This window comes from Triturus cristatus, chromosome 8 (assembly GCF_964204655.1).
Source record: "Triturus cristatus chromosome 8, aTriCri1.1, whole genome shotgun sequence".
Taxonomy (NCBI): Eukaryota; Metazoa; Chordata; class Amphibia; order Caudata; family Salamandridae; genus Triturus; species Triturus cristatus.
This window is the reverse complement of record NC_140591.1, coordinates 1,417,883,978-1,418,028,156: the sequence shown is the minus strand read 5'-3', so window position 1 is coordinate 1,418,028,156 and position 144,179 is coordinate 1,417,883,978.

Genomic DNA, 144,179 nt, shown 5'->3' with positions numbered 1-144,179 from the left:
TGCTGGGTATTTCTGTGTGTTGGACCACCACAAGTTGTGAGTAAGCTTCACGAGTGGACACCTGCAGTGTTTTTGCCTGTCCGTTCTTACCTTGAGCTGTGATTCAAAGGTGACGATTACCTTGCGCTGTGGTCTGCTTGCTTTTGTCTGCCGCCTAAGTTTTCTGTCACAGTCCTCTGCATAACCCAGCGACCGTTCCCCTTCATCAGTGCCAACTAAGTTATACCATAAACCGCAGCATCTTCAAGCCATACTTTGACTCTGCTTTCCTGCACTCCTGCTTCGTCACTGCGGTTGGGGAGATTGGGTGAATCCTTTTAGTGAAGTATCGGGCAGAAGATTGTGGGCCACATCCCCGTGAGGTGCGCTGCCGTCTTACACTCACCCACAAGAGACAGCAGGAGGTAGCGATAAACCCTGCGCCACATAGGTAACCCTTCCCTGTGGTGACTGTAGGCAGCAGCGGTGATCCTCTCCACGGTCGTCACCATTACCTCATGAGCTGTCACCGTCCTAGCTGTCTCCGTGTGCGTTCCTCGAACCTGTGCAGCTGAAGCTTTCCAAGTGAAAATTCCTCTTAGCAGAAGACGCTGAGGCAGGAGCCGTGTGGAGAATTTTTTTCCTCGGTCAGTCTCTGTGTGTGTTCCTCGTTCTCATTAAGCCTGCGCAGCAGCAGCTCTGCCCAGATAAATCCTGTCAGCAGAAGCCGTGCTGAGGCAGGCGCTGTGTGGAGACACTTTCCCCTTCATAAGTGCAAGTCAGTTTCCTCTCAGAACGCAGCACGTCAGTTTCCCGGCGCACCAGCAGCTATGGAACCGGCCATGTCATCCGGCATTTCTTCCACTTCAGGTCTGCCTATACCTGCGATCGTCTAATCCAGGGGACAGCTGCTCCGGTCAAGTTTATTTATTATTTATGCGAAGCCTCCTCCTACCAAGTAAGATCTTTTTCTCCTTTACCCCTCGGTACACAGCAGTTCTACAGTGACACACTCGCCATTTTTGGCCATTATCCAGTCCATCCTTGTGTGTCCTCTGCGGTGATATACACACCAACCTTGCTCTGCATACCAAAGCTTCATTATCCACGGCTGAGACACACTGAAGAGTACCACTCCTCCCAGCTACGTTTCCCCTAGGGCGAGATCCGTCACAGTTTGTGGAGAACTTCAAGTACGGTACAACTCTACCCTACCCTCTTACTGCCTATATGTACACTTTCCACCTCGGTCAAAGCACTGTGTGTGCACCACTACACGGTGACACGCACACCTTCATCATTGGACCATTGGACATCTTAACTTATAATGCATAACCTCCACCCCTCCCCGTCTCTCTGAACTCCCCTTTTCATATTTGCATACTCTCATTACTCGAGTTTATGTAGATTTACTTCTCAGAGGTGGTGCACATTGCTGGATCGCACTGCTTCTCAAGCTAAGTTTTCTTGCATGCTTCTTTTGTTTAGAGTGTCCAAAAGTGAAAATACTACCATGTATGTGTTGAGTCTCTGAGGTCATATTATGCTTACTGGGTACTGCTTAAATAGCAAAGCTTCCTGCATGCTTCATTTATTTAGAGTGTATACAAAGTATTAGGCTTACTGAGTACTGCCTTACAAGCAAAGTCTTCCTGCATGCTTCATTTTTTAGAGTGTAATTAGATTTATGACACCTTACCTGTACCAGAACTAGAAGAGGATGAGGATGATACGGATGAGTTTAAAGTCACACTGTTAAACCTAGAGGCACATTTTGGTGACAGAGTAAACGTAGTTTTGGAGCGACTTAAGTTCTTTACCCGCTTCCAAGGTAAACAGAAATCTATCTTCATTTACATAGCAGCACATAGAGGCCTGACACAACTATGTGACTTGGTGAACTCACCGATTCACTCATCAGGGACCAACTTGTCAGGTGCACAAACAATAGTCGTATTCAAGAAAAGCTCCTGGTAAAAAACCCCACCTTAAAAGAAGCGGTTAGTATAGCAGTCTCTGTGGAACACACTGCTAAGTGTATCAAAGAGATGAAGACTCCCAATGAGCTGGTTGCCAATGTTCGCAATAGCAGTGATGCACAGGCCAATTCCATTGATAATGAGGTATTCAAGGTTAGACCCGGAGAAGTCAAAGATAACCATTCTGCCAGTGAAAAGGGAAGGTTGAAATGCTATAGATGTGGCAGCAGCAATCACCTTGCTAATGATGAGCGTTGTACTGCCCGAAATGTCACGTGTATAAAATGTAACAAGAAGGGGCACCTGGGTAGAGTGTGCAACAACAGTGAAAGTAGTACACAGTGAAGGGGACTTGGCCCCTAAGTATGTTTTCCAAGTAAAAGCTAGGGACTGTCATGTTTCCCCAAGTTCTCAAGGACAATTCAGTGACCACAGGCCTATTGAACATCCTAAATGTACCATCTTTGTGAATAGTAAGCCCATAGATGTGTTGGCCGATTCGTGTGCCCCGGTTACCTTATTCAATATTGATGTCATAAATTACATTTTTGATTCCTCCAGTCTCAAAATGCTGGAACCTGACATTTCAGCTGTAGGGTATGCTGATGAGAACATTCCTTTAGTAGGGATGATGAGTGTGTGTATTAAACTCAAAGGAAGATCCACATGGGGCAAAGTGTACATGGTAAGCAAAGGGTCAAATCTGTTGGGTTGGCATCATCAAAGAGAGCTGGGGATTGTACTCGACCCGAACAATAAAGATCACGTTCTGGTAGCTGAGGAGGTGGAGGAAACCAGCAGGGATGTAAACATTTGTTCCGAGTTGTTCACTGGAATAGGCCAAAGTGTAAATAGCATTGCCTGCGACGTACCTCCCACGGAAGTGTACATCATTTCTAAACAAAATGCCAAAACCCCTGTAGAACGGGGGGTGCCAGAGATGGTTCATGCTGTATCAGGAACTGATGTTGTTAAAAATTGGCCTGCAGTGAATATTTGTAATCTGTCTGTTAATCCCACAACAGTTCCTAAAACTCCATGGACTAAATTGGCATTGGAGATAATCTGTCCCACGGGACAATCAGGAGTCCCGAAGAGATTTTTGATTGTTCTCATGGACTACACATCTCACTGGATCAAATACAAGTGTGTCTCACGTGTCTCGACAAAAGCCCTTATCGACTTTGTAAGACCTGGGGTCACCAAGCCCTAAGGGGGTAACGTGACTCGAGCGGTTGGGCACCCACAGGCTTATGTGTAAAGCAACAATACAACACACACATCCTCTGAAGCAGGGAACGCACACAATAAGGGACGCCACACTGTAGGGTTTATGCAAACAACTCAAGCTTATCTAAGCAGATAGGCGTAGATACAGTTCATGCTATGTAAATGCAATTCATTAGATGTAAATGCAGTTCATTCTATGTAAATGCAATTCATTAGATGTAAATGCCGTTCACTAGATGTAAATGCAGTTCACTAGATGTAAATGCGGTTCATTATATGTAAATGCAGTTCACTAGAGGTAAATGCAGTTCACTAGATGTAACTGGCCTTCCCCACATAGGTTAGCATCTGTTGCACCAATCATACATAACGGTGCTGTAGGCAGTACCTGGTGACCTCAGCGCTATATTCACCCGCAATTCCCCCTGGGGCCCTAGGCCACACTCGTAGACCTTGACATCCGTTGTACGGACGGGGAATCGTAGCGCCACACCTGGGGTCTAGTAGGGGCTCAGGACCGACTTTGCGGGCTTCCCGCCCTCCTGGTACCCCTAGCGCCTCAGTGGGCAATTACCGCGCTACTCGCACCAGTCAGGCCTTGTACACTCTTGAACCGTGCTCACGAACCCAGCGCTACTCGTGATAATTGCGCCGTGAATCCTTGTGAGCAGAGCCTGCGAACATAGCGTTACTCGTACTAATTGAGCATCGAACACTTCAGAGCAAAGCCTACCAACACAGCGTTACTCGTAATAATTGAGCATTGAACACTTCAGAGCAAAGCCTACCAACACAGCGTTACTCGTAAGAATTAAGCATTGAAAACTTCAGAGCAAAGCCTACCAACACAGCGTTACTCGTAATAATTAAGCATTGAACACTTCAGAGCAAAGCTTACCAACACAGCGTTACTCGTAATAATTAAGCGTTGAACACTTCAGAGAAAAGCCTACCAACACAGCGTTACTCGTAATGATTAAGCATGGAACACTTCAGAGCAAAGCCTGCGAACATAGCGCTACTCGTACGAATCAAGCTTCAAGTACTTCTGTGCAGTTCGTGGGGCACAACGCTGATCAACAGTCTCGGAGGAGAGGGGCAATCCCTCGGCGGGGTGTCAAAGTCTTGGGTGAACGGGGGGAACTCCCACGGAGGGGGATCCAGGTGTCGGGGTGCGGTGCCGCTCCTGGTCTGTAGGGGGCGCACCGGGTCCGTCCCAAGCCTCCCGGCTTACCTTGATCTCGACGTCTGGAGGCGTCCGACCCAGCTCCGGACTCCACAGTAGATCCTTCCGCGACGGGGCCGGCCACGGCCTTACACACCTCTGCATGCAACTGCCACGGCAGCGACGGGGCCCCGGGCTTCTCCGCGGGCCACGCTGTGGTGATGATGCACACTTCAGGCTTCCGGGCCGCGGCGGTGAGCGCGCTCTGGTCCCCGCACACAAAGGGGGGGTCAAATTAAGCGGGAGAGCTCCGCGCTCAACGGGAATTGATGCAGGGGATCCCATGCCAGGTCAGGGAGCGCAGGGGTCTCAGCGCTAGTACCTGGTTGATCCCCAGCCGTTCCGCAATCAGCTTTATCGAAAAGTTTCAGTGTTCAGGTTCGACCTGAAGTCTCAGCATTCAGGTTCAGCATGCAGTCGTGACATGAGGTCTCAGCATTCAGTTTCAGCATTCAAGGGTGACCTGAAGTCCTGATGGCGCAGATGTCTCTGGCGCCCTTGGGGGGTTCTGTTCCTGGGGGGTAGGGATTGAGTTGGCGACTAGGTCCTTCCTAGTCAGGCTGGGCAGAGGTTCCCTGGGTCCTCCTACTGCTGGGCAAGATCAGTGGGCTTTACAGGGTCCCTCACTCACTTAAGAGGCAGCACCTAAATCCTGTCACTCTCAGAGGCATAAGTCCCTGGCTAGGCCCTACCGCCTAAAACTCCTGCGTGGATTCTCCAGCTCTGCTTTACCCCACTGGCCAACTGACTAGAAAAAGTTCCCTCCCTCACTTAAGTATCCCTAGGTCAGGTGACCTCAAGGCGGCAAAAGTAAAACCACACCTCCCTTCTAGAAGGTTCCAGCACATTCCAGGAGCTTCCCCATTCTACCTATGGGACAAAAAAGGCGGGCTGGTGTTGCAACATTGTTGTGGGGTCCCAGCCAGCTCCTGGCAGCTAGGGTGCTACTAGTAAAGACCACTCCGCAGTAGCAGGGGCCTGTGGCAGCCATCTTGGGAGAAGGGAGCACCTGCACCTTAACACTGGTTGGCAATGAAAAGGCGCCCGGAGACCTAAGTCCAACATAAAAATGAGGGTGGAAAAAATGAGGCACGATCAAAAATAGAGGGGGAGACCACCCTAGGGCTGACCGGTCCAACACGCGTCCCCCCCAGCCGAAAGAGGGGAGAGCTACCCAACCTCTAGGGACTTTTCATCGCTAAGGCGGAAAAACCTGGAGAGACTGTCAGCATTGGCGTGGTCAACTCCGGGCCGATGTTCCACCCGAAAGTCCATCCCCTGAAGGGAAATGGACCACCTCAACAACTTGGGGTTTTCGCCTCTCATCTGCATGAGCCAGCGAAGGGGCCGGTGGTCGGTCTGAATGAAGAAGTGAGTTCCAAAGAGATATGGCCTCAACTTCTTCAGAGCCCAGACCACCGCGAAGGCTTCTCTCTCAATGGTGCTCCATCGCCGTTCCCCGAGGGAGGAGTCTTCTGGATATGAAGGCCACTGGTTGATCTTGGCCCTCGGTGTTGAGTTGCGAGAGCACCGCACCTATGCCGTGCTCTGAGGCGTCTGTCTGTACAATGCATTCCTTGCTGAAATCTGGGGTTGCGAGTACTGGAGCGGTACACATCGCATGTTTCAGCGTGTCAAATGCCTCCTGGCATGCAGCTGTCCATATAACCTTGCGAGGTTGCTTCTTCGAGGTTAATTCTGTCAAGGGGGTTACGATGGTACCATATCCCTTGACGAACCGGCGGTAATACCCAGTGAGGCCGAGGAAAGCTCGGACCTCTGTTTGGGTCTTGGGGGGCTCCCAAGCCAAGATGGTTTCTATTTTGGCCTGGAGGGGTTGCACCTTACCTCCGCCCACCAGGTGTCCCAGGTACACGGCAGATCCCTGTCCAATCTGGCACTTGCTGGCTTTAATTGTTAGGCCAGCGCGTTGCAGCGCCTGCAATACCTCCTGGAGGTGCTGCAGATGGTCCTCCCAGGTGCTGCTGAAGACAGCTATGTCATCCAGGTATGCCGCTGAGAAGGACTCCAGACCAGATAGTACCTGATTCACTAACCGCTGGAATGCGGCCGGAGCATTTTTGAGCCCAAAGTGCATCACTCGGAACCGAAAGTGGCCCTCGGGGGTGGAGAATGCTGTCTTCTCCCTTGCTCCATCGGCCATGGCAATCTGCCAATATCCGGATGTTAGATCAATGGTGCTGAGGTACCAGGCTGCTCCCAGCCGGTCCACCAGCTCGTCTGCTCGTGGGATGGGGTGAGCATCTGTCTTCGTGACAGAGTTCAACCCCCTGTAGTCCACACAAAACCGAAGTTCCGGTGTGGTACCCGGCGGGGCTGCTTTCGGCACCAACACCACCGGACTAGCCCACGGGCTGCTGGAAGGTTCTATCACCCCCAGCTCTAACATCTTGGCTACCTCACGCTGGATGCTATCCTTCACTCGGTCAGAGAGCCGGTAAGACTTGTTCTTCACCGGGGGGCTGTCCCCTGTGTCCACATCATGGGTACACAGATGAGTGATTCCAGGCGTGAGGGAGAACAACGAGGCGAACTGTCCCAGGACATGGCGGCAGTCCCTCTGTTGCTCTGAAGTCAAGGATGGGGAAAGGACTACACCTTCTTCAGAGCCATCCTTCTCCTGTACCGCTAGAAGGTCAGGAAGAGCTTCACTCTCTTCCTCTTCGCACCCATCCGTCACCATAAGGAGAGCAAGCTCTGATCGCTCATGGTGCGGCTTCAGGCGGTTGACGTGGAATACCCTCAGGGGCTGTCGGGGGTCTTTAGGTCCACGACGTATGTGGTCTGGCCTCGTCGCTCCACAATGTCATACGGGCCAGTCCACCGGTCCTGGAGGGCACAAAGCTCCCCAGGCTCCATGACCCACACCTTCTGTCCAACGTCCAACTCGACCGTCCGAGCGTTGCGGTCGTACCACTCCTTCATAACGGTCTGGCTAGCCTCTAGGTTCTCTGAGGCCGCCTTCCACAGCTTGGCCATCTGGCTGCGGAACGCCAGCATGTAGCTGACAATGTCACGGGGAAGCTTCTGCGAAGTCTTCTCTCACCCCTCCTTCACTAAACTGAGGGGACCCCTAACGGGATGGCCATAGAGCAACTCAAACGGGCTGAACCCGACTCCCTTCTGCGGTACCTCCCGGTAGGAGAACAACAAGCAGGGGAGGAGGACGTCCCATTTACGCCTCAAGCCCTCTGGCAGGCTCCGGATCATTCCCTTCAAGGTTTTGTTGAAGCGCTCTACGAGCCCGTTAGTCTGGGGGTGGTAAGGAGTGGAGAACCGGTAGGTCACTCCACACTCCTTCCACATGGCCTGTATATAGGCTGACATGAAATTCGTGCCCCTGTCCGACACCACGGCCTTGGGGAATCCCACTCGGGTAAAAATCCCCAACAGTGCCTGCGCCACCACCGGTGCAGTGATGGTCCTCAGAGGAATAGCCTCTGGGTACCGAGTGGCGTGGTCCACCAAGACCAGAATGAACCGGTGTCCCGCTGCGGTCGGAGGGTCCAACGGCCCAACAATGTCTATGCCGACCCTCTCAAAAGGGGTCCCGACCACCGGGAGCGGTTCCAACGGGACCTTCAATTTAGTCCCAGTCTTGCCACTTGCCTGACAAGACTTACAGGTCTTACAAAAGGTGTCTGAGGTGATCCTCATCCTGGGCCAATAAAAATGTGGGACCAACCATGCAAAGGTTTTGTCCTGACCCAGATGTCCGGCTAAGGGTATCTCGTGTGCAAACTCCAGCAGGAAGGCCCGGTAGCATTGGGGGACCACTATGGCCCTCGAAGATCCATGCACCGGCACCTTAGGCTCACTGTACAGGAGGCCATCCTCCCAATACACATGATACCCGCCCGTCTCCTGACTGGCCACTTGGGCTTCGACCTGTCGCCGCATGCCTTCAAGCGTGGGGCACGCCCTTTGTGCCTGACAAAATTCCTCCCGGGTAGGCCCTCCTTTCACATGCCAGTCTGCAAGGGTCGGCAAGTCCCCCACGGGAACGACATCCACCTCCGCGGACTCCGGGGGCACCTCTGCGGCCTCCCCATCCACCTCACAGGGCGTGTCCTCTACCACCTTCTTCTTTCCACACTTGGCGTTGGGTTGGGCCATAATTCCAGGCTCCAACCCGGGGTGAGTTCCATGCCGGGCAGCCATGACTACGCATGTCCACCCTGGTAATCCCAGCATCTCGGTATGAGCTCGAAACTCGACATCTCTCCATTTGGTGTGCTCCAGGTCGTTCCCTAGCAAGCACCCCACAGGCAAGGCAGGGCTCACCGCAACTCTCAGTAGGCCTTTGACTCCTCCCCACTCAAATGGAACACGAGCCACTGGATAGTGACTCACACTGCCGTCAGCCAATACGGCCGGATGGAACTCCTCGGGGACTACTTGGTCTGGGGACACCAGCCGCCTCACTACAGTGGTCATGCTGGCTCCTGTGTCCCTCAGAGCCTCCACCTCCTCCCCGTTAACTTTCACCCTCTGCTGATATTTAGCAGTGTTCGGGGGCAGGGACACTACGGGGACCACCTCTCTATCCCCGAGTGAAACCAGGGTCAGGCCTGTCCACTCCCCTTCCCTATCTAAGGGCAGCTCCACCCCAAGCGCTACACTACTTACCCCGGGGCTTTTCCCGCCCGGCGGGGCTGGGGGTCGCTTGCGACACTTGGGATCTCCTTTGTAGTGTCCAATCTCCCCACATTCGTAGCACCTCACAATGCTTGGCTGCTGACTCCTGTCAGGGTAAGTGGGTTTCGTGGAATTGGACGGGGGTGGGGTTCCTACTCCTTTCCCAAACTTATTTTGGGGACCTTTTGAGAACTCCACCTTTTTATCTCCCCCCTCTTTCTTCTGGGGGAAACCCTGTCCGCCTTTCGAGCCATCTCCCCCGGGGCCCTTGTGAGACACCCGGGTGCTCACCCAAATATCTGCCTCCTCCGCAAGCTCACGGGGATCCGTTAACTTGCGGTCCACCAGATGTTGGCGCAGCTCTGGAAAGCACTTATCCAAGAGGTGCTCCCTTAAAAAAAGATTGTACAACCCTTGGTAGTCAAGAACCTCGCTGCCACGCACCCAACCATCTACTGCCTTACGGGCATAGTCAAAAAAATCCACCCACGTCTGTGTGGACAGCTTATGGCTGGCACGGAACTTCTGCCTGTACCTCTCGGGGTTGAGACCAAATTTCTTGAGTAAGGCCTCTTTCATGGGGGCATACCTGCCCTGATCCGCCTTGGCTAAGTATAATGTCCCTGACATTGGGAGGTATATAGCGATACAAGCCCCCTCCCCAATTGCTCTCGGGAACCCCATGGGCGGTCAAGGCCACCTCGTATGCTTCCAACCACTTGGCAATATCATCCCCCATTGTGTAGCTGGCAATGACTTCTTTGGGTAAATAAAATTTTGACTCATGGGACTCTCTTGGTACGCTGCCACCATTGTCCTTATTGGACGCATTTATCTGGAAGGCGCGCAGCTCCAACTCCTTCAGCTGAAGCTCGTGCGCCAGCTTCTTTTCCTCCATTGCCCATCTCTTGTTTTCTCTCTCTTGTTCCAATTTGGCCAATTCCCTTTCTCTCTCTTGTTCCAACTTGGCCAGCTCCCACTTTAACTGCCTCTCCTCCCTCCTGTCCTCATACTCCTTTGGAGACGCGCTCCTACTAGACCCTGTCCTACTATTGGCCCCAGAACGTCTCCCTGGGGGTACATTTTCAGACACATCTACATTTATTATGTCTAGTACTTCCTGGGCGCTCTCCTCCTGAGGTGCATCTGGCGCCTCCTGTCCCTCATCCTCTCTCCCATCTGGGTGGGCCTCTACCCATGCCCTTAAGGCGGTACGGAGTTCCGGTCCTTTGGCCCTCCGCACCCCAGGCACCCCCCTCCCCTGCCTGAATTCCCTCAGTTGCCTTACAGTGTACCCCTCGAGGTCGGCTAACCGGAACTCCATCGTGACAGGTGGGGACCTAGATACTAAGGAAGAAAACTCTAGGCTATGGGTGACAGTTGCAAGCTAACCAGGATTTTACACCCTCAGTCTGGACAGTGGAATGCAATCAGTGCAGTAATAACAGTTGCAGAGCTTCAATACAATAGGCGTTTAATTGTGGCGCCCTCCGCTTCACGGAAGGGTGCTGTATGGTCACAGGTCCTAATCCCACCGCTCGCCAACAATGTAAGACCTGGGGTCACCAAGCCCTAAGGAGGTAACGTGACTCGAGCGGTTGGGCACCCAAAGGCTTATGTGTAAAGTGACCATACAACACACACATCCTCTGAAGCAGGGAACGCACACAATAAGGGACGCCACACTGTAGGGTTTATGCAAACCATTCAAGTTTATCTAAGCAGATAGGTGTAGATACAGTTCATGCTATGTAAATGAAATTCATTAGATGTAAATGCAGTTCATTCTATGTAAATACAATTCATTAGATGTAAATGCAGTTCACTAGATGTAAATGCAGTTCACTAGATGTAAATGCGGTTCATTATATGTAAATGCAGTTCACTAGAGGTAAATGTAGTTCACTAGATGTAACTGGCCTTCCCCACATAGGTTAGCATCTGTTGCACCAATCATACATAACGGTGCTGTAGGCAGTACCTGGTGACCTCAGCGCTATATTCACCCGCAATTCCCCCTGGGGCCCTAGGCCACACTCGTAGACCTTGACATCCGTTGTACGGACGGGGAATCGTAGCGCCACACCTGGGGTCTAGTAGGGGCTCAGGACCGACTTCGCAGGCTTCCCGCCCTCCTGGTACCCCTAGCGCCTCAGTGGGCGGTTACCGCGCTACTCGCACCAGTCAGGCCTTGTACACTCTTGAATCGTGCTCACGAACCCAGCGCTACTCGTGATAATTGCGCCGTGAATCCTTGTGAGCAGAGCCTGCGAACATAGCGTTACTCGTACTAATTGAGCATCGAACACTTCAGAGCAAAGCCTACCAACACAGCGTTACTCGTAATAATTGAGCATTGAACACTTCAGAGCAAAGCCTACCAACACAGCGTTACTCGTAAGAATTAAGCATTGAACACTTCAGAGCAAAGCCTACCAACACAGCGTTACTCGTAATAATTAAGCATTGAACACTTCAGAGCAAAGCTTACCAACACAGCGTTACTCGTAATAATTAAGCGTTGAACACTTCAGAGCAAAGCCTACCAACACAGCGTTACTCGTAATGATTAAGCATGGAACACTTCAGAGCAAAGCCTGCGAACATAGCGCTACTCGTACGAATCAAGCTTCAAGTACTTCTGTGCAGTTCGTGGGGCACCACGCTGCTCAACAGTCTAGGAGGAGAGGGGCAATCCCTCAGCGGGGTGTCAAAGCCTTGGGTGAACGGGGGGAACTCCCACGGAGGGGGGGTCCGGGTGTCGGGGTGCGGTGCCGCTCCCGGTCTGTAGGGGGCGCACCGGGTCCGTCCCAAGCCTCCCGGCTTACCTTGATCTCGACGTCTGGAGGCGTCCGACCCAGCTCCGGACTCCGCAGTAGATCCTACCACGACGGGGCCGGCCACGGCCTTACACACCTCCGCATGCAACTGCCACGGCAGCGACGGGGCCCCGGGCTTCTCCGCGGGCCACGCTGTGGTGATGATGCACACTTCAGGCTTCCGGGCCGCGGCGGTGAGCGCGCTCTGGTCCCCGCACACAAAGGGGGGGGGTCAAATTAAGCGGGAGAGCTCCACGCTCAACAAGGATTGATGCAGGGGATCCCAGGGCAGGTCAGGGAGCGCAGGGGTCTCAGCGCTAGTACCTGGTTGATCCCCAGCCTTTCCGCAATCAGCTTTATCGTAAAGTTTCAGTGTTCAGGTTCGACCTGAAGTCTCAGCATTCAGGTTCAGCATGCAGTCGTGACATGAGGTCTCAGCATTCAGTTTCAGCATTCAGGGGTGACCTGAAGTCCTGATGTCGCAGATGTCTCTGGCGCCCTTGGGGTGTTCTGTTCCTGGGGGGTAGGGATTGAGTTGGCGACTAGGTCCTTCCTAGTCAGGCTGGGCAGAGGTTCCCTGGGTCCTCCTACCGCTGGGCAAGATCAGTGGGCTTTACAGGGTCCCTCACTCACTTAAGAGGCAGCACCTAAATCCTGTCACTCTCAGAGGCATAAGTTCCTGGCTAGGCCCTACCGCCTAAAACTCCTGCTTGGATTCTCCAGCTCTGCTTTACCCCACTGGCCAACTGACTAGAAAAAGTTCCCTCCCTCACTTAAGTATTCCTAGGTCAAGTGACCTCAAGGCGGCAAAAGTAAAACCACACCTCCCTTCTAGAAGGTTCCAGCACATTCCAGGAGCTTCCCCATTCTACCTATGGGACAAAAATGGCGGGCTGGTGTCGCAACATTGTTGTGGGGTCCCAGCCAGCTCCTGGCAGCTAGGGTGCTACTAGTAAAGACCACTCCGCAGTAGCAGGGGCCTGTGGCAGCCATCTTGGGAGAAGGGAGCACCTGCACCTTAACACTGGTTGGCAATGAAAAGGCGCCCGGAGACCTAAGTCCAACATAAAAACAAGCATTTGCAATGCAATAGGTCTCGCATTATAAAAGTGTGAGCAGTTGGCATTGCTAATAATAATGCAACATTAGCTATTGGCATTGTAAATGATAATGACATTTATTTATGTGTTTGTTTTATAAAATAGATAAAAATGCATTGTCATGAACAATGCTAATAGCTTAAACTTTTGCAAATGCAAGACCTATTGCACTTGTTTCAGTACTGAAGGTTTTTTAAAAGTTTTAGTCACTACTCAAATTGAAATCCAGTTTATCAGCGTTGCCAGTGCTCCTTTATGTTTAATGCCATAAATAAAACACAGTGTTCTAAGCAGATTGCTAAATAGCATCTCCAGCCCCGATCACAATGTCTCACTTCATGCTGGACAGTGGGCACCCTGTTTACATGCAGTGCCAAGTCGGGGTGAACTAATGCACAGGCTGAAGTCTGTCAGCCTCCGAGGCTCAAAGCATTCCTTGCAACAGTCCGCTGTGTCAAGGTATTGCCATGTGTACAGCACACACTCTGCAACAGCAAGTGGTTTCAAAGTTGAGGGTGACTTCCTAAACTTTCCCGAGGTGTTCATCATGTTTGGTGACAGCCTATTTATGCTGACAGCCCAAAAAACTGTTTGTGGTTGTGTGTTGTGTGTGTGTGTGGTTTTGTGCATGTGTGGTTGTGTGTGTGGTTGTGGTTGTGTGTGGTTGTTTGTGTGGTTGTTTGTGTGGTTATGTGGTTGTGTGTGTATGGTTGTGTGTGTGTGTGTGGTTGTGTGTGGTTGTGTGTGTGTGGTTGTGTGTGGTTGTGAGTGTGTGTGTGGTTGTATGCATGTGTGGTTGTGTGTGGCTGTGGTTGTGTGTGTGTGTGGTTGTGTGTGTGGTTGTGTGTGTGGTTGTGTGTGTTTGGTTGTGTGTGTGTGGTTGTGTGTGAGTGTGGTTGTGTGTGGTTTGGTGTGGTTGGGTGTGATTGGGGGTGTGGTTGTGGTTGTGTTGTTGTGGTTGTGTGTGTGTGATTGGTTGTGTATGGTTGTGTGTGTGTGGTTGTGTGGTTAGTTATGTGTGTGGTTGTGTGTGTGGTTGTGTGTGGTTGTGTGGTTGGTTGTGTGTGTGGTTGTGTGGTTGGTTGTGGTTGGTTGTGTGTGTGGTTGTGTGTGTGGTTGTGTGTGTGGTTGTGTGTGTGGTTGTGTATGTGTGGTTGTGTGAGTGTGTGTGTGTGTTTGTGTGTGTGGTTGTGTGTGTGGTTGTATGTGTGGTTGTATGTATGGTTGTGTGCATGGTTGTGTGTGTGGTTGTGTGCTTGGTTGTGTGTGTGTTGTTGTGTGTTAGTTTGTGTGTTGTGTGGTTGTTTGTGTGATTGTGTGTGTTGTTGTGTGGTTGTTTGTGTGTGGTTGTGTGTGTGTGGTTGTGTGTGTGGTTGTGTGTGTGTTTGAGGTTGCGTTTAAGATTGTGTGTGTGGTTGTGTGTGTGTGTGTGTGGTTGTGTGTGTGTTTGGTTGTGTGTGTGATTGTGGTTGTGTGTGTGTGTGGTTGGGTGTGTGTGTGTGGTTGGGTGTGTGTGTGTGGTTGTGTGTGGTTGTGTGTGTGGTTGTGTGTGTGGTTGTATGTGTGGTTGTGTGTGTGTGGTTGGTTGTGGTTGGTTGTGGTTGGTTGTGTGTCTTGACCTTATTCTGGAGGACCATACTATGGTTAAGTGTTTCGTGGCAGCTAAAGATCTGGTAACTTACACAAACATTATGGGATGTAATACTTAACAAATTGCACTATTTTTACCAGACCTCTGCAGAATGGAAAGTAAATAGGACTGTGAACTTGGTGTGGTGAGATGATAGCACCAGCCAAAAGGGCATAATTAGAAATGATGCCTATTTGACTTGTCACTTATGCAGATTTTTGGGACTGGTGATATTTCAAGAGTATTTAAAGTGCCACATGATCTTTTTCCATAGTTAATAGCAAAAATGATCAATAGGTGAGGTGTCACAGTAGATTTTAACCGCAGATGCATCCCAAATGGTGACATGCATGTTTAGCCTAGATGTACCTAAAAGACAAGCCAAGTGGATGTGTGTATGAGCTAGTTGCCACAATATGCTATGCTTTCTATACGGATTTAAAGTGTGCCAGTGTATGAATGACTTGCAGAAGTGTATTAAGTATGCAGAAGTAGGATTCAGTGCGGGGTGCAGTGTGCTATGGACAGTGCTTCAGATGTGTCAGTCTGATGGTTCAAGAGAACAAACAGTGGGGCTCTTGGTGTGTTGGTTTCACAACGGTAGTTTCTTAGAAATCTGATTTGGGTGCTACACAAATGTGTATCTGTTTATTTTGTTAATAAATAACAGAAATTAGTGCTACTGCGGAGCACTAATTTGTAGAGCTTCCTTGCGGCCATTTCAGACATCTTAACACATGGATACATTTTCAAAAGTAACGGGGAGAGCACGCATATAATGTGCTTATCCACAAGCAGTGAAGGCTACAGAATTCGCACAGGCCTCCTTTATTGCCATAATCACTCTTCCTTATCAGCCCTATCAGTGCCCACATGCAACAGTCAGACGTTTAGGCTCATGTTTCAGGGAAATTCTTGCAGCTGAAAACAGAGTACACATCTAGCATTTGATTGAAATGGCTCCCGTGAAACATCCATGGAGAGGGCTACAACAATAAAACCTGGTAGAGAGCTTTATCTAATGACCAGACTGGACTTGCATTTATTTTATTTTCAGCTATGAGGCATGTCTGTGGCCTGTTATCTTGGTGCCAAGTCTGATTCCGGGGCGAAGTGCACGCAATTTCTGTGGAAAAACGGCGCCCCCTTTAAATCGGCTTCTCTGTGCTGTGGACTGAGGGAAGAGTTGGATGTGCTGAGCTGGGAGTGAGCAGAGAGTGTTTCCAAGGGTCAGTGATCGGGACTGGCCAGAAACAGAACCGTTCTTGTAATTTGAAGTGCGCCCGAGTTTTTATTTATAAAGCTTTATATAGCGCTGGCGAGACCCGTGGGTATCAGAGCGCTTTGCAAACAAATAAAAGAGGGTGCGAAATGAAAGCACAAGGACAGACGAAAACTCAAGCATTCTTACACTTTAAATGTACTTGTGCTGCCTTTCACCATCACATTTCCCTAACTACGAAAGAGAAGAAAACAAAACAAGTGTATAACAAGCAATGGCCGAATGTGAAAGTAATTAGGCCTAATAAATAATTTGACTCAGGTACGGACACTGCATTAAAACATTGGAAGAAACGTCCATTATAGCACCTTAACTAGCTCAGAACAAAACATTCTTAAGTCACACGCCCTGCATTCTTTCCCTTAGGAAAAGCCCTCTCCCCGGTCTCCCCCTGAAAGAAGGAAAACACGCAGGAAGATCGGCAAGAATGTGAAAAGAAAAGCATCAGATAGATCATCTTCCTCAACTCACAAACCAACAAATAAATAAGCTGCGAGGGGTTAGGGACGGAAAGCGATGCTATTCTGAAATGTCCAGGCTGCAGGAAAGCAAGGCTTCACTTGCAAAATAAAACAAGAAGACAAAGAAATAGAACAAGCTTTCGCCACTTTCCTCGGCCACGAAAGTGAAAGTGATCGCGATTGCGATCGCGTGCTGCCGAGGAAAGACACATGGCGCTGCGCGCGTGCACGTTCACGTGCACTGAGGCTTTAGGCCACGGCAGCACTTTGAAAATACCAACTATAAAATGTCTCTCCGAGCCAGCGCAAGCGCTGGGGCTCAGCGAGACCTAATGAGGGTGGAAAAAATGAGGCACGATCAAAAATAGAGGGGGAGACCACCCTTGGGCTGACAGGTCCAACAGACTTCTTAAGAGACTCATTGGCATGCGAAGGTGTGCCAGCTTGCATAGTCACCAACAATGATATCAAATTCTCATCTACGGAAATGAAGACATGCCTTTGTGAGCTGGGCATCAAGCATGAGGAATATACTGAATATTGCCAAGGAGACAATGACCCCATTCGGATGTCAATGCTCTGGATCAAAAATCTCACTCATCTAGCTTGTACCAGCAATATGGATGTAGATAAGATGTTAAGAGAAAGCATTTGGGCATATCACACCTCTTCTGACTTGAGAACGGGAGTTACCCATTTTGCTTCCATCAGGGGAAGAGATCCGATTACCAATTCTATACCCCCCTGATTTGTCCTTCACGCTATTTGTTTTCATCATAATGTAACCCGGCCGTCTTTTCTTCTTCCTTTGACTGCTGGGTGCCCTCCGCCTTCCAGGCCTAGGGGTTTCCATGTTACTGATACGTTTAAGCTTTAAGCTTTGTTTCTTCACAGGTTCCTCGTACCCTCTCACCTCTTCCTTTTTATTTCAGCCTGTTTCCTTTGCTTTTTCTTTCCCCCGTAGGGAGATGTGTTATAATCTCCCTCTTTTCCCCCCTTGCACTTTCCTCTTTGTTGTTTTCCTCTTCTCTTTCCCTGTTGGTACCTCCCTCTCTTCCCCCCGCCCCCTCCACCCTCTTGGAAAGTTCCTCCAGAGTTCACCATGAATTGTTGGACAGGCTCTCAGTTACGGAGAGTGGATGACAGAATAAAGATGCTTGAACGTACCTTGCCTCAGAGTTCATCCTTATTATAACACTTCCTTTGTCATTTTTAGCGATGTCCTTCCTTACCCTAAAAATACCATCTCTTTCCATGGTTATGAGAAGTGTGCACAACTCTTTACTGGTTCAATCAGGGTGGCGCAGTTTACAACTGTGGGCCACAGAAGCTAGCAATCCATTCATAAGGGTTTGCGTATCCAATACCTTATAGGCCTCTGTGGTGCGCGGTACCCCTGCACTGTTCTCCCATGCTTCATTGTACCTCAAGATGTAATCAGCCACTGACTCACCTGGCTTCTGCAATGTGGCAGTGACTTGAGAAAAATCACCATGTTTAACTGCTAGGCCATTAATTGAGTCCCTGATAGACTCTAACCAGTTAATCAATCTATTTTCTGTGACATCCATATTATTAGTCAGTATGGTCCAATCTCTTTCCTGTGGAATTTGGAACACACTTTTTACTAAAGACCATCTACTCCCATATCCTATTTTTAATAACATTTCTACATCTCGAGGGAGGGGGGTTTAGGCAATACATATTTTATGAAGCCACTCTTAATATTTTACACTGGCAGTTAGTGGGTCAGGCGCATCCTTAGTCATTTGGGTTGCCTCCAAGGGGGTCCATGGCTTGAGCATGGCTGTCCCCCAACACTATTTTTGGTGCAGTTATTTTAGTTTTCAATAGCATGTCATCAGTATATGAGTTCTCACCCTTTCCCTTTAGGGTCCGTGTAAGTGACCGTGTATGTATCATCCTTTCCCTCCTCTCTAACTTATCCTGTAGTTTATTAATGGAGCATTGTATTTAATCCCTATCAGTCTTCTCTTCTTCTTGGAACTCATCTGCCTCCTTCCTCAGGTGTGTCAACTGCTCGTGTTCCACCTCATTTGTTTTCTCTTTTGCACTCAACCCTAAATCTTCCCTCAGACCAAAAGTGGAAGTTTGGGCTGGGGATTCAAAAGCATTTAGCATGTCTCCTCCTAAGGATAAGTGCCCATTCAGGACTGGTGTTCTAAAACTGCCTTCTCTCGGGCTAGTTGGCATGTCAGATACCCTAGTTGAATCACCTTCCAGGGATATGTGGAAATAAGGTACACGTGATAAGTTTGGCTGTGAAGCCAGTGCTTGCTCAGGTGTGTTATGTCTTTCACACTGTATGTAGGGGCCTGAAAGTGATGGGTAAATTGAAGGTGCTGGAGGAGGGGATTAGAATTGAGGTGCAGGAGAAACAGGCCCTGCAGACTGGATGTTTTGTCCCAATGTTTGGTGGCTGTTCTCATTGGTGGCTCTATCTGAGACCCAGGAATTAAATTCACTATTTGCATCTACTCTCTGTCTTTTCCTTTCTTCCTCAGTAAGCAACAAAATCTCCTCCTCAGTCAATGCGCTACTAGTTATTTGCTCATTGTCTGTTCCTTCCCCCAGTTTGACAAAAAGGCCTTGAGGCTTGGAGGCGATAAACAGTTTCTTTAACCTATTTATGTCAATATTTACTTGGCGGTGCATCCAAATACATAGCAGAGCAGCAGCCCGTCTAGTAGTTTTGGCATTTGGTATTTCTTTAACCCAGTCTGCTTCAATTGTTGAACCCACACTTTTGCCATAGTGAAAACAAATTCTGTTCTGTTTGCACATAGTTACTTAATTCCAATAAACACTGGCTATAAAATGTGGGCCAATCTTTTGCTAATTCTAGCTCTTTTCTAGTAGGCTTCTTGCACTCACTATTCACCATTGCTATTGCAGAGCAGTCCCTGTATTCAGTGGAGGCATTCCCCTGACCTTTCCTTTTCGAAAGGAGAGCTTTATTTTTTGCAATTGAAAGCCACTGCTGTAAACAATCTTTTACATAGTGTGAATCCCATGATGGGTCAACCTTTAAGTGTATACTTTCTGTCAAGCGTTCAATATCATCTATCTCAAGAGAACCAAATCTAGGCCACAGCCCTTCATTCCCTTTCCACGTCCATACTAGCGCGCAAAAAGGAGTTACATATTCTAAACAATTTGTATCTTATACAACCTGAGCTGCAGGGCTATCTGCTGGTAATTTAGAATCCTTCTCTAATGACAGTTGTTCAGACAATTGTTTTGTCTTTTTCACCATGTGAGGCCTTACCACCTCCATGGTTCCTTTAGAATTGCCAGTGCCCATTGTGCCCTTCACTCACAATTTTGAACCCTGAAAGATAAACAGATTTGTCTCCTGGTAGGAAAAATGTGTTAAGATTTGGATAGAGAGTCTTGAGAGAAAACAAATCAACAGTAGTGGACCACTCAGACACCTCATAAAACAATTTGACTTCTCTGATGCAATTTGTTTTGATATCACTTAAAGAAGTTTTTCAAAGAAACATACTTTTAAAGATGAACACATAAACATAATTAAATACAGTCATTGATCAATGACAGAACAGTGCAAATTTGAAAACCATTTCCTTGTGTCCTGCCGCCAGCCAATAGTCAATGCTTCCCACGCTACACTCCGGAAGGGTTGTTTTTATTTCTTTGTACCTCTACTTTTGGGTCATAAATTATTGTCTTGCCTAGGCTCTCCTGTTGTGTATGGGGTCCCGTAGACCCCTGCCACATATCAACTCAAAGGTATTGATACAGATTTCAATGATGATAAAAAATTTGTTGGGTAATAAATCTTCCAACCCTCCTCAGAGTGATGCAAAGCAAACAGACCCCAGCTGCCACAAAACACAGGAAATGTTCTTGCACCTTCGTCTGTTTATTGGCATGCCAAGGCAGAAGGCAGACGCCACATAGATATTCAGGGGAGCATATATAGGGCAGAAAGTGCTGTCATCAGTAAAATCCTTAGATGTGGACAAGGTCAAATACGGTTGTACATATACAAATAGAATTGTCATGCAAGCTCAAGACATAGAGCAAAATAAGGACACATGGGAACAGAAAGCAAGCTTAAGCAAAACCTGCAAGATTCAGAGGTTTTTCACAGCTGTTCACCGAGGACGTGTCAAAGAGGGCAATAAAGGTCCTGGGGTCAGGCTTGAATAGATTTGTAAAGTAGGGGTGTTTTTAGGAGCACAGAGCAAGCAGTTTGGTCAGAGTCAGACATAGTTAGCTCAGTGGGTCTGAGATAGTGTGGGGGAGAATTTGGGATTGATTCACTTATTTGGCTGATGCAAACATGTAGCTATATATTTTCCCTCATACTAATGGTCAACCTCATTGCCAGGAGAGCAGGAAGCTGCGGACCAAAGACAGCAAGGCCTCGCTGTTAGCTACTTCTTTCCCTGCCCCCGCTTGCCCCCCTTTCTCCTTTCCTCCTGCCCCCCTCGTTTTTGCCCAGTATTTCCTGCACTATGACCTAGACAGATTACGGATCCTGTAGGATACCAAGAAACCATGTATGGGTTTGTTAAAAGTTCAATTTTGGGGCTAATTTAATTTTTTCCCTTTTATGACCGATTTCAGATGTAAGGGCATGGTTAGAGAAAATTCCCCATTAAGGCTCCAATTCAGAGTAAGTTGCACCATCAAATACACACACATACATTAATTCTGAGATGCATGTCAAAGGGAGTAAGACCATGTAGAGGTTTGGCACCTGAAAAGGCATGATAAGACCGTTGATGACACAGAAGCGACGCCATCTGAAGGTTGGATTTGGTGCTAGGACAAAAAATGGGCGGGAAGGCTGGATTACACCAACCTGATAAAACTCTGTAATGTAATGGAGAGTACAACAGGATGCTATGATTATACCTGTCAATGTGCAAATAAGAAAAATGCCAATAAAAATATGTTACAAAAAAAAAGGACATACTGTCTACCCACACATCTTGTTCTGGCACTGCCAAGGTTCCAAGAAGTCTGGAGTGACAAAAGACCATTGCCAGGTTCCTTTGTGTGTGGTGTAGGCACCCCTTTCAAGTGTGAGATGTGAAGGGAACAGTTCTGCCCCAGCCATACTGGCAGGCTGGCCCATCCTGTAAACAGCTAATCCCCCTTTGTTGTCTCACTGACTGGGAAGAATACTCAAAGTGCAACATATGACCTATATGTAATAAAAAGGAAGCTTTAGGTTTGGTAAATGGTTTATTTTGCTAGATCAAATTGGCAGTTTAAATCTGCAATACAGGTTTCAGTGGCAGGCCTGAGCTATGTTTTAAATTGCTACTTTAATGGGTGGCTCAATGAGTGTTGCAGGTCCACGAGTTGCATTTAATTTGCAGGCCCTGGACACATGTAGTACCACTTTACCAAGGACTTACAAGTAAATTAAATGTGCCAATCAGGTGTAAGACAATTTTAACATGTTTTAGGAAGAGATCACAAGCACTTTAGCACTGGTTAGCAGTGGCAAAGTGCGCAGAGTCGTAATGCTAACAAAACTAAATTTCATAAAACAGGAGGGATGAAGGCAAAACGTTTGAGGGAAGACCACACCAAGGAGGTCAGGTCTAACATCAGTCATCACCCATTAAGAAGTCTTCAGATATACAGCTCTTGCCGGTGTCAACACAGCACAGGAAAGTTACACACACCTGCAGGATACCATTAGCATCGCTGCAGAATATACTGGTACAGCTTATACCAGAGTTGCCTCGCAATAGTCCAAGTCAACTACCAGGTCCTACTGAAGGCCATACGTCCCAGCAAGCTTGAATATGTTTTGGGCATTTCTTCACACATCATCAGCCAATTGGCCCCGCTGTTGAGAGCATGTCATTCGGTCGAAGGCATTGTGTTCCTGTCATGGTTACGCGCGATGGCGTTGCCGCCGCACTCACGCAGAGCGTCACTACCGCAGCCCGAGGGGAAATCGGGTTAGCGGTCTATGCTCCTGGAACCGGAAGCGGACGTCACCATGCCTCACTTCCGGGCGGACGCGCTTAACAGACGGGGATTCTGTCTGCCCCAGCGCTTTGGATTCACCCCGATGTCACCGCAGAAGATACGCTGATCCTGAAACCAACGTCCTTCAGGTATCGTACCTTGCGAGGTTTCTCCATTCTCTGGTGCCATTTGTGACTGTTGCTGCCTGCCAAGCGCCAGTGGTGCCCCCGTAGAAGCCTCGTTCCTTGTTCCTTTCCACTTGCACACAGGTGTGTGTTAGGTGGGCTACTCTGCAGGCCAACTTTATTAATTGCGAAGGAGCGCTGGTTTTGTTATTTTGGTTCTCACGCGCAAGGGCGCTGACTGGCCTGGACTTCCCTAATGTACAGGCGTCTTACGAGCCTGTTTATCTCAGTAGAAGCCTCGTTCCTTGTTCCTTGCCACTTGCACACAGGTGTGTGTTAGGTGGGCTACTCTGCAGGCCAACTTTATTATTTGCGCAGGAGCGCTGGTTTTGTTTCTTATTTTTGTTCTCACACGCCGGAGCATTTCCCCGTGCGCATATGAGCATATTGGTTACTGGCGCAGGAGTGCTGGTTTGTCGTTTGCCACGGATGTCTCAACAGGTCTCATGAATAAGGTAATCCCATAGTCAAGTGGGTCTGACAATCCTTAGAGCGGTAAGGAGGTTTGGGATGCATTGTAGTAACAGTTGTTCCCTTATCATCCTATACAGACCTAGCTTCAAGGAAGACTCCAGAGACGTAGTGAGGCCCCCAGACTTGTTACCTGTACTTCTCCTTGTCTGGCTTCTACCCCTGGTACCCCCTCTATCCTAGTCAGTATCCACGCGTTACTAGGGTAAGGTGGGAGACGGTGGTGGTGGTTCATGTCGCCTCTGCAGGATCGCCTCACAAGTATAAGGTAAGACTTGTGGGACTCTGACAGAATCCAAAGCCCACGTAGTCTATCTTGCCCGGGCGACATGGGTGACCCCGAGATCACACTACAGAACATCACAGCCATCCTTGCCACCATGCAGGCGGAAAACCACAGTATACGTCAGGATATCACGGCATTACAGTCACAAGTTGCAGATAGCGGAACAGGGCCCTGGGGACAGTTCCCTACGGCTAGGGTGCGACGGGAAGGGTTGTTGAGACCCGCCATGTTCCAACCCGGAGGTTCTGCCACCGCTCCGACTCAGGACACCACCATCCAGGTGGTAGCCCCTCATACAGTACAGCTGGCTCCTCCCGAACGCTTTTATGGCAACAGCACGAAGTATAGCGTCTTCATTCATCAGTGTCATCTGCACTTCATGGCTCGTGCTTCAGCTTTCCCGGACGACGCCTCTAAAATCGCCTTTATCCTCTCCTACATGGGAGGTGATGCTTCTCAGTGGTCCATACCCTTGGTGGAGAACGATGACCCCATGTTATACAACCTTCCAGCTTTCAAAGACACCATGCGACGGATGTTCGCCCGCCACACCTTTGTGCTGGCCGCAGATAATGAACTGCTCGGATTAAAGCAAGGGAACACGGACTTGCTGCATTACATCACAACCTTCAGTAGATTGGTGATTGAAGCTCGCTGGCCCGAGTCTAATAAAGTGTCGGTGTTTTACAGGGGCTTGCGGGACGAGATGAAGGACCTGCTTTCCCAAATACCGGATCCTCCAGAAGACATAGGCCTTTTATGGATTTGGTGGTGAAGCTAAACTTCAGGCTACAGGAACGGAAGACCGACAGAAACAGAGGCGGTGATTCTCGATTCCTGACGCATAAAGAAAAAACCGCAGATGACTCCGTGTCAACCCCTGACACACCAGAGCCGATGCAGATAGGAAGTGTTCGTGGACCCCTCACCAGAGACGAACGGGAGAGAAGGAGAAGACAGAACCAGTGTTTGTATTGTGGCAAAAGCGGACACTTTGTTAGAGAATGCCCTGTGAAGCCATCTAAACCAAGGGAAAAGAAACCTTTTGTTCTCCCTGTTTCCAAAGGTGACTGGTCGGGAAACGGGGAAACCCAGTAGGCTGTGGGGTCCGGCTACTGGGTTCTTCGTCCATCAAGATACCGACCCCTGGCATTTGTGAAGGTTACCATCATCTAGGCATAGAAGTAACCTTACAGACACGGACGGGCCTGGTATGGCAGGTAACGACCCTTATCGATTCGGGAGCCACTGGAAACTTTATTGACAACCAGTTTATAGGGGGTATGGGTATGGCCACCGTACAGAAGAAAACACCGGAAACAGTAAAGGCAGTGGACGGTACGGATCTTACCTCTGGTCTCATCCGTTTTCAAACTGAGCTCCTAGAGATGACATTCAGGAACAACCACACGGAATCCATTACCTTTGAGGTCATCGACGCACCACAGTTCCGCTTGATACTGGGACTTCCATGGTTAGTGGAACATAATCCGTGGATTGATTGGGTGTCCAGGGTTGTGCGATTAGATTCGGATCATTGTACTTCTCTCTGTTACCCACAGTCGGGTTCCACCAGTACGACGGAAGTACGGGCCCACGAGCTACCCCTCACCAGAACCGTCATGACCCTACAAGGAAACGTACCAAATGTGTACCTAGACCTGGCGACAGTATTCGACAAGAAGGGGGCAAACACCCTACCTCCGCATCCAAGCTTCAACTGCTGAATAGACTTGATTCCTGGTTCCAAGTTGCCCTGTAGTCGTATATACTCCCTCACCGAAAAGGAAAACGAACACCTCCGTGTCTATCTTGACGAATACCTACGCAATGGGCTCATACGCCACTCCAGATCGCCTGTGTCATCTCCTCTCTTTTTCGTGGCCAAGAAGGAAGGGGACTTGAGAACGTGCATCGACTTCAGGGCTATGAATGCCATCACGATAAAAAATAGGTACCTGTTACCTCTGATATCTAACCTGCTGGACCAGATGAAAGACGCCAACATCTACACCAAGCTGGATCTCCGTGGGGCCTATCATCTTGTCAGGGTCCGAAAGGGTGACGAGTGGAAGACCGCGTTTCGGAGCAGGTATGGTCTCTACGAATACCAGGTTATGCCTTTCAAACTCTGCAACGCTCCGGCGGCTTTCCAGTATTTCATCGACGAAGTGCTGAGGGATTTCATCGGTCTGTTTTGCATCGTTTACATCGATGACATCTTGATCTTCTCCAGGACAATGGCAGATCACATACAACATGTACGCATCGTCATACAACGATTACAACACAACGGATTATATGTCAAGTTGGAGAAAAGCGTCTTTCACGCCGTTGCGGTTGAGTTTCTGGGACACATCATCACTCCTGAGGGGATTACCATGGTCACCAAGAAGGTCGAGGCTATACTGCAATGGCCTTCCCCTGCTTCCGTGAAACAAGTACAACGATTCCTGGGGTTTGCTAACTACTACCGCCGTTTCATCACTGGGTTCTCTAGGATCGTCACCCCCATATCATGCTTACTGCACAAAGGCGTCCGCTTTGGATGGGACCATAAGGCCGAACATGCCTTCCAAACCCTGAAGACAAGGTTCACTACAGCCCCTGTCTTAATACATCCCGACCCAGAGCGGCCTTTCATAGTGGAAGCCGATGCCTCCCAAGACGCCCTGGGAGGGGTGCTGTCCCAAAGAGATACCAACACGATCCTGTTGCACCCCATGGCGTACTACTCCAGGAGACTACAGCCAGCAGAGCGTAATTACACGATCTCTGACCGTGAACTATTGGCCATAAAGGCCACCTTCGAGGAATGGCGCCAGTACCTCAAAGATGCTAAACATCCAGTAACCATATACACAGACTATAGGAACCTCCAGTTCCTTCGTTCTGCACGGGCCCTGACCTCTCGGCAGCTGCGTTGGACCTTATTCTTCAACGAGTATGATTTTCTCATCACGTATCGACCCAGCAAGGACAATGCCAAGGCCGATGCTCTGTCACGTCTCGAGGATACTGAAGACATCACACCCATCGTTGAACCGGCTTCAATCATTCCGAAATGTTGTTTCCAGGGGCTCGTCCTGTCTTCTGGCTTTTTAACCCAACTACACGATGACTTGCAACAGAAGGACACCCTATCTTGGATAGGTGAACATAAAGGGCTCACCGCTCTGGAATAATTCATATTCCGAGGAGATCGTTATTTCTTACCTCTACCAACCCACCAACAACAGGCCCGATACATGTGCCATGATCATCCCCTATCCAACCACCCAGGCCGTCATAAGACTATGGACCTACTGCTGAGGCATTTCTGGTGGCCTACCATGGACGCTGACGTGCACACCTATATAGCACGCTGCGCCATCTGCGCACAGGGAAAAAGCACATCTCAACCCTCAGTGGGATTGTTGCATCCTATCCCTGTACCTCCGTACCCTTGGCATACCATCTCTATGGACTTTGTGGTTGAGCTGCCCAGAACTAAGGTGGGATGCACCACCATTCTCACCATAGTGGACCACCTCTCCAAGATGGCTCATTTCGTTCCCCTGACGAAACTACCCGCAGCAGCTGACTTGGCAGTGATCGTCATGCACAACGTGGTGCGATTACATGGTATCCTGTCCGTTGTGATCACGGACAGAGGCTCCCAGTTCGTGTCCAAGTTTTGGAATGAAGTATGCCGCATTCTGCACATGGACATGCGCTTGTCCACAGCATATCACCCCCAGACCGATGGACAGGCGGAGAGGACCAATCAGACCTTAGAGCAATATCTCCGATGTTTATTGCTGTCTGTGGAAAAAGACTGGTCGGAGGTACTATGGCTGCTGGAATACGCCTACAATAACAGCAAACATTCCGCTATACGCATGTCCCCATTCTTTTGCCTCCAAGGGCGTCATCCCCGTACCGTTCCCTGGGAGGAGCCACTGAACAGTCCCTTACCCACAGTGCAGGCTTAACATGGCTTTCTTTGTGATCTCTGGCAACAAGCCCGATTTGAGTTGGCCAAAGCTAAGGAATCCTACAAACTGTCCGCAGATAGGCACAGACAGGCAGAGCCACGGTACAAGGCAGGTGACAGGGTGTGGGTTTCCATACGGCATCTCAACGCTCATGGTTCCAAGAAACTGCTGCCCCGATACGTGGGTCCCTACGTCATTGCAAAGGTGGTCAACTGTGGTTCCATGAAACTATCTCTTCCCCCTCACATGAAAGTCCATCCTGTGTTTCACGTTTTCCTCCTACGGGCCACGCACCCTAACTGTGTGGCCTCCTCTCCTCCTTCTCCCGTTCTTCGGGGCGACCACATTGAGTACGAGGTCCGGGCTATTCTTGACTCTCGGAGGACCCGGGGGCGGCTCTACTATCTGGTGGACTGGAAAGGGTATGGTCTGGAGGAGAGGTCTTGGGAGCCCTTGTCGCATGTCCGCCACGCTTCCCGGTTGGTTCGGGCCTTCCATATAGGTCATCCCGGTAGTCCTCGCCCTGCTACCCCGGTGTGATCGGCCGGCTGTGGGGTGGGGGTCTTGTTTGGTGGTGGGTGCTGGCATGGTTACGCGCAGTGGCATTGCCGCCGCACTCACGCAGAGCGTCACTACCGCAGCCCAAGGGGAAATCGGGTTAGCGGTCTATGCTCCTGGAACCGGAAGCGGACATCACCATGCCTCACTTCCGGGCGGACGCGCTTAACAGACGGGGATTCCGGCTGCCCCAGCGCTTTGGATTCACGTCGATGCCACAACAGAAGACACGCTGATCCTGAAACCAACCTCCTTCAGGTATCGTACCTTGCGAGGTTTCTCCATTCTCTGGTGCCATTTGTGACTGTTGCTGCCTGCCAAGCGCCAGTGGCATCCCCGTAGAAGCCTCGTTCCTTGCCACTTGCACACAGGTGTGTGTTAGGTGGGCTACTCTGTAGGCCAACTTTATTAATTGCGCAGGAGCGCTGGTTTTGTTATTGTGGTTCTCACGTGCAAGGGCGCTGACTGGCCTGGACTGTCCTAATGTACAGGCGTCTTACGAGCCTGTTTATCTCAGTAGAAGCCTCGTTCCTTGTTCCTTGCCACTTGCACACAGGTGTGTGTTAGGTGGGCTACTCTGCAGGCCAACTTTATTATTTGCGCAGAAGCGCTGGTTTTGTTTCTTATTTTGGTTCTCACACGCCAGAGCATTTCCCCGTGCGCATATGAGCATATTGGTTACTGCCGCAGGAGTGCTGGTTTGTCGTTTGCCCGGATGTCTCAACAGGTCTCACGAATAAGGTAATCCCGTAGTCAAGTGGGTCTGACAATCCTTAGAGCGGTAGGGAGGTTTGGGATGCATTGTAGTAACAGTTGTTCCCTTATCATCCTATACAGACCTAGCTTCAAGGAAGACTCCAGAGACGTAGTGAGGCCCCCAGACTTGTTACCTGTACTTCTCCTTGTCTGGCTTCTACCCCTGGTACCCCCTCTATCCTAGTCAGTATCCACGCGTTACTAGGGTAAGTTGGGAGACGGTGGTGGTGGTTCATGTCGCCTCTGCAGGATCGCCTCACAAGTATAAGGTAAGACTTGTGGGACTCTGACAGTTCCTTGTAGAATATATCATTTGTCATCACAAACTCAACAACTGGGGCAGTCAGGGCCGGACTGGCTGTAGCGGGCACCGGGCGTTTCCCCGGTCGGCCACCATGGTGGGGGTTGGTTTTAGGCTCCTGGGGGCCATTTTTGTTACCGGGTCCGGCAATATCGACCCCCTGTAGCAAAATCAGCCGAAACCGGCCCTAGCAAACAGCTCGGCCTCACTCCCCTCAACCCCAGGGGGCCAGTCGGGCAGTTTGCCAGGGCCAGTTTTGGTTCCCAGTCCGGCCCTGGTGGCAGTCATCACCATCAACAATAGGAACCCATGAATTGACCCATGAGTAAACCTTACTGAAATAGGCAGCAAGGAAAGAAAGATAGTGCAGTAATGGTGACCACATAACTAGCCACACTGACAAGCCATTCACATAGCCACATCAAAACTGGAAAACAAGCACCCCATTGCAGTGCAGGGTACCAGGACGGAGTAGAGCTGGGTTTAAGGTGTGGGAAGAGCATAGCTTCAAAAGCGAGCAGTAAAGGGTGCAGCAAAAGAGCTGCACGAGGTGGCAGTTTAGAGTAATGTGGGGTTCCAAAAGTAGGAGCTGCCCAGTGGGCCAGAGGATTAGGGCCTGGTTCAAGGGGCGCACTGCATGGTGTAAGTGGGGATGCAGCTCAGGGTATCAAGTTGGGGACCTGGCAGGTTGCAGTGGGAGCACTGCAGGACAGTAGAGGCCCATCGATAAGGGCGCAGGGGACACCTTTTGGACATTAAGCGTGTCTGTCAGGCTGAGTAATGGTCAGCCTGACAAACACTCTTTATTTTCATGTCAGGCAGCCATGAGCTAGACATGCGCTAAATGCGCAGGCTCCTGGCTGCCTGAGCTGAACTTTGCTGGGCTGAGGATGTCACAGCTAGTGTGGGCATGACCTCTTCAGCTTGGCAAAGGTCCTTGATGGCCTCCACCTCATGACGAAGGGGAGCGTCAGTGACAGCCTCGTACACTGAAGCTTCAGTTTTAAACCCTAAAGTGCCCTGGGCCACATGTCTGTCACTGACACCGCATCTGACACTGCATCACTGAGTGGGTGGAGTCAGCAGTTTGTCTGACCCCATCCTCCTCTGTGACGAGGTAGGGACTGCTGCCTCCCTTCATTTGCTGACCCAGGATCAGCCAATGAGGGGAGGCAGCAGTCCCAACACTCCTGGTACCTCTCCCCGAGAGTTGCAGCAGGTAAGTGTTGTGTTTTAATTGGCTGGTGTGTGCGTATATGTATAAATGTATGTGTATTTGTGAATGAGTGTTGTGAATGGGTGTGTGTGTGTGCGCATGTCTGAATTTGAATGCATCGTTGTGAGTGTGCATGTGTGTGCTTGTGGGCCCCTACTCCCCCTCTAAGATGTTCTTACCGGCTGCCACTGATTCAGGATACCAGAGGAGCACTCAAGATGCCGGGGGAGGAGTCCATTGTGCCAGTGGGAGCAGCACAGTATGCAATGTTGAACCAGTGAAGGGAAACGGTGGGGTGCAGCTCTAGATGGACCGTAAAAGTTAAATGATGGATGCCTCTGTCAATTCTCAACATTAAAAGACATTTATGGTAATACATTCTTGATGAAATCATGTAAAATGGCTGAGACGAAAAATAAGAGGTTTCCTACTGCATCGTAAAAGCATGCAGGAGTATTGTGAACATGGAAATGTGAAAACGTAAAATAATGATAGAAACAATGATGATTTACCTATGCATGTAAACACGTGATTTGAGAATGTAAACTAATTACCATATAAAATATGGTAATGATAACTTCAAAATGTGTTTAAAATGAATCAATGTCTGTATATCAAAGCACATGAAATGATTAAAAGGACTTAATTCAGAAATAATCGTTAGTATGAAACCTTACAGCTTATGGTGAGGTAAACACGTGTACTTCAGAGTGACACGTAAACATTTTGTTTTGAAAATTATAAACATGCAAATAATCTTTAGTAGTGCCTAATATTGACATGTAACTTCTAAAAGAAGAAGAATAATTGAACTAATTAAGAAAATGTAAATACTTATATGAATGTGTGTTTTATATTAATCATAACATGACAATGTTTCAGCGAATTTTCATGTAGGCCTCGGATGCTTTTCCTTGCTTGTTCAAAAGGCCAAATCTAGCTAAAGTAGTCACTTTAGACGCTGTGAGAACTTTTCATGGTTTCTTTCCTGTGCTCTAGGACAAAGAACTTTCTTTTGATTCAGCAACGCTTTTGACAGAAATGTATCGATAAAATTACAAACCCAGAGAGCGAGCGTCTGGGAGCGGACAGACAGTGAACAAAGTGTATTTTCTTACTTCCGAGGAAAGGATTTAAATATAAAATAAATGAATTTGATGATTTTGCAAAAGGATTACTTAATGCTTCTGGATTTTTAGTGAGGTATTGACCACACCATTAGCAGCCCACTGTGGATGACCAATGGATATCATATGAAATGACAAAAAGGATACTTTGTGGGCGTAAACTGAAAACATTTGAACGTATAATTGCCCTTTGGAGGAGGAGTCTGGGCTGGCTCTTATCTTTCTATTTCCCTGCCTGGCATGCTGTCGGACTGACTCTGATTTCCCTTTAATGCCAAACCATTGAACTGAACTTTCCTGAACTGACTATAACCTGCACTTTTACGGCTGGTAAGATGTGCAGGAGATAACCTTTCGGCTGAAGGGTTTACTGACATTTTTCTGTGGCACGCTGTGCTTCAACTCTGCATATTTGGTTTGTATGATATACATTCTGAATCTTGATTTTTCCTTTTTTTTTTTTATTATTTTATTTTTGAATATTTTGCACAGGGAAATCAAGAGAAACATTATTACATTGAGAAAAAAAGAAGAAAAAAGAAAAAAAAAAAAAATTAACAAAGAAGGCACAAAAAAGAAACCAAGTAATCACTGCAAATTCCATTTTACAAAAACAGAATTAAGTCCCAAAATACAAAGTGTAGAACACAGAGTTATAACTTCATCATTACACCTCATCGGTTTCCCAGATCGGGCCCCAAACCCGAAGGCCTCTTCTTTTAGCCCTTTTCCCTTTACATTTATAAAGTGCCTTCTCTAAATTAAAAACATGATGAAGTCTTGCGTACCATTCATGAAATGTGGTTGATTCGGCATCCTTCCAATGAGTTGCAATAATTAAGCGGAAGATGGCAGAAACCATAAAGCAAAAATAGGCTTGGGAAGAATCCAAACATAGGCTACCATCAATCCCTGTCAGAATCAGAGTGGGAGTTAATCGTACTAAGCCCCCAATGATTTGATTGAGAAATTCCTCTATCTTTGATTTCAGATTATCCAGTTGATTACACCCACTGAACATATGGATCATGTCGGCCGGACCTTCTTTACATCTGGGGCACCAGTCAGTTTCCCTTTTCCCCCAACTAAAAAGTTTGGCGGGGGTATAATAAAGCCTAAACAAAGTTTTAAAGTGTTGAGCTTTAAGATTAGCTGCGAGAAATATTTTCTTTGATAAATACAGTGACCGACAAATGTCGACATCAGGGTCCCCAAGCAAACCTGCCCAAACGGATTCAGAGCTGGCAATATCATCCTTGTTGGCATTCAACAAAATTAGGTATAAGTCTTTTACCCGTGGCTGCCTATGTCCAAGCCAGTCAAGTATCGGAATATTATCAAATCCAGTTATTTGAACCATTGCAACTTTGATAATCTCCCTGAATTGTAAATATTTAAAGAATGTCTTGGTATCCAACCCAAATTGAATTTGAAGCTCTTCAAAGAATTTTAGTTCAGCCTGCCCAATTAGATCTCCAATTACATTAATGCCAGCCTGTTCCCAAGTTTTCCCAAGATTATCATAAAATAAAGATGGGAACTGTGACGATCCCCAGATAGCATGGTATCTATGCAACTTAGGAATCCTCAGCAGTTTACTAATTTTATACCAGACATTCCAAGCGGTTCTAACAATTTTAAATCGTGTTCTTTTATAATAGCAACCATCCAATTGCCTTAATAAAACACCCGGTGCATAATCCCCTAAGGCCAACTCATAAATAGAAGGAGGAGAATCACTGCAATCATTCGTCAATGTAGTTCCTACAAGATATTTTGGGCGGAACAAGATGATCATTTGCTGCAGCGTCACAGCCCAAAAATAATATAACATATGTGGGATAGCAAGCCCGCCACGATTTTGGGGGAGAGTCATACATTTTATTGATCTCCTGATCTTTTTATATCCCCATATAAACTGAGAGAATATCCCTTCAATTTTTGTAAAAAACTTTTTAGGGGGTTCAATTGGAATGCATCTTAAAAGATAATACATTTTAGGAAACATCGTCATTTTAATAGTGTTAGCCCGTCCAATGATAGAGATGTGTAATTTGTCTAAGCGCTTTAAATCTGTGCTGATCTTAGTTAATAGCTGTGTCAAATTGATATCCCAAATATTTGCAACCTCTGCGCTTATATTTATCCCTAGATAAATAGTCTCCAGAGACCTCCGAGCATCCTTAAACAAAATATTGCTAGAGCAGACAATCTTTGTTTTAGCTGTATTCAGCCTGTAACCAGACTGCCGACCAAATTCTAATGCCTGAGCCTCAATGCGGACCAAAGCAGCCTGAGGGTCAGAAGTAACTATGGCGATGTCATCCGCATATGCTAAAACTTTAGTGCTAAGTCCCCTAACCACTATAGGTTGAATAGCCTGATCATTAAGCAAAGCTCTAATCAGCGGATCAATATATAGAGCAAACAGAATCGGGGAACATGGGCAGCCCTGTCTAGTGCCCCGTGAGATCTTAATCCTCCCAGATTCCATCCCCATCATTTGTATTTTGGCATATGGTTGCATATACATAGCCTTTATAGCCGTCAGGATAGAGGGGCCAAATCCATTACTAGTTAAGGTCTGCCATAAAAAGGCCCACTCCACCTGATCAAAGGCTTTCTGAGCATCTAACAAAATCAGAGCCATTTGACCCCCGATCTGTTCAGTAATATTAAATAAAGAGATCACCCGACGTACATGATCAGTTGTTCCTCGAGCAGGAATAAATCCATGCTGCCATGGGCTAACCAGGGAAGCTATTATTTTTGACATTCTATTGGCTATAATTTTAGAATATATTTTCTCGTCGGTATTTATCAAGGAGATTGGTCTGTACGAGGCCGGATCCGAAGGCGGTTTCCCTTTTTTCAGAAAGACAATTAAATTAGTATCCTTCCAAGACTGAGGTGTGGTGCCATGATATTGTACTGCTAAAAACAAATCTAGTAACATATGTGCTAGTTCCGACTGTAAAGCTTTATAAATTTCTACCGGAATTGCATCTGGACCTGCAGCCTTGCCCGATGCCATGGACTGTAATGCCTCATTAACTTCAGCCTGAGTGAATTCTTTTTCTAATTCCTGTATAATTATAGGGAGGGGGGTAATTAAGCGCTGCCCTGCTACCATTGATGGATCAGTCTGAGATTTATAGACCTCCCCATAGAATTCAGCAAAAACCTGAAGAATATCCTGAGGGTCCGTTGCCATATTCCCATTCCGCCGTTTAATCTCCGGGATATTATTAGCAGACGACCTCTGTTTCAGGCAAGATGGCGGCTGAGTGAGGCGTGAGCTGCTGCAGCCGATTGTGCTCTCCCGAAAAAAGCTGCATTAGTGCAAAATATGTTAATATCCCCAACCGGAGGATGTGATATCTGAGCGCGAAGATAACAACAGACAAACAACTCAATGTTTGAAGACGCAAGTGGTGGCATCAAGTACTTACGCGGCTGTGCTTCGGCGTTGGTCCGATACTCGGAGCAGCTGCTTCATCGAGTGGAGCATATCGAGAGGCTCTGTGCTCTTCATTCGCCAGCCGCTGCTTTCACTCCTGTTCCTGCTATGGGGCTGAAATCCGTTACGAAAGGTGGAGCTGCGGCAGAACGTCGGGGGCTTCCCTTCGAGGCTGACATCCCTCCGCGCGGCCGGAGGCAGAAGCTTAACGCTCTCTCGGAGACCTCGGTGGACCGGAAGGGGAAGGGTGGGAGCACTCAGCCCCAGCCACAGCGGCCCTCAGTATCCGTTGTTGATTTGCTCAGAGGGCAAGCTACACAGGCTGTTACGACTTCCACCAACAGCAAGGGCAAAGGACTGGCTGGCGAGGAAGGCGTCTCTGAGAAGATGCACAAGGAGCCGGGTAAGGAGCCGGGTAAGGAGCTGAGTGGGGGATAGAGGGGCAGAAGGAGCCCACGTTAAATCCGCAGCTGTATACGGATATGGACTGCTCAGCCAAGGCATTATCTAACCCTCCTGCTGAGGCTCATTCCAGGCAAGAGGCAACGTCATCTATAGACCCTCAGCCATACGCTGTGACTGATAAGCAGAATTCAGGCCCGGATCAGTCACAGGAAGTCACCCAGGGGTATTCGGTATTTGTTGGAGCTACTGAAGAGGGGGGTAAATCTACACCCCTGTCCCTTTGCCCAGACACCAGGGATGCCAGGGATGCCGGACAGCTCGAAGCCTTGATGGAGAAAGATCAGTGCACCCCTCCGCAGATGGTAGATCATGGCTCAAAATTTAAAAGGAGCTTTAAGGGCAACCGGACCCCACGGCGGGAGTGGGATAAAGATCGAGATTCAGAGGCAAATGATTTCTTCTCCTTGTCTGACGTAACTTGGTCTGATGCTGCCTCTGATTCAGGTGGGGAAACTTTGTCTAGCGACGAGCCGCAATTTCAATGTAAGGCTAAGGTACCCTCGGGATCTGGAGCGACGGTACGATCCATGAGTCTATGCCCTAAGAGCTGCGAAGGCCAAAGCCAGGCAACCCTGAACTGGGATTATGCACTCGGGGATCAACTGATGGGTACTATTAAACCTAAGGCAAATACAGGGTCGGAAACAGGGCTTGGGCCGGCTCCTCCAACATTAGAGTCTATTATGCAGTGCGTAGTCGCACATCGAGAGGAATCCCGGATGGAAAGCAAGAGGTCGCAGAACGCCTATCGCAAACTTCAAGGGGCAATCCGGAAAGTCGCAAAAACTTGCAAAGACATAAGCGATCGCATGACTGATATTGAGTCTCGGACAGAAGCCCTGGAATTAGAAGCGGACGGCTCTAAGGGTCAAGTAGATGCTCATGAGGCCCGACTCATGGATATACAGTGGAAGCTGGAGGAGGGGGAAAATTACCAGCGTAGGAACAACTTGAGATTTTTGGGAATTCCGGAGGGCAAGGAAGGGTCGGACCCCCGCACGTACATTGTTCAATTAATGCAGACCTCTCTGCCAGATTTGGTTGGTTGGGATTGGCACAGGGAGGTGCAAAGTGCACATCGGGTTCCTTTCTCTATTGGGCAACCGGTACCACCTAATGCTAAACCCAGGGCGCTACTGGTTTACTTTGGGAACTTTTTATTAAGGCAGAGTGTTTTTGAAAGAGCCAGGCCAGAAGCCCAATTAAAAGCTGAGGGGTTTTCTTTTTTCGTTAGACCCGATTTCTGCCATGTTACCGTGGAGCGCCGGTGGCGCTTACGCCAGATGATTAAGCCTTTCCAAGAGAAGGGAGCTCAGGCCTTTCTCTTAAACCCTGCTCGCCTAAAAATAATCTGGAGGGATACTACAAGCTTTTTTACGTCTGAGATTAAGGCTAAGGAGTTTTTGGATTCTGGTGGTAAGGCTGCATCTTAGGGATAATTAACCTAATAGCGTATATTTGCTTTTCTTTCCTTCCTTTGCCGTTCCCCTTTTTCAGCTGGACGGGCGGGATATAGATATATAGGATTATGTGGGGTTGCCCGATATGGGAGGTTTCTTTGGCGCACTAGGGGTATTACTACGTTAGGTTTGTCTCGTTTTCGGGAGAGCACAATATTCATCCACTACAGACCTGGTGGGTCTGTTGCCTTCATTTACAGGGTGGGTGGGACGGGTGGGGTGGGTGGGGTGCTGTGGGTTAGGGAATGGGGTGGGAAGGGATGGGGCTGAAGAAAATAAGCCAGGGAAATCAGGCAAAAGGTACAGGTTGATTGTAATTGAGTTACTAAAATGTTTAATATCACTGCATTGTAATAAAATTTACTATGATGGGTAAGCTGAGAATCTGCTCCTTGAACATAGGGGGGCTTAACGATGCTGGCAAGCGGCATAGATCCGCAGAAGTTATTCGCTCATGGGGGGTGGACGTTATTTGTCAACAGGAAACCCATATTCCTTTTCAGAAGAAAAGCCTAAATAACATTCCTGGATATAAGCAGACGATCTGCTCCTCACAGACTTCTACTACAAGAGGTGTGGCTATTCATACCTCCACTCGGATGCCTGAAGTGGAGAGAACCCTATCAGATAAGTGGGGGCGATGGGCTATAGCCTATTTACCTTGCAGAGTCACCATATGTACTATCTATGGCTCCAATTTTGATGATTCTGACCTATGGGTCAAGCTGGAGCTTGAGCTAACAGCCTGGCCCTCTCCACTTATAATCTGTGGGGATTTTAACATTCATCTAGGCTTATCAGATATTTTTTCGGTAAGCTATGACGGGAGGAAACCACGGGTATTTAAGGCCCTTAAAGCCTTAGCAGCGAGCCATGGATTAGCTGATGTGTGGACTCGTAAAGGAGTAGGTGACGCTGGCTATACCTACTTTTCCTGTCCCCATCAGAAATACGTTAGGCTTGACTATTTTTTTATATCTACCTCCCTAATAGATCGTGCTAATATACGTAAGCTTCCAAAGATCCTATCAGATCATAATCCCTTGATACTTGAGCTAGACCTTCCGGAACATTTGAATCGCCCTAGTAAATGGTCCTTTGATAGGAAACTTTTGGTAACAGAAGGCTTTCTTGATCATCTTAAGGGATGGACCACGCAATTCTTTGAAGCTAATCGGTATAGTGCATCGAGGGAAGTCGTTTGGGATACTTTTAAAGCTTGCCTAAGGGGGGAAATTATTAGCTTTGCTGGACATCTTACGGCAGAGCATAGGAGGACTGTGCAAAAACTCATGATTGAACTCTCAACGAATGAGGTAGCTCATCTCCAAACTATTGAAAGTAAACAGAAGGATGCAGCGAAGCTAATTGAATTAGAAGTTATAAGGGTCAAAGCCAAACTGAATGGAATATATAACAGTAGGAATGCTAAAATATATCAAGCTCGTGTCAGGGATAATTATGAATATGGGGAAAAGACTGGAAGACATCTAGCATTAAAATTGAATCTTGATTTTTCCTACGTATCTCTCTAGGCAACCAGTAAATATTTTCTTTTGTTGCATCTGTATGGCATTGTGTGGATAATTTTATTAATTGACTGTTATTAAATCTGTTTATGAAATGCGATTTCTTGCTTCCAGACCATTCAAATTAAGGCTTTAGATAAATGATTTACATGAGCAACTTTATTGTAATTTCATCATTCTTGGAGTGAAATTTCTTGTTGCATGGACATTGGTGATAACTGTGAATTGGTGATGGTTATCAGCATATATTTGGCATATCCTATTCCAGGTCCTCATAAGGAATTGCCTCACGTTCTCTAAATATCCAAGTCCCTGTTGGCACACATAAAAGATCAATTGGAGGACCAATGGTTAAAGGAATTTATGTTATGGGCCTAGTGAATGTAATGATCTAATCAAGAACATCGTAGTGTGATAAAATTGTATCCAGTCTTCCGCTGGAACACTCTCATGCCCACACTCATTCCTGACAACCTCTCCACAGAGTTGCCAAGATGTTGCACGTCAGGCAAAAGTGCCAAATTCAGTGCTGTGTTGTTTTTATTTTATATTCTGTTGCTTTTAAGGGGGAAATGCAAAAGTACATGTACTAGATTCGAAAGAATAGAAACAGAACTGGAAAAGGTGTTAAAGCCACTATGATATGACATGGATCATCTGTTCCCTATTCTGCACGTGACACTCACTCACTGTTCCTCAGGTCTGCCACACTGGAGAGGTGAGCATGGCTGTTGCCTTTCATGGCAAGGAGCTGATGATTTTCATGTGCCGGCAACTCCCAATTGTTGAAGCTAAACAAAATCTTATTTTAGGTATCACCAGCTTAAACATCCTCCAGCCATTACAATTTATTGGGGAAAATGAATAGAAAAAAAAGATGATACAAAAAAAAGAAGAAATACAGCAAGTTCTGAAATGCAGAACATCAAAATTAAGAATAAATCCTAAAGAGTGTGATAGAAACATCAGCAACACTTAAAGAAAATCTAGTCTAGTGCAATGTAAAATCTACCATGTACCACAGGTCCCTCGGAAGCTTCAAACGTAGATAGTGTTTGCTTACCATTAACTTATATAGAAACGTCTCCAATTCCATATATTTTGCCCACCATGGCCACATGTTAGGAGGATCAGTGCTGTTCCAATATGACGCAGTACAAAGCCTCGCGATAACTACTTTAATGAATGTAGCTTCAGCAGTCAGGTGAATTGTATCGCCAACACGTGACTATAAGGCTTGAGTCGGAAGAAAATTCTGTCTATGAAACATATATTCAGTTTGACTGATATTTTGCTCCAAGACTATGTGATAGTGCAGAACATACCAAATGTATGAGCTAGTCCGCGTCCTCCATAAAGCATCTAGGACACCGAAAGCTCTTGTGACATCCCCAATAAAATAACCTATCCAGGCTTTAAGATAAGTGGAAAGGTTTGGGACCAGTTGACAGAGGCATGTGAGTTCTCCAGGAGTACTACTTTATGTAATCCAAAACGCCTTTGTGAATACACCTCCACCGTGCTTTCCCTTATGTCCTTATAGTATGCAGACTATCCTGTTGAGATTTTCTTCCTCAGTTCCAGATGGTACCTTAAGATGTGGAGTACACTCCCATCCCCACAAACAACAATTATACAGAGTGTGGGTGGTTCCCAGTATGGAATGCTGAGCCTCCTCAAGCTTCTCAACCCATTCATTTTAACCAGACAAGTGAAGGGTTTCCTATGAGTGCCTTTGAAAGGTGTGTGCCTTGTGAGTTTGGCACATGTGTAACTATGACGAACCGTCTGTTCAAACCATGCTCATCTGTATTGTACCCGTACATCACAGGCACACGCTGACACACACACATTTCAACTTTAGACTTGTTTCACTTACCTATAGTAGGTACATGCAAACACTGAAAGAAAGTCACCAGTAATGTGTGTGAATGTACACAAGGCTATAAAGTACACACATTTCTTAGTTTATCTCAAACTTTGCAAGCTTTGCAAACTTTACTTGAATATTTCGATACGGTGTGCAAATCTTTCTATTTATCTCCCAATGACCTCCATCTTGTAATCAAAACTTGAGATCACTTAAAAACCGTCACTAACACTGAACATTTGCATTTCATGGTCTCTAGAAATAGCAGTTATGACCCTCCAGTGGGGTGACCTCCCGAGAGTGAGTGACGCTTTAACCAAACACCTTTATACAAGTCGGAAGGTTCTGAATATATTTTGACTAAGCTCAGCAGTACTGCACTCCAATGGCATACCCTTTTTTTTGGGAATCACAGACAGTTAAAAAAACATCAGACTCAGCTCTCAATTTAGCTCTTCAAAGAACTCCTTGACACACTTCATGGAGAAAATCTGTCTGGAACAGAAAAATATAATGTCAAGGACTGCCTCACTGAACGATTCTTGTCTGCCTGAAAAGTACCATGGGACAGAGCTTTCTCCTGCTTTGTATGAACTCTGCTTCTAGTGTTCTATGTGACTGCCTGCCCACAAGGCTAATGGTCGTGCAGAGAGGCCTGTTTGCTCTGTGGAACTTCCCTGCTGATGCTGAAGGGTTCATTCAGAAGGTCCTCCTGTGACAGTGGAAGTTGTTGTCTGTCTGGAAGACTTCTGATGGAGTAGCTCTGGCTGGCCTTTTCCTGTGGGTCTGTAAGCTGATTTGTGTGGACCAACCACAACTGAAAGAAGTGGACTAGAGACGAAGGAGCCAGTTCGAAGATTTCAGGCCTTTTCTTCACCATGATACCTCTAGCAGAATCTATGGAAACGCATTGGAATGTACTGGACAGGAACAACCTTGCAAACACAAGGAGATGATGGAAGGAGCGCTGAACATTTTCTGACACTCACCCCCAGTCAGAGATCTGGGTTGAATCCATCATGGTTCTTTAACTCACTTCGCCACCTCAGTTCAGACCCAGCCTTGGTAGCATTCCCAAAAACAGTATAATAACAGCAGTGTAAACTATAGCTTTTTTCCCACTTTGCATTTTAGCATGAAGTTCAAGGCTAGAGTGAGACTGCCCACTATAGTATTGGATGTTATGGAGCTCTCATCTGACATAACCTCCATGTTTATCCTGATACAGACAATGGAAGGATTTCCAAGTGCCAAGGTGAAAACATTGAGTGGGACTGACCTCTAACGCACATGCAGCCGCATATACTCAAAGGCCTGACAAAGAACATACTTAGGTTCTGGTCAACCTCATGAAGGGCACTTTTTAGCATTTTTTCAATTTCCATGGCATAGTACGGAATGCGTTTTTCTAGTTCTTTAGCACTGTCCCTTTTTGTTAATAACATTTGATCCCAACATTCATATTTTTTCATTATCTTTCATGTGTTCCCTTTCAACTTATATTTGGTTTTGACCTTTTAAGTTATTTGTTTTTTAACTGTATTGTCCATGACTAGATGTTGCACACATATGACAAGCCACATGCACATGCAGGAAGGAAGGACTTGATGCTTGAGCTACAGTTGAGCCAGGTTTCCAACCGGAAGCCAATTTATCCTTGTGGGGCAGATTTTGTTGGTCTTGTGGGAGTTGAAACTCAGCTCACATCAGCAGTGTAGCCTAATACCCCAATCCCCAATTCCATACAAGGTCCAGATGAGATGGACGCTCAAGTCCAAGGGGTCACTATATAACGTTCTGTAGTTTAAAGTCATTGGTTTAAAGTGGGAGGATGAGGGGTTGTAAAAGTAAAAGTGGAGTTTTTTTATTTGTTACTCTGGCTTCTTTGGATAGTTGGTTTGTTAAGTGATGGGTATTCTATTAAGTGCTAATTGTAAACTCAATCTTGTTTGCAATTTCAAATTGTTTTTTGATGTGAGTAATGAATTGTCCTTGTCATGACTAAGGGTATGGAGGTGTTGCATCATACAGACAATCCCATTCCAGGACAGCAATCACACTCTGCAAGGCTGTAGTAGCAGGTCAATCCAAAATGGTGGCTGACTGAATCACAGCACCGACCCTTTTTGATCCATGGACGTATTTCTCAATACCACATATTTTGCACTCATTGCTGGCCTCCACTACATTGCTATCTATTGCTCTTGGATTTTGCTCCTAGCACTTTCTGTTATTTCTACAATTTGCTGAATTCTTTATTGGTGTGAGGTATTCACTCTTTTTCCTTTTGCCCTCTCAGCGGAATTCTGTTCATATCCGCTTGGATTTGCTGGTGACTGAGTTCTAGTTTCCTACAGAGGACAGGGTTCTTGGAATGGGGGACTCACAAATGGATATATACGTACAATGGTCTCCCTTTTCTTTTTCCAGCTGATGGTTTGCTGCTTGCTTTTCCTTTCTAAATATCTCCAGTGTTCTTGTGCTTTTCAGTGATAGTTATGGGACAGCCAGGACTCACCAGAAACTTTGATTACAACGATAAGACTATTGACCGCTAAGTTCCCATAGTCCCACATTAACATATAATTCTCCCTCAAGGACGAGTTGCAATTCGGATTCCGTCCTCAGCACAGAACCGAAACAGCCCTAGTGACTGTGTTTGATGATTTGAGAATGCGAGCTGACAATGGACAATCGGTTGTATTAGTGCTGCTGGATATATCAGCAGCATTCGATACGGTGAACCATAGCATTCTGTTAAATAGACTCAGAAACATTGGCGTTAAAGGTCAAGCATTAAAATGGTTTCAGTCCTATCTATCAGATAGAACACAGGCAGTGAGTATTCAACCCTTTACTTCTCCAAAGACATCTGTCCAACATGGGGTTCCGCAGGGCTCAGCAATTAGCCTGATTCTATTTAATATATATCTGCGTCCACTTATTCCTATCATTAAATCCTTTGGCGTAGAATTAATCAACTATGCTGACGATACACGGAGATCAAACAAGCCCTATGAACACATTCCATAAGTGCATGGAAAGTACCACAAACTGGCTTAGAAACAAGTTCCTCCAATTCAATGGACATAAAACAGAAGTGGTTTACTGCACCACGAGTAAAATAGCTCGTCCCCTACCTGTTGACTCCGGCTTACCCCCACAAATACTCCATTAACTCCAGCCAATACAGTACGTAATCTGGGGGTATTAATGGATAACAATCTTCAATTGGACTCACAAGTAAACAAAACAGTTGGCACCTGCTTTTCCCTGATTAGAGCTTTACGAAAAATTATCCCACTACTGGTAGTCTCTGCCAAAATACAAGTAGTGAGGAGCGTTATTCTGAGCAGGATAAACTACTGTAACTCTCTGTATCTTGGAGCTCCAAATTCCCTGATACTGAAGTTGCAAAGTATCCAAACTATAGCAGCAAAGCTAGCTTTAAACCGGCAGCGCAGGTCCTCTGCATCTCTGGCTCTAAGAGATCTTCACTGGTTGCCGATTAAGCAGGGGATACATTTTAAATCTCTCTGCATTGTTTTTAAGGCAGTACGTGGTCTGGGTCCTAGACCACTGCTGAGAAAATTCACGTTGTATACCCCCCCTCAAGAAACCTGTTGTAACTTATGTTTCCCTGCTGCTCAGCTAGAATGACTGTGGTGTGGAATGTTGGATGGATGGAATGTTGGATGTCTGTGAATGTCAGTTGGGTATGGGCTGAGCAGCAGGACAGCTGCTCCTGGTGGGGTTTCCTTTGTTAACTTAAATAAAGGAACTTAACCAATCTACTATAGAAGATCAGTACGTCATTTTGATTACAACATTTTGGCGATGTTTTTGAAGAAGAATCCACGTGTGCCACCTATTGGAACTTAATGAAAAAACGGAACTTGACAGGAGAACTTGAAAAGAGAAGTCCATGGATGTTTGAGAACTGAAACCTGACAGGTACATGAAATAATAATGAAAGAAACCACAAGGTAAAAGTTTTTTTTTAAGGAAATTAGAAATACGTATGTACTGCTGTCTGGCACCCAAACCCCACCAGTGACCTTGCCAACGGTCGCCCTTTAACCCAAGCGCGCCAGATACGAGTTTAGTACATGTTTATCGGGGGCAAAGATCGGGCCTCAGTGCTAATTAATGAAGTTTCAGGTTTCAGTGTGATGAATCCTTATGTGTGTCGATCGGGGGCAAAGATCGGGCCTCAGTGCTAATTAATGAAGATTCACTTTTCAGTGTGGTGAACCTTTGTGTGTGTCGTTCGGGAGCAAAGATCGAGCTTCGGCGTGCATTTTGAAATATTATACTCGGGGGCAAAGACTGTTAAGCATTTAGTTGACTGTGAATACGGGCTCCGTTGCTGTTTGATGCTTTTTGGATTTTTTTTTTGGAAGTCTCGAGTGAGGGCAATGTTTATTTGAGGTTTCTGAGTTTAACACATCTTCAAACAAGACTTATATTATTTGGCAGCAAACGTTTTCAAGTGGAGAGATGTGCTGATGTCGATTGAATTTCAACGGATTAACTGTTACGATTTAAAATGGGAAAAAATCCTGCACGAGAGGGACAGCACACGCGCTAACTTACCTCCTCATGGAGACCTTCGGCATCACCATGACACCATCTCTTTTGTGACGACTCCTCACTCCAACCTGCGTCAGTACTCCTGTGTGACGATTATGGATGCATGTTCTTGCCGAAAACCACCCGGTTCTACGTGTATATGCGTGCCTTCATTTTATGTAAATAATGCAGGCGCACACAGTTTATAGGTCCAGGTATTGACAACAATGTCAATTGGGAGTGTCAGAATAACAGGAATCTTGCTGCAATGAGATTGACTGTTTGTCAGAGAGGAAAAGTGAAGTATTTTAATCGGTTATAAATTTCTTGCCTTGCTGATGTGGGATATGTCGTTTTGAAACAGCTGAAGATGACTGTGTATATTACTGTGGGAATATCGACGGCGTGTCCGGTAGCTCAGGATGTATAAAAAAAAAAAACACAATTGAGTGGAAAATATCCTGCGTACTAGCTGAGTATCGGCAGTGTGCCCTTTAATCTCAAATGACTATAAAGTCAATAAGTGGAATAAATCTCCCGGAACCTGATCCATGACAGGGACAGTAAATAAAAGCAAGAGTGCGATGAGGGGCATAGAGCCCAGAGCCGGGACAGTGATCCTAGGAGATAGAATTCAGCAACCTCCAGATTGAACCTGGAACCGGGATAGTGATCTCAGAAGCTGCCCATTGAGCCAGAATTGGAAGGGGACAGAGTGTCCTAGAATTTGAACCACGACAGAGAGCCAAGTCCCAAAATTGGAATTGGGAAGGGACACAGGTCCCAGATTATGAACCACTGTGAATATGGTGTATGAGGTGGCTGTTAACTGTTGGGCCACTCATTGGTTTATGTCATGTATGAGATGACTGTGTTATGTTAAGTCACTCATTACTACATATTTGTTGTTTGGTTGATAGAATGGGGATAAGTCACCCATTGACTTAGTGCTAGAATTTGAACCACGACGGAGAGCCATGTTCCATGATAGGAACTGGGAAGGGACATAGGTCTCAGAATATTGAAACACTGTGAATATGGTGTATGAGGTGGCTGTTAACTGTTGGGCCACTCATCGGTTTGAGTCGTGCATGAGATGGCTGTGTTATGTTAAGTCACTCATTATTAGGTATGGTTTGTTGTATAATGTGTGTGAACGTGATACCTATTGAATTAGTGGTTTAGTTTTGGATGTGTGTGTAGAAGTGTTATGAGGGTGATCGTTTTCTGACCTGCGGTGTGCACGTTGTGTCCTGATATTTGTATTGTTTAAGGTTGGTTCCCTGTATGTTGCTTGTCGTGCCGGTCTGGCCAACTGGTGTGATCTGTGCCATATGGGTTTTGGTGTATGATGTGGGATAGTGGTTTATTCAGGAAGTGACGTGATACTTTGGTCTGAATTTGATGTGGTGTGAAATCTTTAGTATAGTTTCCATGCGAGTTGTGATGTTGTATGGTGTAAAAGATTGTTTTTAAGTATTCACTGTGTGCGAGTTGAGATGTAGTATGGTGTGATAGGGAGATGACATGTAGTATGATGTTTATTTTATGTGAGTTTGGTGAGATATAGTATATGCTGTGATTGGATGTTTCTTCATGTGAGTTTGATGAGACGTGGTATGGTGTGCCAGGGTATGATGTGAGATGTCTATATTGTATTGCATTATTTTCTTATTATTGGTGCATTGTATTCAATTTCGTGACTATATGTTATTTGCCATATTATCATTATTTTATTGTTTCATCTTATCTATTTTACAATGCACTTGTTCCCCGTAAAGAAGGGAGATATGTTGTAACTTATGTTTCCCTGCTGCTCAGCTAGAATGACTGTGGTGTGGAATGTTGGATGGATGGAATGTTGGATGTCTGTGAATGTCAGTTGGGTATGGGCTGAGCAGCAGGACAGCTGCTCCTGGTGGGGTTTCCCTTGTTAACTTAAATAAAGGAACTTAACCAATCTACTATAGAAGACCAGTACATCCTTATGATTACAACAAAACCTCCGTTCATCAACAGCTAATTTGGTCAGCACCACAAAGTTTAAAAGAGCTAGGACATGAGGGAGAGCTTTTAGCTCCGTGGCTTCATGACTGTGGAATGAACTTCCAACTGACACCAGGCAAAGTGAGAACCTGATGCAATTCGGGAAGAAGTTGAAGACCTGGCTGTTCCCGAGGGAGGAGAAATACTTAGATGTAGTGTCACCAATCCATCTTGCGTTTTTTTCTGGTTTCCCTCCCTCCCTTTAATCTTTTATTTTGCATGCCTCACTCTTGGGTGGCCGATCAACTACACCACATAACAACTAGGTACTCTCCCAGCGCCAGGATACCCGATGGGTGACAGTGCACTATATAAATATAGTTTACATTACAAAAAAATATAGTTTACAAGGTATGAACAGAGAAGGGTGGTTGCATTGCTGCTTTCTACTGTGATGGCTTATCTGGAGTTTTATATTGAGTTTTTAAGGCTACATCCTTAGAAAAATGAATAAAAAGGCAAAAAAAGACAGAGCATAACAAAGGGCCCGATTATGATGGCAGGCGAGTTTAAATCTGCGCTATCGGGCATTGGGACCGCCCGACAGGATGTCAGCGGCCCTGCAGTAGCAATTAGGATGCGACTGCCCCCATGGCGGTCTCAATGCCTATATTTTGCATCGTGGTGTGCTTTGCTGGCTGCAGCACCCTCCACAATGAAAACAAGGGACACTTGACATATACCTGCACTTCATGGCAGGCACCATGTGGTGCCTGCCACATGGTGTAGGGAAATGTGGTGCCCCCCAGGCCCTGTGTCTGGGGGCCAGGAAGTAAGGGGGACCCACTACGGCCACCCAAAGTCCCTTTCCGCCAGCCTTTTCATGGTGGGTTCACCGCCGTGAAAGGGTCGGTGGAAAGGAACATCGTAATGCCTACGCCGGTGCCTAGTAGGCACCGCCACCATTGTAGGCATTACAGACCGTCCGACGGTCTGACGGCCTCCTTGAGCCCATCAGATTACTGTAAGACTGTCTTTCCACCCCGACCTTCCGCCCACCATCATAATATGGCGGGTGGTAAACACGATGGGGGTGAGACCGCCACCGACAGGCTGTCGGTAGCAGTCTCACCGTCATTGTAATCAGCCCCAAAGTAATGTGCTGTTGATTCACAGGTATCATAATGAAAGATTAAAGAGTATGAACACTAACACAGGAAAAAAGAAAATAACCTCATCAGAGTATTCCCATTTATAAAAGGAGTAGTCTTGGTACAAAAGCAATTCATAGTTGGTTCTGTGGAAGGATAGAGCTGGAATCAGACATCGGTATATGCGAGTGGACAGAGTGCAAAGTTTTTTTTCTTAGAAAGTGAAGCTCCTACCAATGTGATGGAGAGGTAATGGGTTTAAAAAATGCATCTCTATATATTACTATTGATAAGCATTATGACCTCTCCCATTCTGAACAATGGTATGGTAGAAGAAGCTATTAGTTGATACTGTGCCTTCATTCTGTGCCTTTAAGACTTTTTTTAGCATCAATAGTATATGCAATGTTTCATTACAGTTCTGCATGTGTATCAACACTATCATTTTTTTATATAATTTGATAATACTGTATCCTAATCACTTAAAAATCAAATGCTCACTCTAAAAATTTCCATTCAGACATATGGCTTTTATAGAAGGGACTCTATCATTCAAGTGCTGCATCATGATCTTTATTGCAAAGGCACTGGCTTCATTCTGCAAGTTTAGCTTCAAGGGACTTGTAGTTAGGAGGCCTTTCCAATACCAAGCTACAGCTCTCTATGTAATGATTGCTGGAACCTTTTGCTTGTAAACTTGCAGCATCAGCATTACCAAAACGTCTCCATATTTTGAATGGTGTGTCCACCGAATATCAAAACCGCAATATCGATGGGACATAATATCGAAGGTAGAATATCGAAAAAGTGGAGGCGAATGGCGTAGCGGAGCTACGCGGAGTTCCACGGAGTTTGTTGCCAACTCAGTGGCACTCCGCGTAGCCCCGCTACGCGAACTCCGCCCAGGGTTAATAATAATAATGTAACCTTATTGGAACCTTGATAGCAGTATTAGTTTTCAGTGCAATAACACACGTGTTTCTTTCACATTAGCCCATTAGTAAATGCTACCACCAAGAATGTATATTTTTGGACTTACTTTTAGAGATGGCTATTTAGCATGCGCCTAAACATCTTGTGCAAATTCCCAAGTTTCATCATCACAGTTTTAAAACAATAAATTGCCAAATTTTTATTCTACTTATTCAGTCAATGCATTTGATTGTAGTGGACAATATTGAATTCCAAATATTGACAAGAAAGAATATCATTACCACAGTATTGAGGGATAAAATATCTAAAGGTAAGTGCACAGAGGGAGGTAAGGATTTACTATTTTACTATTCTTAACTCAAAAACTATGTACCTTGAAGATATATATATATATTACCAAGGTGCATATATGTGGAGTTAGGTAGAGAAAATCAATAGATACTTACAGTTCCATACTTTGTCTTCCAATATTGAGACATTATTTTATGCAGTCGCAATTTGAGATCGAAATCCCCATGCTACATTATGCATATGGTGTTCTTTGGTAGGTTTTTGAAATTTGAGAGATTATCACTGTACTCGCAACATAGGTACGTAAATGAAAGTCTACCGATATAATCTATCTACCCATCGTAGTGTGTGAGGCAAATAAAGAAGTTTTGTTATGGTTTTACATGATAAAAACGTACCTTTCCTCTGTTTTAAAAGAGTAAAACAGCAATCAAAAATGTGTCCGTAGTTTAAGGACTTTGTAGTTATTGTAACTCAGAAGAAACAAGTACCATCTTTATAGGCAATACAGGTAAATTATTGTTTAAAATATCTGATATGAGAGCAGTGTCTGGTCAATACAGATTGTATTGCAAATGGGTAACCCATGTTACTAACTCACATGCTTCCTTTCAGAAGTTCTCTGGTTTAATGACCTCTTAGCTAACACTTAAACAAACGTTTTTCACGCAGAAAACATCTGGCACAGAATTGATTGTGTTAAAAGTAGATTAGATTAGAAAGTTGACACATGACATGAGTTTTTCAAACCCTTATTTTCAAAACCGTTAATGAAATTATTGGTTCACCTGCCCTTCACCTTGCTGACCCAAAAATTCTGCGATCCACCCAGCAAAGTTTGCATGTCAGACTATTGCCTACAAACATTATCGTCTGACATATATTTTGTGTCCTAAATGTTGTTATCCAAAATATCATCCCATTAGGTTTAGATGTTCTACTATTAGCATTAATGGGGCAATGTTTTTTAAATATATTTAATACACTCTATTAATGTCTGAAGATATTCTGACAATAATATCTGGATACGTTGCCAGCAAGTTCCAGTCATCTCTACTATGTTCTCCCCCCATAGTAAACCTTCATTGATGACTTCTCTAATCTTAAATCTGGTTTGCCTTCTGACCCTTGTCCTCTTTCTATTTTGACATTTTTCAAGCCTACCACCATTCTGCATTTGAGACTTCTTTTAAATCATTCATACTCTCGGAGTGTGATTAATGATTAAGAGATCAATTTATCATACTGTTCCACATGTTAGAAAAGCTGAAGCTGATCCTGCAGACATGGCAAATTATTGCCCAAACTCCATCCTCCAGGTAGTTGCTAAACTCCTTGAAGGTCATGTGCACAAACATCTTTGTACTTTTGTTGACTCTTCTCCTGCTTTCCAGTCTGCTTCATTGCGTTTACATTGATAACATAGGACAGTGCTGGCCCTTGTATCTCTTCTGGATGACCTCAGGATGGAAGATGTTAAATGCAATATGAGCGCTGTGATTCTTCCCGATGTGTCAGAAGTGCTTGGCACAATACTGTTGGATCAGCTTCGAATGGCCAGGAGTTCTGACCTCGCATTTTCCTGGTCCTAATCGTTTCTTGCTGGCCAGTTATAAGAATGCATGATTCCTTCTCTCCTTTACTACATTTTCATTGATTGTGGGGGCCCCCAGGATTTTGCCTTTTGCCTCCTCCTTAATATTTACTTGGCGCCTCCGGCCAAACTCATCCACTCTGAAGACTTCTGTTTTTATATGCATGCAGATGATACCCAACCCATCTATTATCTTGGGTTCTCAGTTCCAACTTTGTCTCATCAAGATCTGAGGGTGGATGGTTATCCACATCTTCAAATGAAACTCTGAGATAACTGTGGTTTTGGAAGTGAGGGCTCAGGCCATTTGGGTTTCTGAACACTGTCAGTTTTTTCATCTACCATTTAAGGAAGGTTCCTCACTTGCTCAAGGCCAATGGCAAGTTCCTGGTGCTATCAGCTACTATTACATCTCAATTAGACTTTATTTGGACCTACCCTTGCCCTTGCAGACAGTTCAAATTAAAGCTGCCCCTTTGGTGATAGGTGATCACCTTTTCAACCAAGTTATACTCCTCCTAACTGCTTTGTGCTGTTTCTCAATGAAGGCCTGTATAATCTTTATGGCTCAATGTACCATTCACTGTCCTGTTCATGTCATTGCCCCTGCCTTGATTCAGAAATATATTTATGTAAACACCCAGGGAATAGACACCTCTGACCATCTTCTTTCCTCCCCTCTATACCTATTTTCAAAAAACATAAATGGGAGGTCTAAGCTTCAGAGTATTTGCTCCATCACAAACCAGTAAAGACCTGGCTCTTCTGAAGAAGCTGTTGATCAAGGTTAGCTTTGTTAGGCTTTTTCATCCCAACCCCAATAAAACTTTTCAGGATTACAAGTGCTAGACAAATATCTCTTAACTCAAAACAATATTATAACGTGACCATTCTGAATCAATTTTGAAGATGCGCATACACACGCAAGGTGAATTCTGTAGTATTCTCGTGTTGTATTATTATATACTATGTTATCTTGTTCCTAGCTGCTCAGCCAGTGTGAATGTTCTGTGAGGAATGTTGGTGTGTGGGCCATGAGTGGAATGCTTGAGTGACTGGGTATGAGTGGTGACAGTTGGTGGAAGGGATGAGCAGCTAGCAGGCTGCTCCTGGTGGGGCTGCTGTACAGGATCTAAGCGACCACCCTCACCCAGAGCCCACTCCCCGAGCCCACCGACGCCAACACCGCTGCCCGCAACCTCAGACAGTGGATCGACGACGGTGCCAACACCCTCGCCCCATTCAAGAAACCCTCCAACAGTCACACCAGCAAGAAAGCCAGCTGGTTCACCGAAGACCTCCAGGCCTCCAAGCAAAACTGCCGAAAGCTGGAGAAGAACTGGCTCCGTGAACAGACACCGGACAGCTACGCAGCCTACAAGAACGCCACCCACAGACACCATCACCTCATCAGATCAGCCAAAAGGGCCTCCTTCAAAGACCGCCTAGACAACAACACACACAACAGCAAAGAGCTCTTCAACATCGTGAAGGAACTCTCCCACCCCAGCTCCAACACCAACGACATCCCACCTTTGCAAGACCTGTGCGACTCGCTGGTCACCTTCTTCCATCGCAATATCGCTGACATCCATGACAGCTTCAATAACACGACCACCCCGACAGCCACTGAGACCTCCGCCCCCAGACCACCATCCGCACCAACTGCCTGCTCTCCTGGACCAACATCAAGGACGACGACACCATCAAGATCATGAACACCATCCACTTGCCCACACCCCATCGTCAACAAAGCCAGCACCGCCATCGCACCCCATCTCCGGAAAGCCATCAACATCTCCTTCGAGACAGCAACCTTCCCGGAGAGCTGGAAGCACGCCGAGATCAACGCCTTACTCAAAAAAACCAAGGCGGACTCCAAGGACCTCAAGAACTTCCGGCCCATCTCCCTGCTCCCGTTCCCGGCGAAGGTCATCGAGAAGACCATCAACAAACAACTGACCCGCTACTTCGAGGAGAACAGCATCCTTTACCCATCCCAGTCTGGGTTCCGCAGCAACCACAGCACCGTAACTGCCCTCATCGCCACCACCGATGACATCAGGACCCTGCTAGACAACGGAGAAACCGCTGCCCTAATCCTCCTGGACCTGTCAGCCTCCTTCGACACGGTCTGACACTGCACACTACGAACACGCCTCCATGATGCCGGGATCCAAGAGAAGGCACTGGACTGGACCACCTCCTTCCTCTCCGGCAGAACACGGAGCGACCGCCTCACCCCCGTCCGCTCCGAAGCCACTGAGATCATCTGTGGCGTACCCCAGGGCGCATCACTCAGCCCAACGCTGTTCAACATCTACATGGCACCGCTCGCCCACGTTGCCCGACTGCACGACCTCAACATCATCTCCTACGCCGATGACACCCAGATGATCCTCTTCCTCACCGAGGACCCCCTCACCGCCAAAACCAACCTCCACGAAGGAATGAAGGCCATCGCCGAATGGATGAGGAACAGCCGACTGAAGCTGAATTCGGACAAGACGAGGGTCCTCATCCCCGGATCCACCCCTTCGGCCTGGAACGACTCCTGGTGGCCGACTGCACTGGGAACAGCTCCAACACCCACCGACCACGCACACAACCTAGGGGTCATCCTCGACTACTCCACCCTCTCCATGATCTAGCAGGTCAACGCCGTCTCTTCCTCCTGCTTCAACACCCTCCGCATGCTGCGCAAGATCTACAAGTGGATCCCCACCGAAACGAGAAGAACGGTCACCCAGGCCCTCGTCAGAAGCAGGCTGGACTACGGAAACGCCGTCTACGCAGGAGCCTCGGCCAAACTCCTGAAACGGCTTCAAAGCATCCAGAACGCCTCTGCACGCCTGATCCTCGACATCCCTCACTGCAGCCACATCACACCCCTCCTGAGAGACCTGCTCTGGCTCCCCGTCAACAAGAGGATAACCTTCAAACTCCTCACCCACGCACACAAGGCACTCCACAACACCGGACCAGCGTACCTCAACAGCTGATTCAGCTTCTACACCCCCACCCGCCAGCTCTGCTCCACCGACCTTGCCCTCGCCACAGTACCCCGCATCCGAAGAGCAACCTCCGGCGGTAGATCGTTCTCCCACGTCGCCGCCAAGACCTGGAACACCCTCCCCATTCACCTACGGCAGACCGAAGACCTGCTGTCCTTCAGAAGACTCCCCAAGACCTGTCTTTTCGAGCAGTAGCAGCATTCCGCACCCCCCAGCACCTTGAGACCCTCACGGGTAAGTAGTGCGCTTTACAAATGCTATGATTGATTGATTGATTAACTTGTTATCTACCTGAATAAACCTACTTGGATTACATCATACCAGAGTGGACTTCATCCCAACCCCAATAAAACTTTCCAGGATTACAAGTGCTAGACAAATATCTCTTAACTCAAAACAATATTATAACGTGACCAGTCTGAATCAGTTTTGAAGATGCGCATATAAACGTAAGGTGAATACCATCAGCAAACATATTCAACATGGTTTGGATAATTCATGCTGGCATTCATAGGCAACTCCTTCGTTGTTTTTGACTTTATTCAGACCTGACATGTCTCAGGTCTCAACTCTTCACTTTAATTCTTGCAGGTCAAATGATGTGATGTCCAGTTACTTCCAGTAATGAAAAAAAAGGCTGTAAGTTATGACTACTCATCAAAAAAAGCATTTAGTATCCTTTGAAGTAATAATTTAATTCAGGTATTTACTTGACTAGTTATTGCCATTCTCTATGAACATTTCACCTATAAACACAGTGTTTCTGCTTCCTGGGTGCATTATTCATAAATATTCTGCTAAAAAGTGAAATAATTCCAATATTCCTTTCGATGGCTGTTGGTACCCAACTATTGAATCAGTCCTACCACTCACACTGCTCATGTCATTCGTACTTCCAGAGCTGAGGGCTACACCTTTTGACATTTACATGTTAGGCTGCTTTTGGTAAACATCATTTCCAGTTCTTAGTGATGTGATGGGTAGTTTAAGGCCCAGTCAGCATCTTCTATCTGGTCCTGCACCATTGTCCTCACTGGTAATTTCCCTTTGAAAGTGGGCACCAATAAGTGCATTATAGCAGCTGTGTGACAGACACCTTTGCTTCAGAAGAATCCACTGAGAGGAAATCTCTTGATACCTCAGGTCACACTTGCTCCTCAGATTTGCTAGGATCAAGTCCTCTAGCGGGGACCACCTGTGCAGACCTGCAGCATCCAGAGCAGATATATTTCAGGAAACATAAGTAGGCACTCCCAGATATGATGACAGTCACAATGATGATGACAGTAGCCCCAAATGCTGGGGACACTGAATTTTCCAGCACAGAATGGAGGCCTGAGTTCTCTGTCACGGATGGATAAACGCCGTCTTCACCTGAAAAGCCAGACAAGAAGAAATCCGTTTTCATTATCTGACATTTATGAATAGGGATTACTCATCTAATGACACTTTAAAGCAGCAAATAATACGTAATAACCATAATAACTCATTCAGTACAGCAGAAGGCGTGCTCTGTTGTTAGTAGAAAGAAAGGGAAAAGAAAAAAATGCAATATGAATTATTGTTGCATACGATATTGAAATTAAAGTCCCATCTCAGAGTGGGACTTAGTCATTTTTTGGACAGCACAGAATAGTGTTCGGTGCCACAGTGGGCGCATCATGTTTACTATTAGCTGAAAAGGCCCCCATTGCAGAAACATTGCAGTGCTAAATTGGCTCTGATTTAGTCAACTCAGGTTGTGGGAGAAAGACATACACTGTTCCCATTTCTTTCACTACAGCTTCTCTATTTCCAATTTCCTTAACGACAGGTAGTACTTCATTGGTGCCCATGCTGTTTGAGGGCAGCACTGCAAGTACACTTAGCGTTTTAGTGGCATTTAACTTGTGTGTATTATATTTTTGGTCTCTTTGTGGTGTGTTTATTAAGTTCTGGAAAAGGCTTCCTAATATTGTGGAACTTCACAGGCTTCTGGATGGCACCCCTACAAAATAGTATGTAGCGATCCCTGACATATAAAATCCATTTATTTACAAGATCTGATCAAATTCGGTTTAATTGGATTAGGCATCGGTGGACTTTCAATTACACCTGAGTAATCGGGTTAATTTTGCATTACTCTTTGACGCGGAATTACCAATAATAACAAGATTACGCCCTCTTGTGTAGTTAGGAGTAATTTGGGGGGGCGTGGCTTATCTGCTTAAAATAGCAGTTGCATTCGAACGCGGCTCCTACCAGCCCGCAAATCCTGCACCATCCTTCCCCTACTTGCTGAGGTGGAGCCTGCAGTGGTAAGTCACATGGAGTGCCTGAGGAAGGGAGAGGGCCACCCCAGCTGAAGGAGGAGGCTTGCTCCCAGTAGCCTGCCCTGGCAACGGGGAGTAGTGGACCAGACGGCCCCAGCAAAGACCTGCGCTGCCAGTGCAGGCAGGACGGGGCAGATTCGCTGCCTCCTGGGGGGCCCGGCTGTGTGGAATGGGGCCCCCCATCTCTCCCGGAAAGTGTGAACTGGGAGGCGAGAGCGCCAGGAAGAGATCTCCTGGGGGACCCCTGAGGGGAGGAGAAGGAAATCAGGCCTGGGGGACCCAGTGAGAAGACCTGGGGGCCTGCAGTCCTTGAGGATGGGGCGGCAATGAAAGTGCATTTAGGGGTAGTAAAGTTAGGAATCCTAACTTTACTACTCCTAAATGCACTTTGTGAATACTGAAAGTCGTAAAGTTAGGATTTTGTCTCAGAATACTTTTGTGAATCGGGCCCTTTGTTTTTGGAGTCAGCATTGTATCTTTCCCCAACACCCTAGGACTCTTTCACCTCTCTCTGGCCATATGAATGACACTACACCTTTGGGCACACTTGACCAACTATACATCCTCACCAGGAATTTCAAAGACATGCTTGATAAAAATGAAAAGAGGAGCGGTCCTTAAACATGCCAAGAGGTTGGTAGCTGACATACTGTTCTTGCAAGAAACTCACCAAATAGGCAATAAAGCCCCCTGCCTCGCCATCAATGGCTTTAGTCAGGTGTCCCACTCTGGATTCGTGAGAGACTCCAGGTGGACAGTCATACTGATCCTGAAAACCACATACTGTTCATACCCCCAAAATGTGGTCTGATAAAGGGGGGGGGGCTACATAGGGATCACAGGCCTTCTTACGGCAAAACTCAAACATTGATCATGGTCTATACTCCTCCCCCACTAGGGTTGACATTCTTGAAAGTCATCACTAGATTAATGTAGGAGGTGCCGGAGAGACTCCTAATGGTGGGCGGTGAATGGAATGGAGTGATGGGAAGGTCAAATGATAAGTGTAAAGATCAATGCTCTCTGGTGGCTCTCTTCGTAGAAGCCCTGGGGTTGTTGGATGTATGGAGGCTGCAGCACCCCGATGAGGTAGGATTTACTTTCTACTCACATACACATCACTCATTCTCCCGGATAGACTTCTTCCTGATCCCATGGTCACAGACACAAAGTCACGCGAACGCACATATTGACATGGGGCTTCTCAGATCCCTCCCCAGTTAGTCTCTACCTGTGGTTGCGACGTCAGAGGGCTCCAATGCGTTGGCATATGGCCACATGGTCCCTTCAGGGCGCACAATGTACAAAACACCTAGGTCAATCAATTGACTCATATTTTAACTTGAACCAGGGAACAGTGAGCTTCCCAGGTACCCTTTGGAAGCCACTCTCAGGTGACCAGCAATAAGCTACTTGACCAGGGAGAAATAAAGACAGGCATAGGCCATTTACCTTTTAGAATCCTTCATCCTGTTTCTCGAGGCACAAAAACAGCAAATCTCAGACCACCTGGTCCACAGAGAACTGAAGCACGAAACAACAGCTTCTCTGACAAATTCAGACGGACATAGAGTAACAGATGTGCCTTGCCTTCCAGAGCTGTATCTACGAGTGGGGGGACAAATCATGCAAACTATTACACCAGTTGTGTTCCAACATCAAGCACCACACACCGATTCTGTATCTCCGTGGCCAAACCAACTGAAAGGTCACAGACCCTAGGCTTATTGGTCAGCAATTTGCACAGTACTACTTAAGGCTATATTCCCTGAATGACACTATACAGGTGGAGCAAATAGTGGAGTTTGTCTAATTCTACGCCCTCCTGTGTCTCTAGGCATGTGAACGAACATCTGTCTTGAGGAGGATCTCATGGCAAGCGAGCTGTCACATGCCTTGGGCCAACTACAGCCAAGGAAGGGTCCGAGCCCGACCGTGGCCGACCGGGCCCTCCAGGTGAATAAAAAAAAAATCATGCTTAATTTGAAGGACCCCCTTTATGAAGTTTTCTGAAAGGCGACAGAAAAGTGATATCTCCCCCCTGATTTTCAGAGGGCCAGATGTGTTCCTTGTACCGTCCCATTTCCCTGCTTAATTTAAAATCTGTTGATGCATCCTAAGCAACCAGGTTTTATGCCCCACAGACCCACTAGGCATAATATCAGGTGACTCCAAAATGCGTTGGCCTTGGCGGAGAGTCTGAGAAGACCTGCTATGATCTTGTTTGCCGACATGGAAAATGCCTTTGACTTGGTAAGTTGGACATTTCTGTTTGTCCTCCAACGCTGCTTAAACTTTGGTGCCAAATCGATCCTATGTACAGTTACTTTCCACAGTAGTGAGAGTTGAGAACGATTGCTCCGAACCGTTCCGATACTGCGAGGAATGAGAGAGGGATGCCACTGTCTACTCTCCTATTCGCCATTGTCGTAGAACCCGTTGGCTCAGACTGGCTGCCAAATGTGGGGCTTTGAATAGGGAAGGTCTCAGATAAAGTGGCACTGTACACAGATGATATCTTGATCTTTCTGATGGATCCTGAGGTTACCAGCCCGAGAGCATTGCAGATCCTCAAGATATTTGGTAAGACCTCAGGTTTTCATCTTAATGTAGCAAAGTCCTCAGTATTCCCAGCAAATTCCTACCCGCAAAACATCAGATGGGTGGCGTATCTTCAGGTGGTCCGCCAGGACTTTAGATACCTCAGCATGTACATCATATTGGATACCAAGGCAGCTTGGGAATGCAACATTCACTCACTCATGGAGAGGCTAGCTCCAAAATTATGACGAGTCCCCGTTGCCTCTGTCACTACTGGGCAGGTCCGTGATTTTCAAAATGGTATCCATACTGAGATTTATATACATTATATATTAATTACAGAATTATCCTATGAGGTCCCACGCTAACCTATTCCAGAAATTGAACTCCATGCTTCACAGCTTCTTATGGTACCAGGTGTTCCTCCACATAGCCCTCATCAAATGCTTTCAAACCACATATTTAGGGGGAATCGCAACTGCCAACAAAGAAGCTCACTTTAGAGCTTCACACCTACTGATCATTAATGAATGATGGAGTGATGCCCAAGGCGAACCAGCATATGCTGAAGAGAAGTGGACCCTTAGAGGCATCCAATTTCAGTTCCTCCTGTATGGAGGGGAGGAGGCTTAACTCTTTTGCCTGCAACTGCAGTAGTGGTAAAACTATTGACGTCCACTCTGACACTGTTGGGGGGGCGGGCAAAATCATGGAACAGACACCATTATGGCGAGGGACTCGGCTGTAACAGGCAGTGAAACTGGGCAGATTCTGACAGTATTATCGCATAGAAATCACAACACTGAGCAACGTAATGGAATGGACTACTCTCAAATCATATCAAACCATACAGACTGAACACAACCTGGATTGCTGTCAATTCTACCAATATCTGCAGCTCTGACATGCTTTAACCCCATATATTTCAGAGCTGGAGGATCTCCCCTTTCAAGGTGCTCAAGATTCTCCACAGAGGCAGAATGTCGCTAATTCCCAATGCCCACCTCCCAAAGCTCACTGCATATAGCAGCTCCTCCAGGCCGGGGGAAAGGGGAGTGGACAGAGAAGAGACACTCGTGCTGGACCTGATCTCCTTCTTCTCCTTTCTTAGGTTGTAGCTGGAGTACCTAATACACAGAGGGAGACAACACTTCAACTCTAAACACTATAACTAACTTCTACCTTTTTCTTCCTGTTCTATCACTCTCTTGCTATTCCTACCAGGTTCGGCATGAGTAACTGCTCCTCTTCTGATGTTACGGGACTTAGCTGCTTAGGCTGGAGCGTCTGCTATTTCCTAATGCACATAGGAGAGAAAAGTCACTGTTAAACTCCCTTCCTAACTTTCTACCCTACTAATACATGTGGTCTGTCTTCATACCCTTTTTCTTTCTTTTGTACAGAGTCTTTCAATAGATGAATGGTTATAAGGTTGTCACTATTAGGTTTGCCTTCTTACCGCCAGTATTCCTACTGATCTTGTGTTCACCATATGTTTTTTCTGACCACTGGATTAGTTCATTGTTTTCTTGAAGAGTATCTCTTATGCTCAGCTCTTTAGGATACACGCAAAAAGGAAACTAGGCAAGGATAGAAGGTGGGAGGACAGAATAGGGAAGCACGCATAAAAGGAAGGGTTAAGGAGACTGAGCAAGAGTGGTTGAAGTCGCCTTGAAATACTTTTTCTTCGCAATGAAGTCTTAGAAAGAATAGTCAATACACTTACTTGTCTTTGGTCTTCTAGGTTATAACCCACTCGCTCACCCAGTGCTCAACGGTAAGCCTACCGGAGCGAGGAACAGCGGGTTGCCTCTGACAATTCTTTGGATATGTTTAGTGTTCCAAGTTCCTTAAGCGGAAACGGCTGCTCTAAAACTGTGGACATCGCTCCTCCTACTTACATCTGCTGAGCTCATTCGTACACCCGAACTATGAATTTCGTTTCGTGGAGAGACTCTGATAGGCGCTACAGATTTACTGAATAGTAGCGCGACTTAGGGAAAACTTCCTCTCTCGTCAGAGTTCAAATTGAAGTGCGCAATAGAACACGCACGCGCTGAGGGAGAAATCTCGCGTCGCGCGAGATCTGCGACTGCCTGGTGCTAGTACATCATGAGAGTTGAGAAACTGGGCGGCCATCTTAAAAGGGTCAATACTGCCTCAAACATTAACCCAGCAGTTGCAACAAGAGGGTTTCACAATGACCCTACGTTTCCCAACTTGATTATTCATTATAGAAATGACGTTTACGAGATTCCTGACATCCCCAAATTTAACCCATTGGAAGTTAAACTGCTTCTGGGGATCTCAGCGATCACAAACTGGCAAAGGTGAATTGCTTGTTGCTCCATGATCAGCCTGACCCCTTTGACATGCTATGCACTACTTGGGAGGTGGATGTAGGGCAACTCATGCATGAGGAGTGGGTGGATGCTAGTGCATACCCCTGTGTCTCTGCCATAGTAGCTAGACACTGCTTGATACAGTTCAGATACCTCCACAGGGTGTATCTCTCCAGATGGAGGCTGTAGAGGATAAGGGTGAGAGCCTCCCCCTTGCCTCCAGTATCAAGATGTGTAACAGGACTTCTTTCATACGGTTTGGAGCTACAGCAGGCTGTGACCATTCTCGACGGGTTTCACCACCTGCCTCGGTTCGATCTTGGGCTGGCAGAATCCTATGGACAATAAACTCATGCTATTACATACGAGTGAAGACTTACTAATAGATACAAATGGGACCTGCTTCATTTAGGGCTATTAGTGGCCAAACGAGACGTGGGTCAGCAGTGGACAGACACTGCTCCCCCTTCCCCCTTCGGTCGGGGGTTGGAAGCACAATGTCTGACTACTGTTGGTTGTTAACTTTGTAATGCAATGTAAAGAAGCACACGTGATGAAGACAAAGATTGGTGTCATAGATCCTGTAATTCCTGTTTTTCCATCAAGGAAATAGCGCTAAATGTAGAATTACTCTTCTCGCGTAATTCTGCTTGATTATGCTACACGGAATTATACGAGTTACTCCCACCCCTCATTTTAATGTAGCTTTGACGTGAAAACCGTCAGCCTCTACTAATAAGGATAGAATGATAACTCTCAGACTGTAAGCCTGAGCATGCACAGTGACTGTACACCCATCAAAGCCTATGGGGCAATGGGAGGGCTTTCACCTGATCCCAGACAACACCACACAAAGGGACAATGTTCTCAGGCTAGGTAATCTGGCTGAGTGCCTTAAGTAAGGGTGGGGAATGGAAAGGTGAAAAAGGCATCTGAGGCACAGAGCTTTACTCTGATCCACCAGTGATGTGAGAACCCTTAAAAAGGAGACCACATGTTCATACAGCCATGATTTGGTTTGTTTTTTATCTTACCCGCAGTACCGCGGAGTGCGGCGGCGCCGATGCGATAATTGGGTCCAGCCGAACTCTCGTGGCAGTCCAGTAGTGCAGGTGCTATATATTCCGTTCAGATTACGCGTCCTGTATATGAATTCCTATCACAAATGCAGTTCCGTGCCGGAGCGTAATCCTTGAGTACAGCACTGGGTTATTCTGCCTGGGAGCGCTATAGGTGGAATTCCTTGAGGCACGAATTTCGTCTCTTACGTTTGTTTGCTGCCCCCGCTGTGCCTCCAGTACTCAGTTTTGGCGAGCCACCTCCAGAGTACCCCGTTACTTATCACTCAATACCACAGCTCCTTGCTCACTCCGCTCACGCGACACCCAATCATGGTTCTGCCTGGTTTAGCCTCTCTAGGTGATGTCGCAGCTGCATAGGTAAACAGTAATGCACTTGCTTTAACAAATGAGTTTAACGTGCATGCTGTTTAAAGAGTCGATGACGTTTTGATCTATAACTAGATAGCGATTCTGCTCCTGATGGCTTGTAGGAACTACCGGCAATTCTTGTGATCGGCAAGTAGCCGCCTATCTTGTGATCGGCAAGCAGCCGCCGTCTTGAATCCCGCGGACTCCCTCCTTACCCCCGGCGCCGTAATTTACCTTTGTTTGGTCACCAATTAACATCGGAAATGGGTTCCAACCATCTCCAATACAATTAGCTCGTACATTGTACTTCCAATACTCCTGGATCCTTCCTCCCCCGCGCTCGCCATTCAGGCAGCGTAATTTCAGGCTTGCTAAACACTCTTGTCCTGATGATGATCTCTGTTTCTAGTTACAGATCGAAACGTCGTCGACTCTTTAAACAGCATGCACGTTAAACTCATTTGTTAAAGAAAGTGCATTACTGTTTACTTCTAAAAAGCTTGCCCCCACTATTTTGCATTGGCGAAAAGCTCTTTTGTTTTGCCTGGAAAAATGTGTGTTTATTTGTGAATTTCTTTATGTTTTGTTCTTGAAGGATACAGGACTGTGTCCCACTCAATTACGTTCTGATTTATCGCAAACAATCGCTTTTGAATTTATTAAATCCAAATGTCCGGCTGGACATCTTAACTCAATACAGTACTGATTCTGGTCTATATTCATTGTTTTTTGACTCATAATTGTTTGAAGGACCAATTGTTTTTCACAACCAGCATCTGTGGCAAGCCATGAATTTAATAGCACGGTCGATTCATGGACGAAACTAATAACTGACAACTGTGGGAGTAATTATCTGTCAAGTGCGCATGTCTGAAACTACAGCCCCATCCAGACCTGCTGTAAAAAAAAATGTGTGTCTAATGTTAGTGGTACCTCCGGACTGCACCATCAAGGAATAGTAAACAACCTCCTGTGTATAGAGAAAGCCTTAAGTCGGGCCACAGGTCTCGGCAGTGTCATAGAAGTTAGTGTTAGACATTTCATGAATTCATGAAGTGCTCTTTTCGAAAGAAACTTTAAAGTTTGCCTCTGTTAGTTCCACAATTGCCAGTTATTTCTACACAGGCTCCGTACAAAGTGAAAGTTTATGCAAATAAACTGAAGCTGTGCAGGACATTTTTCGTAGAATGTTTTGCAGGTATTTAGCAGATAAAGAACTCTCATCATGTATAGTTCAACGCAAAAGCTGTTGTAAAGCTGTGCTAAATGCTCCCACGTCCCCTGTACTGTCTGCTCTGCACCACAAAAAGCACTCAATAGGCATTTAGATGGGACAAGAAAGAAAAGTGCACTGACTCATGCAGGATGCCGACCCTGGCATGACCTTGACGATTCACTTCCGGTTATTGACGAGACCAGAGCAGACTGGATTGGAAAACCGAAAATTGTCTGAAAGCAGCAAGCAGAGCGCGTCGTTCTCATCATTTCTGAAAAGCATCTTTCATCGCGAAGAAAACTGAATTGAAAGAATGACATCTGGCGGCCTTCCTCTCGAAAAAGAGAGTCGTCAAAGCAAATACTAATGAAAATACAAATTCATAAAATGCTAATTAATACTGTCGTATTTGTTTACCTAAAGGTTGATTGGTTCCAAATCTAATACGAAAGATGGATATTTTCAGAGACTGACGAAAGTTGTGCTTGTTCTTGGAGCACATGGTGCGGTGCCAATCATTGTGAGATTTTTCCAGTATTTCAGTGGAATACAAACTGTGCTTTAAAATATTCATTGAAAAAAGAAGATCTTAGTATAACTTTGTGAACCAAATATAATGATTGCTGGATATAAGAAACATATATGCATTGCTGGACACAGAAATTAGTGAATATGTTTGCTCTATGCTACTACAGAAACTACCTTCTTCTCGATGAAATGAGTAAAGGCTGGAACAAATGACAGCATTTCAACAATGATTTTAATGGAGTGCACATGACACTAAAAAAAGCCTGTGCATTTAGTATCCATCTCCTGATCTTGTGAGATAATCTGATGCAGCAGACTGAGTTCACCTTGAAAATGTCCATCTGTAAATGCCATGCTGCCATGCTCTGTGAGATCTGTCGATAAACATAGGCCCAGGTTTACTAAGGGCTTGCGTTGACCTTGCGTGACGCAAGTCATCGCAAAGCAACAACAGTCCTTAACTGATATTTACAAAGCCATGTAAGAGGTGACTTGCATGGCTTTGTAAAACAAAGTAACGCAACACAGTGCATAGCACTGCCTTGCGTTACCTTGCGCCAGGCAGGCGTTCCATGGGTGGAGTATGGACGTTACCACGCATCCATCCATGGATTTGGCACATTCCCAGATAAACAAACATTTGTAAAAATGGAAATGCATTAAAATGGTGCACCTCGCAGGTATAAGGAGGAGAAATATATCTATTTCTCCTTGTTACTTCCTTGTTCTAAGTGTGAAGCATTCCGCATCAAAGGAAAATGCCTTCCAGAGCTGTTTTTGTGCAGGAAGGTGCTCCTTCCTTGCACATTCCTGCACAAAAACAATCCAGCTCGTAAAAAAGTCCCCCTTGCAGCATGTCCATGGGTGCCTGCATTGCAGCTAGGCTGCCCGCAGTGCACCTGCACAAGGAGGGAGCAGAAGTGCACCATATCTTAGTAGATAGGGCGAATTCTGCGCTCTCCCTTTCACACAACTCAGCGCAGCAAGTTCCCTTGCTGCATTGCATTGTGTGAAAGATTAACAATCACTAAAATGTGCCACCCATGCCATTCTTATAGCTTTGGGGGCCTTGATTAGTATGAATTATCACACTTGTAGGAGTGTGATGGCGGGTAGGTGGGGTGGTACTGTCATTAGCAGCGCTGACAGGGCCAATGAATGGTGCAACCTGCCATTCTCGCCTGACGAGGGCCCTGACACTTATTGTTTTACATATTAACCACTATATTAAACTTTATAAACATATTTGAGTACTTGCACCCAGCAGGTTGATCCTGCATGTCGATGGGGAATTTGATTCGAAGGAGCTCCAGAATCGACAATCAGTGAGCAGGCATTCAGAAAACTGTGGGCAGTGCCCTACCTTCCCTTTGTAAGAAGCGCTAAGGTTTCCAGGGCACAAAGGATGAGTTTGCTGTAGAGATGCTCAGATGCTATTCTCCATGGTACAGAGAGAGCAGTTTACCAGGGCTCAGACATCCCAGTCATGACACAATTTGACCATAAAGAGTGCCCAGAAGTTTTCATGTTCAAAAAGCAAGGACATAGGGTTCATGAATGCAAGAAAATCCATGCTTTTTCATGATCCCTCAATTATTTTACCCGCTCTCGGTAGCTGGGGTTTTTGCTTTCTGCAAATGGCTGGAGACCTGTTGATCAGGTCTCAGCCACATGTTTTTTTTTAAAAACTACAAGTGTTTTGTTAAATCACAATACCCGTCACTCTGGTAAATCAACTGCATTGGCTTCGGGGTCTGCAAAGCAGTTCAGGGTGCAAATATGGAGTGAAGGAGTGATAGAAATGATTATTTAGCTTTCGACTGTAGGTAGGTCTCATGCCTTTTTTCCAATGTCTAACATGGATTAAAACTTTTACTCAGTACCTTTTGACATGAAATTTCTCTGAAAATAAATTCCCAGTGTATAGGACATATAGTAGAATAAGATCCAGTGGTGTGGATGGATTTTCATCATGTATATCAATTTTTCAATTTTGGAAGTTTGAAATACTGTCTTCATAAGTTCTCCACAAAGTTCTACAAAAGGAATCCAAATTCCTGATGACTTACTGCTAAGCCACATTTTGCTCACACTTTTAAAAAACTGAGCCAGCTGCTGGTATTCCAAAGAAAAGGCCCACAATAGTCATGATGGTGACATAAGAGTAGCCCCAGGTGTTCCTGGTCACATCTGCCTCTCAATAGCTCTTAAAGGACATGTCTTCTTTCAATTATAGCAGAAAGAGAACCTTGGTGCCACTTCCGTCAGGGATCCTGGGTCATGTGCTAGTTTGATGCTGGAGATTTCACTTGATGTGTAGGGGTTGGACTAGGAGGACCAAGAGAAGAGTGCGAATACAGGGAGTGCTGGTCACAGGAGGTAACAGAAACTCACAGTAATACTTTTCATAGTACAAGAAATACTTGGATACCTTTTTGTTTGGAAGTATATCTCAGGACAAGAGGTACATTTTTGTCCTATTTCCTGAGGGTCAAAACCAATAGCTCACTTTGTTTTACCCTTTAAAATGACCTACATATTCCACTCCCTGGAGCAAACTGCCTAAAACAACTCAAAATTCTTGAATTTCACTGCTTTCTGTACCAACAGAGGAATAGAGAGGTAGGCTTCTGCACCTTTCTGTCCGAAATTGCCACAGGGCTGGGTGTGCTGATCTTTTGCGCCATCGTTATAAAGGCCCATGTGCTGCCAGTGACGCCTGCAGGTCTCAGTGGGGCTTCCATCCTGTGGCTGGTTTGTACAGTCGATTTTGTAGTAGAGGAATGTGCTGTCTTTTTGGAAAGAAACTAGTTTACTAATTCAAACTAAACATTCCTCCTGCTTGGCCCTCTGAAACATCCCTTCTATGGCTCTAGGGGACAGGAGGTCCCATGGACAGAGCAAGGTATTGCAGAGAAATCCACTAAGCCTATAAACCTGTAGAACATTGTGGGGGTTTCCCTACAACTGGAACGATGGACAAGGATCTGAAGACTCATTTGTGAAGCTTTGTAATTCTTTCAAAGTTACTTTTTATTCCTGTATAGTGAGGTAGTACTATAGAAATCGAGAAAAATGCAGGATTCTTTTTCTTTTTAGTTTTGAACCTGAGTCAGCGCGCATGCGCTGCTCTGCGAGACTTGTTGTGGTGGAGTATGGAGGAGAAGCCCCGCCCACTCTCCGCCTATATTTTTTATTGGCTTGTGTCTTTGTCCTTTCTAAATTCTGGCTTCTGATTCAGTAATTGTTAGTCCCTCCTTAGTACGGCCTTGTCTTCATTTGTAACCTCCCATGGTTACTGGCCCCTTTACTTCGGTTGTTACATGGTACACCTTCTTTAGTCTGCAAGCACTACTTTTATCAATTATTAATGAATTTCTCCTACTGCAGGGTGCCCGTTTTCAATAACAACCGGGGCGCCCACGTTCACTTTGACCGTCTAATAAGCGTAAGGGCCGCTCCAGTCCTGCCAAGTACCACCAGGGACCACCACCTGCCCTTAAACAATAAAACAAAAACGTTTCATTTTTCTTTTTTCAAATGCAGCCCGTTTTCCTTTAAGGAAAAAAGGCTTCATTTAAAAAAGAAAAAAAACTGCTTTATTTAAAAGCAGTCCCAGACATGGTGGTCTGCTGAGCCCAGCAGGCCACCACACCTGGGAGGGCCAGCTATTCCTAATGGGGTCTCAAATTGAGAGTGCCTCATTAATATGCATGAGGCATGCAATTTGCGACCCCATTAGGAATCACTAACAGTGTCTAAGACACTGTTGTGCATGTCATTTAGAGACAGGCAAATTGCGACTCGCAATTGAGCGCAATTTGCGAGTCGCTAAATGACATTGTCGTACTTCTGGCCCTTGATGCTCAAAGCATTTTTAATTTCTTCCTTTTTTGTATTTGAGTTATTTTGTATAGCGCTTTGTCTGTGAATGACTGCTTCAAGAATCTGAGGTTTGTTGTAGCTGACATCCACAGTTTGTCTGGGATGGTACACCTTTAGGGGCTCCCTGAAGCATTTTAATCCACGCAGGGTGATATAGTGCTCCATTGATGTGGTGCTTTACCCCGTACTGAGTAGTCAAGGGAGCTGGCGTTTTTCGGTATTAATCCAAGCCGGCTGGCCGCACTCCTCCATACGCCTGCCCATGTGCGGACTGCCATTAGCCACACAGGGAGGTTTCTGGAGTGAGGATAAGAAGGGGAATCGTATTCCCTTGCTTCCACCTGCGCAATCTGATGGGGTCACAGACCTGCGGTGTTGATTAACGAGCGCCCTTTCAGCTCTGAAAGCACTGCCACACAGTCATGGATTTATTTATTTATTTTATTTTTATTTATTTATAAAGTTTTATATAGCGCGAAGAAGATCCTGAGGGATAACAGAGCGCTTTACAATATGAATGGGAGGAATAACATAAATGCAGTATCAATATCCAAGCAGGTGAAAGTATCCTTCTTAGGGTAAAAATTTGTTCATAAGGAATCGTTTAGCTTCCAATTTGAAAGCCGTCGTTGAAGATATTCTGCGTACTTCCGGTGGAAGAGAGTTCCAAATCTTTGGTGCAGCGCCGGAGAAGGCTCGGTGACAAGTTCTTTTTTTGTTCAGGATAAGTGGTTTCAGGAGAAAGGTAGTGGCACTTCTTGAGGCTCTAGAACCACAGGATAGTTTAAGTTTTTGCGCAAGGTAACTGGGAGTATTGAGGTGAATGGCTTTGTGAGCCAGAACAGCAATCTTAAACTGAATTCGCGCATCATAGGGTAGCCAATTAAGAGATTTTAGGACTGAGGATATATGATCATATCTTTTGGTGCCTGTGACCAGTCAAGCCGCTGCGTTCAGAGTTGACCTTTGTGGAGTCAGGGCGTTTTTTGGAAGGCCACTGAGAGTAGCGCAGCCGTAGTCAAGCCTCGGCAAGACAAGCGCTTGGACTACCTGCTTGAAATCCTTTAGGGGGTAGGAAAGGTTTGATATTTCTGAGTGACCTCAAAAACTGTTTGCTCCCTTACATACATTACTGATATGATTTTTCATATTCAGGTGATTGTCCATAGTGACTCAGAGGGATTTTGCTGAGTCAATGATGAGAGGAGTGCAATTGAAAGCAGTGAGGTGACTCAACCATAGGTCAATCTTGGGGATGTGGTTCGGGGGGGAGATGAGCAGGAATTCTGTTTTGGAAGTGTTAAGCAGAAGATGGTTCTCCGTTAACCAGTTTTGAGTTGACGTTAGAGTAGTGTTGAGGGAGATGATGTTATCCAAGGATGAGATTTTCAAATAGAGTTGCGTGTCGTCCGCATACATGTGGAAGAGAATGTTCATAGAGTTTAATGAGTTAGCGAGAGGTTCCAGGAAAAGGATGAATAGGATGGGAGATAGGGCGGACCCTTGAGGGACCCCCATGAGTACAGGAGAGGGCTGGGAGAGGGAGTGGTTTGCCTTGACTCTTTGTGATCTGTGATGAAGGAAAGACAAGAAACATTGTAACACCTGATCAGCAAAACCCATTCTATTTTGCAGGATGGATAGAAGGTTGTTATGATTAACCGTATCGAAAGCGGAGGAAAGGTCAAGGAGAATCAGGAGGCAGGATTCGTTTTTGTCAAGCATTTTTAAAATGTCATCCATAACATGGGTGAGAGCCGATTCAGTGCTGTGGCCCTTCCTGAAACCAGATTGATGTTGGTCTAGAAGTTGATAGTTCTCTATGTGATTGCAAAGTTGAGATTGAACACATTTTTCTAGAAGTTTCGCTAAGGTGGGGATGTTGGAAATGGGGCGGAAATTATTGAGATCAGATTTGTCAGCGTTAGGTTTTTTTTTAAATCGGTGAAACTTGAGCTGCTTTTAGGCAACTGGGGATCATACCTTGTGAGAGAGAAGCACTAACTATCCTTGTCCAGGTGGGGATGAGTGCATTCTTGATTTCTTTGAAGATAGCCAGGGGCAACGGGTCGCTGAAGTGGTTGGAAGGGTTGATATTCTGAAGAATTTTGTGGATGTCATTTTCACTAAAAGGGGTAAAGGTACCCCACGACGCCTTGTTCTTAGTGTTCATGGTGGTCAATTTGTCCTTATCCAAAGGGTCAAGGGGGGAGGCAGTACCTGAGGGAGGTAGTAGAGCCTTCTTAGAGGCGAGGTCAGCAAAGATGAGTCTTGATTTCTCCGAGAAGAAAGTGGCAAGATCATTGCATGAGGGTGGGCAGCCATCCAGTTCAGAGTGATTTGGACCAACGACTGATTGCTGTTTGACCAGATCGATCAGCGTCTTTGGGCGGTTTGCCGTTTGATCCAGTTGGTGTCTGAAGTAGTCAGCCTTGGCACTCCTGATTTGTTTATTGTAGAGGCTCCTGACTTATCTAAGGAGTTTTAGTTGGTCCGAGGAAGGAGTGGATCGCCAGGACCGTTCAGCTGCCCTGAGGTTGCGTCGTTCTGTGTTTAGGTTGTCATTGGATATTTTTGTTGAGGCATTTTTGAGTTTGAGAGGAGCAATGTCATCCATGATGATAGAAATTGTCGAATTGTAGGCATCGGTGAATGATTGCACCTCAACCAGATCAGCTTGGGCAGATAGGGCAGACTTACATTGAGCACCTAGTTTGACAGAATCAATTGATATGAGGTCCCTTTTCCATATCTTCGATTTCAAAGGTAGAACCTTCCTCCTCGATACCTCCCTGTTAATGTAAAAGAGGATGCTATGATGGTCGGACCAGTCACAGGGGGTAATGGAATCTAGGGTGATGGTGTGCTCTTTAGAAATGATGAGGTCTAGAGTTTTTCCTTTTGTGTGGGTTGGTCGGTCGCAGTGCTGAGTCAGATCTTGATCAATTAAGAATGATTTCAAGCAGGATACAGCGGAGTCGTTGGGGTTGGACCAGTGAAGGTTGAAATCACCAAGAAAGATTTGGGCCACCGCAGAGTCGACATTACTAGTGATGATTTCCATTAGATGCTCAATGAAGGGGAGATTGTCACCCGGAGGGTGATAAAAGGTAGGAAGTTTGCAAACCGGTAGGTTCATACTAGAGATACTGAGACACAGGTATTCAATGGAGGAAGGCGCAGAGGACTCCAAGAGAGAAATCGAGAGTGTGTGCCTGTGGATACAGGCTAGGCCACCGCCCAACTTCAGAGCTCTGTCTATCCTAATTATGTCATGAGTGGGAGGAATTAGGAGGTCTAAGATAGGGTTGGAAGCGGGATTTAACCAGGTTTCGGTAAGGATGATAATGTCTAACTCATTGTGTTGGATGAGGTCGAAGATACCGGAGACGTGTTTACTGGCTGATCTACAATTAAGTGGATGAAGCCACATCTTTTGAAAACACACCTCCTGACTCCTCTTCCAGATCACACCCAGCTCATGCTAGAATCGTATGGTAAATGTAGCAATTTATTTTATTTATATAGCGTTAGCTTGACTATGTTAAGTTTAACTATGTTAAGTGTAGTATCGTGTGAAAGGCTATCCTTGTTGGTAATAGTTTGCCCTGCTCAGGTGGGTACATCTAAAGTATATGATCTGAATTGTTATCTCTTAAATATTTTCAACAGCAAGAGATTTCACAGGGGAACAGATATTCACTGTTAAAACTAACCCTTTTTAGGTCGAGCCTACAGTGCACAAGCGCTGTCTGCAAGACCTTTTGTAAACAATAAGTTTAGCATGCCATTTACGGGAAAAAATAAAGCACACTTCTTCACGTTTGCAAACGTGCTAACGCTACTGAATTATTTATTTTTTTTAAAAGAGCTTTGTGCCAGTTCTAGTATACATTGAAGCATTTACAATTACTTATATAAACAACCCCACCCCCCACTTAGATGATGGTTGGTTCAACTAAGCAAGGCGCTCCAGAAACGGCAGCCCCGATTAAAGTATGGTCCATGGACACCTCGCTAGCAGTTAAAGTTTGTCCCAAGTATTAAACAAGACTTAAAGGTATTGTTTATTTTTTAAACATAAAAATGGGCGACGTGCTTTAAACATAAAGCGCAGCACCTGTGCTGTAAATATAGAAGAGGGTGCCATGCTAAAAGAAAGCGTGGCGCCCGTGCACAGTAATTAAGCAAGTTACCAAGTGCTCTTTCATGATGTTATGCAACACTTCTGAGGGATTCACTTTGTATTGTTTGTATTGTTGTGGGCAAGATAAAATGTGAAGCCCTTCTTCTTTGTGCTCGTCTTCCGTCTCACGGCTGTGAGAAGAAAAGGTTGAATCATTAAAGAGATAGTCTGAGACTAGTGAAGGGGTCTGATGCGCCACACGGGAAGCAGCTCATAACGAAATGCGATGGTCGGGCTGTTTCAAAGTGAGCACGTGCCCGCCCTGTGCTTGCAATGATCGGGATTCATTCTTTCTTGTGACTCCAGAATAGCCTGTGGTACAACTTCTAGAAGCGGCAGGGAGTGCTGCACCCTGTATTCTAATCCTCCCCCGACCCAGCTCCCACTTTCAAGTATGTGACCCACCGTCTCGTCCCTGTAACACCCATTGGTCGTGCTGGGATGGACCCTGCGGGCTGTCCCCTCGGCGCCCGCCTCACCTGCGCTCTGCAGAAGAGACATGGGCTTGGGTGTAGGACCTCTGCTGCTGGCTGACACTTTGAACCTGGGGCACATACATCACCTTTTCACCCTTTCTTCTTTCTGCTTTTGAGTGCTGCCAGATCGATTGACGCGCACGGTCGACGCCTACTGCGGGCATTTCTGTTGTTTCATCTTGAGCAGTGAATACCTTTTAACAAGCCATCACTGTACCTGGTCATTTTAGGGAGGGATGTCGCATCCTGTGCTGCATGCGGCGCGCGGTAATGGCGATGGCAGAGGGGGGGGAGTCTCGCTACGCCTGGCTGAGCTGCTAAGGCACGGTCGGTTTTCACTTTCGTCCTTTGCAAAGCTTTCTTGTCTTTATGGGGCCATATGTTTGAAACACATGGCCCCATACAGATAAGAAAAGCTTTTACCACAAACGTAAAGCAACCGAGCCAGTCCAACTGGGACGGCTCTAAAAGAGAAAACTGTACGTCACTAGACGCTCTTTTCCAATGGCTGCCTACCGTTTAGCATAAACGGTGATGCCAGCCAATGGAAAAGAGGGGCGGGGCTTAAAGCCTACTAGAGAAATCTACCCTAACTCATTAAATCTCGCCAGCGAGACTGCGCATGTCTGCGCAGTCTACGCCAGGCGAGACCTAAAAAGCAGCGACAGTGTGCAAATGAAGATTTAATAAAAACAGTTCTCCAAAACTACAGATGAAGAATGCAAGTGTAATTAGATACTACTTGGCCGGTGCTCCTGAGCCATTAACGGAAGTGAGCTATCGGCCACCTGAACAACTTAGGAAGAAGCAAAGAAGAGTGACGCCTGAATGAGCCAATGGTAAGGAGCAGGCGGTAATTCACTAGGTCCTGTAGTTCCACCCTCGATTTGGTTAAATCCTGTCGAATGTTCTGCTTCCCTTGGGTGTCGCTGTGCGTTCTCAGTGGTTGTCTGTACTCCGGGTTCTTAAAGGAGGCAAACTAGTCTTTCTGCACTAGGGAAAGTAAAACAAGTTTTTTTTTTATCATTAGCAATGTTTATTGTTTATACCAGCACGGAGGAGGGCAATGAGGGACTTCAAACTGTATGAGCTCTGGACATTTTTTTTTGTAGCAAGGGCTCAAATTAAATTCTCAGACGGGGATCAGAATGGAGTGGACACCCATGGTGAGCAGGTTTCGGAGGCAACAATAGGGACCTTAGCAGGGGCTTTGTGGAAGAGGTGTGGCACAGCGGCCAGGGTGCCTGACTCTGGACCACGGGGATCACGGTTCGATCCCCGTCCCCGGCGGCAGATTAGCCCACCACCATGTGACTCTGGGCAATAGCTTGCTTAATCTTCCCGAGGGTCCCCAGCGCCGGGAAACCACTTCGGAGGTAGCTGTGCGCTTTACAAATTCAAGGTTATTATTATTATTTGTCAGTGAAAAGTAGATCCCCCATTCCCTACAAACAGTCCTGCCATTTCTTCTCATCCCGTACCCCACCCTGCTCATTCATTTCATTCTGCCGGCTGGCTTGTTGCCAGCATTCCTTTCTGTGGTGGAGGTCCTGCTGCCACGGATCTCTGTAGTCTCTTTACGAGCATGGCTGCTAAGCTGTAAATGGTAGAGCCTGCTTCTTTCCATTCCCCACTCCGGCATCCCTCTCCTTCCACAGGCTCCGGTTTTCAAACACACTCTTCTACTTCCTGAAAATGACTTTAAGAGCCCCAGCATCAGACTGTAATGGGGCAGAGCAAGGAGATTACGTGGTTGGTGCTTCCATAACAAAAGGTTAAGGCACCACCTATTGGCGATGGTAATGTGATACAAAATACCAACAAATTACCATTTCAAAGTTTTGGGCAAATTTCTATGCTGCCTGCAGTGCTAAAAATCATTACCCTGTTCCTGGTTTTCGATGTGGCACATTAAAGCTCTTGTAGGCAGGTGCTTTATGGTGCTGCCTCAAATGGGTGCTACGATTCAACTCGGGCTTCACACATGGCCCTGTTGCTAAGGCAGAGGAAGCTCCAAAACAATGCCAGGGGCTCTGAAAATGCCAACAATGCCAGGTAATGCTCATTCCATAAGCATACCAATGACTCACCTAAAGGCTGCTTTGTTGTTGCAATTTATAAATCACTTAGATGGCACACACAACAATATGCTGTGCCTGTCGCTACTTTACTGAAAGGCAGTGAACTTTATGTTTTAATGAGCAGAGAAACCCGCATAAAAGTTGCTTCTAAACTAGCATGGGTTGAAATGCGGTAGAAAAGAAATAACCGAGCTGTCAGTATACAAAAAATGTGGATCATGCTTTTTACACCATGCCCACTAACAAGCTACATAGATGTTTTCTATAGAAAAGTGTCTTGCTTGTGGCGTCTATAACAAGCATTTGCAATGCAGTAGGTCTCGCATTTGCAAGAAATTGAACAATTGGCATTGTAAATGACAATGCCTTTTATTTAAGTGTTTTGAAAACCTGCAAGCGGTGCATAAACACGCACTTATTACTTATAGTAGTTGCTTAGGAGAAGCACAACTGGCAGTAACTACGCCTCTTTTACTGCCAGGCTTGCTTCTCGTAAGCAAGGACTATAGGTTTAAAGTGCGTGTTTGCGTACCACTTGCAGGTTTTCAAAACACTTAAATAAAATGCATTGTCATTTACAATGCCAATAACTCATACTCACGCAAATGCGAGACCTATTGCATTGGAAATGCTTGTTTTGCATCTCTTCATGAGATGTGTAGCACTGTATTGCAGCCCTATTGCCCTGTAATTCCATATTCATTATCGACCCAAAATAAATGACATTCATGCTGATGACGTTGTCATTGTCAATTGAGAAAGACATCTCATCAGGGCTTAACTAAAAGTTTTGTGACCCCAGAAAATACAATTATCCTATGAAATATTTGATCTCTGCATAGGAAGGAAATATTATGGACTAATTTTGAAAAATGGTGTGCAGGCTATTATCTTGTTTTATTGCATGGGATCATTAATTCATGCATTTATTGTATGCTTTCAGGACATGCTTCCTCTATTGTGGTGGTTAAAGAGAGTGGGGGTTAAAGTTTTCTTCTAAAAAGGTGTCTTTGGGCTGATCAGTCCTTTATGGCAATCGCTGCCTGACTTACCTTCTAATCTCAGAGACAGGCCTGCATAGAGCTCCCAGTTGCTCCCAATGCAGAAGTGTAAAACATTTATTGTGGGGACTTGTCTGAAAAAGTTGTGGTAGAGCCAGTCGTTTGCATTCCTTCCGATTGCTTTATAAGCTGCAGCACCCCACTTCTGCTTCTTGTTCTCTGGAGATTGCTGTATGTGCCTTGCTTCAGTGGTAAGGCCTTTATTAACTTATTTGTCTGTGAATTTCTGCCATGTTATTTTCACAGCAGCTTTCCTCAAAATAAATTCTCCTCTCTTTCCAGGAAGAAGCAGAGGCTTTGCCAGGCAGCACACTCTAGGTCGTAGTTTTGACCCTCCCCCCCAATGCCCCTCACTGAATTCGGGCACCTACTACCTTTCCTGGTGCCTCTGACACCCAAGTCCTGTGTCAACCTCTTTTTCTCAGTTGTTAACTCCGATGAAGTATCCCGCAGGACTTGTCCTCTTCCACTTGTGCCATTGTATTTCGTGCCATTGTAACTTTTTTTGTTTGAGACCGTGCACTTCTCACTTGTTGCGTTTTCCGATTCGCTGCCGCCGTGCTTCAGTGTAATCAAGCACTTCTCTGAACTGTTTGTTGTGGCATACGCTTTAGACTCTGCTCTTCGCGTGATGTTCTTTACTTTATGTGCACGCTTATGCTTTTTGGGGTATGCCGCGATGGTCTTTTAATTTATGATTTTTGGGTCCTGAGCATTTCCCACTCAGCAAAACACCTGATTCCTTTTTATTATTTATATTGAGCACTTCTTAATAGTGCCTGCGCCTCTTAATCCTGGTTGCCTCTTTCCACACAGCCCCTTTAATTTACAGTGAAGTGATCTGACCTGGGCTGCTCTGAGCGGGAATGATTTTTCGTGCTTGGCCTTTTGAGGGTCCCTTTTTATTTTTTCGTTATGACAAGGCGAGCACGATGAAACTTGAATCCGGAAACCCAGTTTCAACACCCAGCTCCCCCATTCTGTCCACTCATTATCCTTCCAACAAACACCTCGGTCCATTTGCCCATTCACCCTTCCACTGCCCTTCGAACCCCCAGCTCTCTCCATTGGTCTACCCACGCACTGTCCTTCCAACAACCATCTACATCCGTCCGTCCATTTACCCACCCACTGTCTTTCCAACACCCACTTCCGTCCATTCATCTATTTCCCATGCAGGTGTGTAATATGCAAATATAGATATGTACCTAATGGGTATTAAAGAAGGGTGACATGCATGCACTATATTTGCTCAATAATATACATTTAAATACACATATCAACAATGTAACTAAACACACTCCTACATAAGCAGGCACACATGAGCAGATATCCAGTTGTGTTTAGTGCATTCTGGAGCCAGCACTATAAATTCTTCAGGCTTTGACATCCGCATACTCTGGTGTTGCTGTATGCTGAAGTCAGCATATCTTGACAACGGCGTATCTTGATTGATATATTTTGACGTCAGCCCATCTTGACAATGGCATATCTTAATGTTAGTGTATCTTGACATCAGGATATCTTGACATCAGTATATATTGGTGTCAAGACATCCTGATATGGGCTATCCACCATGCCACATAATTCCACCACACAAATCCACCTCACGGTTTCACAGATAACCATTCCAATCCAACCCACATAATTCTACTCCACACCACATACATCCACTCCACTCCAAACCAAAACACATTGGTGAAAGACACTGTCAAACTACGCCAATAGCTCCAACTGTCGCAAATGTGAGACCAGTTAGATTGCTGGGGTCCTGATGCCAATAGCTCGGCCAAGTGAGAGGAGCACAGTCCATATGAAGACAGTGAGAGTTAAAGTTAGGTTATGGTTATTTGGGAAAGATGTGGTTAAAATGTATAGGAAAGACTCTCTGGGTCTTTGGGATGGTTACATATATCATGGAGAAATGCAATGATACTTGGGAGTAACGTGAGATGCAAATTAGCACCAGGCATTAACCCCTTAGATGCTGAGGCTTTTCCCACTCCTGGACTGAGTCCTTTTTTTTATATTTGTGGCACTTCGCTCTCAAGCCTTCGGATCTTTTTCCATCAAAGGTAGCCAGCCACATTTGTGTCCTTTCGCCCACATGCAGGGGTTTCTAAAGTTTGTGGTTTCCTCTGGATGAAACTGAGGAAGTAGCCAAAACATAGCAATTTTTTATGGGCACAAAGTGCTTTGCAAGAAAGAGTGTTTTTTTCTAAAAATTATATCATAAAAAGCTTTGCTAAATTTGTTATCTTCACAGCTTTCAGAAACCAGCAGAATTGTAAAAGAGTATTAGCATTGTTATGAGTCATAGTTCATTTTCCAATTTTTTGGCGTTTCAGCCTATTTGCAGTTTGTGGTGGAAACACCTAGAAAGCTATGAATTCTGAAAAGGACACAAAATTCGGAATTCATGAAGGGGTCATTATTGTAATTTGCTTGTGGTTTTCACAAAGAAAATATTAGCTGAAATAAAAAATAAGTGCTGTTTCCACGCAAGTGGAACAACACTTGCCTAAACCACGCATCTACCTTAACCACGCATATGCCTTAACCACGCATCTGCCTTAACCACGCATATGCCTTAACCACGTACATGCCTTAACCATGCACTTGCGCGGTTAAGGCAGTCAGCTGTCTAGATGTGTGGATGGGCGGGGAGAGGAACAGGAAGAGGAAGCTCCGGGACAGGGCCTGGTACATGGGTTTCGGGCCAGGTTTGGGAGCTAGTTTCAAAGGTTTGGGGGTCGGTTTTAAGGCTCAGGGTGGGAAAGGGTCGGGGTAGTTTTATGGCAGGGTGTTAGGACCCAGGGACGGGGGTTGGGATAGTTTTAAGGGCTGGGGGCAGGTTATAGGGCTCAGGGTGGGGGGGGAAAGGGGCAGTTTTCAGGGGTGGGTGTCAGTTTTAGGGACAAGGGCAGGGTGGCTGTGGTTGGGGTAGTATTTTAGCAGGGTGTTAGGCCTCAGGGCAAGGGGAGGGAAAGAGGCAGGGGTGGGTGGATTGCAGGGCTGGGGTATCTGGTGTTAGGGAGCAGGGTGTGGTGGCTGGGGTGTGCACTTTACCACGCATATTCCTTAAGCAATCATGCCTTTATAGCAAACTTCATTGTAAAGGCATGTGTGGTAAAGGCATGCATGATAAAGAAGCAGTCATGGTTGAGACCGTGTTATTTAGGCATGCATGGTTGTATCATACAACTGGATTTTGTATGTGATTCCTAAAAAGACAGATCACCGTTAACACAGGAATCACCAGTTTACACAGTTCACTCAAGATCTTTCTCATTAGATTCTTAGGATCCGATTTAAATGTTGGTGGTAAGCATAGAGCAACAGAGTTTGCTTACCACCAACATTATGGTCCGAATTTAAAATTGGGCAGACAATCGGAGACTACTCCGTCTCTGCTGTGGCCAAACTGCTCCTACAGCCTGAAAAATTATGGGCTGGAGAATTAGCTATATGTCCATTATCTCAATTAGGATAGGCAGACATGTAGCAGTTTTTTACTGATGGTCACTACCAGGCAAACCCTAGCTAAGGGGCAGTAAAAAACAAAGAAAGCCTCCCTTGCCATGTGTGAAACCTCTCATGGTGAGACAGGCAAAAAAAATACCACTTTGGGATTTTCTTTTTGAAAATAAAAAGAAAACAGTTTGCTGTGGGGCTCCATCATGTTGACGGAGCCCTGCACCAAACTTCAAAAATCATTGACAGGTACCACTGTGACAACGTATTCTGCCAATGCTTTAAGAAATGACCACCAGCTTTGCGGTCATTTCACCATTTGGCGGGCTTTGTTGCAGTCAATGCTGTGGAGTAAATGGCTCTGTCGCTCTGACCGCAAATCCTCCATCTTCCAAAATATAAATTGTCGCCTTAGGTATTTCACTCACCTTATGAGCAGTAGTCCTTACTTTGAGTCCTTGTGATGATAGACTTACTTTAGTCAAACTTTGATTACACCTATTCACATTCAACAATGTGAAGAGCTCACTCTGTATCCTGAAGCAAACTCCTTTTTAATCAAGGTAGTTCTTCCTACAAACTATAATCCTCAAATTTATCTTCGAAGGTGCCAAGAGGTCAAAAGACTTGTCTCGTAATAAGTTTTAAGAAGTTTTTGCAAGCCTATTGAACCTTGAATAGGTTGCAGATTACTCAAACACTGGTAAATCTGTTCATGCCTCATGCACTTGTAATCTTTAAATGCTGGCCTCTAACACTGCTCAGACCAAAACTGTTCCATTCCCAAAAACTCCAGAACCGTTTCCACAATATCTCACCAAGAATTCACAAATTCCATACACTAATAGGTGTACAATTCTCTGAGAGTGTGTATTAACAAGACGCGCTCATCTTTGCTGCTGCATAGCCAGAGATCTCTTCGGAGCAATGTTTGCACCTAGGGAAAAACTGCTTTGACCAGAAGGGCATGGCCCTCTTTTATAGAGAAGCCTCTCCCAAAATGGCCACAAGATCTTGCAAGATCTCAGTGTTCTTGAGATGTTGAAAGCACTTGAAGCTTCTACGAGATCCGCTGAGCATGAGAAGACACAGGAGATCTCAGGCACATCTTACAACACTTCCTGATGCTCCTGAAAGTATGCAATCAGAACGCGAGCAGCTGTTGTTCATGACACTTCTGTTTTTTAGCATGAAATGTGCCTTCACATCAAAAATTGTCATGAAGTAGCATTTCACGCTAAACGTTAGAGCTAAATGAATGGTTTGCATTTTGCATAATTTCACTAAAATGTTATAATTATATAAAGCGAATTCCACAAAGTTCACACACATCTACTATTTTATCTGAAGAAGACCTGGATGCTGGGTGGTAGAATTTTTGTTAATCCCCTCAGATTTGCATTGTTTGACATCTCAGCAGCAGGGCCCCGCTTTGCCTTCTCCAATACATGTGGAGCCTCTCAGCCTCTTTCAGCGGTACCTACGCAAGTCCTGTGTTGTTAGTCCTTTTTACCTTTCCCGTTATTCCCCCTTTGTTCACTGCTTCTTATCTAGTTTGTCTTTGTTTCCTCTCTTGCCTGACCCTGTCATTCCATTTCTCTTTCCAGGACCCCCGTTGAGATTTAGAAAGTTACTGCATCGTGGAAACTGACCCTCAAGAAAGTAGACACTGCTACACATCCCAATAGCCTACAGCATACAACACACTAATCATTCTCACAAAGCCTAAAGAGATCTTACAGTCATCTACAGTACCCATAAAAACCAAACCCATGGAGCTCTTACCTTGTCTATTGTAATGTTCCACCTCCCAGATGGTCATCTCACACTGGTCTATGCCACCACTCACTCAGCCATCAAATACTCCAGTAATCTAATGCCTCAGGATATTCTTCCCCCCTAGACATCCTCACCACCAAAGACATCAAACTAAATATACTTCACCAACAACCTACCAAAAATACTCAAAATCCCAATGCTACAGAACAGCTCAATAAATGACTTCTCCATTGATACACTTAAGGAAGATCTCATTACCCTCATAGTCATTACCATTTCCTTGCTATTAATCTATTCTTCTTGATAAAGTAGATAAAAAGAGACACCATATCACCAACAGCACCACCAAGAAAGCTACCAACATACTTCTCTTCACACCAATGGTTTTCCATTTAAATGTTCCCAGTCAGGCATTGGGGACATCCTCATTGCTACTAAGGTCATTATATACAAAGACAACATTCTTCCATCTCTCACTGGAGTGCTACACCTCTCCTCAACACCTGTTTTGCCGAAGGCATCTTCCCTCTACATTGAATAGCTAAATATTATTCTGTAACAAAGTAGAAAAAGTAGCTGCCATATGTGGGGTTGGGAATGTCCTCTGCGTGGTAACATGTGTGTACCACTGTCATGACTGACCCAACTGCATGCACAACGGGTATCCTGGCTTTTAGTTGGCCCAGTTGACACGCTAATTTAGGGTGCTTGCCATGGCTTAGGCCAGTCCACGATGATTCAAAGTTCCAAAATCGGTTCTGTGATCTGGAAGGGTGTTTCGAGCATGCTATCTTTATTGAAATGGGACACTGTCCATGACCTGGTTGTTGACAAGAAGCATACTGATTTCTGTGGTTTAATAATTCTGAACAGACCTTTTCTCTGGTTCGGGATGAGGACCAGCCCAACTTTTGGAAAGTTCTGCTAAATGTGCTACCCAGAACCGTACAATGACATCCTGTGTGCAAGTCGAGTGTGTGTCTACGTAAGGTATGGATTCATAAATAGATTTTTAATAAAAACAATGGATAGGACCAGAAGATGTATGTAACAGTGGCCACAGTATTACAGCATAGCTATGGATTAGTTGAATTTGCCATATAATATGCCACATCGTTTGCAGATAGGTTTTGTAGGGGAAGGGTACCTCTCCAGAACAAAATACTCCACTCAGACATACTTTTAAACTTTTCCTACATGTGTGTTGTACAATGCAGCATACTTCCAAAATTGGAAAAGTTAGGAGAACTAAGGGCCTCATTTACAACAAGCATTGGCATAGCCAATAGGTCTCGCCTTTGGGACCTTATAAGTGTTTCGTTATCCAGCACAATATCCTTGGTGCAACAACATCAAGTGTTGCATGGCTAAACACTTATAAGGTCCCAAAGACGAGACCTATTGGCTAAGCCAATACTTGTTTTGAGTGAGTGGCTCGTGCAGGTATGCCACTGTGAGGTGGAGATGCTGCAAGTGCTTTTACAGGAGCCCCTGTGACATTGCGCCTCTTCAAATTGTATTTTGGGTCTGGTGTAATACTTCTAGCCCCTATTCCTGTCTTCTCGCACCCAATGCATCCTTAAATGTCCCATGTACAGCCGGGGTTGACACTCCTATTACCCCTGCCCTCCAGTGACACTTTACCTGTCAAGGGTGGTGGTGGACCTGGTGGTGGTGGACGTGGTGGTGGTGGACGTGGTGGTGGTGGCCGTGGTGGTGGTGGCGGATATGGTGGTGGTGGATGTGGCGGTGGTGGATGTGGTGTTGGTGGTGGACTTGGTGGTGATGGACGTGGTGGTGTTAGACGTGGTGATGATGAACGTGGTGGATGTGGTGGTGGTGGATGTGGTGGTGGTAGACGTGGTGGTGGACGTGGTAGTGGTGGACATGGTGTTGGGGGTGGACGTGGTGGTGATTGATGTGGTGGTGGACGTGGTGGTGGTGGACATGGTGGTGGACGTGGTGGGGGTGGACGTGGTGATTGAGAACGTGGCGGTGGAGGACGTGGTGGTGGTGGACATGGTGGTGGTGGTGGACATGGTGGTGGACGTGGTGGTGGTGGACATGGTGGTGGTGGACATGGTGGTGGATGTGGTGGTGGACGTGGTGGTGGTGGTGGTGGTGGTAGACGTGGTGGTGGTGGATGTGGTGGTGGACGTGGTGGTGGTAGTTGACGTGGTGGTGGATCTGGTGGTGGGGGCGGACGTGTGGCCTTGCAAATATGGCTCAGCATTGTGCACCACCAGAGCGTCAAAAAAAGTGACGCACCAGTGGCACAGGGACCTTATAAATATGCCCCTAAATTTAAAATGCCACGTGAATCCAGTCAGATCACCTAGAATCACATTTTATACCAATTGATGAGATTGCTCTATGGCTTAATTAGAGCTTATTCTGCCTCAAAATCTGCCTGTCTAACTCCGTACACAACAAAAAACATGCATTTTGTAACATTTAATCTTGAATCTGAGATTTAGGGGCCAAAACCTAGAACAGTAAACACACACACTGAGAATGTATTGAACCTGAAATGAACCTACATTTGAGTGAATCGTGTTCGACCTAGTTTTCGCATCCCAGTGTCTATAACTGCAACCATCAGAAAGATTTGTTCGATGTTAGCAGAATTCTTAAGCTGAAGAAATATTTATGAAGTGTGCATGGTTTATTTAACCAAACAAAATCCATGTGATTTACTGTCAATGTGGACATGCAATTCTGCCTTGAGTGGGGCTTAGGCCAAAGTGAAAAAAAATAGTATATAGTGTGGTATGGTGAAGGCACGAACCCAGTTCCACTGAGCAGCGAGTCAGTCTGAAAAGTACCACCGGTGATGTATGGAGTGCCATGTGGTGCAGGAGGTTTGGTTGAAACTAGATGACAGAAGGCAGGATATGATGTCGAAGTGGAGACTCGTGAGTGAGACACTACGAGACAATCCCTGTACAGTTCTTTTCCTAGTAAGCACATATTTGCTTCCGATTACAAATATTTACAATTTGAGGCACGTAGGGGTAAAACAATTTGTCAAGAATCACACAATGTTTGGTCAATTCTGATTCAAATCTCCTAGATATACCGTATACAACTATACCCTTAGTCTGTCTGATTAATACAGGTATGTTCAATGAAGGTCCAGGAAAACCAGATCCAGACCAGATTTTCTAGATAACCCCCGGCATTGTAAAGTAATACGATTGCCCGTACATTCACCCTATTGGTTATTCTGAAATGTAGCATAGATATGGTCCTACATTGTACACTACTAGCTTTACATTCACAATTACATCCACCAAGAATGTAGTCCTTTGATCCACAGCCTGAGAGCAGGGTACAAAAAAGTAAACAAGGGCGTTAACTGCAGAATGTCACTCAAGTTGAGTTATTTATTCGGAAGTTTAACACTTTCTTAAATTGGTGTCAGTTTAATACAAATACAATTCGCCTGATGGAACACGATGTTAATCGTTGTAATAAACTGCTCCTGTCTTACATCCAAACCTGCTGGTGCCTTCTACACAAACCATAATTCCTCAAACTATAGCCTATGCGTCCCCAGTTGTGATCGAACCCCAATCCTTTCAACTGTCTGCTCGATAAGCGTCCGTTTCATTCCATAACATTCCATATTAAATCTGCAGTTACATGGGAGCTGGAAATAGCTTAACGCACAAGCCATAGGCATAGCGCTTAGACTGCCGTAAATGCTAGCAGCCGGCTCTGTTATGTTTAGGTGTTTATGCTTATTAAAATATGCATTAAACCTTTGCTGCTGTTTCAAACAGCTCACATACTGTAATACCATTTTGTAGGCAGACACGTTAACAATTAGCCATCATTGTTAGAGCAGTCTGCTTTCATGCGTGATTCTGATTGCATAGGTTCAGCTATATCTGTTTTGTGATATGTCTCTGAGACCAGATTCTAAAAGGTACATTCTCAAAAATAAAAATGAACACTAGGCTCATGAGTTCTACAAACTGAAGAGAGTTATAGTTGTGGGTGTTAGGTAGCACGAGCACCTCCCACTGGCGTCTCTGAGAAACTGACGATTAAACCATAAGAAATTACATTGTTCGACAATAAATAACACAAACTCTTCAAAGAAAAACGCACCACAAATAATTCTAAACTACAGCAACGCCACTTTCTGCCACATATCTTTAAAATATTTTACATTATTAGGTATAATCCGTCCGAAGGCATGCCACAGTGCAGAATTGTCTTTACCAGACCCGCACAGAAACTGCACAGTGTGTGTGTGCGCCTGACACCCTCAGGCTGTGTGGGCACTAGCAAGAAAGAAAGCTCTGTGGAGTGCCAAAGTCCATGTTTTCTTAACTTAAAAGAAGTATTGTCAGGCCTGTCAACTTATATATTTCATTTAATCAATGTGATGTTTCTGGGGCAGCGATACATTAATCTTCTTGAGATACGCTGGGTAGATATACTTTGAAGGGACAGATTTCTTGTGTCAAACCTGCCAGGAGCGGCCTGAAGGAGAATCGCCCCTTCTCCCCTGAAACCCAACATTCATATTACGGCATGGGTGGAAATATGCAGAAAACCAGAAGACTAATGATGCCTGTAGCACCAGTCGCACTGGACGCCGACTAAAAACCTCAAGAGTAATGGAAACAAGCATTGGCCACGAAAGTCATCGCGATCACGATCGCTGTGAAAGCAAAAGTCATCGCGATGACGCAGAAAGGCGTTTCAATACAAAGAAAGACAAGCATTGGCCACGAAAGTCATTGCGATCACGATCGCTGTGAAAGCGATAGTGATCGCGATGATGCTGAAAGGCATTTATGAGTGCTGCTGGCTGGCCTAGCGCATGGCGGCTGCGCATGTGCACGCTCAAGGGCACGCAAGCGCTAGGCCAGCCAGCAACACTTAAAAAACTCACATACAAAATGTCTCTCCGAGCAGCGCATGTGTGCTGACTAAGCGAGACCTAAAAATGGACGCATCGCTGCGGCAAGGTAGCAATGCATCAGAAAAAGTTGCAATGAGTTTAGGGCGGAAAATAGCTACATGAATGCACCATATTTATGGTATGGTTCACCATGTCCAAATCTACCAAGGTGAGATAGAAATTCTACCACATCTGTTGGAAGGATGGCGCAGCGCATTTGCCCCCAAAGTGATACATGGCTGAATTTGGGCTTACGATAAGCTCAACTACAGCAATGAGCCATGCAACAGAGGCGGTGCATGGGACAAGAGTGATGCAACTGGCCTAATGGGAGGGGACTAATGTACAAGTCTAAGACATGGAGGACACACTTCAAATGGGCCTGGAGGAATAGCAGGCAAGGCTACAGCATGGCTATGTGTGACTTTACAGTGGCCATAGTCTGTTTATGTGTAACAATATAGCTAAGCAGATATGACATAGTGAGTGACACATCATTGTGACGGGGTAAAAGTAGGTGATGTGATGGTGCATATCCTATGTCACCTACCTTATGTGTATCTACATTTTGTGGTTGATAGTAGGCGTGGGTGGACTTGGAGAGTCATACCTTTGTGGATATGTGGAAAGCCCAGTCTGTCCCTTACATGCTGTGCACCGCATCACATTACAATGCTGCAGTGGTTGAAAATATATAAGGTGCCATGGCCCCATGTTGCTCAAGGGGACCTAATAGTAGATTGCTACATGTGTAGGCCTACTACTAGTTGAGGAGATGTGATATAACCAATGATTATGATGTGGTTAAGTGACTTCCGCTGGACACTTTGCCATACCTCAGCCACTGTGTCATTCCCTACGCCTGGGTTGTTGAGTTGCAGGAATGTTGAGGCATTTCAGCTTCAGCAAGCTGCTTGCCGACAATGCGTCTTTTTTCCAAAATCCTACAGCTATGGCAGCAGCAGTTTTATGCTAGTTTTAGCGTGGGCACGCCTACTTAGCATGTTTTATTTTGTGAGTCACGCAGCTGGTTGTGGCGCAACTACATTCCGACGCAGGGCTACTATTAGTGACGTATGTGCATGCATGCATCACCTTGTAAATATGGTGTAGGGCAAGCACCACTTGTAAACGAGGCCCTAAATATTTCCTCTCAGTCTTACCTACATTGAGGAGGCTTTTTTTGGTTCAGTCCCTGTGCACCATTGTTAGTCGAATGGGCTGATACTGCGGGTGATAACGCATAAATGATCATGTACCTCTGTACACAGTCTTGACACCTCACTCGCCATACTAGGTTAACTATAACTCACCCCTACTCCATCCACGACACGGAATCAATGTGAGTGTCTGATAAATTATAACAAGGAACGGGAAATCTGAATTTTATCCCAGCCTAATTACGGCCAGGACGGAAGTATAACCGGCAGGAAGTTCTTTAGGCAGAACACAGTCTACAAAAGTGATTCAGCCCTGAGGAAGTCGGGGGTCCTATTCCCATGGAGACGAAACACGTGTTGGCTGGAGCAACTGGAATGAACATTAAACCAGCAACCTCACACTACTATTGATTGTTTGCTATAATTTGTTTGCACCATTAATGTGTATAAAGAGGCTGTGTATGTGTGTTAGGGCTTGTTAGCATTTCGTCAAGGATCTTTAGGGATCTTTATTGAGGGGTACTGGATGATTACCACCTCCCTGAGCACCATATCTAAATTGTCAAGTACTGTCAAACACAGACCGTTACTAGTGAGCGCCACTACCACATAGGGCCTAATCATCCCACACAGTATCCAATCCCCTGAGGCATATTTCTCTATCTGTGTGTGCTACAAAATGCAGTACACATAGAAAGAGGAATTAACAAGGAAAAATAAAGATATTTCTCTTCATTACGCCTTCCCTGGGGAGGCGTAGCATTTTGGCGCATTCACAGGTACACCAGTAATGGTAAATCTGGGAAGGTGTCAAAATCCATGGCAATTGTGTGGAAACACCCATGCAACGCCCATGACATGCCTTCTTATGGCAGAGTAACGCAGTGTGGTGATTTGCGCTGCGTTGCGTTACTCTTGATATATCAAGCCACTCAGAGTCACGCAAAGTGGCCTTGCGTGACTTCATAAATCGCATTTTGGAGTTGCATCGTGCACGCACCACGCTGTGTGGTGCAAAAGCGATGCAACCCCGTTGACAAATAGGGCCCTTACGGTATAAGTGGTTTGTGGGAAGGGTTAGGGATTCCCCATGTATTATAAGGGATAAAGTACCCCCTGTTGTACATGATAACTTAAGGATAGTAAAAGTCACTGAGTGTTCAATGACCTTAAAAAGAAACTCAGCCTTTGGCCTCTTTCCTGTATATGGTTAGATAACTCCTCAGTGACTTGCAACAGCCTTATAGTATGGAAGTGGGTACTTTGTCCCATATATAATGTACAATAACTGCTGGAGGTACTTTATGCTGTATATCATGTTCAAGTCATTCGCAAAGTTAGGGACGGCTTCTACCAAACGTGCTTTTAAGGAACATTCGTCATAAGAGCATATAAACACCAATTGCGGAAATGAAACGAGCTTAGAGTCTTAGACACACTCAACTAACACTGAGCTAACGCTTGGCAGTGAGATGAAAAGAGAAGTAAGCATAAAGGGCTCTTTATGTGTCGCGAGCAGGATCACTTCATTCGTTCTTATCTCGTGCAATCTGATTAAAGCTTAAGTGCACGCGGACATGCGTGGAACGTCTTCTGCTGGACAGCGCGCGCCGCACCTCTGCCCAGGGGCAATGCAGGCTTCAGCAAATCATATTCCGCGGATTCCAGAGGAGAAGTGGGCACCTGCGTGACCTCATCTGCTCGATAAATGTGAAATGCATTCTGCCGCATACTTTTCATGGAGTGACAAATTTGGATCAATGGATTAAATGTGTATGGAGAAAAAAAATCATATAAACAAACCTGCTTTTGTGAGCTGTTCAGCGCTGACAAGAGCTTCACCAGGGTAAAGTCATGGAACATTTTAAAGTTCATAGTTGAAGGGGAGGCAGCCCCCAGAAGGGGGAACTGACTACATTAACTGCTGACGTCAAGGAAATTCAGGTTTGCAAGAAAGCTAGTTGATTATCTGGGATGAAGGAGTGGCATTGTACTCCTCCGAACAAATTGACTTTCCTGGAAAATGTATGACCGATCTTTTATGAAAAGCCAGTCTTTTGAAAGGATGGCAGACTGCATTTAAGGGAACCTTTAATCTCTGATTGTGGCTGTCAATTTATCGGAGACTGTGGATTGCTCGTAGAAGATAAACACAGCCCCCCCCCCCCCACCCCCGCCCCCCACTCTCCCCTTTAACAGATAATGCGGCATTGCCCCGGCCCTACCTTGCACTCATCCCGCACAAAGACACGTTTCTTTTTACCCTCGGGTTGGTGAAACATTTTATGGTTTAGCGTTGGGGAGGTTTGTTTAAGTGCCAGCAGGGCAACATATATTGTTGATATATGGAGTGTGCTTTGGACATGTGAGACAGGATGCACCCCATGTTATCCCTTCATCATTCACGTCACGCCGCATCATCTCTGGGTGGCACCATGGAACACTGGTAATCTTCGATGCAAATTGATGCTGCCTCCTTAATTTGTCTGGCATGCTTCTCTGAATTAGATAGACCCTTGAAATATTGCCTTGCTATGCAGTCATTCACATTCCATTAATGAGGGCTTAGGCAAGCCTGAAATATGTTTACTTTATTTCTATTTCTTTTCTTTGCAAACATATGCAAAATACATTAAAAGTGTTTCAGTAGCAAAAAGTATGAACGCAGAGTCTACACATGGCGTGCATATGTCTGCAAGAAGAAGTGAAAATGATTCACTGCAAAGTGCAGTAAAAAGACATGAAATGGAAGCAAAAATGAAAGCAGAGATTAGCCTACCTGCCCTGGCACTGCAGTGGACTACTTTTTAGGCAGATGTGTACATGTGAAAGAGCGAAATGCAGCCACTCACAATAGCCTAATCAAAATGTGAATGAGAGGTGTACAGACCATTGGAGGCAGAGAACTGACTGAAAGACCCTGTATGTTTATAAATGTATGTATTTTTATATTTTTGGGGAAAACATGAGGCTGACAAGACATCTAAACCTGTTTATAGACTAGACCTAAAAAGGAACACTCTTGCAAGCACAGTCTCGCTCAGGTTAGGTTTCACTAGTTGTAGAAACACTAGCTGCAATGACGCGTTAATACTGTTTGCAGAGTAAGCATATTTATTCAGCATTGTGTTCCAAAATTAGGGGGTGAAATATGCAAAGTGTTAACGAAAATAGGAGGGCCGCAGGTAGCGGTAGGCTGGAGAAACAGCTGTACATGTAAGGCAGTCTGGGTAAAAGGGAGGTGGCTGTAAGAGGCAAAGCGGAAGGCGAAAGAGAATCTTGGAGATCGATGCAAGAGAAGTGTAGAGGTGGAGGTGAGAGAGACACGTAAAAATGGCGGGTAGAGGTTAGAGGTAGAGATGGAGATTGTAATGGTGCCGATGTAACAGGGCATAATGACCAAACAGGTCAGGCACTAGGACCGGCCTGAGTGGGGACCAGGGCGGGCGGAAAGGGAGGAGCGGAGGGCTAGGAACGGCAGTTAGCCGTTAGCCCGGAGACGAGGAAGGAACTAATAAAGGAGCTGGGCAGTAAGAACCCTGTGTCCGTGTCTCTTCTTTCCACGGGGACTCGACAACTGGCGACGAATGGCTTCGAGCTTGCGCGACGACAGAAGTGCCCACCGGGAGTCCACCCCGGCGGCAACAAATCCGGAGCTCGCCCGCGTGTGGAGGCTAGAGCGTGAAGTCCAAAGAGCCTACCGGGAGCCCACCCCGGCGGCAATGGTGAAAAGTGCCCAAGAAAGAAGAAAATAACCTCACCTGGCGTGGTAGCGGTGCCCAAAGGCGGAGCCCGGTGAGTGAAATCAAGCGCTGATGATCGCGGTGTCTCCGGCAATTCAAAAGACAAAATCTCGTTGCACACGAGATTCTCGCGGCGGCCATTTTGAGGTCAGGCGCGAGATTTGCCCAATCCCCTGTCAGGGACCATCGGCGGCCTTCTTTAAGTCAGGCAGATGAGCCAAACAGCAAACAAACATTGGTAAATGAAACTGAAGTAACAAACAAGCATTGGTAAATACAATAGAAGCAACAAACAAGCATTGGTAAATGCAACAGAAGTAACGAATAAGCATTGGCAAAGGAAACAGAAGTAGCAAACAAGCATTGGCAAGTGCAACAGAAGTAACAAACAAGCACTGGCGAGTGTAACGGAGAGCAAACAAAGTCTGTAAAAGCAATAACAGTTGAACAATGCCCGACCCCGCTCCCACAAGCATGTTTGGAGCCTCATTCCTGCGCAGCCCCGAGCCCCTCATTCTTGAATCTGGTGGGGGCATGGGTCCGCGATGGCAAGAATGGATAGAAGATTTCGAGGACTTCATGAAAGCGTCCAAGGTGACGGATCTTGAAGAACAACTGTTTGCTCTCAAGAACCTGATTGGCAAGGAAGTTGGACGAATCATAAAAGAACTGCCTGCTGAGTCCTCTGGTGCCTATGACAAAGTCTGCGAAGCACTAAATCGCAAGTTCCTACACAAAAGGAACGTTGACTACGAGCGGTACACATTCAATCTGGCCACGCAAGAGAAAGGTGAGCAAATGGGGGTGTTCGTCACACGTCTGAGACGACTGGCGAGATACTGTGATTTTGACAAGTTTTCAACTGAAGACGCCCTTCGGCTGAGAGTCATAGAAGGTTGCCTCTCTGAATCACTGAGACGCAAATTGCTCAAGAGAAGCTACTCGCTGGAAGAGATTGAAGAGATGACGAGAGTAGATGAACAAGCCGATGAGCATGCAAAGAAAATAGAAGCAGGGAAAGGTGAGAGACGGGAACAAGCATTCAGGATGCAGTCTCGGCAAATGCATGGAAGATCCCCACCACAGGTGCGTTCCTCCAGATCCAAGAAACATCACCACCAGTCAAGCAAAGGACACAAAGGCAGAACCCACACCAGGGAACGATCAGACAGACAACTCAAATGTTACAGATGCGGCTACGACTTCCCACATGCCGACGCATGCCCAGCACCAGGACAACAATGCCGGAAGTGTGGTAGAGACAACCATTTTGAAAGCATGTGCGGGGCGATACCCAAAGGGGATCAAAAGGGAAGGTACCGGCAACATCAGCCTTCAAGCAGTCGTCAACATGTCAGAGCAGTCCAGGATAGACGAGACTCATCCACTGGGTCGTCACAATCCAGCTGCAACTCTTGCAGGACATCTCAATCTCGACGGTCGTCATCAAGAGAATCACGTTCCACATCACCCATCTATCAAGACCGAAAGGAATATATTTATTGTGTAGCCGACCCTGATCGGCTGAAAGAATACCCGCGATTGGACATCAGAATTGGTGCTCACCCCACCAAGTTCGTGCTAGACAGTGGGGCATCACTAAACTACCTGCCCATAACGGAATACCAACGAATGAAATCACCTCCCAAGCTGGATAACGCACATGTACGAGTATACACGTGGATGTCCAAAAAGCCACTAACGTGTCTTGGGAAATTTGCAACCGAACTGTCGTACCAAGATCACACAATATCAGCCTACATCCATGTCATCGAGGGGCCTGAGGCCGACTGCCTCCTGAGCCTGGCCACCGCAGAATGACTGAAACTGGTTGACATCCTATACCGAGTGGCTGACAAACCAGCTATCATCCAAAAGTTCCCCAAACTCTTTCAAGGCCTGGGAAAAATGAAGGACTGCCAAATAAGACTGCACATAAACGAACAAATCACACCGGCAGCACAGCATCACCGGAAAATCCCGTTTCACCTGCAAGAAGCCGTGGAGAAGGAGCTCCAAGATCTACTGGAAGAAGATATCATAGAAAGAACAGATGGACCAACCCCATGGGTCTCCCCGGTGGTGGTAGTCCTGAAGAAAGGGGAAACCAGCCGAGTCCGCCTATGTGTGGACATGAGGGCGCCCAACATGGCGATAGATAGAGAGAGACATCCAGGCCCTCACATCAGTGACATGATCACTTCACTCAATGGAGCCAAGATATTTTCAAAACTAGATCTCAACAAAGGATACCACCAGCTAGAATTGCATGAAAGGTCAAGATATATCACGACATTCTCGACACACCTCGGGCTATTCAGATATAAAAGACTAAGTTTCGGAGTGTCATCAGCAGCGGAAATATTCCAAGAGGCAATCAGGAGAACAATACATCACATTCCACATGTCCTAAACTACAGCGATGACATCCTCGTATATGGAGCAACGACTAAAGAACACGACAAAGCACTAGATCAGTTCTGTCATGCACTCATGGAAGCCAACCTCACACTCAACCACGACAAGTGTGAATTTCACAAACCAACACTGAAATTTTTCGGCCACATATTCTCTGGAAGTGGCATGAAACCAGACCCAGAAAAGGTAGCAGCGCTAAACGACACACCAAGCCCAGATGACGTGGGCGATGTACGATCATTCCTAGGCAGGGCCAGCTACTGTTCCAGATATATACCTGACTACGCCACGTTAAGTTACCCTCTGAGGATGCTCACCAAGCAAGGACAACCTTTTCAGTGGTCCACCCAATATGAAGGGGCATTCAGAGAGATCAAAAGAACTGTAGAGTCGGCCAAAAATTTAGCTTACTTCAATCAAAAAAGAAAACAGAGATAACAGTGGATGCCAGCCCCGTAGGACTAGGAGCCATCCTAGCACAATATGAGAGAGAAGAAGATCAGCGACACATAGTAGCATACGCCAGCAGAAGTCTAACAGACACGGAGAGAGCGTATTCACAGCCAGAAAAAGAAAGCCTGGCCGTTGTCTGGGCGTGTGAACACTTCCACATCTTCATCTTTGGGAAACACTTTACACTAGTGACTGACCATCAAGCCTTGATCACAATTTTTGGAAACCCATGAGCAAAAATGCCACCAAGAATAGAGCGATGGGGCCTCCGGTTCCAGGAATACACCTACACCATCATTCACAAGCCAGGAAAAGCTGCAAACCCCGCAGACTACATGTCCCGACACCCCATCAGATCCAGCAAATCAGAACAATCAATTGCGGATGAATACATTCACTTCATAGTAGACCAAGCGAGACCTCCGGCTGTTCCACTGGAAGCCATTTGTGAAGCGACGCAGACAGATGCCACCCTGCAAGAGGTGAAACGTCGGATTCAAACCAACAGCTGGAGACACACGCAAAGCAGTGAACAAATCGACCAAGAAATGGCGGCATTCAAACATGTCCACGACGAACTGTCAATAGCAGCAAATGGTCTCGTCCTACGAGACACCAGAATAGTGATCCCACGACAACTCAGACAAGGGGTCATCAATTTAGCACATGAAGGGCACCGGGGCATAGTAGCCACAAAAAGAGCACTCCATGAAAGAGTCTGGTTTCCAACACTAGACCTGATGATAGAGACAACCCTGAAAGACTTCCCGCAGTGTCAACTGGTAAGCCGTCCGGATCCTCCTGCACCACTACAAATGTCTCCACTACCGGAGGGTGTGTGTCAACACATTGCCATTGATTTCTTTGGGCCAATAAAATCGGGCCAATATGTCCTGGTGATCATGATGGACGAGTACTCCAGATTCCCCATCGCACAACTGTGCTCATCCACGAAAGCATCGAGTACCATACCGATACTAGAGGAGGTCTTTGCCGCATGGGGCATTCCCCTAGTGGTGAAGTCAGATAACGGACCTCCATTCAACAGCCATGACTTTGCTGATTTTGCTCAACACCTCAACTTCAAGCACCGCAAGATCACACCATTATGGCCTCAGGTTGAACGCTTCATGTCCACGATCAAGAAAGCCATTAAGCAAGCAGAACTCACCGGAAAGAGCCTTCAGATGGCACTCAACGAGGTACTGCGAGCGTACCGAAACACGCCTCATTCCACCACAGGCAAATTGTCTTGCCATTCTCATGCTGGGACGCCCAGTGCGCACCAGACTACCAATGATGACTATGGCAGCGAACGAACAGTATCCCGACTCTGACCATGAGGAGATGGCAGCCAGAGACAAGATAAAGAAAGAAAAGATGAAGGACTATGCTGATGAACGACGACGTGCTACGTCCCCTCAAAAACAAGAAGGAGACTGGGTGCTTGCACGACAAGAGCAGCCCCCGAAGACTGATAGCAAGTACCATGAGGTTCCGCTGAAGGTGATACAACAAAAAGGAACTATGATCACTGCAGAGACCGACGGAAGAAGACTTACCAGGAACGTGACGCACTTTAAAAAGTGCGGACCCAACGGTAAGGAACTACTGACAGAACTGAAAATGGAGAAGAGAGAACCAGAGACACTGCCCCACCGCAGTCAGGCATTGATGGAAACGGCCGACGAGAACGAGCGTGACAATCCTGAACTCCAGTCACGCCCCAGAAGGGTCATCACAAAACCGTCTCGCCTTATTGAGGAACTTTAAAAAAAAAAAAAAAAAAGGGACAGTTGCTGTGTTGTTCATATTTTGCTTTTCATTTACAGAGGGGGGAGATGTAATGGTGCCGATGTAACAGGGCATAATGACCAAACAGGTCAGGCACTAGTACCGGCCTGAGTGGGGACCAGGGCGGGCGGAAAGGGAGGAGCGGAGGGCTAGGAACGGCAGTTAGCCGTTAGCCCGGAGACGAGGAAGGAACTAATAAAGGAGCTGGGAAGTAAGAACCCTGTGTCCGTGTCTCTTCTTTCCACAGGGACTCGACAGAGATGGACCTGAAAGAATGGGGCAAATGGGAACCTGGGCGAGGTGAGTGCTAGGATATGAGATAGGTAGATGTGAGAGTGGACTTAAGACGGGTGGAGGTGAGAGAAGCAGGAAGGGAAAGATTAAAGGGAAGATATAATGATGAGAGGTGGACATCAGAGCAGGCCTGGGGAATAAGAAGGTGACAGACAGACAGAGGTATGGGGGAAGTTAAAGAGATAAAGAGAACAGGAGCTCAGAAGTGGGAGTGGAGAGGGATGTGAGTAATAAAAGACACGTGGAGACAGTGAAAGAATGCGTGGTAAAGGTGAGAGCTGGACGTGAAAGAGATGGGGTTGCAGGAGGACAGATGTCGGGATGCTGATGAGACAGATATAGATGAATGTTATAATAAACAGAGCTAGCGACACAGTTTAGAAGAAGTTTATGTGAGAGGATGAATGGCCTGTAATTCAAGGTACTGGTATGTCGCAAATGTACTGTATGACTGCAGACAGGTGGCCCTTTGGCACAGCCCCAGCATAACTGTAATATCTGAGTCAATCCCCTCCACCCAATACCTGCAGTGTTTCCAGCGACAGATCACGGTTGAAGACCTGTCAACACCTGAAATGTGTGGCTATGTGAGGAAGGTGGCCAGGGTTTGAGGGGGAGCTTAGTGCTGAGCACAGACTGAGGCACTTTGACTACCGCCTCCTCCTCCACCAAAAAAACCAACAATGCTTTTGAGGCAGCCATCAATGTGCTGGGGAGGTTTCAGAGCCTCAAATGTATTTATTTATTTATTTATAGGTTTTGTAGAGCGCCTGAATCACCCCCGAAGAGGTATCTCTGTGCTGCGGCAATGCTACGAGAAGGCAGACGGGACAGGTTAGAACAGAGCGGTCTTGAGAAGCTTTCTAAACTGGAGATCATCGGGGCATTGTCTCAGGTGCGTGGGGGATGGACATCCGCCGCCCAAAACCACCAGACAGTCAGCTGGAAATCTGCTCCCTACAAGGATTTCCAGTTAATTGTGCACACACCATGTGATACTCGCTCCTCAATGGGCGACCCTGTGAAGGGAGCTGATATTGTGTGACACCCAGTGGGACCATGTGAGATGCAAGGCCTGTGGGAGTGTTTAGCAAGGAACACCCACCTCACAAGTCCTCAGTTGAGTCACACCCCTCCTGTGATTGCCAGGTCTGCATATAAGGCCGGGGAGCAGATATAACACCCCTGGCCCGAGGAGCATGAACAGATATCGGACTTGCACGGCAGATCAAACTTCGAAATGGTGATTGGTTCTTCACGTACCCCCCCCCCCCCCCAGCAGGCTAAGTCTATGCATATTCAGCCTCCACGTCCATGCAGGAGCACCTTGTTTTCTCTTGTTCAGGCTTCCCACATGAGTAATTAGTCCACTCTACATCGAATGTGTATGCCAGTGGCCTTTGGTAGTACCCGGCTTGAAACAGACAGAAGCCTGGCATGGCAGCTGCTTCCCTCAGGCTCTCTTGCAGGGTGCTACCCATCCATCCCTGTGTTGTTACTAAGGCAGAAGTGGGGTTGTCTGAGGGTGCCAGGGACTATGTAAAGTGAACGCAGCACTGACCCAGAAACAGGTATATTATCGCTCTGTACATTAAAAATTTGTTTTTATTGTGCTTCGTGACGTCTGTAGCGTGAGTCTCAAGAACTAATGAGTGTTCATTGTGCCCTACGGTGTGAGATAACTCAGGTGGTTAATGCTCATGTTGGAAGCAGATAATTATATGTATAATCTCCAGGAAGCCATATTAATAGATTGGAGTGACACTGTGCCTGCTCTAGAGTACTGCATGGAGCACTGTACATTTATACTCCGTGTTATGCAACAACCCTATCTACGGCGTCTCAGATACCAGTAATCTCTACACGTTGTAGCTGGTGAAGTGTCTTTAAAATTTGCCTGCATTCTAAGAGGTATCCATACACCACATCTGTTGCCTGGCGTGCCAGTGGCCTGTATTTGCAATGGCCTGTGTCTCTGTACACAATGCTTCCTATTCTTTCTGTAAATTGCCCCAAGAGCCCTGTGCACGTTCTCTGTGGCCTGTAAGGTACCTGTATACATAGGATGCCTGTACACTACCTGCAGCCTTCTGGGCATGCATAGGTTATGACCAAAGCATGTGATGTGCCTACTCAACGTCCCTTTACAGACTTGTTTTACTCTCTCCTTGCAGCCTTGGCGTTGTAATGCTGCAGGGCCTTGCTTGTCTGCACCTCCCTCCCTGGCACTGCATCCAGACATGGCTCCCTATCGCCTAGCACAGGAGATTCACTCCCTCACAAAGGCCTGTGTCTGAGGCTCCTCTAACTCAGAGCCCTAACCAGACCTCTAGCTTCTCTCAGTGCACACTCTTACACTCACATTCACACTCTGTATTTACAAAGCAAAACATCCACCCATTGGGCCTCTTTGCCCTGTAAAAGGGGCTTGTTGGAAGCTGAGAGGACAGAGTCCAGAAGTGCAGTTTTTATTGCAGTGTCGGTCTTTCACTTTGTTCCTAAAAGATAGGTTGTAGATTTTGGTTTTCAGATGGAGAGGCAGAGAGTTCCAGAGGTTGATTCCTTAAACCTTGAAGACTCTGACCCCTTCCACTTCCATCTGACTGGCCTGATCTTATGCACTAAATGATGGCAGTACAGGCATGCTTTTATATACCTTCTTTACTTGCCCCACTCTCTGCTCTACTTTCATAATGCCTAGAGAGGAGAAATCTTCGCCATACCAGTCACCTGCACTCAGCACACACACAAAGGCACCTGGGAGAATTTCTCTCCATCTTCAACAGACGCACGGACAGCAGGTCTGCTACCCAGAACTCACTGTGCCCAGACAGGAAGTGGTCCCCTGCATCCAACCCTCTGGTCTGAAGACACCTAATTCCCTACAGCCTTGGCTCTTGGCCCTGGTCACACAGACTCCTGCTACAAGCACACCATAGAGACAACCTTGGTCTATCTCTAACCAAGTCGGTTCCGATTTAGTGTATTTTCCAACATACTTATACCCCAACATGGATCATAGAGCTGCCTGCTCTTGGTAAGACTGTAAGAGGATTCATGAGATCAGCTCTAATCAGCAGTTATTCCATCCTTTCATCCCCATGACCAATACATGATCATGGAGGGTCTTTTTCGACCTCCCAGACCATGCTGCTGCTCACTCTTTGACTTTCTTACAACGGAGGCACAATTTCTGCCAATGCGAAAGTACAACAGTGATAGCAGAGCAAGAGAGGAGTCTTTGTGCAGTGGCCTCAGATGTGCCTACAAGTCTGTGGTGGTGAACTGTCTGCAAATGTAGGTTTGAGCTTCAGGGGTTCTTAATGGGTCCATGACCATGGGGTGAGACTGTCCCATTGTATGTCTCTGGCCGCTCGGTGCTTGCTGGTGACATCTTGTAGGCTTTGCTGCTCTATGGCTCATGATTTTTTGAGAAGACAGAAATAAGTAACCTCCTAACTCCCATTAGCTTTTCTCCCTGTTGCCCCAGCTCACTGAGGCTGTTTAGTTGTGTACACTACCTATCTTGTTGGGAAATCTCAGACTCCAACCCGCCTCCTATCATTATTGCTTAATGCCGGCGCTGGCGGCAGCTCAGCTCAGCATCATGTGACTCTGGGCAATAGCTCACTTAATCTCCCCGACAGCCCCCAGCACCTTGAAACCCTTAAGGGGGTGATATGTTCGCGCTTTACAAATAGGAAGTATTCACCTGAGCCTCAGTACGTATTGGTTTGTAGTCACACCATCCCCTCGGGATATAGCATTTCTAGATGTGATAAGTAGATAATTGTGTGCCATTGACAAGTGGCTGGGATGCGTTTTGTACAAAGTGGATTCTGAAAAAAGTAGTAGTGCAGAAGAAAAAGAAATGTATTTGCAGTGCTCTAATTGGATTCTCGGTCTAGTGCACAATTCGCTAGACAGTCGGGAACGACTATGTATGGATGACAAATGTACAGAGATCAGCCCACTGGCAACACCAGTGCTAGACACAAAAGTGTCCACAGTGGGAATGTCCTTAAGAAACCACAAAGGCCTTAGGCTTTGCAGTCCTAACTGTACAGGGTTTTGTGACATGCCTGGTCGACTCCATCCTTTATAGTAGTGTGGACCCACAGAGATTTATGAAAAAGTTGATTTTCGCGACTGTATTTCCATCAGCATGGCAAGTGAAAGGTACTGCTTTGCGTGATATTAACGACAGGTTTACCAGTATCCTTAACATCAGATTAGGATCCATTTTGGTCAATGAGGTGACACATTAATGGCACGCGTGATGCTTGAACGCGAAAGGTTTGCAGTCAGACCTGTGTACCTTTGACATTGCATACAGCTCCCCAGCACCAGGCTGCAGGTTGCTGTGGCAGCTGTGATGGTACACTTTAGCACTAACTACAGTACAGCAATAGGGTGTATGCTTCCTTGGCAACCGCTGGGGCACAGTGCCACACTAAAATAATACAGCGTGAAATGTTAGTGTTAAACTCCAACAAAAACGATGACATGTCTGCTGCAAAAAGCGTATGACGTATGGAAGTCTTGAACCTGTTGTTCATGTTGAGGGCCCTATTTATGAAGCACTGCGTCATATTTACGCTGCCATTGCGTCACTCTTTGTGGCGCTGCAGCTGCGTAAATAATGCATCACGTTGCACCATATTTACGAAGTGACGCATCTAGGCAGATGCGTCACTTCGTAAACCCCTGTGCTACATTATACCTGCGTCAGGTATAATGTATGCAGGGTGGGCATTCCCCTGCATCCAAGCCTCGTAGAAGTGACGCAGTGAAATCTATAAGATTTCAGTGTGCCACTTCTAGGATGCCATTGCGTCAAAACCTTACGCCTGCCTCATCGTAGACGCAAGGGTGACGCAGGCCCTTTCACATGGGGCTTGTCCCATATGAAAGGACACATTGCTGAAGTTGCGTCTGTTTTCAGACACACCCCAGCAATAGGTCACTCTTGCACCTACAGATACATCAGTAATACTGACGTATCTGCAACATGATGCGCCGTACTGGACTCCTTGCTACATGATGCGCCGTACTGTTAACACAGCGCATCCATAGTGTCACAAGGAGGGTGCACTGAAAAGCATTTTTTCGCAAATGTAAATATATGGGCAGTTTTATTGTCATTTGGTGGCTTCTCAGTTTCCTGACCTTTCTTTGCATAGTATCTTCTCGATAACTAGTAATCACTTCTTTCCGAATTTCATAGTTCTTCTTTGTTGGTTTAGTTGAATTCATAGAACTAATCTCTTTTTCTAGTTCCAGTGTTTCCTTTTTATATTTAGCAGTCTTTCTGTCTGCATTCTCAGTTAAAATGGGCCTAATGTTTCTTCATGAGTTATTAACTTCCTTTTCCCACCATTAAGTAAGGACTAAGTGGGGAGCACCAAGAATCATAAACCCCTGGGAATCTTATTTCTTTTGAGATCCTGTTGTTACCTGATGCCACCCCACCACTCAGCTAAATGCTCTCTAGTTCCTCCAATCTAATGATTTTCTTTCTCCCTCAAGTTTTCGTTTTTCTTGATTTCTCAATAATTTCCACTCGCTGAACTTCCCACCGGCCCTAATGTCTCTAAATAAGTCTGCTTCAATATCCTCTCTTGTCATTCAATGGTTCCCTAAAGAAAGAAGGGGTGCTTCTGATCTCTAATTAATGAATAATTTCAGAAGTAAAAACAACAGTTGATGGACAGAATGCAGAACAATGTCATACATTCACCCCAGTACAGAGATCTGGGCCTAAATCCATCGTTTTTTTGCTCACCATGCCGTTCCAGTTTGAACCCAGCCATATGCAAATCAATCTTGACCCTGTGCCTCATGGGTACATTCCAGCCCGAACTGCCAAGCCAGGTCCTCCCTGGACTGGAAACAAGAATCCTATGACCGGTTTCGGGGTTTCACCCCTCTTCAGCCAGGATACATGGATTCCAGTGGCATGGAGAGCACGGGACCCATGTCTGGGCATACCCGTCCCACTCGGGGTGACAGATGCAAAAACAACAGCTGATGGACAGAATGCAGAACAATGTCATACATTCACCCCAGTACAGTTACATGATGCCACCCCACCACTCAGCTAACTCCTCTGTAGTTCCTCCAATCTAATGATTTTCTTTCTCCCTCAAGTTTTCGTTTTTCTTGGTTTCTCAATAATTTCCAGTCGCTGAACTTACCACCGGCCCTAATGTCTCTAAATAAGTCAGCTGCAATTTCCTCTCTTGTCATTCAATGGTTCCCTACAGAAAGAAGGGGTGCTTCTGACCTCTAATTAATGAATAATTTCAGAAGTGGCCCGAGTGCGGTCAGCGCAAACACCCTCCGAACATGAGAAGAAAACCCGCCACAATGTATCGGCAAAAAGTGCTTCACCTGAACAAAATGGAATAAAAAACACCTGTAAGATTAATCGACAAGGCTTTTCTCAAGGTCGCTTTTGCGCTTGCAAGGACTTTAAAAGGCCATATAAATGGCAACCTTTCCTAGCTCCGCCCTGCTCATCAATGGTGTGTTTGTTTACTCGCAGGGAGGCATTGACAGGGCTCAATTACATATGACCTTCACATGTGTGTATTCGATTCAAGGTGGGGGCTTTTGCGAGCGCTCTCTCATTAGCTATGAATGCCGTCACAGGTTTCCTTGTAAGAGTTTCCCTTCTTTATAAATACACTACCAATAAAGATGCCCTTTAAAAAAAAAATATTGGATTACCAGCCCTTTCTCCACTCGGGAATATTACATACATTTCCAGAAAACGCTGTAAGGTGTGAGAGCAACGCTGAACACATCCAACTAACTTCAGGGAATCTCACTGGCTCTTCCAGCATTCCCTTTGCTGCCAGAGGACACATCTGGAAATGACTAGAGCTAAAATGGACTCTGTTCTTTATTCCCAAATGCAGCCGCGGCCCGTGGAGGGAGTTCCGTGGGGCGGAAAGGCGGGGCGGGGGAGGGGCAGGGTGGGGGGTACTAAAAACCAGAATATGGATAATTGGAGGTAAGTAAACAATTAAATAAATTAAATGAATTTCGTTGCGCGCCCAACTAGCCCTGGCCACCACCCCACATATTCACAAGACCCCAGCCGGAGGAAGATCCTTCTCCTATCTCGCAGCAAAGAGCTGGAACACCCTGCCTCTCCACCTCAGGCAATCACCGTCACTGCCTCAATTCAGGAAGGACCTCAAGACCTGGCTCTTAGACTGAACCACAGTGCCTGTGACCGATCATCAGTCCTCCCCCCAGCGCCTTGAGACCTTTACGGGTGAGTAGTTGTGCTTTAGAAGACACCTGATTGACTGATTGATAAAATGACATAAAAATTACAAAAATCCAGTTAGTAGAACTGGAGTTATGATATTTTTAACGTTTCTAGTGAAAATAGTGATAGAAAGCACAAAGCTCTAATTGTGCTTATATGGTTGTTCTGGACCGATATAAAAACACAAGTTCAGGCTGACTGTGAGGTATCGCAGGTCGTATATAGGAACCAGGTTCGTCCCTCTGAAGATTTTACTTTCTCTGAGCTTAGGCCCATGCAAGGAGTTGCAGCGGAGATTCATGTTAGTGATCACCATAAGGAGCAAGTTGCACTTCATCACTAGAGATTCGCATTAATGGGCGTATTGGATGGTCGTCGGGTGATGTGAGGGCTTCTTTTGTTGTTGCGCAGAGACCAAAAACGTCTGGATTTTCACCTGGAATGTAGGACTTGCGTTTTGAGGCAGGAGGAGTACACTCTGATGCCAGACAAGGGTCCAGGACCTGGAGGCACACCTATTGGGGATCAGGACTTACTCCAGCAGAGGCCAACAGGAGGGCTCAGGCAGGTCCAGTTGGTGTTGGTCAGCTAGGCAGTTACAGGAGAGGCGCTTGAAGCTTGTTGTGTTCTCATATCTCAAACAAGAGGTCGGCCAACTGACCCTTGAAGTCATTTTTGGTGACCCTGGATTTAAGGCAAATAGTTCTAATCTTCCTTCATCAGACAGAAGGCAGTCCTTCTTCTGAATCTTCCATAGGGCCACGGGTGTTCAGATGAGAAGCTCTGAAGTTGGCACTTTTATCCCCAGTGCCAGCTTCCCCCTTCCCTTGGTTTGACTTTCGACTAGCATAACAAAGGGCAGGCGAGCCTAGGTGTGAGCTGCATTTGTCAGTGGCAGGGCAGACAGCCCTTAGAAGTCAGGAAGGGGGTGGGTAAGCCTGTGGGCTACCCATTGTAGCAGTAATGGCCGCTACTAAGCGCGGGTGGTGGGGCGGAGGGGCGGGGAGCGGAGAGAAAGGAGGGGGGAATGCAAAATAAATTAAACTGATTTACCTGGGTGCTGCTGCCTCTGCTCTGTCTCCTCCTCGCCACAACAGGAAGCTCCCAGCCTACCAGAATCCCCTGTCCAATCACAATGCTGCCTTTGTGATTGGTCTGAGAGTTGTGGATCAGCATTCAGACAGAGGCTTGGAGGCTTTGCATGTTCCTCACCAGGCTGTGTAATGCACCCTGGTGGGGAAGATGCAAAGTGCTTGCATGACGGTTTGACCGGCCCTCGTGGGTCAGCCAAACCGTTATGCCCACATTAGAGTGTGCTTTACACTCCTCCCCCTGCACTGGCCAGCCGAACCCACCTGCCCCACCCGAGCAGAAAGGAAAACTAAAACGATAACAACGTTAGTTATTATTGTTTTCAGGTTTCCTTTTCACACTGCTCACAAAGCAGTGGGGCGACGCTCCTCCGCCTCAGCGGAGGAGCCACCGCTGCACTGTAGTTCAGAAAGTCTCAGACCAACTCCCAGGACATCCTACTCTGGAGAGAAACACACTGCCCCACACCAAGGCCTTTTTGTCCCAATGTCTGGAAGGAACTCACAGTCACATGACCCTGGACATTGACAGAAGACCAAATTTGATTCAGGCAAAAAAATGCCAACTTTCTAAAAGTGACATTTTCAGAATAGTAACTTAAAATAAGACTTTACCATTAAAGATAATTTCAAATTACAATTCGTTTCAGTGGAAGAACCATTTCTCTATCTGTTCCCAAACTTGAGTTATCACTTACTAAGTGTAATAAAGTTACCCAGTGTTAGTGCATGAGAGATATAGCCTTATAACAGTGGAAAAAGACTTCAGGATTTTTTCACTGTCAGGACATGTGAAAATTAAGCACACATGTCCTAAATTTTAAATGCCATGCACCCTGCCCTGTGTGCCTTTAGGGTTTACATTATGAGTGACTTTTAAGTATTAAAAAGAATGATTTAGGTCTGGAAAAGGTGTATTTTGCTAGGTGGGAATAGCAGTCTAAAGCTACACAATGGGCTGCAGTGGCAGACCTGAGACATGTTTTGCAGGCTACTTTTGTAGGTGGCCCAATTGCCGCTGCTGCCCCCTAGTATCATTTCATTTACCACACTGGGTAAATGTAGTCCCATTTACTAGGGACGTATAAGTAAACTAAATGTACCAATCTGGTTTATACCAATTCTACCATGTTTAAGGGAGAGAGCACAAGCACGTTAGCACTAATTAGCAGGGAAGGAGTTCACAGAGTACTAAAACTCATGAAATACAAGTTCAGCAAAGGAAGGCAATGATCCTGGGTGACCCTGCTGAGAGGGCCCAGACCAACACCCAATTTCCCCAGGCAGCCTCTAAACCTGGCAGAAATGGCTGCTGTTAATATTCCTACAACGCCATCCATACCTGCCAACAGACGTTCTGTATATTAACAATTATGGAGGGGCTGCTCTTATATGTTTTATGTGCCCTGAAAGTGAGCACAAAGGCAGTGATATACAGACCATATTTGTTTGCAATGTGTTAATGATGTGGACCCACTTTACCAAGCAGACCTGTATGGATATTACTGTAACGTATTCCCTTTGGGATGCAGAAAGCATCCTGCATACAGAAGCCAACAGGTGAGAATAAATAGTAAAAAATAGTCTTTACTTGAATGAAAGTACAAGTGCTTGATGTACAAAGATAGTATGCAGTCGTAAACACTGCGATTTGCGAAATCACAAGATTTGTGGTGCGAAATACCTTTTAAGTATTTACAAAACCCCATTCACAAGTCATAAAAATCTTTCTGACTCGTAAAAGGGTTCTCGCAATACTGTTTGAATCACGAATAAGAGGGTGCATGAAAGGGGCATCCTTGTCTTATCTGCGGTTTGAAGAGGAATGTATCAATTGTTTGTTACCACAATTGCGATTGGAAACCATTGATCAGATAATGACACCTCAAAGCAGGTGGTGCCTGATTTGCAAAAGGGAAGCTCTCCTTCTGGGACTGCTTTCCCTTTGTCAATCATGACAGCGCCCTCTAGGGGAGCAGGCAGAGATTCAGGGTACCGCTGCCTGCTCTTTCCAATGTCTTCCCAAATAAGAAACATTTTTTCTAAAGCAGCACTATCCCATTTAATGTACACAGGTTACTTTTAAAAAGAGGTGAAAGAGGTTGGAAACTGCTTATTGTCTAATAATATTCATTCTCATCACAAATTGCATTCCTATTTGTAAACCATTCAATCCCCATATTGGACAACCCAGGTTTGCAAACGTGAATAGTAGATCAGGCACCAGGATCCCAGAGAAAGGAAGTCTTTTCAGAGGACAGAAGCCAGAGGTAGAGGTGTCAGATCTGGGGTCTTTAGGAGCTAAGGCCCTCTACAGCATGGTCTGGAACCAGAGGAGTACCATCAGGGTGGATACCCCTTTTATGAATGGCTCCACCCTACACCCCCGACTAATGGGCACTAGATGAAATAATCAGTAGGAGAAATTAGCAATTGGAAGGTCTGACTTCTTTGCCTGTCCTCTAGCCATGGCTATCAAAGGGGGTGGATTCAGATTCAGACTATTGTAAATAGTGTCACATTTATTTTCACCGGTGTGGCATGTATCTCTTGAACTTGGCTGGCCAGTTGTGGTTAACTACATAAACATTACCTTGTGCTTTGCACCACAGAAATGAAAAAACATAACTTGCCCACCAAAGGCACTGCTCATGACCTCACACATGTAGTAAGAGATGTCACTACAAATAAGAGCAATTACATTAATTGTAACATTGCATAGCACCTTACCTCTGACATAATGGATGACATCACTAGGGATAGGACAAAATAAACCACAAGAGTAACCTGTAGACCTTAGGTGGACATGGGACATGGTTATATATACCAACATGTACATTAGGCCATAACTCATCGAAAAATATTAGAAGTTCAGAATATTATCTTCTCTATATTACACAAAGTAAGCAACTTTACAACAAACATTATAAAATAAGGACCATGTATACAGACATTACTGCCAGAACATGTTTGGATGTTGAAAACATAAAACTTTGACCAATTGTTTAACCAATAACCTAATACACCAATATGTGCTCAGTGTGAAAAAAGGTTGTGATCAATTAAAATTAGAGCTATCGACTGTATACAAAGCAATTATAGATCCAGTAAAAGTCCATAGAAATCTATTCAATGCACTCTTCATGGAGTCTAATTTAACAAGTGTCTTTTTTTGACCCTCTAGTAGTTATAGGGTCATCTTCTGGATGTGAAGGGCACCCTAAGTAGACACAAGAGCCCATGTCACTACAAAAGCAGAAGAAAGATGTCAAAAATAATTTTGAAAAGAGATGAATCAAAGAAATCAAAGAACATAGTTCAAGAGGTAGAAAGACCTTAGATTCCATTGGAGGCAATAATACCTGGAAGAAAGTAGAGCAATACGGGAATGAGTACAGATTCTCATGCTTGAAACTCCAGTCTTCAAAAGAAATGATGAGTAGAGATTGCCTCTCTTTGGGGCATATGTACAATAATTTTTTGGGCACAGAGCTGTGCCAAATTTAGCAGCACAGCACTCTGACATTTTCAAAACGCAGGGATGCGCTGTATTTACTCCAATACAGCGCACCCCGGTGTTTTCCCTAGTTCTGGCGCTAAAATTAGCTGCCTAGCGCCAACGCAGACACCCTTGCACTATAGTGCAAGGGTGCCTGCTTTGCAGGGAATGATTGTTTATGTGCAGGAAGGTGTCCTTTATGCACATAAACAATACATAATGGCTATTTGTTACTTCTATGTGTGATGCAGAATGCAGTACACATAGAAGTAGCAAATCATAATTATTTAATGATTGTTTTTTTCCAGGAAGGGACACCTTCCTGCACATAAACAGTCATTCATGGTGTGTTGCTCCTCTGCTGCAGAATGTAGCACACATAGAAAAAGCAAAAACGAAGAGAAAAAAAAGCATTTCTTGTTGTGCGCCATTCTAACACATGCTCTTGTATGGGGCTAGTTTTTGGCGCTCCTTGTAAATCTGGGGCAGCGTCACAAAGCAATGGGTGTTGCGGTAGAACGCCCACAGCAACATCCATTGCATGCCTCTTTCACGGAGATACCTGTGTGAAAGGGTCGCATATTTACAAAGCAGCATTAACTCTGAGAAATTCTCAGATATATGTATGATCTTGAGACACCTCAAACATAAAAAAAACTGGCGCTCGGCTCTGCACTTAGCAGGCGCAGCTCATCATGATTCAGACTCTCATCCGTGGCAAAGACTCCCATTGATGTGTGATCTTGTACATTAAACATCCTACTCTGAACACACAAGTGCTGCACTCATGCCAGGGGGAGGAAAGGCTGGTCATGGAGGACATTGGCGACGCTTGACAAAGGGTTTCATATTTCCGGAGCACTCACTAGGCATGGGCACTTGAACACATATCAGAAACCACATTTTCCATGAAGCCACAGAACTCTCACAATGTTTTGTAGTATATGTGGGAAACTTTAAGAAAGTGTGCATAAGTCTAGAGTTTCCCTTTTCGACTAAAGGGATATTTTGTTCCGGCAGAGAGGATTGTGTTACCAAACACTTTTGTAAATCTGGGAGGAAATGTAATTGGAAGTTGAAGCTGGATACAGAGAAGTATTTCAAGAAATTAAGTTGTGTTTTGAGAAACAACCTTGGGTTAGTTTAAAGTACTGTTACCACATTTTGTCTTGAAGGATTATAAACTATACATGTCTGTCACACATTTGGATTCTGAGCTATGGGAGAAGCAGAAAGAATCTTTAGCACATTTAAAGACGTTTGATATGGCATGATGCACATGTTTGCCCTCATTGCTGCTATATACACTTAGGGAGGTGAATCCTTAGTGTGAATGTGAACTATACAACCCTGACAAACGTCGTTACATATTACGTTTAGGAAACAACCCGAATTTTTAAATGAACCAGAGAGAGTAAACCCCAAATATGTCAGATAGTTTCATTTACTGGAGATGAGCGTAAGATTTAATCAAAATGCAAACAGATCAATCTCATGTGCATTGTTTATGGTTCAGTTCAAAGAATGCCAGCGTCCAGCAATGTTCCAGAGAGAGATTGACGTTTAGATATAATCTAAAGGTATGTCACTTGCTATAGCTAATGTATATTGAGTTACATTAAGACAAGATGATAAAGATACAAGTCTTGTTTTTGGATCATCCACTATGACCCATGTAGGTCGTGCTGCTATAAAATGTTCCCCATTTGCAAAGACATCGCGGAAAGGAGGCGGTGGTACCCTGGACCTCTGCCGGTTGCCTACAAGCTGCTGTCATGATTCCCAAAAGAAAAGCTGTCCCAGGAAGTTAGTTCCTCTTTTGCAAATCTGATGCCACCTGCTTTGAGGTATCTTTAGCTGATCAATGATTTGCATCCACAACTGATATCACCTCAGCGTGCTGGATCAGAGTGGTGAAATCCAGTGACTCTGTTTTCTTTCTTGTCCCATTCTCCTCTCCCCAGATCTACCTCTAATCATCATGGTTGGGTGTGGATTTGGTCAAGAGTAGCACAGTACACCGCTCCCAATGATTCGGGAAGTCAGGTGGCTGTATTCTGAAAATATATCATAAACCTTGCTATCCCCTTATGGCTAGACTTGAGCATTAGGATGCCTGTTTGTGAGAGGGATTACCTGATCATGAACACTTAAGTAATATTGCTGGTAAGAGGTGAAATTGAATGATATTCTAAGCGGTATATCTGATGAGAAACCCCTTATGTAGCAGGTACTAGTTATTGGCACAATTCAGCATTGACCAAAACCCAAGGAGATGATGGACGGAGTGCTGAAACTTTTAAAAACACACACCACCAGTCACAGATCTGGGTTTGATCCATCACCGTTCTTTAGCCCACTTTGCCACCCCAGTTCAGACATGGCCATATGCAAATCAGTCTTGACCCTGTGCCTCATGGGAACAGTCCAGACCGAACTGCCAAGTCATGTCTTCCCTGGACCGGAAACAAGCATCCTGGGACCGATTTCAGGCTAACAGCCCTCATCAGCCAGGATAGCTTGAATCCAGTGGCAAAGTGAGCAAGGGACCCACGTCTGGGCATACCCTGCCAACCAAGGGCGAACAAAGCAAACACAAGGAGATGATGGACGGAGTGCTGAAACTTTTCAAACACTCACCCCCAGTCACAGATCTGGGTTGAATCCATTATCATCATTTAGCTCACTTTGCCACCCCAGTTCAGACACAGCTATATGCAAATCAGTCTTGACCCTGTGCCTCATGGGAACAGTCCAGACCGAACTGCCAAGTCATGTCTTCCCTGGACCGGAAACAAGCATCCTGGGACCAGTTTCGGGCTAACAGCCCTCATCAGCCAGGCTAGCTTGACTGGGGGTGAGTGTTTGAAAAGTTTCAGCGCTCCGTCCATCATCTCCCTGTGTTTACAAATCAGCATTGAAACAGCTATGTGAAATATGTGTACTTCCATCATATATGGTTGTGGTTGTGTTGAATTTGGTCATAACTGCTGATGGCCTGGTCAGAGTGTAATTTTTAGTTTTTTCTAAAAGTGACTCCATTTGAAATGACTTGGCATTTTGTGTGGTGCAAGCACATCTTTAGGAAAGACATTAGCACCATAACATTTCTTGACTGCATTTTCAAAGTTTGAAAATACCCTGATTAAACATAAAAGAGGCACACCTATAAAGAGAAGTAAATCAGACATATGCTCATTCTGGAATACTGCATCTGCAGACGAGTCTATCCCAGCAATTGTTGTAATTTTGCTAGTCCAAAATGAGATCATGACTGTCATCTCCACATCTTCTCGTGAGGAGTTCGCAAAATAAAAAAAACAGCGGCACAGTAAATGATGAATGATAGATGGAACATTCTGTCAAATCACTGGAGGTGGGGCATTGTAGACCAGCCATTCAACTTTCCAAATCTACTCTGGGTTAAATTACACAGAAACAGCTTAGCATGAAGCACTATGGAGTATTTGACCACAATGGCATTACGAAATCCCTGGTGGTGTGACAGCAGCTCGCGTGACTGAATATAGAGTTCAAGTAGCTGGGAGTGAATCTGTAACCTCTAATAGTGCCGGCAAATTGCTGACCCTCTGTTCTTTTTCTGCTGCTGATGCTTTCTCAAAATAACCTGAATAAAAAAATACTTTTTTCCCATTGTGTCTCTTCCAGTTGACTAATCAACAAAGTGTGTGAGGCAAAATGCGCCAAAGCGTAGTGCTTTGGATGGATGAAGAGGGTGTTTACGGCAGTAAGTGTATCAGGAACTAATCAAACATGTTCAGCCCAGCACATTAAGAAGGGGCCACAGATGACACCATAGTGAGCCAGTCTTCAGAAGCAATATCTTACAATTAACCACCAACATCCAGGAATGTGATCGGTAATACCTAGAAAAATTTGACAATTTTGTAGGTCTTCAACCCCTGGGGCGAGGGGTTGGAACCTACTGCCATGATTTACAGGCAAAGCTTTATAATGCAAGAAGAGCAAATTTACTGCTGAACGGGTTGATTACTCTTGCTGGTTTCAAGTGAATAGACTGATATGTGTAGGCTTGTTATTGAGGGCCAGTCTTTCTGCTTTAGAGCTGGCATGGTCTGGCGGCTCTTGAGCACTGGGAATCAAATTGACGCCCCGGAGGAACAGTCCTGACTTGCTCATGCGATGGGGCCTCTGAGCAGTCGTTATTACACTATATATTTTTTTGCAATCATTTCAGTTATCCCCTCGTACTGTTTCTTAAACCTCTTTTAAACTCATTGGGACACCGTAGAAGTAGAGAGGCCTCGTGCCATCTGCAACTATTGAATACATCTGCTATTTGGGCAACAGCCTTTACATCGTGGGCTGAGCCAGGCCTACTGTTTCACTGCAAGGGGAACCACGCTTGCCTTAGCCACATATATGCCTTAACCACGCATACGCGTGAATAAGGCAGTGAGCGGTCTAGATACGCAGATGGACGGGCACAGGAAGAGGAAGGATCAGGAGAGGAAACTCCGGGATGCGGTCTGTTAGGTGGGGCTAGAAACGTGTTTTGGGGTGTGTAGGGAGGGGAAGTTTGAAGGGGTGGGGTAATTTTTAGGGCTTCGGGGGGGGGTTGGGTTGTTTTTATGGCAGGGAGCCAGTTATAAAGTTTAGGGCAGGGTCGTTTTCAGGGGTGGGGGTCAGTTTTTAGGACTCCCGGCAGGGGGGCTGGGGCCAAGGTAATTTTTAGTATGTGGGGGCAAGTTTTAGCGCTCAGGGTGGGGGGGATAGAGACAGTTTTCAGGGCTGGGGGAGTTTTAGGGCTCAAGGGCTGGTCTGGGCTCAGGGCATGGGGGTTGGGTGTGATCTTTACCATGCATATCCCTTCACCAATCATGCCTTTGCCACGAAATTGCCCATTAAAGGAATGCATTGTTAAGACACATTCGATGTTGGGGCAGTGTTGTAGAGGCACGCATGGTGTAGCCATGCCTGCTTCGGGCATCCAACCTTTCTATCTGCTTCAGGGCGTGCTCCTTTCTTAAAGCTGCAGTTTGAGCTAGAAAACTATTGAGGGGCAATTACCCGTTTGATTTGTGCTGATGAAATATTGATATAATGTGCACTTTTTTTTAGGTATTTATTGTATTTTAACAATTGCTGTTTTAATATTGCCTATTTATATTTTTTATTACCTATTCTGCACTTTATAGGAGTGTTGTCAATTGTTCGAAATCATATTTGTTCTTTTTTAACATGCTTTTGGTTGACTTGGCTGTACCAATGGGTCCCTGAGTCCATTTCTCCTACTAAGTATTATTGTTACCCATGCTCCTGCTCTTTTTAACCTCTGTGTTATGATTATTTATTTTACTCTCTATGGCTGTTCTGTAATGAACTGTGTCTTTTATGGCCACAATTGGCCGAATAAAGATTTTTTGATTGATTTAAGTGAATATAGCAACCTGCCAGACTCACTCTCAAGAGTAAGAAGAAATGAGATACAAACAGTCCTCTATTTGCTGGAGCTGTGGGTTTTATTTTATGCAAAGCTCTTTGCTGTATTGTTCACATGCTATATTATGAGACGGAGATGTACATTCTGTACCTGATCCATCAGAAAAACTTATTAAAGAAAAGGCATACATAGGAGAGCATAGCTCTTTGTGTAATGACCCTCAGAAGCAATAATGTTCATGCATTTCTTTGCATTTTTGTTCATACATACTTCCCTGAAAAACATCTCAAATCTCTTTTCCCTGATCTTTGATCTCATCTAATTACAACCCAAACTTAATCTCCTTATGGCATGTCTAATAGATCCCATGTCCCACCATCCGTTCTGTCTAATGCTAAACATGTTCCTTACCCTATTGTCAAATATTTTTCTTTCTATTTACTCTGTCCAACCACATTGCACATTACTGAATCTCTATGCGTTCCCTATCACTTTTGTGATGGTTCTTGGCTTATTATTTTCTTAGCAAACACCAAAGGAAATGATGGACGGAGTGTTGAACATTGCAAGCACTCACCCCCAGTCAACTGATCTGGGTTTTATCCATCACCGTTCTTTAGCCCACTCTGCCACCCCAGTTCAGACATGGCCATATGCAAATCAGTCTGACCCTGTGCCTCATGGGAACAGTCCAGCCCGAACTGCCAAGCCATGTCTTCCCTGGACCGTAAACAAGCTTCCTAGGACCGGTTTCTGGCATTTCAGCCGTCTTCAGCCAGGCTTGCTTGAATCCAGTGGCAAAGTGAGCAAGGGACTCACGTCTGCGCATACCCTGCCAACTTATGGCGAACAAAGCAAACACCAAAGGAAATGATGGACGGAGTGTTGAACATTGCAAGCACTCACCCCCAGTTAACTGATCTGGGTTTTCTCCATCACCGTTCTTTAGCCCACTCTGCCACCCCAGTTCAGACATGGCCATATGCAAATCAGTCTGACCCTGTGCCTCATGGGAACAGTCCAGCCCGAACTGCCAAGCCATGTCTTCCCTGGACCGGAAACAAGCTTCCTAGGACCGGTTTCTGGCATTTCAGCCGTCTTCAGCCAGGCTTGCTTGAATCCAGTGGCAAAGTGAGCAAGGGACTCACGTCTGAGCATACCCTGCCAACTTATGGCGAACAAAGCAAACACCAAAGGAAATGATGGACGGAGTGTTGAACATTGCAAGCACTCACCCCCAGTCAACTGATCTGGGTTTTATCCATCACCGTTCTTTAGCCCACTCTGCCACCCCAGTTCAGACATGGCCATATGCAAATCAGTCTGACCCTGTGCCTCATGGGAACAGTCCAGCCCGAACTGCCAAGCCATGTCTTCCCTGGACCGGAAACAAGCTTCCTAGGACCGGTTTCTGGCATTTCAGCCGTCTTCAGCCAGGCTTGCTTGAATCCAGTGGCAAAATGAGCAAGGGACTCACGTCTGAGCATAGCCTGCCAACTTATGGCGAACAAAGCAAACACCAAAGGAAATGATGGACGGAGTGTTGAACATTGCAAGCACTCACCCCCAGTCAACTGATCTGGGTTTTATCCATCACCGTTCTTTAGCCCACTCTGCCACCCCAGTTCAGACATGGCCATATGCAAATCAGTCTGACCCTGTGCCTCATGGGAACAGTCCAGCCCGAACTGCCAAGCCATGTCTTCCCTGGACCGGAATCAAGCTTCCTAGGACCGGTTTCTGGCATTTCAGCCGTCTTCAGCCAGGCTTGCTTGAATCCAGTGGCAAAGTGAGCAAGGGACTCACGTCTGAGCATACCCTGCCAACTTATGGCGAACAAAGCAAAAACCAAAGGAAATGATGGACGGAGTGTTGAACATTGCAAGCACTCACCCCCAGTCAACTGATCTGGGTTTAATCCATCACCATTCTTTAGCCCACTCTGCCAAAGAACGGTGATGGATTAAACCCATATCAGTTGACTGGGGGTGAGTGCTTGCAATGTTCAACACTCCGTCCATCATTTCCTTTGGTTTTTGCTTTATTATTTTCTTACTCTCATCCCACATTATGTTGCTATCCCAGGTTGTACATAAAAAAAGTACTGTCTATGCATGTCCAAGGGCCGCACTAATGCCAGCAATGCGAGGGTCGGGGTGATGAAAGGTGGGCGTAGGGGACGCAAGTCAGATGCATGATGTTGACAACAAATCGAGCCTTCACGTGACTTCTTTCTACCACCGCTCTATTTGCATGCACCAAGAATTAAAGTCAAAATATTAACTTCTAATGTAAAACATGAGACGGGAAGATACTAATCTGGTGGCTGAATTGCAAAACGTGAAAGCAGAAAATCTGGCACCAGTCCTGGCGTCCCCAGTTGACGAAACTGTGTGATCCTAGGCAATTGTTTAATTTCACTTTGCCTCCTATTTCTTCATTACTACCTACATATGAGAGCCCCTTAAAAATATTTGAGTTGAGGATGTGTGCTGTAGAAAACCGTCTCTTGTGTTTTATTTAATAAACTATAATTTTGTTCCAATCATATAGCAACAAGAATACACATGAGGTGCACCTGACAAATTACTTGCATCTTGGTTCACTAATGGCATTGTTTTCAGAATAGGGGGTGGCGTGAATGTTTCTAAGATCATGTTTGAAACCTGTCACTGCTGATAAATGCCTCTCAAAACAGTGAAATAAACTGATCTACAAAGGTAAAGCGCTCATGCATATTCATAAAATACACTTTTTTGAAGTTTGCAGAGAGTTTCTCATGTTTTTACATGTTTAGTGCAAGATGTCTTTAAAACTAAAGGTGTTCCTAAAGAAAGTTGTCTAGGACGCCTTCTTTTCTTCTTTTACCATTACTTTAGTTAATGTGTAAATAAAGTATCAAACACAAATGGCTCTGCACTCAACTATATAAGTGGGTTAATGATCAATGGATATTAATGTCCATAGTCCATCACAAATAAGAGCGAAATGGTATCTCCCAAATAAACCATTGTATGAGTCATTTTTTCTTGAAAAATGTTCTTATTATTTTCTTTATTCTTTTATTCAATGGTCGTTTCTTAAAATCACAGCACACAATGGACAGCCGACGCGTTTCATACAGCGTCGGCTGTCAATTGAGTGCTGTGATTTTAAGAAACGACCTTTGAATAAAAGAATAAAGAATAAAGGGACGTAGGAGGGTCACGTTTCTGGCTCACTGCACCACGCCTGAACTCTTTCCTATTGCCACTGTATGGTATTGTCTGTGCAGGACTTTGGTGCCTTGACCTTTCTCTGTGCTTTTGTATAAATAAAGTATGCCCATTTGTTTCACAGCATTCTGAATGTTGCTGCTGTGTCAAGTGAACAGCAGCACTGACTGCTATTACCCAGGGGGCCACAATTAAATATCAGGAGGGCCGCATGTGGCTCCGGGCCGTACTTTGAGTATCCCTGGTTTACAACATGTTACTTTATACAATTATTATTAATGGAGGTACCCTACACCTTAATCAGAGATGCATTCATTCTTATGTGATTCAATATTCTTATACTGTTCTACAGTTAAAATGTTATATTGCTTATTTACATGCAAATTACCAAAATGCAATCCTTTATTTTGTTCGCAGAAAAGAAAATGAAGCGCAAAACAATGATGACAGCTATACCAAACCAAAGAGCTGCAATCTTTGATTTGTGACAAATTATATATTGACAATAGCGAATTTGATAGCTGTGGGACACATTTTTTGCATGTAAACCGCAAAATCACAATGTTTCTTGTCGCTGGAGTGGAGTAGGACTAAATTTGCATTGGGTTGTGAACTAGGTTCATGAACGTTAGGGTAGTAGACTAGAAAAACAAGAAACTGTGCTCAAATGTATATGTCAGTTCTATTTAATTGCACCGCTCTAATGCAAATTGTGTAATTGCTCACATAACAAAAGAAAACCATTGGTTTGTGTCGAGCAAGTACCTGATTGCATTTTGTTTATTCAGTTGATTGAGTATTTTGGAAAATTGGTCAGTGTGATTGCTAACATTTGCCTTGCAGCAGCATGATTTCTGTACGGTAAGGATTAAACAATAGTTGACTACACTGATTACATTTCTGAGAAGATGTTAAAATAAATACAATTTTGTGGTTGGTGGTGGATTAGGGCAGGAGACCCAATGTCATTATTGAGAACTAAGGGCTGAAAAACAGAGCTTGTTAGAAGAACCCTCACATCTTGGATCAAATGACTGGGAAATGAGGTTAGATATTCATTGGCCAAGCTGGTTAAAATGTCCTAGTTAAAAGAAAAGTATACATTCCCAAGGAAAAACATTGATGCATATGTTGATTAACACGAGCTAGTTCTTCACATTGTCACATAAGGGAATGGTCTGGATGAGCACAGTTCTGGCTGCTTTTTTTGCAAAGTAAAGAGAGTATAAAGCTGTAATAAATACTATCTTATAGCAAAAACAATAAATTGCATCTAGAAGATTTGGGAGTACAATAGGCCAACATGTTTGTGGGCATCCAAATATAAGCTCATTTATGTTTTCAGTAGCCGGAGGAGAAAATATGATTAACAAAACTAAAGATTGGGGGTATCAGCAATCTATCCTAGTATTTCTGTTAATGTGTATCGGGCCTACTGTTTAGAAGGCAATTGGGATCTATTATAAGATGGCATGGGCTTATGTTAATATTGTTCTTATAGAGCACATAGCTGAGATTGAATTAAGATAGCAATTTGTGGACCAAGGGTGAATTCCGAAGGGTGGTATATTGGGATTAGAAAGAGACCTTTAGTCAAAGGATGTAAGGTGAGTTGGGTGGCAATGGAAAGTATTCCAATTTGTGAAGGAATTGCTAAATCAAAAAGAGGATCCCATAGTGGAATCTTCTCAATCGCGATATCCCGTTCATAAATTAATCCTTCCTAGGAGGTTCTAATCCAGATTTACCAATTTCTTCACAAATCATAGGATTTTATGGCAAGACTCCGGGCTCATATTATGTGGTACTTAATTATTTCTACTGTGCAAAAGGCAATACATGGACTGGAAGTGGCTGTAGAACTATAGGAATACTTGTTCATTGTCAGGGCAATCCAGAATATTACCTCCTTTATTGCTGTCCTTCAAACAGCTAGGTCATTATTTTGCATGTTTTGTGCCTTATTTACATGTGTATGATCTGCTATAGATTCGCTAAGGCAAATAACAGGACACAGTTTAAGTTTATGGGTCTCTTGTAAGAACTGTGTAAGAGGAGGAAGCAGTTTAAGTTTGTGAGTCTCTTGTCAGAACTGTGTAACCTTTAATCATTTTAGTTGTAAACATTAAGGGGCAGATTTACTAATATTTCACGCAACGCAGCAAGGCAACTTGCAGCTTTGCATGAAAGGGAAGGAGCAGAACTTTGCAATGTCTACTAAGATATGGCACACTTCTGATGTGTCCTAGCACTGGTGTACAATGTGCTGCCTATCACCAACACAGACACCCTTTTGCCATGCTGCCAGGGTAGGATGTTTTAGTGCGAAATGCAGCACACATGGGAAGAAGAACTAATGGGGAGAAACAAAGCTATTCCTCCTTGTTACACTTCAGTTGGGTAGGTGCACCATTTTGGCGCAAACCCACATTTAAAAGTGTTTGTGAATTTGGGTTTACATCAAAATACATAGGTGGATGCACAAGAATGCCCGTACTCCACCAATGTAATGCCAAGGTGATGCAAAGTAAAGCAAGATAGTGATATGCGGTGCATAGTGTTATTTTGTCTTTACTAAACCAGACACAGCACGCTAATCCACTTTGCGTGGCTTAGTGAACGCCAAAAGGGAATTTGCGACAGGGCTGTGCCACAAAAGTGACCAACCCAGATGCAAAATCTTAGTAAATCCTAGCAGTAGATTTTTGTATCCTTAAGGAATATTCTACTCTATAGTAGCTGCTCTGAGCAGGATAACTTTGGGACTGTTTTAGTTTTTGGGATGTAGACTCGCATTGACTGTGGCAGCTCTTGGAACCTGCAGAGCAAAATCCCATTTAGCTTAAGGCCTCCTATATATTTGGAGGGATTTAGAACGAGATGATGGTGTCAGTAACTGACTGATATTTTCCCTTGGAACATATGCTCTCACATGACATGAAGCCTTCTAATGTCTGAAGGCCTTGCCTTGGCTAAGGAGATATCAGAGGGTTGTGCTTCTCAAATGCACTGTACATTTTATCAGCAGCACCACCCTTCTGGCTTGTGCACTACTGCTGTTTGAGATCTTACTGCATCTTTCCTCTAAGTTAGTGTTCAACAAGTCATCTGGTAGGAGCGGCTATTTGGTTTCGGAATTGTAATTCCATATTCAAGGAATGCGGTACGTAGGAGTAGAGTAGATATAGAAGTAGTAGATTTAAGTATTGGTCATCAAAGTCAATTGAAATAGAAGTAGAACTAAAAGCAACACCCATATGAGGTGTATTTAATACTGCTCAGCAGTTTCTGGCTGGCTTGACGCATCGATGCCAGGGTGAGTATGATACATGTTTACGATAACCTGTATTCACCCTTAAGTAGCTTGGCACAGAGCAGTCAGGCTTATCCTCAGAGTCAATGTGTAAAGTATTGGCACAACACCACCCTTGCAACACACTGCGTACGCTACAAAAAAGACTCCACACCGTATGTATGGAACACAGGCCTTTGTATTACACACACACATTGAAATCAACATGATATATACATTGAAATCAAAACGATCTGTACATTAAATAAATACTTTGCAGTCAAATGCCATTGTCAAACTTTCCCATTAACAACTGAGCGGCAAAACCATATATGCCCTATTCAGAGGTAATCAACAAACATAATATTCCCAATATCCCATACCCCCAACATTTGCAATGGTCAAGGAACTGAAGGCCTTTGACTTTGCCTCATGACCCAGTCCCTCCAGTCACTCAACTACCCTGGTCAACGTTACACATTGCCCCTGCTGGCGATATGTTGATTAGAATTTCAGAACCACCTAAAGTGGAAAAAAATGGTTACTTAGTTTTGTCCATCTGGATTTCATGTCCAGGTGCCTGACGGCATCTGCACGAGTGTGGGACCCAGGAAGCTGGCACGCTTCCAAGTCTGGAGACAACTTTCACCTCAGGCGGAGGTGTAAGATGCCGTAGCTCCCGACAGCCAGCTGTAGGTTCCCATAAGGCACAATGAAACCCCTTGGACCCCATCACAATGTTCTCCACAAGTACCTTGTGGTGTGGGTCCAGGGAGAGGGAGCCAGTGACCTCAGATGGAAGCCGTGATGTCAGGCACTCTCGCCCTCCTGATATGGGGGTCGAACACAGTCTCAGCTCCCAGCTCAAATCCCTCAACACCCCTTGGACACCACATGCTCAGTTGTGCAAGCTAGCAAACATCCCCTGGTTGGTCAGAGAAAAGTCCCTCAGACTCTGCAAGCCTTCCCCACACTCCTCGCATCCCGGCACCTCAGGCGGGCTGCTGATCTTTACAAGCACACTCCTCTGCCCAGTGTGATGATGGTGTATGTCAGAACGGTCCTTGTCCACATCCTACGGCGTACTTATGATCTTGTGGAAATAGAGAGATCCTTTGTGTCCCTGGGATTTTGTGGACAGGAGGCCAGCCAGTCAGCCCTTGTAGAGTGCTTAGGGACTCTGCCCATGACTGAGGGCACTAGCTGCAGGCCAGCAACGTCCAGGCAAAATCCACCGAGTGATAGTCCCCTTCCTCTAGCACGACAGGCTTTAGGCCACCACAAGTCTGTGGATAATCCAGTTGCACTCCCTCCTGCCCTAATGATACCTTTTGTCGATGTCCCAGCATCCGTCGAACCAGCATACTATGGTTCCAAATCCAAAAGCGTCTCCAACTTCTGAGGCCAGATCCCCAGTAGTTATACCCATGATGGCCTTTGAACATGCAAGCAGTTCAAAAGGCCACATTTGAAATGCACAGACCCACTCTAAATGTTCTCCTCTCTGCCATCCTACCCTGGAAGTTTAGATCCCTATCTTCAGTGGGGCCAAGACCCCACCTCTCGGAATGTAGGTGCCAATTCCATCCCTAAGTAACCACCCCAGAGAAGCTACTCATAGTCAGAGGTCTGCAGTTTCCCTTGAGCCCCTAGTTAATGGCCTTCTATTAGGATTGCACAGATGTAGGTGTCCTCCCAGAACCCAGATGCGAATTGGAGACTGGCTGACAGGCACACAGAGCCCTGAGCATCGAAATGCCCACTTCCTCAAAGTGGCATTTCCACACAAGTAATGTCAAACCCACTTGCACTACTGGAGAGGATTCACCATTATGGACCCATCTATACCAAACACTATACTGTCCCCCGGATACAAGATGATTCACAGTAACCACCCCAACAGACCCGGTGAAGGCATCGCCATCATCCACAAAGACTCCCTCGACTGCATCGCCCTGGACGAAGACCCCACACCGATCGCCAGCTTCTGCAATGCTATCCTGGACTTCATAGCCCCACAAGAAATAGAGTACAAGAAATAGACTCCGACCACTACATATTCTTAGGAGACCTGAACTTCCAACTCAAAGACTCTGTCGACTCTAACACCACCTCTCTTCTCCAAAACTTGAGCATCATCAGCCTCGCTCAAATGGTCACTACCCCCATGCACACTGCAGGATACACCCTGGACCCCATTTTCCCCACCAATGACTGCACCAAGTTCTCCCACGCCAGCGACCTGACATGGACAGACCACAGCCTCATTCACTTCTCCATTGACGGCCCACGAAAAACCCCCACGAGACAACCCGTTCCTCCCCAACACAACTGGAGAAAAGTTACCAAACCCATCTGGACTGCTGCCCTTAGCGAAAGCAGACCATCCGCCGTGGACTCTCTCAAACTCAACATCCTGAACTACTCCAACTGGATCACTTCTACCACTGACAACATCACCCTGCAGACAAACACTCCAGAGAAAGAACCACCAAGCAAGCCAGATGCTTAACCACCAAAGTGATGACCCTCAAGCACCACTGAAGGAAGCTGGAAAGACTCTGGCACTCTGACAAGACCCCGCAAATCAAGACTCCTTCAAGACAGCCCTCAACAGTTACCACCAGCGGCTCAAGGAAACCATGAAAGAAGCCCTTACACCCCGCTTAGAAGCAAGGACCAAGCATACCAAAGAGCTCTTCAACATCGTTCGAGAGTTTGCCTGTTCCTCTGCCATTGAGAACACCATCCACCCCTCCCAAGTTCTTTGCGACACACTAGCAGACTTCTTTCACTGCAAGATCGCCAACATCTACAGCAACTTCGAGCCCCAGCCCACCAATCTCTCCCATCCCCGTGGTTCTAGCAATGACACCCCCACCGAATCACTGAATGAAAGCAACTCTTATCACAGTTTGTAGAAAGTTTCTAAGTCCCAATGCTATGCCCAGATATTTTAGGAGGTGTACACTTTGACACAGCCAAGGATCCCAGGACCCCACGAAGAGCACTTGGACATCAAGACTCACTCCAGCAGGAGCTACCAGCAGGGTGCAGAGCATATCTAGTTGGAACTAGCCAGCTGGGCTGTCCAGGAAAGGGGCCTCTTTCAGCTTGTTGTTTTCCTGAAGTCAGCCAGCTTGCCCTTGGAGTCTACCTCTTTGTCCTGGGTACAAGTGGAAGCACTTTCAGCCTGACAGGTCTCAACAACAGGTAAAGCCCTTCTTTCATCTACTAAAGTACCTGTAGTATACAGAATAGGGAGTTACAGGGGTGTCATAAACATGCCTGTCACTATCCTGTGGGTGGGGGTGACTCCTGGCTCCTCCCTTACCAAAAGAGAAAAAGTTCCCAGAGGAATCCCTACCCACTTTTGCAGCAGTTCCTGTGAGCCATACTGCAAACATTGTGCTCCGGTGTGACAGCAGGACGCTCATGCAAATGGGCTTCTGGAGGCTTTAGGCAGTTAGGCAGGTAAAAGGTAACATTTTAAAAGTAGTTTTTGTAAAATGTTTCCTAAACATTGATTGGGTGTGTAATAAATATTTCAAAAAGTCAAATAATTACCTTTGTGGCCGTTTCCTAAGGGGAGCTAACTTTATTAATTTTCATATTATATCCCAATGAATTCTTATGGAACAGCTAATACTGCTACAGCGAAAACAGCTTTTGGGCATTGCCACTGCAAGGACATGTGTAACATTAAACTTTTACATGCTCTACTTTTAGATGCAATGCACCCTGTCCTGTAGGCATTTAATGTCAGGATCCGGGCCCCATGCGCCTACAAGAACTACCACTCCCAGAAACCCCTGCGCATGAAGGAGAGGAGCCAAAGGGCATAAAACACCCAGGACACACGCACTGCGTTGTGCGTAATTGACGAAGAACGTGAAACCGACGAGCGGATGCTCGTACCTGTGTTTTTCCCGCTGTTGGATTTCAAGCCGCGGGGATTGAGTTTGTTTCGGCCGAGGATTTCGGCACCTGAGTCAGGCGGAGATTCTGAGTTTTGCTTGGTCGACGGTACTTGTCGAGCATTCGCCTCAAGACAGGACCGGAGGCATTTCCGAATCGCTGCGACACCTCAAGGGCGCAGCAGACGGAGTCAGGAAGACACGCGATGGCAGCGTGAAATAAACCGCAAGTATCAGGGGATTATGCGCTGATCCCTGGGGGGTGTGTGTGCACGGATCCCGATACACGCTATTGCTAGCACAACTAAACTGGTTCTGAGTTCGAGGAACACATAGACCTCTGGAAAGGTCTGGAGACAGAGTCCATCCAAACTCTGGAAAGTTACAATTGACCGCGCACAAGTATAGGACGAGTGTATAAATCAGGCAGGGTGTCATTTAGAACTATCGCAAACAGTCTAGTGCGGAAAGGAAATTCCGGCAGCCATTTAAAGGGTCTCGCGACGACCTACCATTATTATTTTCTGTTAAGTGTGCATCCCGACAGTAAGGGGTGTACGCTATAAGAGTGATATGTAAGGTGTTCTGATATCTCTCAGCTTACTAACCGAGCCTCTCATTCAAAATATGGTTAAGGAACGCAACAACCCAAGATGTCTAGTGATGGTCTGAGAGTGGTCATGTGGTGTATGGTTACGCAACCGAGTTGTGGTGTGCGTGTGTAAGTGAAACTAGGACGCTCAGTTCAAGAGTATTGATAACTATTAGTGAGACCTACTGAGAGTAGATAAGTGGTATTGCACTGTATTTTTATTTGTGTTTGTATATTAACTTTCTTTACAGGTTCTACTCCCCGCTGTTCCCATCCTTCCCTTCCCTCGCTTGATTGCTCCAGTCTTCCGTGCCTTTCGTGCAAGAAGTTGGTGACGTCGAGAGATGGACCCCATATAGCGTCGCCCGAATCCTGAGGAGTATCGGACCGGGGACTGATTCACAACATTTAAGGCCTATGTAGCGGTGACTTATTGATATTTAAAATTAGGGTTTAGCACTGCCAAAAGGGGTTACTTGGGCAGGTTCAATTGGCAATTTTAAAACTGCACAGTGCGTCTAAAATTGTAGGCATGCAGTCATGGTTTGCACTGTCACTCTAGTGGTGGCAAAATGTGTCCTTGAGTCCACTAGTGATAGTTAACTTATAGTCACTGGATACACTTTGTACCCCATACTAGGGACTTCTAAGTAACTTAAATATGCCAAAACATGTTTGAGGGATGACAGCACATGCACTGTGGCCTTTATAGCATTGGTGCAGCACACAGATTCGTGAAAGAAACAGCATTCTTAGTCCAAAGAAATAGGTGTGATCATGCAAACAAAAGGCATTTTACTACAGTGCATAGGCCTGTTTGCTAAATCTGATTCGAGATGCAAAACGTCAGAGCACATTTTACAACCAATTTTTGCTAATCAAATCTTAGTACATCTAGGCCTTGGTGTCAAGACAAATTTCAACAAGGGATTAGAAAGGGAAAAGAGTTGGCATTGGTGATAGGTTTGTTCGCACTATTAAATGGATGTAAGTTGAGTGGGCTGGAATTCTTGAAAGAGTTGCCATTTGACTGGATATGAGGGGTCCATTTAGAAAAAAGAGATGCACAACAATTTTATAGAGTTCTGAGAAGGAATTTTTATAAGAAAAAAGAAGGGATGTTCAGTTTTCTTGACAATAGTCAAGATACCTGCAGTGCATAACTCATGTAGGCAGAACGAGATTGAAAGATCAAGCAGAATTGATGAAGGATTTCTGACATTTTTGCTTCGACCATCAGGTCTCAATTAAGGTAGAGTATCTCCCAGTGTTCTGAATGTAGGACATGACTTAAGTGAGTGGAAGGAAGACAGGAAGGAATTACAGGACATCTTACACCAGTGGGGACTAGTGGAAGTGGATCACGGCTGCAAAACAGCTCATCATGTTTTACAGCTGTAGACCAGATTCTGAGACCTTGGCTACTGGTGTTCGTTTTTGCAGAATTGGTCATGGATGAGTGATTGTGCATTACCAGCTGTTGGTTTGATTGCAAGGATTTTGGTGCCGGGCAGGATAGACAGGTTGTCTACTGGTCAGACGTTGTAGCTGGACGTTTGTTGAGCAACAAAATGTCTAGCGGGAAAGATCATTTAGATGGTAAGGTTATGAAGAGTATCAAGCTGAGAAGACCTCCTAGGTATTCAGTTCTGTATTAATACATTCTTACTTTTCTTCCTAAATTGTCTGGGTAACTTTGCATTAACTTCAAGATGATAATCCTAGAAGATGCCAATGCTTTTTGCTCAGTGTCCTTCTGAAGAATTTAAGACATGTAAACGTCAGAAATTTTAGATACAATGAATGGAATATATACTCCATGAGAGGTGAAATGTGGGCAGGAAAACCCACAGGATTCCAGATTTTACAGCTCTACGTGGAGGGAAATGTGAGGTATTACTGTATTATCCCTGATTTTGATCTGTGGAACTCATCCCTGGGAGGTAATACCACTAAAGAGATACATACACACCGTTGCATATCATTATTTCCCTGAGCGGTATTAGTGCCCGGGATTACACCGTCCCTTGGAATGAGACCCTTCATTTATCGAGAGCCTGGCTCTCTAGCAATGGGACGTTGTATTGTGCTTATGAAGTTTGTACTGTGTGGCATGAGTCTGGGTTCTGCCCAAGACAAAATGTAAACTATATTGTAATTGTAACTGTAAATTGTATTTGTATAGTGCTTACTACCCCATACAAGGTGTTGAAGCATTGCAGTAAGTAGCATGCTACTCCAGAACCCACGATGAAAGGTGAATAGTCAGTAGATTAGTATTTTTTCTTTATTGATTGTGTATGTGTGTGTTTAATAAAGTTTACAGAAGTGATAGTATGATGGGAATGGATTTGAAATGGGAAGTAGTAATTTGTTTTTGTAAACAGTGGCCGTGTGGGCCTGCTAGTTGGGTGAGATGTCTAAAAAGGAGGGGAAAGTTTGAGAAGGATGTTTGGGGGTAGCTCATAATAGTCAAGTTTGGGATGAGCCAGAGAGAGGAGAGATGGGACAAAGGTTGAAAGGAGGATTTTTTAATACTGTGTCCGCACTCCAATATGGAAAATTGCAATTTATTGGGGTGGGATTGGTCTCAAGTGTTGAGTGAAATGCCTCAGCCTTTCATCTAGAGGAGTTGAAAATTCTGGGAGCATGTAAATTGAGAGGTTTGGAATTGCCTTGCGCAAGCTCTGGATGAGCGACAGAAACTACCTCTCTGAAAACTTGAGATTAGAGCAATTTCTTCTGTGACTGGGTTAGTCTGTTGGACAGTTTAGTGACTTTAATATGGTTGGCACGTAAAGACAGAAGAACATCTGTCTTATAGTTTATAGAAAGATATTTGGTGCTACAGTGCCACAATAATTTTGAATGCCCATGAAGTAATATTTTTGTATTAGTCTGCCTACAGGTAATATACACAGAATCACAAATGGCTATATTAGAAATAGTTGTGTCTATGGCCACCATCTCTACAGCCTTTTTTCTATCTGCACCTGGCAAATGATGTAGCAGATCACCCATTTACTACTATTGCTATTCGCCATATCTCCTTATGAGGGCTTCAGAATCAGAAATCTTCCAAATTCAGAGCCAGCCGCTCCCATGGCTGTTCTCCTGCTTGCTACATCAGTCCTTTACTTTCCATATGAGATGGTGGCCAATCCGCTTAGTTACAAGTAAAAGCTGTGTTGGTGCAGTGCACTCAACTAAGTAATCAGATAACACATACCTCCTGAAGTAAATGTGAATCTGCACTGTTTCTCTATTTTTTGTTTCTCTACACTTGGGCCACTAATCTTGTCTTTAGTGTCTCTTAATGTTTTCAGAAGTAATATTTCAAACTTTTTGTAACAAGATTGTGTTATACAAATTTCAGGAAAATATAAGGGAATCTTCCTCCGATGGCATAGCCATTTACCCCATACTTGAAAGCTGCCCTTTGTAGACGAAGATGTTTTATCAAGCTAACATGCCTTGACTGGATACTGTTCTAAATGTTCTTCAGTATCATTGTCCATTGTGTAATGTGTCCCATGCACCATCTCCTGATCCTTTCACCTTTTCCTTCTGTGAATTGTGATATTGAGGAATTACCCAATGGCAGAAATATAAAATAAGAGATGGAGTCTGCATACTGATGTATTGTAGATTATGGAGACAAAAGCTTCAGAGAAAAGTTTCTGTATTCGAAACCCTACACTAAATGACGCAATCTTGGATAATCCTCAGGCGATATAAGCTCTAACGTTTCAACTAGCAGTTTTAAAAAAATATATATTTGGAGGGTATTTTAATTGTATTCGGTCAATTGAGCTAAATTTAAGAAAACACTCTAGTTCACCGGGGAAGCCTAGAACTGCAAGGGAAATTGCTAAACTTAAGTAGGAACATAGTTTCCTTGATCTTTGGCAAACTGCTAACCCTCATTATAGAAGGTATATGTGTTTCTCACCTCGGTATCAATCAGCCTCCAGAATTGATTTATTTCCAGTGTCAACTGAAATGCCAAATCCTTTAGCCTCAATCGTCTCCAATTCCTTACATGACCATGTCGCAATTTCTTGGGATGTTGCTCTCCTATCTGCCGATGTTCCAACTTATAGTTGGCCTCTAAACAGAGCTCTGCTTGCTAAAAGATCCTTCTCTGATCAGATGAGGGACAGGACAAGGCTATGTGAAGAAAACAAGGACTCTTCATCTTCATCATTAACTATGAGGGGGGGGAGATAATAGCTCCTTAGTCTAACTTTAATAGATTCGAAGAAAATCTAATTTACATTTTAGCTGAGGCTCTATTGCCAGCTAAGCACAAGCTTTCTAATTCAGATCATCGGCAGAAACATTTATCTAGGGAAACAGCTAAACGGAAGCTACAGTTTCCTGCTTGAGAAACAAGTACTTAATGCTCCAACTTTCGGACAGCGGGTATACGAAGAGGGCGAGTCAAGCTGCAAACTATTGGCCTAGAGATATAGAGTCCGCACATTTCGAAATGCGGTCTTGAAAATTAAAGATTGAGTCAATGGGCATTTGCTAATAGTCAAGAGATTGAAAATATGTTTTTTTCCAGCACTTTTACAAAATGTATAAAGAAAGGGCTTCAAAAGGCAGAAAGTGACAATGTGGTTCTCCTGTTGCAGGTTAGAACTCTAACTTTAACAGCCAAAGCAGCTGAAAAATCATGTTCGCCCCATAGAGCTTGTTCCTGAAAGGCTGCAATACCTACAGAACAACCTGTTATAACATCTTAATTGTATTGTATTGTAATTGTATTTATATAGTGCTTACTACACCTGATGAGGCGTTGAAGCACTTTTTTGGGTAAGTAGCACGGTACTCTAGAGCCCTAAAAGGATTAGTGGTGAATTAGTATAGTGAGATATAAAATTAATTTAAGGGGTGGACATGTCAGTTTGTTATTTGGATTGCAAGAGGATGGTAGAGGCATAGAAGAGGGAAGGGTTTGCATTTATATAGCGCTTGCTACATCAGATGAGGTGTTGAAGCGCTTTTTGGCAGGTAGGATGCTACTCCAGAAACCAAAACCGGATTAGTGGGGAATTAGTTTAGGGAAATATGAAACTAATATGAGCGGTGGACATGTTAGTCTGTTGGATTGAAAAGGATAGTAGAGGGATAGAAGAGGGAAGCTCATAGCAGTAGGAGGCGGTTTCGGAGGAGCACAGGAAAGATGGAGGGGGAGAGCCGAAGCAAAGGGTTTAGTAAGGCTTGTTTGGGAGATCTGAATAGTAAAAGAGGTCTGAGATGATGCACGGATGGGTAGAGGAGGAAAGACTCTAGAAAGGATTATTTTGGGGATCACAGTAGTAGAATGGGATTTGGGATGAGTCAGAGAGTAGAGGTAGAGGATATATTGAGAGAGGTATAGGGTGAGAAATAGGGTAGTGCTTTAGGGAGAACTAAAATAGCCAATTTTATTCCAGTCCAAAAACTCATTTGAAATCTTACACTTCTTGGTCACATTAAAGGAGAATGTCTTGCTTCAGAATAGTCTACTCCTCCCTATTTTCTCTCTTCTAGGATGAATATAAATAAAATATACATGAATATCCGCGATAATCACAGGGCATTGTATACAAAATAGATTTATCACTCTATTGAACTAAAATGTCTACATTACTTAAGCAGATATGGTCACATGGAAACATTTCTGATGTGATGTTTACACTAAATTTGCTCCTTGTACACATTTGGCCAGGAAGTGTCAATTCCAGTGTAAAAGCACAACATTTTGCCCCATTCTTTTAATGTTTGCTGGGCGGTGCAAGGCGATATCAACAGTGGTAGCTTGCTCACTGCCCACCCATGCAAAGTGGATTTACTCCACAATTGGTTGCATGCATGGCTGAGAAATGTATCTCTGCTGACATTCCATTGCCACTCAGAAGAAACTAACCTGAGAGATGACTAGCAGGTTGATGGGGAGGGTTTAACAGGTGAACCTTTTGCAAGCCTTATTTTCAGAGGTACCTGGTGGTAGAGTAGGCATGTTTTTACCAATGCTTCTGTTTGAAGATACTCCATTTGGTACTAATTTTACCAATGTTTAATTGAAAGAACTCTCTGTGTTTTCTTATCTGAAATCCTTTGATTTTTTTCACAAACGTTATGCACCTAATGTACTTGAAAATGTATACTTACATACAATTTGTCCAATACATTCTGTGGTGGAGAACCTCACTCCAACCACCCTTTGAAGTGCTTTTTAAAACTTTCCATGTTTTACCAAGTTAATAGGACCTATATGTTCCATAATGAGCAATTAGCACTATTCCAAAATATTCCTTCAAAGAGACAACTCCATGAAATGACATGCACTTCCATATGTCTGGTGTTTAGTTGGACAACTAACATTCGTGAACAGCAAGCAACACAATTTGGTTCACATATATGACAGAGGGTTGAGCAGTAGCCAGCCGTCAGTGTGTCTCTTGGTCAAAGAGCACAGCCTGCTTGCTTGAAAACATTTTCACATCCCAATTTTGCTGTCTACTGAAAGCAGTGGGCGCTTTAAACCAGTAAACCCTCCAATGAAACAAATTCCGATTGAAGATTTTCAAATGCTTGCTGGTTCCAATTGCTGCATATCAGATGTTGGTCATCTAATGAACTATTTTAGAAAATGTCATTTTGTTACAGTTGAACCTTGGAATTTGCCGCTGTTGTCCTTAAGTGTAAATTGATTCTAAGTGTGCTTTTTAATAACTGGAAGAACTTCCCATATCTTGTTCTTCTAGAGACAAATATCCCTTAATGTCCACAAATGTTATGTGTCACAACTTGATGAAACTGTACCATTTCTTACCTGCTCAACTGGAATTTAGACCTATTTCTGCATCAGCTTAGAAAAGTTAATTCTCAATAGTCCTAAATTATATCAAATGCAATGCTGCAGTCCACTGGTGACATTTAACTTACAGGCCCTGTATACACTTTGTACCACATATAACTCTGCTTGTGCCAGTAACCCCTGAATACAATGACCCCATTATAAATATCCCTAAGGTCAATTCACCATTTTGAACTTTCCTATCTGTCTAATTTCGAAGTCTTTTCCTTCCCATTGCCTCTTCACAATTCTTCCTACATTCTTTGGTTCCTTTTGTGCTCTTTGTTTCCTTCTGATTGATTTACTGTCTGGACAAACTCGAATTATCAAACTTGCTTCATCACTCCCACCCACCCACCGCTCCTCAATCTCCCCTCTTGCTGTTTCCCCTCTGTGTTAATTTATGTTGCCACCATTCCTAGATTTCAAGCTGTTTGCTCCACTTGTTCATATTATTTCAATGCGGTTCTGAAAAAAGAACAGTAACATGTAGGCAAGTAAAACGCTAAACCCTCAATCAGTGCTGAGTGCTGTAAACAGACATTACAGAATGCTTACATAAAGACACCTGACAGCTTCGATGGATTATGTAATTGTATTTGTATTTACTTTGCGGTTTATTTAAATTGGCATTATTATGTCCCATTAAGTTGAACTATAATTATGTCTCTTTGAATGATTTAGTGTATTTGTAGTTGTTTTTTCCTCCATCGTACAGATAAAAGCTAAAGAAACATGACAAACACACTGCAAAGACCCCAAGGCATCAACCCATCACAGTGGGTAAGCCAACCCTCGATTTAGCCCAAATACAGAGGTTTTTCATTAGTTATGAGTAGACTGGAGCTTCCAGGGCACCAGAAGTTTAACTGGATTGTTCATGACACTTTTTGTTAGGAAGAAATGAAACTAATATGAATGTCACATAGGATGGCTATAAGGTGACACTATAACCTGAGCTGTGGAGGTGCGAGCTGAAGAGTTGGTATTTTCATGACCACATAATTGACCTATGTTGACATGGTCAAAAGAAGAGGGAGCACAACACATGGTAGTGTCATCATAAACTGGTACCCTGGAGCATGACCATGCTCTAAGGCAACGCAAGTTCCCTCTGTTGAATAAACGCTGTCGCTCCGTACTGATAGCATTGTCCACTAGAGCATGATGCTGCTTTACATAACCCTACATCCTAATCCCATTGGTGGGGACCGAAACAGTAGCAAGGGGTGCCATGATCCAATGCTGAGACTGCCATACAGAGGAGAAGAAAGGTGCAAGCCTTTTCCCAGCCTCAGTGGGTACCAGTGTCTTCTGAAACCACGCGTGAGGAGGCGGCAAACATCAAAGAAGTCCCATTCAATACAGCAGACTTGATGCAGAAGATGAGGTAGATATTGGGATACCCTTTTACACAGAGTCTGAGGATGAGGCAGAACAGCTGATATCCTTCCTGTTCTACCACCTGAAGAAGAACCATCAGTGGTTTAAAATGAACTCTGTGTTAAAAGTCAAACACATACAGCGGCTTTTTCAGAAAGGCATTTTGGAGTACCAAAAGTAGTATTCCTGTAGCACTCTTACATACACACTCCTACATGCCTTTGTGAAATAGCCTAAAATATTTAAAATGAGAGTACGATAGGAATATTCAAAGAGTTGAGTGGAGTATCAGAGACTAAGCATACAAAGAATGTCGGAATGCCTCTAAAGAGTTTGGAGGGAAGGAAAATCTCCCACATCATTATTCTCTTGGGGATACCAATAGTTACAAGGTTTCTAAGGGGCTTAAACCACTGAGGTTTAAGTTGAGGTCTGCACTGAGTGCAAGGGACTGATCACTGGTCACCAACGCTTCCTTAAATCACATGTGACGTTGCCTCCTGGGGTGTAGGACATCTTCAACTCCCTCAAGCCAGTGTGACAGGGAGAAACAGAGCTTTGACAAACAAGGAGTCTCCAGCCCTCACAAAAGTCCATACAACACCACTTAAATCCCTACCAACCTCACCCTTCTATCATGGAAAATTAACGCCTCTCCCCCGAGGGAACTACTTCATAAGTTGTTATCCTCACTTAAGAAGACTGTACCTAAATTCTTCACCATGCTCAAAATAAGCGAAAGAACTTTCAAACAGCACTTCTGGAAACTTGTATGACAAACACTTTGGTCTCTATTACGTCCCAGGGACATGAGGAAAAATAACTTTGTTGGTGGGTTTCAATAACGCCTTCATGTAACATACATCCCTATGCTTCTAAGTCATATACAATTGTATGACCTACTCAAACCTAGCCAGGATATACGCGATGGAACTTTATGCCTTCCGTTCTTGAGTTACAGGTTCATGTTCCAGGTTGCTTTAATTTTGTTCACTGCCACTTAAGAAATCATCATAAAATAGCATCTTTGCACGTCATACAAAAGCCATTTACGTAAAAATTCATCAATGACATGGATTTTGGAAGAGAAAAGAACATGATAACAATCTGCATTAGTCGAGGGATATGGAAACTAGCACAACGCATCCTTTGCAGTCCTTACACTGTTCTAAATAATAACAGTTTGCAACAAATGTTGTGCAAATCTACACATACAAACAACAAATATTTATATCCTGTATTCCATAAATGCATAGTAGATATAAGCAATGTCTGATCCCTTCCCACTTCCCTGTAAGCGCCTGTTAGCGCCTAGTCCGCATTTGGAATAAGAACTTCCGGATTGACTTGTTTTGGGGGCATGAGGTTTCTGACACCATTTTATAGGGGGGGGAATTTCGTAAAATGCCTACTATTGTCCAAAAATATTCCTTCTTTTTCTTTTAAAACAATTTCATCAGAACTGTAGAGCTCGACATAAAATGTTAAAAACAGATAAAATTAGTACAGGTAAAAAGTAAAATTACTGTGAAATTTAGAGAAGGCACCTGTGGATCTGTAATGCAGCTTCCTTTACTAGAGCTCCCAGTGATTTACATGCAGCATACTAGATTTGAAAAACCCAACATATGCCCCCAGTGCCTTGATGTAGCATCTACCTAATCCGAGTTGCAAGTGAAGTATTTATACGAGTACTGGTTTTCTGAATGAGCATAAACTTTCAATATTTTGCCTACTATAAACGAAGAAAATGTAGTTTCATCGACATATTCTGTTGCATAGGAATTCTACATATTATATGTAAAATTAGCCTTTTCTTCAAGGATTAATACAAAATCTGAACACCGCCTCTATAGGCAAATCCTTTTGCAGTTAGATGTCACTATGGGCGGAATAAGAACAAATGTTAGAGAGGACCGTGTCCAAGAACATATATAACTAAACACTTTTTCAAGAGGGGTCCTTGTCTAACTTCCATCCAAAAGATGACTTTTCATTTTCTTAATGTCATGGAGTTAACTCTTGTTAACCATGCTGATTCTGGGTAAGAAAGTCAGGTCAGAACTGAATGTCACTCCCAGATATTTCACCTACACATTTTTTGTAAGCTCTGGGGCTGCAAGGGTCTCCTGGCCCAGTATGAGCCTCTCTAGTTTGGCATTATTTGCAAGAGATTATCCTGGTACTTCCAAGTTTAGGCATGAGACAGGCAGTCACCTATGTATTAAAAGTATCCAAAAAGCCTTTTGGAGCTTTAAGTTGGATTCAGATGCAGTCAGCATAAATGTAGAACTTGACTTTGTGGGCAGTTAAAATATGGTCCAGAGTTATGTCACAGATATGCCCCAGTCACAAATGGAAACAATCTACTTGGGTTTTCATGAAAATGCGGATGATGAATGTCTCATATTGGCACCGTGTCCTCTTCTTAACACACCAGCACTTTTCAATCTCCACCTGTAGATTAAAACAGCTGTGTTTCCTGTTCCACTGTTTTCTTTCCTCTGTCCTCGCACTTGCTTCCTTGACTCTCAGGGTGTGTTTCTTTTTCACATCACTGGTGTCCACACCTCACAATGCCCATGTTTCATAGCCAGTAGCCTGTGAACAACCACAAACTCATAGTTTTCTGTGCATTCAGAAATGTTGTCCAAGTTACTTCCCACCGCGAAAAGTTAGCCCAACAAAAAGTAGGAAGAAGTCGCGCCCCAGAGCAGGAAACAAATGGATACTCCCCATATTTTAAGGCATGTACTTTCTCCATAAGAACATGACTTCCACAAGGAGAAAAAATAGTTTTCAAAAATGTGCTTTTCCACAATTCTGCAACGCGCACTCCAGCAGATTACAGGCCATGTAGGCTATCTCCTGAAGTACGCACAGTGGACCACGAGGATAGCTGGAAATCAACAATTTGCATACTTTTTAATTCATTGAGAATCTGTCAATCGCTGAAAATCTTTACCCGCACACATTTTATGCATTAGCCAATTATATGTAGCTGTATTGATTTTTTGCAAATCGGACAAAATCTTTCCCGAAATATCAATTGCAAAATCTTTCAATTTTTCTTAAATTATAAATGGTTCCCCTTCCCACCCCGAGGACTATGTACTACTAGCTTAGTTTGCGCTACCAAAATCCAACTCATACACATATACACACACATTCTAGACGTAAAAGGCAGAATAAAACTTACAGATCACGAACTTCATAATTGGACACACATGTATGCTCCCTTAGCAATTTGAGATACATGGAAAGCAATTAAACTCAACAGTATTTCAACTAGACCGCCCACAAAAGACCCCCTCCGTGTAATACCTACACTCATTAGAAGGGATGTGTTTCAGGTCCAAATTTGCCCTCATGATATTCCTCACTGAGCTGCTCTCTGAACACCATTGGAATAAGAATATGTTGTGTGTTTGACGAGCTCGAAGCCAGCAGCACTTTGTGTTGTTTCACTGTCAGGAGCTCATTCTTTGACGTACATCAGAGTAGCCTGGATAATGGAGGGATGTGCACTGGGGAAAGATATAAGGTATTTCTGAAGGTCTTACTGGGCCAATTTACTGCAGCTCTGCAAGAAGTTGAGACTTATTTCTATTCTCCCACAATATCTGGCTCCATAAAAGTATCTCTGAGAATTTCAGTTTTTCATCATTTAAGGATATTATGGTGGCATCCAAGAATTTAAGTTGAAATGTGGATTTAGCATGAAATATGGCTTTTATGTAATACTGACCACATTAACAAAGAGCTGGTCACAAAATACTGGTCATAGTTTGTGGCCAGTATTTTTGCGACAAGTAAAGATTTTACAAACCAACCTATATACGAATAGGCTAGTTTGTATAATTCTGATTCAGAATGGGCACAAACCGACCTAACTCCTGAATATTAATGAAGTAGGCCACAAATTGCCACTCACTCTGATTGATGGCCGTCATAGAGAGGGTAGCCTGTTAGGGTAAGCAGACCACCATGTCTGTGATCACCTTTAAATAAGGTAAGCTTTTTTTGTTTCCAGTTTCCCTTCAACAAAATGGCACTATATTTAGATAAAAAGTTTACCTTTTTTTTAAAGTTTGCTTAAGAGATGGTCGTGGTCCCAGAGACCACTGCCTACTCCCTAACAAACTTTTTTGATCATTCACAAAGGTGGACGTGTCCCAACGGGCCCTTCCCTTTTATAAATGAGTTACAACCTCCTTTGAGGTATCAGTGATTTTTCGATAGGTTGCAATCTGAATGGCAAAACCATTGATATATTAGGTTACATATTGCTGTATGGAAAAATTGCCCAGAACATGCTCATTCCAAATAGAGACTCAGAAATCATGTTGAATCCCATTTGCCAAATCGCAAATACTTTTGTGATTTTTTTAATGGATTTGGTACCAGCGGCCACCGGCACCTATCAGGAGTTGAGGGGTGGTGGGAGGTGGGGGTGAGGTTAAATAAAAAATTAAATTCAACTTACCTGCTTGCCGTGTCCTCCGTGCTGCTCCTCCTGGTCGCGTCTCTCCTACCACCGGCAGGAACAGGAAGCAGCCCGGAAGCACCCAGGCTCCCCTGAGCCAATCACAACGCTGCAATGCAGCGTTGTGATTGGTCTGAGCGCAGTGGCTCGGCACTCAGACAAGGAATGGGGGCCTGGGCATGTTCTCCACCCAGGATGCAATGCAGCCTGGGTGGAGAAGAGGGAAAGTGCACATGACTGTTATGGTGGGCCCAAGAGGGCCGCCAAACAGTCATGAGCACTTAGGAGTGGGAGGAAACCACTCCTCAGCTGCTCTGTCAGCCCTACCCCTCCTTGCCTAGCAAAGCTGCTGCACACAAAAAATGTTACAGCAAACAAGGTGGGTCCTGGGCTCACTGTGCCACTGGAATTAAGCTATCCTGGATGAAGAAGGGGGAAACCCCGAAACCGGTCCTAGGATGCTTGTTTCCGGTCCAGGGAGGACCTGGCTTGGCAGTTCGGGTGGACTGTTCTCATGAGGCGCAGTGTCAAGACTGATTTGCATATGGCCAGGTCTAAACTGGGGTGGCATGGAGAGCAAAAGAATGATGGATTTAACCCAGATCTCTTGACTGGGGGTGAATGTTTTGATATGTTCTGCATTCCGTCCTTCAATTGTGTGTCTTTTGCTTTCTCGCCCTAAGTGCGCCAGGTATGCCCAGACGTGGGTCCTGGGCTCACTGTGCCACTGGAATCAAGCTATCCTGGCTGAAGTAGGGTGAAACCCGAAACCGGTCCTAGGATGCTTGTTTCCGGTCCAGGGAGGGCCTGGCTTGGCAGTTCGGGCTGGACTGTTCCCATGAGGCACAGGGTCAAGACTGATTTGCATATGGCCAGTTCTAAACTGGGGTGGCATGGTGAGCAAAAGAATGATCGATTTAACCCAGATCTCTTGACTGGGGGTGAATGTTTTGATTTGTTCTGCATTCCGTCCATCAATTGTGTGTCTTCTGCACACAAAAAAGGTAAAATAAAATAATAATAACTGAGTTATTATCATTTTATTTTTCTTATACTGCTGAAAAAAATCAGTGGGGAGACGCTCCTCTGCCTTAGCGGAGGAGCCACCACTGTTTGGTACATAGGAAAAAACTTCTTTAGCAGCTGTAAACCCAATAATTTAGCAAATAGCAGGGCTTGCAACCACTAAAATAGCAGTACATATGATTCATATTATATTTGTATTTTGGTGACTTCCATCATTACATTTATATTTTGTTGCCCATTTGGTGATCTTCCCCTTTTCTCTGGTCAGCGTTCTAGAGCTAAAGTTTAGCATTCTGACTCAAGATGAGTGGCAATTCAGTGCTTCAAATGCCCCTGCAGGGGTGATTTGCTTTACCTCCATTCAGTTTACGGAGCCCTGCATATCTACCAAAGCTGCTGTAATCATTGATTCCCTTCGGAGTGAGGGAGGTCTCTTCACCTTCATCTTCTCTTGGCATGTCTGCTTGAAATGCCAACAGTGGGGAGCGTGGGGGAGCTTCCACTGTTTGTCTTTTCTATATGGGGGATATTTCCACTGTAACTAAAATCACCCTACCAAAGGATTTTGAGAGGTGTTTCCAATTGAATTCTCATAGGGCCCAACTCTCAAAGGTAACTTTGCATGTGTAGATCTACTCATGTAGAAATCTAGTCCTATACCTCGGCTGTAAATCTTAACTTTGTGCTGTTCACCATTTACGAGTGGAGATTTACAAGTAATTGTAGACTTTCAAGCCTCCACTTCCACCATTGAGGAAGTGGAGCCTCCTAGAATTTAATTTATGACTATAAAGTTACTATTAATAACTTTACAACCACATTCTGCAATCCGCGTGGATGGTGGAGACCTTTGTCACTGGGGTGCAGATCTGTGAATAGAAGAAAATTTACAAATCCTATGCATGTGTCCCAAATCACACACACCAGGTACCCATTCACTTAGAAAGACATAAATACAGCCCATAACCTAGTCTCTTCCCTCCTGCCCATGTACTCCGTGACCCTGCAGCCAACAGGAACCCCATCCAGCCTCCCGGATGCAGACCACAACACTCAAGATTAAATGAGAGGAGGCTGTTCTTGTAATTAAATTTGTGGTAAAAAACTACAAGCAACTTTATGGTCTGCCTCTACACAACATCTGTAGTGCAGAGATATCAGCCATGTAGCAGGTCAGACTTTGTAAATGCATTGTGGTTGGAAGTACGCACCATGGTGGACATGAAAAATAAATGGCTGGATAAGAGCAAGAAGATGAAGGAGACGTTCTTCAGGATTCAGGTGACAAAGACCATTCCTTGAGGTGGACCTGAATCTTGTATCCATGTGTGAGTGGTTGTGTGGGTGTGTATGTGAGTGTGTGGTGGATGTGTCTGAGTGTGTTAATGGCTGTGTGAGTCTGCAAGATGGTGTGTGAGTGGCTGTATGGGTGTGTATATGTGTGTGTGAGTGTGTGAGTCCCTCTGTGGGTGTGTGAGTGGTTCTCTGGGTCTCTGAGTGGGTGTACAAATGGGTGTGTGAGTGAGTGTGTGAGTAGGTCTGTGAGTGAGTGTATTTTTTTCTTGGGTTCTGGATCTGTGTATCCATCGCAGATTTACACAGAGCGAGCATGCTAAGTGCCGTGGTAGATCCGCAGATCCTCTTGCACATCAAGAAAACATTTTGGGACAATTTTTTGCCCATGAGGCAAGAATACTCCATTAGTCCCATTGGGTCAGGATACCTCTACCCTGACCCCTTATAACCTATTTCTACTTTATTCCCCCCCCCTGGGAACCGTATCGAAATTCACACTAGTTTTTTTTGCTATGAAATTCACGAATATCGCAAATTTGCAGCAATATATATATATTTTATATGGTTTTTATGCCAAGGTGGGGTCCCAGGGGGACCCGAAATCATGGCTTGGGGGTCAGGGTATTCCTACCCTGCCCTCTATTCTTTTTTTACACATTTTTTTACTTCAGACATGGTGAAGCGAGTCCCAAGATGGTTGCCAACACTTCCTGGTTGAAATGTTGGCAGCCAATCAGAGCTCTGCATTACCCTGCACGAGCTCGTCTTTTTTCGCAAAATATTCTCGAACACAGATATCACTAATTTTTTTTTTTTTTATTTCTCAAGAAGTACTGAACAGATTTACACCAAATAACTGTAAGTGTGATCTGCATAACCAAATCAAACTCTGTGTAATTCCGTTCAGTGGTTCCGGCTGTACACGTTCGACAGGTCCTATGGAAATTAACATTGCAAACGCACTCTTTTATGAACCTCATGTTTCTCAGCCCCTGCTTCCCGAAACACTCCAAAACTTTCCATGTGCAACAAGATTCATTGGAGCACTTTTTTGGGGAAAATCTCTTGAAGATTTCTCAAATGGCACCAAAGATATAGGCAAGTCAAAAAATGCTTCCCCTATGGAAACATGGTCCTAACTATAACTACCTACTGGTGACCGCCAGTAGGTAAGGTAATATATATATATATATCAAACAATAAAGGTTGTCCCTTTTGAGGCGGCCACCACGGAGAACCTTCTGCAATGAGGGCTCCTGTCGGATGAGCAATACGCGGCTCTACGCATTTCGGGCTTGCTTGAAATAAAGCAGAGGTGGAAAACTATGGGCCATTTGTGCAGTGTCTATGGCTCGTGAACAAGGGCACAAGCCCGAAACGCGTAGAGCTGCGTATTGCATTGAAGGGACTGTCGGGAGCTCATCAGACTGGAGCCTTTTTTGCAGAAGGTTCTCTGTGGTGGCCGCCTCAAAAGGGACAACCTTTTTTGTTTAATATATATATCTATACAGAGCATCAAACTATTTGAAATCAGCACTGTTTTCATCTTAAGTGTGAGAAAAACAATGTTAAACAGCACTTTTGCTAGCAATATCGTAGGTATTAGACCTTACCTGTTGCCCTTCTACACTGTTGTTGTAAGAACATTTAAAAAACGAATGAGTAACCACCCCCTCATGAGCATATGATTAAGACTCGCTTAGAGTTGAAATGCGTTATGCTACTGCTGTGCCAAATTAAAGAACTTCAAACTGAGCACTGCTGGTGGGCCTGTTTCGTGTCACTGCGAGGTGATGGATGCGTTTGGATGTTAAGGGAGTGACGTTCCCCACAGGCCCCGACCCGACAGGATGGGCATCTCATCTCGTCACATAACATTTGGAATTTATAATGGAGATGCCCTCCGGCTGCATTCTACTGACGGACAGAGTGTTTCAAGGAAGGGCTGCGCAGCCTGCCTGGCATCATGGAAAGCTTTCGGATACAGCCAGGGTTTGCTAAGGCAACTTTGCCTTGCACACAGTGTTCAGCAATTGCAGATGGCAACAACACGAAGGAACTGTGAGTAAATGCAGACATTTGAGAGGAACAGTGACCTTGGTAAATGACATGATTTTTTGTTAACTTTTTGCCACAAGTGGTATTGAATCCTGTAAAGGCATGAAAAAAGCATTAAATTATTGAGTGCACCAAAGGTCACATAAACGAACAATTAATGACTTTGAGAGGACATGTTTTACATTTTGCACAACAAGGCATTATGGGCAATGTGGTCCTGTGAACCTGATGAACTAATTACAGTGACTCATAAACGAGGATGCAAGTATAAACAAACATGAACTGACTAAACAGAGCATCAAACTATTTGAAATCAGCACTGTTTTCATCTTAAGTGTGAGAAAAACAATGTTAAACAGGACTTTTGCTAGCAATCTCGTAGGTATTAGACCTTACCTGTTGTCCTTCTACACTGTTGTTGTAAGAACATTTAAAAAACTAATGAGTAACCACCCCCTCATGAGCATATGATTAAGACTCGCTTAGAGTTGAAATGCGTTATGCTACTGCTGTGCCAAATTAAAGAACTTCAAACTGAGCACTGACTGGTGGGCCTGTTTCGTGTCACTGCAAGGTGATGGATGCGTTTGCGTTTGGATATTAAGGGAGATATATATATATATATATATATATATATATATATATATATATATATATATATATATTCACTGAAAAAACCATAGGTTTCACACATGTTATAGTTAGCGGAAATTTTACTGATAAAAAACCAGTGAAATTGCCCCGTTATAGTTAGTGCTGGCAACTATAACTCACGCGACCGCAATCTTCTGCTGATGACATATGTGTCTTTATGAAAAAAAAATATTTGTAATATATGTATAGCTAAAAATGTATGGAAGAAGACATGGGCAAATAAGTGTCTAAATACAGTATTAGCATCAGCAGAGGATTGCGGTCGCGTGAGTTATAGTTGCCAGCACTTTCAGTGAATTTGCAAGGTTTTTTAAATGCTAATTCCTAACTATAACGTGTGTGAAACCTATGGTTTTTTCAGTGAATTTGTACGGTTTTTTAAATGCTAAGTTACTTTACGCCATTCGAGGCGTGCGCGCCCACTTAACGCAGTTCGTTCCGTGCACGGTTTTTATCAACTTTAATAAGCCCTGTACATTTGGTGGCCTTCGGCCACCAAAAGCACAGGGGGCGGGGTCAATGTGGATAGTGTTTTTTCTATTTCGATTTTATAATTTCATGTTGCAAAAATTTAGTTTTTTTTACCTATTAATAAGCCCTGTACATTTGGTGGCCTACGGCCACCAAAAGCACAGGGGGTGGGGTAAGTGTGGATAGTGTTTTTTTTTTTTATTTTTTTTTTACCGTACGCTTACGGTAAGCGTACGGTAAGCGTACTCGGCGAAATTGCCGAAAAAAAAATAAAACCGTTTTTGCTCTTGGGGGATGTTTGGGGACTCCTGTGGTAAATAATTTAATTACCGGGACTTAATTTGATACAGAAAAATAATAAAAATAGCTCAGTAAAATAAGAGGCAAAATCCGTGGTATTAGAGGTTCGGAATGGGCTTTATTCCAATGGACGATTCGAATCGTGGACTCCAAGTTCCATCACCACGGAGGTTCAGGAAGTGAAGTACATACTTTATTGATAAGTAATCACTTTTATACAATAGGCATTACAGTGAAGTAAATGCAGGAGGCGTAACAATTGATAGTAAAGATAAAACATACATGCGTAGCAAAAGTGGGCGTAACTGGGTGTAACTAAAGAACGTCATCAGGTATGATGTCATAATAGGGTGGTTCCATGAAAGAATTTCGCAATGTCAGCAGAAATACTTGGCAGAAATGCGCGCGCAGCAGCATAACGTATGATTGACGTGCAACTAGGGGGTGAAGGGGACTTGACATTTAGCTCTACATGTGGCGACAGAAGTCTGGAGGGTCAAGTCAACCTAATCCCAAATCATATCTAACATCCTATGTTTAAAGAACTATGTTATCCAAAAGAGAGGTCTCTTAGAGTAGAATCTTATTCTATACTGACTATACTGACTGTTAGTGCGTGTACAAGCGTCTAAGTGTCTACACTAGATGCGAGGGCAGAAGTCTTCCATAATAATAGGGCTATGAATTACTTGCATAAAGACAGAGAAGCCGGGCCCTTTGCTCGGTAGCTGGAAGAATGTTTATTTAAACTACTAGACAGGAATGCATTGGGCAGGGAGCGGAGCAGATAATTTCGAAGGTGAAATACAGTTTTTGGCAGGCAACAGGCTGATGTCAGGCACCGTGAGCCGCGCAGGGAATGAGACAAAGTTCATGGTCACAGATGCAGGCTCAGACTGGAGCTTTCAGAGGCAGAAGGCAAGAAAAGCTTGATGACAGAATCAGGGCCTACTTGCCTGGACTGTAAAATGGCATAAGTGAACCATATAAAGCCGGTGGCCTTTCATACTTAGGGATGGAATATCCGGCCCATTCATGGCGGATCTGAAAAAGGACATGTTGACGGTGGACGCACATGTGTTTGCGTCTTCATAACTGGAACTGGAGGGAACATACATGTACTTGTGATTCATACATGAAACCGTTGGGGTCCAAGATAGGGGACATAACTGATCAGAAAAATCCATATTTCCACATTCCCTCCTTGTCCCCTACTTGCCCGTTAAGAGATATCAATCTTCATCAATCCGTTGATCTGTTCATGTAGCATCATTTGTTCTTCTTTTTTCTTCTGGGATGAATGAAATCTTGGTGGTGGAATACACGATGTGGCACACAGACCACAGATCGCTGGTCCACATTGTAGACATAGACAGCAACTGAATAGTATGAGAAAGCCAATACCTAGGAAGGATAGGACCTTCCATCCAAAGGTAGATAATACACTCCAAAACCAACCGGACCAAGTCCAGGTGCCTGGATTCTGGTGTATCTGGCTTACAATCTTATGAAGGCGAGTTATGGCTTTATATACAGATGGCGAATTTTCTGGTATGAAAATGCAACAACTTGATCCGATGACCCTACAAGCTCCGCCCCTATCGGCCAGGATGACGTCAAGGACAAGACGATTTTGAAGCACAACAATCCGCATAGCAGACTGCTCTTCTGTTAAATTGCCTAAGGCGGAAATAGTTTCGTTC